The sequence below is a fragment of the Lissotriton helveticus genome, chromosome 4_1 (genome assembly GCF_964261635.1).
Source record: "Lissotriton helveticus chromosome 4_1, aLisHel1.1, whole genome shotgun sequence".
Classification (NCBI taxonomy): domain Eukaryota; kingdom Metazoa; phylum Chordata; class Amphibia; order Caudata; family Salamandridae; genus Lissotriton; species Lissotriton helveticus.
In genome coordinates this window covers 167,045,940-167,190,118 of record NC_136063.1, presented here as the reverse complement: position 1 = coordinate 167,190,118, position 144,179 = coordinate 167,045,940, and the positions used below count along the sequence as shown (strand labels likewise).

The 144,179-nt window shown below is 45.7% G+C and overlaps 1 protein-coding gene and 1 non-coding gene across 2 annotated transcripts; one reads left to right on the top strand and one right to left on the bottom strand.

Annotated features, from left to right (window-relative positions):
* Positions 1 to 79,113: 79,113 nt before the first annotated feature.
* On the bottom strand, positions 79,114 to 79,220 carry LOC144829861 (U6 spliceosomal RNA). The gene has a single exon (XR_013610853.1). It is a non-coding gene; the product is annotated as a U6 spliceosomal RNA (small nuclear RNA).
* A 647-nt stretch (positions 79,221 to 79,867) lies between these two features.
* On the top strand, positions 79,868 to 142,648 carry PYCR3 (pyrroline-5-carboxylate reductase 3). Its single transcript, XM_078686646.1, has 6 exons — positions 79,868 to 80,131; positions 98,120 to 98,184; positions 104,162 to 104,341; positions 121,721 to 121,933; positions 123,574 to 123,666; positions 141,343 to 142,648. The coding sequence occupies exons 1-6, from the start codon at positions 80,044 to 80,046 to the stop codon at positions 141,523 to 141,525; spliced, it is 822 nt and encodes a 273-aa protein (XP_078542772.1). The 5' UTR covers positions 79,868 to 80,043; the 3' UTR covers positions 141,526 to 142,648.
* Positions 142,649 to 144,179: the final 1,531 nt, after the last annotated feature.

The following is a 144,179-nucleotide window of genomic DNA, read 5'->3' as shown; positions in this document are numbered from 1 at the left end:
TCTAAATTTGCGAACATACGTGACAAGAATTTTCAATTCTATAAAGGACACGGAGGCGAGGATTATCCCACCGTCTTTCTGCATTTTGCAAGTGCTACCTTGTTATTGATTATTGCTAATTGCATATTGTATTTTATTTATTACTGTTCCTTGTTTTTACCCCTCCTGTTTATTGATCTTTTCTACACACAAAGAATGTGTATTACGGCTCTATGTCTTTTTTCAGGTTCTGATCCTAAATAGAGGCTTCTGTCCAGCCCGGTTCGACCTACCTGGTTATCTTCAATTTTCAGTTGTCTACGGCTGCAAGCTTCCGGACTTTCATCTCAGTGAATTTCTGTTTACCGCTGGTTTACTCCTTTTCTGACCTTCATCTTGGACTGACCATTTTTCATTTTGAACTGTTTTAGTCGCCAAAGAAAGAGGATTTGGTATTCTCTCTAGGGCGTTTTATACTAGTTACTCTATGATCTGTCATGTGATACCCTAAGTACTCATGGGTATTGTAGTATTGTTTTTTCTTACTGTTTTCTTATTGGCTGCTGAGCATTTCTAATAAAGAAATAAGAAAGCATAATCCTCGCCTCCTTAATAGAATTGAAAGTTCTTGTCATGTATGTTCGCAAATTTTGAATTGTACTATTACTATTGTTTGGTTACTATTGCTTTGGAGCGTGGCGCAGAGCGAGGCTTGGAATGCACTTCCTGTTCCAATGGGGATTCCAGTCCAGGGCATCAGTTACTGCCGGTGTCCTGGAGTGGAAGCCATGCTGCCTGGCTCTCGTCTGTTTCATCTACTAGACTTCAATAAAAACTTGGATCTACCACTGCGTGACTTCATCATTACAATTGGCGACGATTTAGATGGGGATCCACGCTGATTGAGGCCACAAATAATTGTTTACTTTTTTTTTTTACAATTTGCCGCAAATACATCTTCGAAGAGGGTTTTGTTATTATTTTCCTCCACCGTGTTGTTTCTTAAAAGAAAAAGGGTGCATGCCTATCAGCTTCAAGTAGGCAGCTCAGCTTGGGCCCTCAAACCCAAAATGAGCCGAGCCTTCATGTGTCTTCTGCCTAACACCCATGGTGGAACGACCTGGCCAAGAATGAAAGAAAACACAATAATCTGCGATTTAATACAGGAAAACGTAATAGCCATCTAGTGCCTGAATTGCACACAGTGAAAGTAGAAAACCAGGGATCAGTCCCAGCTTCCCTGCTTGACCAAACAGTGCGATATTAGGCAAATAGTTTAATTCTCCGAACCTGCTGTTTTCATTAACACATAAGAGAGCGCTTTCAAATACGTGAATTCTGGATCTGTGCTCTACAATAACATCTTGCGTTTGATTTAATACACTACATGGATGCCATCTGACAACCCTTGCGGACAACCAGACACACTCTGAGCCTTCTTCTCCCCCCGCTTACTATCCTTTACTTAAATACCCGTTCCCTAGTAAAACATCAGATGGACATCTTCCTTCTGCTGGACACAGAGAAGCCAGACATTCTCCTTCTCACGGAAACGTGGTTAACTCCTGATTCCGCTCCTGATATAATAGCGGCTCTCCCTCCCAACTATTATTTCATCAATGCAGACCGCGCTACGGGGAAAGGGGGCGGAGGAGTTGAGGCTGTCATCCGCTCTAACTTGGATGTTACTACTATGACCTGCTTTACGCTGATAAATACAGACAACCTTGTGTTAAAAATTACCACCTCCTACACAACAATGGCATGTGTCCTTTTGTATAGACCCCCTAATTCGATGCCATCATTTCCCATGGCCCTGAGCGACCAAGTCGCTAATCTAGCACTTGATCATGCTAGGATCTTCTTAGTAGGTGACTTAAACTACTGGTTTAATGATCCTCTGGAGGGTCCTCAATCGGCCGAACTGACTGACCTCATGTCTAACCTAAATTTTACTCAATTAGTGCTATCCCCTACCCACTGCAAGGGTCACATCCTAGATCAGGTGTGGTCCAATAATTCCTGTGTATCCACCCCGACAATCTTGCCATGTCCTTGGTCCGACCATTTCCTTCTCAAATTCAATCTATGCCTCGGCCCCGACAGGATCTCCGCACCAGCTGCCGGCAGGCCAGCCAGGAACTGGAATGCAATAGACAAAACGGCATTTTTACAGTCACTAGGTAACACCATCCCCCTCCTTCACAGTGATATCAACTCCTCAGTATCCATTCTTACCGACTGGCTACAAGCAGCTAGTGATCTTCATGCTCCATACAAAAAAGTTAGATTAGCGAGCCAATGCTAATAGATGGTTCTCCTCTGATTTAAAATCTAGGAAACAGGATCTGCGGCACCTAGAACATCAATGGCGCCGTGAATACGATCCTGAGCTAAAAATCAATTATATGAGGGCCAGAAAGGAGTACATGAATGCCATCTCTGCTGCAAAAGCGGCTTATTTCTCCTCTCGAATTCTAGAGTCCTCTAACAGATCTAAGGATATCTTTTCTATCCTCAATGAACTGACGAACTTGGACAATGTCCGCCCTAAGATAACTCCCACCCAGCCTCTCTGTGACTCACTTAACATCTACTTCAGTGATAAAATAGCAGACATTAAAGCTAGTATTCCCCTACCTGTGATGCCAATTACTACCGGTATGGTGATTAAGACGAACCATGGCACCCTTAACAGTTTTCCGGCCATAACCCAGGACCAGTTCCTGGAATTACTGACAAAGGTCAAATCTGGTGCCCCCTCGGACTGCTGCCCCCCCACATCCTGAAAGAGTGTTTTTCTAACCACCCGGCCCCTGCTTTAACACTCTTGAACGACTCATTGACCTCCAGAATAGTCCCCTCAGCATTTAAAGAAGCTACGGTCTTACCGCTCCTGAAAAAACCTGGGGCGGACCCAGCTTGTAAGGCCAACTACCGGCCCATTTCCTTATTGCCTTATTTGGCAAAAGTTATGGAGGCCCACGTGGCTAAATGTCTCTCTAATTTCCTTGAATAGTCCTCCTGCTTTGACCCCCATCAGGCTGGTTTTCGGCTGGCACACTCAACAGAGGCAGTAGTAACCACAGTCTTGGATACGCTGCGGGACTGCGCCGACAGACGCTCTCCCCAGGCGTTGGTGCTTCTGGACCTGTCGGCTGCATTCGACACGGTCGACCACAACATCTTGGTCGATCGTGTCGAACAGGCCGGCATACGGGACACGGCAGCCCGCTGGCTGAGGTCTTTCTTGGAGAACCGCACCCAAGCAGTGCACCTTGGAAACCTAGTCGGTGCCAAACAGCCCATCTCATGTGGAGTACCACAGGGCTCCTCCCTGTCACCCCATCTATTCAATCTGTATATACTCCCTCTAATCCAAACTCTTAGAGACAAACAGGTAAGGGTTTTCAACTATGCTGACGACTTACAGGTACTTTTCACTATCGATAATACTGAAAACTCCATCCTTCATTTCCAGTCCTCCATGAGGTTTATTAAATCCTGGATGGACCAAAATCAGCTAAAACTGAACCCAGGAAAAACCGAGCTGGTTCTCACTGGGGACAGTGCCAAGTGCTGGGGCCCCCACTACTGGCCATCGGACCTGGGTCAAATCCCCTCACCTTCACCATCGGCCAAAACACTTGGGATCACCGTGGATTGTGATTTATCATTAAAAGCACAAGTGGGCCAGGTGGTCTCCAAATGCTTCTTTCAGTTAAGAAAAATCCGGAAGGTTCGGTGTCTCCTCACGCCGGAGGCAATCACCCAGGTTGTGATCGCCACGGTTCTGTCCCATCTGGATTACGCAAATTCCATTTATTTAGGTCTTCCCATCTACCTATCTAAACGCCTCCAGATGGTACTGATGAAGCAAAGCTTCGCATATTTTGCGACTTGCCGTATTCATGAACCTCGTTTATGTGTAACAAGGTAATAATTTGTACGTCTTACTAACGTTTATTTTATGTTTAAGCAAGGTTTATGAAGCTTGCCTATGTGTATTTCTAATGCATTAATCCATGTCCTTAAAAATATGGCCGCCGCTTGTATTTAGTTACTGCGCATGCGTCAGCCACACTCACGTGTCCTGACGTGTCTGCAGAGTTGGAGGGAAATTTATGCGCATGCGTAATACATAGCTTTGCCAGTAACGTGGTACTGCTCGTGCCACTGCTCTTGTATCTGTTTATATGTAGCTAACATTTAGACTGCATAAGTACATCTCTTAGTAATAAGTTGAAAGTACAAACCCTGTGATGTGTTTTCATAATGTTATTTCTATGTATTAATTTGTTCTTGCTTACTTTTCATGTACCGCGGGGAATGGGGGTCTGACTGAACCGAATACCATCTTGGAGGGCCTTTCTACGCATGCTCCTCTGTCTGGGCAACTGACAACCTTGGCTGATGGAAATTGGCCAGCTGGCAGGGATGGGCAAAATGCTCCTGAGAACTGACCTGCAAGCCCAGCAGAACGGAGTCATGTGTCCCTATTCCGCAACAATGTAAAATTACTATTGTATTTTCCTGCAGTTTCCCATGGGAACCCCAATCTTGCTAGGCGGTACCCAGAGATGTAAATTAGGCATCCAAATAGTGTGTTTTGATTGGTGTGTTACCCAAATCCTACCTTAGGACCAATCCAAATTGAGGGATTCTGACACTTTGCAACATTTGGGGGTGGTACACCGTCCCAAAACTGTATATCTACCCTGGGTTCACCTAGGGAATGGTCCGACTTGTCTGGTTTAGCTGACCTGTCACTGACCCATCGCACTCAATAGGTGACTGAAGATACAGAGCGCCGCGGAGCACTCTGTCCGAATTTGACCATAGACTAAGGTTCTACTGAACCTTAAAAGTGCTAGCGAAGCACTTTGCTGGGAGTTCGTTGACCCAATCGGGGTCTTGATCGATAGCTGCAGAGAGGGTGGAGCGCAGGCGTTGCTTCCAAACTGCGGGTGCGGTCCTGTCCTGAGCGGTCCTGTCCTGAGGGTTTGCTGTCCTGTCCTGAGGGTCCTGTCCTGATTCCTAATCCGAGGGTATCCTGTCCTGTCCTGGGTGTCCATTCTGCACTTGCTGTCCTTTGAGGGGTATCCTTCCTTGAGGGTTTCCTGTCCTTAACTGACCCGTGGCCAGGGTTTGGTTTCCACACCAGTCTAGGTAAATACTGCTCTAAATTCTTTAAACTTGCACCTTTCTATTTTCTGTCTTTGCTTTAATAAAGATACACCTTTGCATATGTTGATTTTTCCATGCCTTTGCCGCAACTATTGAAACATAAAGTCATTTGCATATTTTCATAACTTGTTCCTATGTTCCCCTACCTGTTAGAAATCATATTTTGCATTGCATTTTGTCATTTCCTGATATGGTCTAGAACGGCCTTACTTAAATTTTCTAAAGAATCTTTGCCCTGAATGAATAGCGTTTCCTGTTGCATCTCATATTAGCATTTCCATGATTACCCTGCTATAGTTATGTACTCTTCATTATCTTGATTATTGATTGCCTTATTCTTGTAAACCTGATGCTTAATGAAAACAAACTTTAGATAAAGATTTTAAAACTTCCAGTTGTCCGTGGTCATTATACAACAGTATATGAATGTCATTTGAATTTGCATATGCTGCCTTTCCTTTTACAGCTAGCTCCCTGATCCATTGAGGTCATAGGTACCCGTGTCGGTGGATGGTAAGTCGGGTACACTGAGTAATAACAGTAGGGAACACACAAAAATTGGTAGCAGCCCGTGAAGTCGCCCTGTCAATGAATAGTGTGAATTGAAAGTATATGGGCCCTGAAGCCGGAAACGGCGAAATTATTGGCTGGGTGACTTCGCGCGCTCTATCAGTTTATCTGGTAGATCAGAGGATGGTTAGGGACTAGTGAAAGGATAGGTAGGGCTAGTTAGGCTAGTTAAGTCGGTAGCTGCTAGTACGTTAATGCTGCTAAAAGAGCGGCTGTTCAGAGAGAGCTGATCATTCTCTTGTGGATACGCTGCTTTGGAATTCATGAATTGTTTCTTCATTATTATTCTTGTTCTTATATTATTGTATGTACTAATCCATGCATTTGTAAACCGTCTCGTTTTGTGTTGTCCGAACTCCCCGGGGAATTGAAAGGGCAAGTGGTGAATAGAATCCATTGTCCTGAGGTCGCAGGCTCGAGGAAAGTTAGGTGCAGGTTAGGATAACCGGGAAGCACTAACTAGGGTTTTTCTGAATACATGTGTGAATAAATGTCAGTAACGAGGTTCATTGGCAAAATTCCCATAGTGGCGTAACCTAGTAAGGGTCACATCGGAAGAGTAGCAGGTTCATCGGAGCTTGGGTGAAAGCAGAGGGGTCCACTGGGAAACCTTAGACTCGGATATATCCCGGAGAAGTGGATGAGTTTAGGGGAATAACAGGTTCACCGATGCTAGAGTGAAGGGTAGGCGGAAGAGATCTACCCGCAGCGCGTGAAAAGTAAATGGAAGTAGTTTACTTGCAGTAAAACAAAGCTATCCTGTCTAGACACTTGAGCACTGTGGCGAATGTATATTCGTTGTTAAATAACCAAGCACTGAGCACGTTAGAAAGAAAGAAAGTTTCCGTTACCTTGTGAAGGGAGGGAGTCAGCCGCGAAGCGTCTCTGACGTCACTCCGTGCCGCGCTGGGATTGGTAGAAGCAGCAGGCGGGTAGCGGGGCTAGAATTGTAAAGGAGGGGTGAAGCGCCGAGGAGTGAGAACTGTCTCACGAAGGGGCCGCGCACCCATTGGTCGAAACTATTTGAACGCGTGCACCCCATTGGTCGCACGGAATTGCAAGGCGCATTCTGATTGGAGGTAACTTTGTAAACAGAGTTAAGCGTAGAAATCGTATGTGGCACTCGTATTGTCCAGAGACTAGACCCGATCCGAGAAACCAAGGGTTTGAAAGGGATCAGTGGAAAGCCAATAGATACGATATTATGTACGGAACAAAGAGAAAGATGTCCCTTGTAAATAGGGTAAAGAATTATTTCAAAACAGACAAACCGATTAAATCTAGAGAGGGCGTTATTGTCCCACCACCGAATACTCCCGCCTCATTCATGATGTTTGACCGAGGGTATAATACCTGTGTGTGGTTGGAGAATTGGGTGAAGTACACAAAAGATGACGGAATATTGGCTTTTCCGTTAGACGGTACTTTCAATGGCAGGATTGTATTTAATTTGAGAACCCCGAATGAATGAATTGCATCCCAGACCAAGACTAACGCAGTATGAGGCATTAGAGGAATGGGAGATTGAGGCTTTTGAAAGAGAGAAACCCCGAATGGACAAAGGTCTGACCAAGTGGTACCCCAGGCTGAAACAAGAGACCAGGGATAAAAGGATGAAACAGTGGAGACAGAGCATGATTGTTGAGGGTCTGTTTCCCATGATGCCAGCAGGTAATCCTTCGGAGGGAGAGAAAAGGACAGAAAAAAGTAAGCATTGGGGAGCCCCTGGGGAGTCAGACGATGAATTGTTAGATGACATCTTTACGAGAAGTCCGCCCCCTTATAATGAGGGAGCCCGACCTTCTAGTATAGGAGAAAATCCCCAGCGTCCATCTATTAAGGAGGAGGACAGATCCCTATGTAGGGGGGAAGGTGGGCAGGTACTGCCCTATTTTGAGAATCCCGGACCCGCGGAGGTACGAGGTATATACCCTAGAATGCCCGCGAGCCCGGAAGAAAAATATTCCCGTGAAAAGCTCTTTTTCCCCAGACCACTTTATGAAAACGAAGAAAAGCCATTAAGTTCAGGAATGCCCTTTTTGCAGCCTCCATATGGGGAGGAGCGCAGGTCATTTGGCACAGGAACTTTGTTCCCGAAACCCAATTATGGTGGGGGACCAAGTGAAACGCATCCTACTGCCCCGAGTTTTACCCCTCACTTGACCCCACAGATAATACCTGACCGAACGTTAGGAAGAGCACTAGATGAAAGGGAGCAAGAGGCCATAGCTAGACAGAGAACGGAAATAATTCAGAAAATCTCCCAGTTAAATACCAGTCCTGAAGCTTTGACTATTCCGGTAACAATTGGACCAGTGGTTCCGTTGTATGGGAATAATCAAGGAAGCTTAAACTCTCCAGTTATGAACCCCGTAATGGCCCCGCCGAGGCAAGAGCCCCTACTGATAGATGATCAGTCCAGTGAGTGCGAGTCTGAGGTTGTGTTCTTGGACCTGCCAAACAAACAGAACGGAAAGGGAGTGCAGAAGAGGCGAAATCCTTTTAATGCGAAAGAAATTAAATTAGAATCAGCCTCAGGTACTAGGAGTGTCTCTTTGGTGACTCCGGAAGAAATTGAAAACTGGAGTCGTGAATTAGAAAGACAGACTCCGCAAACGAAACATTTAGACCTCTACAAACTGAGGGTAGAAATAGAAGAATTAATGGCAGGAAATGTGGGATTAGACAGATTAAATACCTACTCGGAAGAAGAGTTACTGTTTATGTGTAAAAGCCTTACCAGAAGTACAAGAGTGCTCCATGAAAAATTGACAGACACAGCAGCTAGTATTGGGGTAGATATTTCCAGATCCAAGCCCTTGCAGAAACCATACCGAGCCGAATTTTCAGACAAAGATATAGAGAACTTGAATGTGTCAGGGAAAAAGTTACAGATTAAAGAGTTGCTCGCAGTTTTGCAAAAATGGGGGGACGTAGACAGGTGGAAAACAAGGTGGGCACGAAAGAAAGATGAGGCCCGATCCAGACAAGCCACCCCTGAGTTCCCTTTGAGGGAAGTAGAAAAACCCGAAACGTTATGCCCCATGCGTGAAGTACCAGGTGGGAGGTATGTGCACGTTCCGTGGTCCAGGCAGGATATTGTGTCCTTTACTAACGATTTCCCGAAACTGCGCGAGAAGCCAGTTGACTGGTACCGGCAGGTGGAAAGGTTTGTAAAGGTGCAAAAATGCCTGTGGAAAGACCTGGATGGATTTTTCGATATTGTGGTCCCGGTAGATCTATGGACCGAGTGTAAAATAGCCATAGCCTGGCCTAGTGAGGAATACCCGAGAGATGACAAAACAGGGGAACCATCGAAAGAAGTGATGAGAAAATATGAACAAGTAATTCAGCATCTGAAACTAAAAGTGCCAGCAAAGGAAACTGATTGGACCAAGATAGATAGAACAACGCAGGAAAGAGACGAGACAGTACACTCCTTTTATGAAAGGCTGTTGCAGGTGTTTAAAACATACAGTGGTATAGATAACATCGAGATGAAGGATATGACACATTTCATTTACAGGTTTGTAAACGGTTTAAGGCCTGAAATTTGTCAGTGGATAAAGGATAACAAAATCTGTTGGCACTCCAAAAAGATAGACGAGGTCCTGCGGTACGCAAAGTACTGCGAGGACGAGATGGCAGAAAAGAAAAAGGCTCTCAAGGAAAAAGTGATGTGGGCTCAAGTGAAGCTCGCAGAACAGCAGGAAAAACAGTTGAGTAATATGGTCAAAAACACTCAGAACCAAGGTCCTGGGGGTGGGGGAGGAGGTAAGCCCCGGCCCAAAATGAGCAGGGAAGAGGCTATGAAGAAATTTCCCTGCCATCAGTGCGGCGAAATTGGACACTGGCGTAACGAGTGTCCTTACTTGCCAGATGATAATCCCAAAACTCCTGATTTAACTCCACAGACGCAGAAAGAAAGACCAAGAAAGACTCAACCACAGGTAAAGGCGGTTCAAGTGCCCCGAGCTCCTAAGCAAGTACATAGGGGAAAAGTGACAGAGGGGGATGAGATAGAAGTCTGGGAAAGCAATGAGAACAGAAATGCAGCAACTTCGCAGTATCTGTTGAACGATACCTTTCTTTGTGATGACCAGTACTGACGGGGCCTGAGAGGGGAGGACGAGGAGTGCGTACTTGGCGCCTCCTTGCCGGTGGACCAGTCCGGACCATACATTGAAGGAAAGGTTGACGGAAATGATGTCACTTTTCTGTTGGACACTGGCGCTACCCGTTCTACTGTGAGAACAGTGGACGTTCCAAACCTACCCCTCTCGGGAGAAGCCATCCAAGTAGTGGGTGTATCTAATCAATTGATTAGTACTCCTGTTACCAAGCCCATGGAGATCTCAATTGGAAACTTTAAGGAAATGCATAGATTTGTCGTTTGCGACACCAGTCCAGTAAACTTACTGGGACGTGATTTGCTGTGCAAAATGAACTGTACCATCTTTTGCACACCAAAGGGTGTTGAAATTCAGACCCCAGATGAAGATGGCATTTATAAATTAATGCTGATCAGACCTGACTCAGAAATTAAACGAATGACCATGCAGGATTTGCCCAAAGAACTCCAAGAAGCAGTGAAGCCAGAGGTATGGGACTTTACTGGGAAAGATGTAGGGTTAATGAAAAATGTGGACCCCATACAGATAGCAATCAAGGACAATGCAGTATACCCCAATACTAAACCCTACAGAATGAATGCAGAAGTGAGAGCTGGTGTTACCCTGGAAATACAGAAATTGCTAGAAGGAAACATCATACAGGAGGTAATGAGTAGCCCATGTAACTCCCCGATTATGGGCATCAAGAAGCCTAGTGGCAAGTACAGAGTAGTGCAGGACCTACGAAAAGTCAACAAAATAGTGGTCCCCTGCTGCCCTATTGTCCCGAACCCAGCGGTGATTCTGTATCAGATTCCCTGGGATGCTGAGTGGTTCACTGTGATAGACCTGTGTCATGCATTCTTTTCCATCCCCTTGCATCCAGATAGCAAATTTCTTTTCTCATTTGCCTTCAATGGTCACGTGTATGTCTGGAACAGGGTCCCTCAAGGGTACACAGAGAGCCCCTCTATCTTTAATCAGATCTTGAAAAAATGTTTGGAAACTTTGGTCTTACCTGGGAACTCTGTCCTAGTGCAATACATAGACGACCTCTTGGTGGCGTCTAAAAGTCATAGGGATTGTGTGATTGACACCATTGCCTTACTGAATCACCTGAGTGATAAGGGACATAAAGTGGCCCCTGAAAAACTACAGTTCTGTACAAAGTCAGTAAAATATCTGGGGCACCAGATAGAGAAAGGTGTCAGAAAAGTGACATCCGAGAGAGTGAGAATAATTCAAAAGATGCAGTTACCTCGTACTCAGAAAGAGATCAGGATGTTCCTGGGAGTGATAGGATACTGCAGGCAGTGGATTCTGGGATTTGCAGTCCTGGCTAGGCCCTTGATAAAAATGACCAAGAGAGGAACTCCAGATATTGTAGAATGGGATGATGAAAGCTTAACAGCCTTCACCAAACTGCGAGATTGTCTGTGTACAGCTCCTGCATTGGGAATGCCAGACTATTCCAAAGAATTTGCCCTATTCTGTGACACTCGCGATAATTGCGCGTTGTCAGTCCTGACACAAAACCATGGAACAACGAGAAGGCCTGTAGCATATTTCTCTGCCACCCTGGATCCAGTGGCTGCTGGATTACCAGGTTGTCTGAAAGCAGTAGCTGCTACCTGTACAAGTTTAGAGCAGAGTGAGTCAATTGTCATGGGACACCCTGTAACTGTGTATGTCCCACATGGAGTGGTAATTTTACTGACCAGAACAAAAACTCAGTATCTCACCCCTAGTCGGCTGACTAAATACGAAAGGATTCTTGTGGGTGCTGCAAATGTAAACATTGTTAGGTGCAGTATTCTGAACCCAGCCACCTTACTCCCCGACCCAATGGATATGGAAGGGGGGGTGGATGATGAGCATGATTGCATTGATTTAACAGAATTCAATACCAAGCCACGTCCAGACATTAAAGAAACCCCATTGCCTGAGCATGACAAGGAATTATTTGTGGATGGTTCATGCTTGAGACATGAACAAGGAGGCCTGAGTGCTGCTTATGCGGTAGTCTCCTTAGACAAAATTGAAGAAGCAGGTTATCTATATCATATAAAGTCTGCACAAGTAGCCGAATTGATCGCTATGATAAAAGCTTGCCAAATTGGGAAAAACCTACGCATAACAGTGTATACTGACAGTCAGTACTGTTATGGGGTTGTGCATGACTTTGGCCAATTGTGGCTACAAAGGGAGTTCCTGACTTCATCAGGTACCCCTATTCGAAATGGAAAAGTGGTTCAAGACCTTTTAGAGGCAATCCAGTTACCAAAAGAACTGGCAGTGGTAAAATGTGTTGCTCATCAGAAGGGCATTGACACTGTATCACTGGGAAATGATTTTGCTGATCGAGTGGCCCAATGGTGCGCCAGAGATCGGTATATCGTAAATCCAAAACGAGGGGGGCCAGGAACCAGCTGCCAACTTCAGGTGTTTGAAGAAGTGCCCACATGGGATGAAGTGAAAGAGTGGCAGCAGGCGGCACCTTGGCAAGAAAGAGAGAAGTGGAAGGAAGATGGGTGTCGACCAAGACGTGTGGATGGTGTCATTTTGGGCCCAACTGGTATGCCTGTGTTACCTAGACACTTACTTAGCACAATGGCGAGATTGATACATGAAGGATCACACATTGGTAGGGACGCCATGATCCTAGTGTTCCAACAGACTTGGTATAGTAAAAAGTTCAGGAAAGTAGCAGAGTCCCTCTGCCAGAGGTGCCTGTCATGTCAAAAGATGAACCCAGGAAAGAAAACTGTGGTTGAACTGGGGAAAATTGGGAGGTCAGGGGGTCCCTTTGTGAGAATCCAAGTTGATTTCATCACCATGCCCCGTTGTGAAGGGAAGCGATATGTCCTTGTCTTGGTCTGTTTATTTTCGAAGTGGGTGGAAGCTTTCCCTACTCCCCAAAATGACGCAAAAACAGTAGCTAAGTGTTTACTGAAAGAACTGATACCTAGGTTCGGGGTTCCAGTCACTATTGAATCAGATCAAGGCTCACATTTTCATAATGAAGTGATCGACGAACTCTGTAAGGCCTTTGGAATTTCACAAAAGCTTCACTGTGCCTACCGCCCAGAGGCTTCTGGAGTAGTGGAACAAATAAATGGAACTATCAAAAACAGACTAGCAAAACTGTGTGATGCATCTAAGATGACCTGGGTGAAGGCCCTGCCCCTGGTCCTGATGGGACTCAGAAGTGTTCCTGACCGCAAGACAGGCCTAAGTCCCCATGAAATCATTATGGGAAGAGTGATGAGACAAGCATGGGTGCCAGGAAGCAAACTGTTGAGTATTACTGATGATTTGGTGCTTGAATACTGCAAGAGATTGGGTGACCAAGTGCGTTCTATCTCGCGCCAGATCGGAGAAGACGCCATCCTCAATCCAACGACTCCTCTCCACAAACTGGTCCCTGGAGACTGGGTCAAGATAAAGAAGCATACTCGGAAGAGCTGCCTGGAGCCCAGGTGGGGAGAGAAACGTCAGGTGATCCTGGTAACTACCACAGCTGTAAAGTGTGCAGGGGTTCCACGTTGGATACACGCCAGCCACACCCAGAAGGTATTACCAGACGGGAAGCCTGAAGCAGAAGGGCGTCCAGCAGAGGACTCTGCAGGAGCCAGACCGGAAGTAGCTGACGACGTACAGCCCAGTACCAGTCGAGCTGCAGAATCAGTGGACGTTGGCCCAAGAATAGTTGATAACGAACTACCAGGAGCCCAGCCTGCTGAAGGGGTCCAAGAAGCTGAGCCAGAAGTAGCTGAAGACGAGCTGCCTAGCATATGGCCAGAAGAGTGGATTCCATTGATTGATCTCACTGAAGACCCCATCCGAACAAGTGAGAGACTTTGGGAAGGTAGAGAGTGGAATAGAGAGGAAAAGCAAGGCAAAGGCGAAGAACCTCAGGGTCTTGAGATTCACATCAAAACTGAGGAAGGAGAAGGTCAGACAGGGACAGAGCAAGTGCTCGAGACTGAAAAGGTGATTGATACAGAACACGTGAATGATACGGAGCAAGTGCTCGATACTGATCAAGTGAAGGAGACAGAGCAAGTAATTGATACTCCTCCACTGACTCCTGATATCGAGAAGGGACAGACTAGACATAGCGTAATAGTTCGAGTGGAAGAAAAACAAGAGATCGAAGTGCTTGAACAGGATCAGATAGAATTAGAGGAACGTGTTCAGGAACCAAAAACAGAGACATTTGAAAAGCAAAAACAAAATTTACCTGAACAAGGCCAGATCAGTACCCAGGCAGAAGAAACAGATACGAGTCCTGGAATTAGTCAGATAGAAGAAGAAGAAACTGAAACAGAATTGCCAAACGTTAATGAGAACAAAAGGGCAAGAGAAGGAAACGAAGTCCAAGTACCAATCAAAAGACTTAAGAAAAGAAAGCATCTTGAGCCTAGATTCGTAAAGAAATTGAGACTAAGGATAAAGACGGTGGAAGAAAAACGTGCAGAGGAAAGAAGAAGTGCTCGCATAGCTGAACAACAAGAAGGTACTTCCAAAAGAAGGAGTGATCGAATAAAAGGACAAAACAAGAAGTACAAGTCACCTGAATGGACACTTGTGTTGGAAGAACTTGAAGATCTTGATATAACTGACGTAAGCAACGGAGAGCCCGTCCCTGAGTACTCTGACGAAGAAGAAGAAGAGCCACCGTGAATTTGCACAAAGTAAGCTACTCGTGTAAAGTCACAAAGAGGGGTCGAGAAACTTCTTCTGAAGCCAAAATGTCTGATTCAAACGTGAATGGTAGCCCTAGTTGCAGTCGTTGCAAAACATGCTGCAAGGTATGTGTCTGTAGTATAGTTGTACTGATATTACTTTGGATAGGACTAACAGTTTTCATTCCCTTTGCTGTGAGCAAAAATACTAATATTGTCCCTACAGAAGTTGTAAATACTGACAGTGAGGAGCTAACAACACAGAGTGTAGCAAGACATGAGAGAGCACTGAGACAAACAAAACAAGACTTAGAAGCATCAGATGAGGGAGGACTACATTATCATGGAGTTAAGAACAAAAAACATTTAAATGTTTTTGCAAACTTGTTAATACACTATGTAGAGACTATGGAAATTGAAGATTGCTATGTCTGCATGAAGCTACCTACCTCTGTAGCTGAAGGCGTGACATACCATCACTTGCCGCTGACATATGGAATCTCCTGTAGCATTTTAGCTAGTTTATTTTACAAAAGAGGACCGTTACAGTACTATTACTCTAACAGTGACGTGATCTTTTCTGAACTTCCTATACGTGGGAACTTGAATCCTGTACATTCTAAAAGTGACGTTACTCGCTATATGGGCGAATACTTCCTGACTATAGGTAATATCGACATAGGTGACGCACACAGAGATAACTTGACTTGTTCTTTGCGTGAGCAGGAAAAAATGTTCCTGAACATGGCAGAGAAAAGGAGAATTAAGATACAAAAGAAGGCAAATGACGAAAGTCAGAAAAGACCAAGGCGGGCAGAGGACATGGAAGGCACCTCATCTGGTGGGGCGGGTCCTGCTCTGTTGCTGGATTTTGAAAAGAAAGGCAAGCTATGTCTTCACCGCGAGAAGACTAGCTATTATAATAACATTTTCATTGGTTCCAGTGAATGCGAACATAATTACAAGGTAATTGGAGGTTGGGGTTTCAAAAATGGGTCAGAGCCTGTGTTTCCTGGAATTTATTATATTTGTGGGGACAAGGCTTATTTCAAATTGCCGGATCACTGGTATGGAAGCTGCTATTTTGGCATTGTCTTCCCGAAAATATACCACGTGAATGGAGTTGCTGGAAGCAGTGAAAATACTAATGGCTTAGTGCGTAGTAAAAGAGAAACTATAGGTGAAATAATGGGTAGTATTTTCAGTGCACTGATACCTGGAGTGGGAGTGGTTCTGAACACTCACAGAATTTGCAAATTGTCCACTATAGTGGATGTGTTGTCTACTGACACAGCTCATGGATTTCTGCTGGTCAATACCGAAATGGTTGCGATCAGATCAATGGTTTTGCAGAACAGACTTGCTCTTGACACCTTATTAGCGAAAGAGGGCGGAGTCTGCCGGATGTTGAAGGCGCAACATTGTTGCACTTATATTCCGGACAAAAGTGTACAGCTCAAAAGATATGTGAAAAACATTACTAATTTGGCAAAGGAACTCAAACCACTCGAGGTTGATAGTGCCTGGAAGAGACTGGTAGATGGTCTCTCAAAAGTAGGTCATTGGCTTGCTAGCATAGGTAAAAGCTTATTGTTCAAGGTACTGATGCCAATTGGAATTATAGGTCTCATCCTATTTTTCATATTTGTCTGCTGCAAGTGTCGTAAGCACACAAAGAAGCATGAAGTGAATGCAAGAGGAGTGAAACGGAGTGTGGATGAGCTCGAATTAGAAGAGATGAATAATCAGATCTATAAAAAGGTGAAGAACTCTCACCCTACCAAAACTGAAAGAGAAAAGCTGGAGCGATTGCTGGAAGAGATAGAGCTGTATAAAGTGTGAAAGAAAGTTGGCATCTGGTTCCATTACATTTTTTGTGATGATAGTAAATATCATCAAAGAGGGGATTGATGAAGCAAAGCTTCGCATATTTTGCGACTTGCCGTATTCATGAACCTCGTTTATGTGTAACAAGGTAATAATTTGTACGTCTTACTAACGTTTATTTTATGTTTAAGCAAGGTTTATGAAGCTTGCCTATGTGTATTTCTAATGCATTAATCCATGTCCTTAAAAATATGGCCGCCGCTTGTATTTAGTTACTGCGCATGCGTCAGCCACACTCACGTGTCCTGACGTGTCTGCAGAGTTGGAGGGAAATTTATGCGCATGCGTAATACATAGCTTTGCCAGTAACGTGGTACTGCTCGTGCCACTGCTCTTGTATCTGTTTATATGTAGCTAACATTTAGACTGCATAAGTACATCTCTTAGTAATAAGTTGAAAGTACAAACCCTGTGATGTGTTTTCATAATGTTATTTCTATGTATTAATTTGTTCTCGCTTACTTTTCATGTACCGCGGGGAATGGGGGTCTGACTGAACCGAATACCATCTTGGAGGGCCTTTCTACGCATGCTCCTCTGTCTGGGCAACTGACAACCTTGGCTGATGGAAATTGGCCAGCTGGCAGGGATGGGCAAGATGCTCCTGAGAACTGACCTGCAAGCCCAGCAGAACGGAGTCATGTGTCCCTATTCCGCAACAATGTAAAATTACTATTGTATTTTCCTGCAGTTTCTCATGGGAACCCCAATCTTGCTAGGCGGTACCCAGAGATGTAAATTAGGCATCCAAATAGTGTGTTTTGATTGGTGTGTTACCCAAATCCTACCTTAGGACCAATCCAAATTGAGGGATTCTGACACTTTGCAACATTTGGGGGTGGTACACCGTCCCAAAACTGTATATCTACCCTGGGTTCACCTAGGGAATGGTCCGACTTGTCTGGTTTAGCTGACCTGTCACTGACCCATCGCACTCAATAGGTGACTGAAGATACAGAGCGCCGCGGAGCACTCTGTCCGAATTTGACCATAGACTAAGGTTCTACTGAACCTTAAAAGTGCTAGCGAAGCACTTTGCTGGGAGTTCGTTGACCCAATCGGGGTCTTGATCGATAGCTGCAGAGAGGGTGGAGCGCAGGCGTTGCTTCCAAACTGCGGGTGCGGTCCTGTCCTGAGCGGTCCTGTCCTGAGGGTTTGCTGTCCTGTCCTGAGGGTCCTGTCCTGATTCCTAATCCGAGGGTATCCTGTCCTGTCCTGGGTGTCCATTCTGCACTTGCTGTCCTTTGAGGGGTATCCTTCCTTGAGGGTTTCCTGTCCTTAACTGACCCGTGGCCAGGGTTTGGTTTCCACACCAGTCTAGGTAAATACTGCTCTAAATTCTTTAAACTTGCACCTTTCTATTTTCTGTCTTTGCTTTAATAAAGATACACCTTTGCATATGTTGATTTTTCCATGCCTTTGCCGCAACTACTGAAACATAAAGTCATTTGCATATTTTCATAACTTGTTCCTATGTTCCCCTACCTGTTAGAAATCATATTTTGCATTGCATTTTGTCATTTCCTGATATGGTCTAGAACGGCCTTACTTAAATTTTCTAAAGAATCTTTGCCCTGAATGAATAGCGTTTCCTGTTGCATCTCATATTAGCATTTCCATGATTACCCTGCTATAGTTATGTACTCTTCATTATCTTGATTATTGATTGCCTTATTCTTGTAAACCTGATGCTTAATGAAAACGAACTTTAGATAAAGATTTTAAAACTTCCAGTTGTCCGTGGTCATTATACAACAGTATATGAATGTCATTTGAATTTGCATATGCTGCCTTTCCTTTTACAGCTAGCTCCCTGATCCATTGAGGTCATAGGTACCCGTGTCGGTGGATGGTAAGTCGGGTACACTGAGTAATAACAGTAGGGAACACACAAAAATTGGTAGCAGCCCGTGAAGTCGCCCTGTCAATGAATAGTGTGAATTGAAAGTATATGGGCCCTGAAGCCGGAAACGGCGAAATTATTGGCTGGGTGACCTCGCGCGCTCTATCAGTTTATCTGGTAGATCAGAGGATGGTTAGGGACTAGTGAAAGGATAGGTAGGGCTAGTTAGGCTAGTTAAGTCGGTAGCTGCTAGTACGTTAATGCTGCTAAAAGAGGGGCTGTTCAGAGAGAGCTGATCATTCTCTTGTGGATACGCTGCTTTGGAATTCATGAATTGTTTCTTCATTATTATTCTTGTTCTTATATTATTGTATGTACTAATCCATGCATTTGTAAACCGTCTCGTTTTGTGTTGTCCGAACTCCCCGGGGAATTGAAAGGGCAAGTGGTGAATAGAATCCATTGTCCTGAGGTCGCAGGCTCGAGGAAAGTTAGGTGCAGGTTAGGATAACCGGGAAGCACTAACTAGGGTTTTTCTGAATACATGTGTGAATAAATGTCAGTAACGAGGTTCATTGGCAAAATTCCCATAGTGGCGTAACCTAGTAAGGGTCACATCGGAAGAGTAGCAGGTTCATCGGAGCTTGGGTGAAAGCAGAGGGGTCCACTGGGAAACCTTAGACTCGGATATATCCCGGAGAAGTGGATGAGTTTAGGGGAATAACAGGTTCACCGATGCTAGAGTGAAGGGTAGGCGGAAGAGATCTACCCGCAGCGCGTGAAAAGTAAATGGAAGTAGTTTACTTGCAGTAAAACAAAGCTATCCTGTCTAGACACTTGAGCACTGTGGCGAATGTATATTCGTTGTTAAATAACCAAGCACTGAGCACGTTAGAAAGAAAGAAAGTTTCCGTTACCTTGTGAAGGGAGGGAGTCAGCCGCGAAGCGTCTCTGACGTCACTCCGTGCCGCGCTGGGATTGGTAGAAGCAGCAGGCGGGTAGCGGGGCTAGAATTGTAAAGGAGGGGTGAAGCGCCGAGGAGTGAGAACTGTCTCACGAAGGGGCCGCGCACCCATTGGTCGAAACTATTTGAACGCGTGCACCCCATTGGTTGCACGGAATTGCAAGGCGCATTCTGATTGGAGGTAACTTTGTAAACAGAGTTAAGCGTAGAAATCGTATGTGGCACTCGTATTGTCCAGAGACTAGACCCGATCCGAGAAACCAAGGGTTTGAAAGGGATCAGTGGAAAGCCAATAGATACGATATTATGTACGGAACAAAGAGAAAGATGTCCCTTGTAAATAGGGTAAAGAATTATTTCAAAACAGACAAACCGATTAAATCTAGAGAGGGCGTTATTGTCCCGCCACCGAATACTCCTGCCTCATTCATGATGTTTGACCGAGGGTATAATACCTGTGTGTGGTTGGAGAATTGGGTGAAGTACACAAAAGATGACGGAATATTGGCTTTTCCGTTAGACGGTACTTTCAATGGCAGGATTGTATTTAATTTGAGAACCCGAATGAATGAATTGCATCCCAGACCAAGACTAACGCAGTATGAGGCATTAGAGGAATGGGAGATTGAGGCTTTTGAAAGAGAGAAACCCCGAATGGACAAAGGTCTGACCAAGTGGTACCCCAGGCTGAAACAAGAGACCAGGGATAAAAGGATGAAACAGTGGAGACAGAGCATGATTGTTGAGGGTCTGTTTCCCATGATGCCAGCAGGTAATCCTTCGGAGGGAGAGAAAAGGACAGAAAAAAGTAAGCATTGGGGAGCCCCTGGGGAGTCAGACGATGAATTGTTAGATGACATCTTTACGAGAAGTCCGCCCCCTTATAATGAGGGAGCCCGACCTTCTAGTATAGGAGAAAATCCCCAGCGTCCATCTATTAAGGAGGAGGACAGATCCCTATGTAGGGGGGAAGGTGGGCAGGTACTGCCCTATTTTGAGAATCCCGGACCCGCGGAGGTACGAGGTATATACCCTAGAATGCCCGCGAGCCCGGAAGAAAAATATTCCTGTGAAAAGCTCTTTTTCCCCAGACCACTTTATGAAAACGAAGAAAAGCCATTAAGTTCAGGAATGCCCTTTTTGCAGCCTCCATATGGGGAGGAGCGCAGGTCATTTGGCACAGGAACTTTGTTCCCGAAACCAAATTATGGTGGGGGACCAAGTGAAACGCATCCTACTGCCCCGAGTTTTACCCCTCACTTGACCCCACAGATAATACCTGACCGAACGTTAGGAAGAGCACTAGATGAAAGGGAGCAAGAGGCCATAGCTAGACAGAGAACGGAAATAATTCAGAAAATCTCCCAGTTAAATACCAGTCCTGAAGCTTTGACTATTCCGGTAACAATTGGACCAGTGGTTCCGTTGTATGGGAATAATCAAGGAAGCTTAAACTCTCCAGTTATGAACCCCGTAATGGCCCCGCCGAGGCAAGAGCCCCTACTGATAGATGATCAGTCCAGTGAGTGCGAGTCTGAGGTTGTGTTCTTGGACCTGCCAAACAAACAGAACGGAAAGGGAGTGCAGAAGAGGCGAAATCCTTTTAATGCGAAAGAAATTAAATTAGAATCAGCCTCAGGTACTAGGAGTGTCTCTCTGGTGACTCCGGAAGAAATTGAAAACTGGAGTCGTGAATTAGAAAGACAGACTCCGCAAACGAAACATTTAGACCTCTACAAACTGAGGGTAGAAATAGAAGAATTAATGGCAGGAAATGTGGGATTAGACAGATTAAATACCTACTCGGAAGAAGAGTTACTGTTTATGTGTAAAAGCCTTACCAGAAGTACAAGAGTGCTCCATGAAAAATTGACAGACACAGCAGCTAGTATGGGGGTAGATATTTCCAGATCCAAGCCCTTGCAGAAACCATACCGAGCCGAATTTTCAGACAAAGATATAGAGAACTTGAATGTGTCAGGGAAAAAGTTACAGATTAAAGAGTTGCTCGCAGTTTTGCAAAAATGGGGGGACGTAGACAGGTGGAAAACAAGGTGGGCACGAAAGAAAGATGAGGCCCGATCCAGACAAGCCACCCCTGAGTTCCCTTTGAGGGAAGTAGAAAAACCCGAAACGTTATGCCCCATGCGTGAAGTACCAGGTGGGAGGTATGTGCACGTTCCGTGGTCCAGGCAGGATATTGTGTCCTTTACTAACGATTTCCCGAAACTGCGCGAGAAGCCAGTTGACTGGTACCGGCAGGTGGAAAGGTTTGTAAAGGTGCAAAAATGCCTGTGGAAAGACCTGGATGGATTTTTCGATATTGTGGTCCCGGTAGATCTATGGACCGAGTGTAAAATAGCCATAGCCTGGCCTAGTGAGGAATACCCGAGAGATGACAAAACAGGGGAACCATCGAAAGAAGTGATGAGAAAATATGAACAAGTAATTCAGCATCTGAAACTAAAAGTGCCAGCAAAGGAAACTGATTGGACCAAGATAGATAGAACAACGCAGGAAAGAGACGAGACAGTACACTCCTTTTATGAAAGGCTGTTGCAGGTGTTTAAAACATACAGTGGTATAGATAACATCGAGATGAAGGATATGACACATTTCATTTACAGGTTTGTAAACGGTTTAAGGCCTGAAATTTGTCAGTGGATAAAGGATAACAAAATCTGTTGGCACTCCAAAAAGATAGACGAGGTCCTGCGGTACGCAAAGTACTGCGAGGACGAGATGGCAGAAAAGAAAAAGGCTCTCAAGGAAAAAGTGATGTGGGCTCAAGTGAAGCTCGCAGAACAGCAGGAAAAACAGTTGAGTAATATAGTCAAAAACACTCAGAACCAAGGTCCTGGGGGTGGGGGAGGAGGTAAGCCCCGGCCCAAAATGAGCAGGGAAGAGGCTATGAAGAAATTTCCCTGCCATCAGTGCGGCGAAATTGGACACTGGCGTAACGAGTGTCCTTACTTGCCAGATGATAATCCCAAAACTCCTGATTTAACTCCACAGACGCAGAAAGAAAGACCAAGAAAGACTCAACCACAGGTAAAGGCGGTTCAAGTGCCCCGAGCTCCTAAGCAAGTACATAGGGGAAAAGTGACAGAGGGGGATGAGATAGAAGTCTGGGAAAGCAATGAGAACAGAAATGCAGCAACTTCGTAGTATCTGTTGAACGATACCTTTCTTTGTGATGACCAGTACTGACGGGGCCTGAGAGAGGAGGACGAGGAGTGCGTACTTGGCGCCTCCTTGCCGGTGGACCAGTCCGGACCATACATTGAAGGAAAGGTTGACGGAAATGATGTCACTTTTCTGTTGGACACTGGCGCTACCCGTTCTACTGTGAGAACAGTGGACGTTCCAAACCTACCCCTCTCGGGAGAAGCCATCCAAGTAGTGGGTGTATCTAATCAATTGATTAGTACTCCTGTTACCAAGCCCATGGAGATCTCAATTGGAAACTTTAAGGAAATGCATAGATTTGTCGTTTGCGACACCAGTCCAGTAAACTTACTGGGACGTGATTTGCTGTGCAAAATGAACTGTACCATCTTTTGCACACCAAAGGGTGTTGAAATTCAGACCCCAGATGAAGATGGCATTTATAAATTAATGCTGATCAGACCTGACTCAGAAATTAAACGAATGACCATGCAGGATTTGCCCAAAGAACTCCAAGAAGCAGTGAAGCCAGAGGTATGGGACTTTACTGGGAAAGATGTAGGGTTAATGAAAAATGTGGACCCCATACAGATAGCAATCAAGGACAATGCAGTATACCCCAATACTAAACCCTACAGAATGAATGCAGAAGTGAGAGCTGGTGTTACCCTGGAAATACAGAAATTGCTAGAAGGAAACATCATACAGGAGGTAATGAGTAGCCCATGTAACTCCCCGATTATGGGCATCAAGAAGCCTAGTGGCAAGTACAGAGTAGTGCAGGACCTACGAAAAGTCAACAAAATAGTGGTCCCCTGCTGCCCTATTGTCCCGAACCCAGCGGTGATTCTGTATCAGATTCCCTGGGATGCTGAGTGGTTCACTGTGATAGACCTGTGTCATGCATTCTTTTCCATCCCCTTGCATCCAGATAGCAAATTTCTTTTCTCATTTGCCTTCAATGGTCACGTGTATGTCTGGAACAGGGTCCCTCAAGGGTACACAGAGAGCCCCTCTATCTTTAATCAGATCTTGAAAAAATGTTTGGAAACTTTGGTCTTACCTGGGAACTCTGTCCTAGTGCAATACATAGACGACCTCTTGGTGGCGTCTAAAAGTCATAGGGATTGTGTGATTGACACCATTGCCTTACTGAATCACCTGAGTGATAAGGGACATAAAGTGGCCCCTGAAAAACTACAGTTCTGTACAAAGTCAGTAAAATATCTGGGGCACCAGATAGAGAAAGGTGTCAGAAAAGTGACATCCGAGAGAGTGAGAATAATTCAAAAGATGCAGTTACCTCGTACTCAGAAAGAGATCAGGATGTTCCTGGGAGTGATAGGATACTGCAGGCAGTGGATTCTGGGATTTGCAGTCCTGGCTAGGCCCTTGATAAAAATGACCAAGAGAGGAACTCCAGATATTGTAGAATGGGATGATGAAAGCTTAACAGCCTTCACCAAACTGCGAGATTGTCTGTGTACAGCTCCTGCATTGGGAATGCCAGACTATTCCAAAGAATTTGCCCTATTCTGTGACACTCGCGATAATTGCGCGTTGTCAGTCCTGACACAAAACCATGGAACAACGAGAAGGCCTGTAGCATATTTCTCTGCCACCCTGGATCCAGTGGCTGCTGGATTACCAGGTTGTCTGAAAGCAGTAGCTGCTACCTGTACAAGTTTAGAGCAGAGTGAGTCAATTGTCATGGGACACCCTGTAACTGTGTATGTCCCACATGGAGTGGTAATTTTACTGACCAGAACAAAAACTCAGTATCTCACCCCTAGTCGGCTGACTAAATACGAAAGGATTCTTGTGGGTGCTGCAAATGTAAACATTGTTAGGTGCAGTATTCTGAACCCAGCCACCTTACTCCCCGACCCAATGGATATGGAAGGGGGGGTGGATGATGAGCATGATTGCATTGATTTAACAGAATTCAATACCAAGCCACGTCCAGACATTAAAGAAACCCCATTGCCTGAGCATGACAAGGAATTATTTGTGGATGGTTCATGCTTGAGACATGAACAAGGAGGCCTGAGTGCTGCTTATGCGGTAGTCTCCTTAGACAAAATTGAAGAAGCAGGTTATCTATATCATATAAAGTCTGCACAAGTAGCCGAATTGATCGCTATGATAAAAGCTTGCCAAATTGGGAAAAACCTACGCATAACAGTGTATACTGACAGTCAGTACTGTTATGGGGTTGTGCATGACTTTGGCCAATTGTGGCTACAAAGGGAGTTCCTGACTTCATCAGGTACCCCTATTCGAAATGGAAAAGTGGTTCAAGACCTTTTAGAGGCAATCCAGTTACCAAAAGAACTGGCAGTGGTAAAATGTGTTGCTCATCAGAAGGGCATTGACACTGTATCACTGGGAAATGATTTTGCTGATCGAGTGGCCCAATGGTGCGCCAGAGATCGGTATATCGTAAATCCAAAACGAGGGGGGCCAGGAACCAGCTGCCAACTTCAGGTGTTTGAAGAAGTGCCCACATGGGATGAAGTGAAAGAGTGGCAGCAGGCGGCACCTTGGCAAGAAAGAGAGAAGTGGAAGGAAGATGGGTGTCGACCAAGACGTGTGGATGGTGTCATTTTGGGCCCAACTGGTATGCCTGTGTTACCTAGACACTTACTTAGCACAATGGCGAGATTGATACATGAAGGATCACACATTGGTAGGGACGCCATGATCCTAGTGTTCCAACAGACTTGGTATAGTAAAAAGTTCAGGAAAGTAGCAGAGTCCCTCTGCCAGAGGTGCCTGTCATGTCAAAAGATGAACCCAGGAAAGAAAACTGTGGTTGAACTGGGGAAAATTGGGAGGTCAGGGGGTCCCTTTGTGAGAATCCAAGTTGATTTCATCACCATGCCCCGTTGTGAAGGGAAGCGATATGTCCTTGTCTTGGTCTGTTTATTTTCGAAGTGGGTGGAAGCTTTCCCTACTCCCCAAAATGACGCAAAAACAGTAGCTAAGTGTTTACTGAAAGAACTGATACCTAGGTTCGGGGTTCCAGTCACTATTGAATCAGATCAAGGCTCACATTTTCATAATGAAGTGATCGACGAACTCTGTAAGGCCTTTGGAATTTCACAAAAGCTTCACTGTGCCTACCGCCCAGAGGCTTCTGGAGTAGTGGAACAAATAAATGGAACTATCAAAAACAGACTAGCAAAACTGTGTGATGCATCTAAGATGACCTGGGTGAAGGCCCTGCCCCTGGTCCTGATGGGACTCAGAAGTGTTCCTGACCGCAAGACAGGCCTAAGTCCCCATGAAATCATTATGGGAAGAGTGATGAGACAAGCATGGGTGCCAGGAAGCAAACTGTTGAGTATTACTGATGATTTGGTGCTTGAATACTGCAAGAGATTGGGTGACCAAGTGCGTTCTATCTCTCGCCAGATCGGAGAAGACGCCATCCTCAATCCAACGACTCCTCTCCACAAACTGGTCCCTGGAGACTGGGTCAAGATAAAGAAGCATACTCGGAAGAGCTGCCTGGAGCCCAGGTGGGGAGAGAAACGTCAGGTGATCCTGGTAACTACCACAGCTGTAAAGTGTGCAGGGGTTCCACGTTGGATACACGCCAGCCACACCCAGAAGGTATTACCAGACGGGAAGCCTGAAGCAGAAGGGCGTCCAGCAGAGGACTCTGCAGGAGCCAGACCGGAAGTAGCTGACGACGTACAGCCCAGTACCAGTCGAGCTGCAGAATCAGTGGACGTTGGCCCAAGAATAGTTGATAACGAACTACCAGGAGCCCAGCCTGCTGAAGGGGTCCAAGAAGCTGAGCCAGAAGTAGCTGAAGACGAGCTGCCTAGCATATGGCCAGAAGAGTGGATTCCATTGATTGATCTCACTGAAGACCCCATCCGAACAAGTGAGAGACTTTGGGAAGGTAGAGAGTGGAATAGAGAGGAAAAGCAAGGCAAAGGCGAAGAACCTCAGGGTCTTGAGATTCACATCAAAACTGAGGAAGGAGAAGGTCAGACAGGGACAGAGCAAGTGCTCGAGACTGAAAAGGTGATTGATACAGAACACGTGAATGATACGGAGCAAGTGCTCGATACTGATCAAGTGAAGGAGACAGAGCAAGTAATTGATACTCCTCCACTGACTCCTGATATCGAGAAGGGACAGACTAGACATAGCGTAATAGTTCGAGTGGAAGAAAAACAAGAGATCGAAGTGCTTGAACAGGATCAGATAGAATTAGAGGAACGTGTTCAGGAACCAAAAACAGAGACATTTGAAAAGCAAAAACAAAATTTACCTGAACAAGGCCAGATCAGTACCCAGGCAGAAGAAACAGATACGAGTCCTGGAATTAGTCAGATAGAAGAAGAAGAAACTGAAACAGAATTGCCAAACGTTAATGAGAACAAAAGGGCAAGAGAAGGAAACGAAGTCCAAGTACCAATCAAAAGACTTAAGAAAAGAAAGCATCTTGAGCCTAGATTCGTAAAGAAATTGAGACTAAGGATAAAGACGGTGGAAGAAAAACGTGCAGAGGAAAGAAGAAGTGCTCGCATAGCTGAACAACAAGAAGGTACTTCCAAAAGAAGGAGTGATCGAATAAAAGGACAAAACAAGAAGTACAAGTCACCTGAATGGACACTTGTGTTGGAAGAACTTGAAGATCTTGATATAACTGACGTAAGCAACGGAGAGCCCGTCCCTGAGTACTCTGACGAAGAAGAAGAAGAGCCACCGTGAATTTGCACAAAGTAAGCTACTCGTGTAAAGTCACAAAGAGGGGTCGAGAAACTTCTTCTGAAGCCAAAATGTCTGATTCAAACGTGAATGGTAGCCCTAGTTGCAGTCGTTGCAAAACATGCTGCAAGGTATGTGTCTGTAGTATAGTTGTACTGATATTACTTTGGATAGGACTAACAGTTTTCATTCCCTTTGCTGTGAGCAAAAATACTAATATTGTCCCTACAGAAGTTGTAAATACTGACAGTGAGGAGCTAACAACACAGAGTGTAGCAAGACATGAGAGAGCACTGAGACAAACAAAACAAGACTTAGAAGCATCAGATGAGGGAGGACTACATTATCATGGAGTTAAGAACAAAAAACATTTAAATGTTTTTGCAAACTTGTTAATACACTATGTAGAGACTATGGAAATTGAAGATTGCTATGTCTGCATGAAGCTACCTACCTCTGTAGCTGAAGGCGTGACATACCATCACTTGCCGCTGACATATGGAATCTCCTGTAGCATTTTAGCTAGTTTATTTTACAAAAGAGGACCGTTACAGTACTATTACTCTAACAGTGACGTGATCTTTTCTGAACTTCCTATACGTGGGAACTTGAATCCTGTACATACTAAAAGTGACGTTACTCGCTATATGGGCGAATACTTCCTGACTATAGGTAATATCGACATAGGTGACGCACACAGAGATAACTTGACTTGTTCTTTGCGTGAGCAGGAAAAAATGTTCCTGAACATGGCAGAGAAAAGGAGAATTAAGATACAAAAGAAGGCAAATGACGAAAGTCAGAAAAGACCAAGGTGGGCAGAGGACATGGAAGGCACCTCATCTGGTGGGGCGGGTCCTGCTCTGTTGCTGGATTTTGAAAAGAAAGGCAAGCTATGTCTTCACCGCGAGAAGACTAGCTATTATAATAACATTTTCATTGGTTCCAGTGAATGCGAACATAATTACAAGGTAATTGGAGGTTGGGGTTTCAAAAATGGGTCAGAGCCTGTGTTTCCTGGAATTTATTATATTTGTGGGGACAAGGCTTATTTCAAATTGCCGGATCACTGGTATGGAAGCTGCTATTTTGGCATTGTCTTCCCGAAAATATACCACGTGAATGGAGTTGCTGGAAGCAGTGAAAATACTAATGGCTTAGTGCGTAGTAAAAGAGAAACTATAGGTGAAATAATGGGTAGTATTTTCAGTGCACTGATACCTGGAGTGGGAGTGGTTCTGAACACTCACAGAATTTGCAAATTGTCCACTATAGTGGATGTGTTGTCTACTGACACAGCTCATGGATTTCTGCTGGTCAATACCGAAATGGTTGCGATCAGATCAATGGTTTTGCAGAACAGACTTGCTCTTGACACCTTATTAGCGAAAGAGGGCGGAGTCTGCCGGATGTTGAAGGCGCAACATTGTTGCACTTATATTCCGGACAAAAGTGTACAGCTCAAAAGATATGTGAAAAACATTACTAATTTGGCAAAGGAACTCAAACCACTCGAGGTTGATAGTGCCTGGAAGAGACTGGTAGATGGTCTCTCAAAAGTAGGTCATTGGCTTGCTAGCATAGGTAAAAGCTTATTGTTCAAGGTACTGATGCCAATTGGAATTATAGGTCTCATCCTATTTTTCATATTTGTCTGCTGCAAGTGTCGTAAGCACACAAAGAAGCATGAAGTGAATGCAAGAGGAGTGAAACGGAGTGTGGATGAGCTCGAATTAGAAGAGATGAATAATCAGATCTATAAAAAGGTGAAGAACTCTCACCCTACCAAAACTGAAAGAGAAAAGCTGGAGCGATTGCTGGAAGAGATAGAGCTGTATAAAGTGTGAAAGAAAGTTGGCATCTGGTTCCATTACATTTTTTGTGATGATAGTAAATATCATCAAAGAGGGGATTGATGAAGCAAAGCTTCGCATATTTTGCGACTTGCCGTATTCATAAACCTTGTTTATGTGTAACAAGGTAATAATTTGTACGTCTTACTAACGTTTATTTTATGTTTAAGCAAGGTTTATGAAGCTTGCCTATGTGTATTTCTAATGCATTAATCCATGTCCTTAAAAATATGGCCGCCGCTTGTATTTAGTTACTGCGCATGCGTCAGCCACACTCACGTGTCCTGACGTGTCTGCAGAGTTGGAGGGAAATTTATGCGCATGCGTAATACATAGCTTTGCCAGTAACGTGGTACTGCTCGTGCCACTGCTCTTGTATCTGTTTATATGTAGCTAACATTTAGACTGCATAAGTACATCTCTTAGTAATAAGTTGAAAGTACAAACCCTGTGATGTGTTTTCATAATGTTATTTCTATGTATTAATTTGTTCTCGCTTACTTTTCATGTACCGCGGGGAATGGGGGTCTGACTGAACCGAATACCATCTTGGAGGGCCTTTCTACGCATGCTCCTCTGTCTGGGCAACTGACAACCTTGGCTGATGGAAATTGGCCAGCTGGCAGGGATGGGCAAGATGCTCCTGAGAACTGACCTGCAAGCCCAGCAGAACGGAGTCATGTGTCCCTATTCCGCAACAATGTAAAATTACTATTGTATTTTCCTGCAGTTTCTCATGGGAACCCCAATCTTGCTAGGCGGTACCCAGAGATGTAAATTAGGCATCCAAATAGTGTGTTTTGATTGGTGTGTTACCCAAATCCTACCTTAGGACCAATCCAAATTGAGGGATTCTGACACTTTGCAACATTTGGGGGTGGTACACCGTCCCAAAACTGTATATCTACCCTGGGTTCACCTAGGGAATGGTCCGACTTGTCTGGTTTAGCTGACCTGTCACTGACCCATCGCACTCAATAGGTGACTGAAGATACAGAGCGCCGCGGAGCACTCTGTCCGAATTTGACCATAGACTAAGGTTCTACTGAACCTTAAAAGTGCTAGCGAAGCACTTTGCTGGGAGTTCGTTGACCCAATCGGGGTCTTGATCGATAGCTGCAGAGAGGGTGGAGCGCAGGCGTTGCTTCCAAACTGCGGGTGCGGTCCTGTCCTGAGCGGTCCTGTCCTGAGGGTTTGCTGTCCTGTCCTGAGGGTCCTGTCCTGATTCCTAATCCGAGGGTATCCTGTCCTGTCCTGGGTGTCCATTCTGCACTTGCTGTCCTTTGAGGGGTATCCTTCCTTGAGGGTTTCCTGTCCTTAACTGACCCGTGGCCAGGGTTTGGTTTCCACACCAGTCTAGGTAAATACTGCTCTAAATTCTTTAAACTTGCACCTTTCTATTTTCTGTCTTTGCTTTAATAAAGATACACCTTTGCATATGTTGATTTTTCCATGCCTTTGCCGCAACTATTGAAACATAAAGTCATTTGCATATTTTCATAACTTGTTCCTATGTTCCCCTACCTGTTAGAAATCATATTTTGCATTGCATTTTGTCATTTCCTGATATGGTCTAGAACGGCCTTACTTAAATTTTCTAAAGAATCTTTGCCCTGAATGAATAGCGTTTCCTGTTGCATCTCATATTAGCATTTCCATGATTACCCTGCTATAGTTATGTACTCTTCATTATCTTGATTATTGATTGCCTTATTCTTGTAAACCTGATGCTTAATGAAAACGAACTTTAGATAAAGATTTTAAAACTTCCAGTTGTCCGTGGTCATTATACAACAGTATATGAATGTCATTTGAATTTGCATATGCTGCCTTTCCTTTTACAGCTAGCTCCCTGATCCATTGAGGTCATAGGTACCCGTGTCGGTGGATGGTAAGTCGGGTACACTGAGTAATAACAGTAGGGAACACACAAAAATTGGTAGCAGCCCGTGAAGTCGCCCTGTCAATGAATAGTGTGAATTGAAAGTATATGGGCCCTGAAGCCGGAAACGGCGAAATTATTGGCTGGGTGACCTCGCGCGCTCTATCAGTTTATCTGGTAGATCAGAGGATGGTTAGGGACTAGTGAAAGGATAGGTAGGGCTAGTTAGGCTAGTTAAGTCGGTAGCTGCTAGTACGTTAATGCTGCTAAAAGAGGGGCTGTTCAGAGAGAGCTGATCATTCTCTTGTGGATACGCTGCTTTGGAATTCATGAATTGTTTCTTCATTATTATTCTTGTTCTTATATTATTGTATGTACTAATCCATGCATTTGTAAACCGTCTCGTTTTGTGTTGTCCGAACTCCCCGGGGAATTGAAAGGGCAAGTGGTGAATAGAATCCATTGTCCTGAGGTCGCAGGCTCGAGGAAAGTTAGGTGCAGGTTAGGATAACCGGGAAGCACTAACTAGGGTTTTTCTGAATACATGTGTGAATAAATGTCAGTAACGAGGTTCATTGGCAAAATTCCCATAGTGGCGTAACCTAGTAAGGGTCACATCGGAAGAGTAGCAGGTTCATCGGAGCTTGGGTGAAAGCAGAGGGGTCCACTGGGAAACCTTAGACTCGGATATATCCCGGAGAAGTGGATGAGTTTAGGGGAATAACAGGTTCACCGATGCTAGAGTGAAGGGTAGGCGGAAGAGATCTACCCGCAGCGCGTGAAAAGTAAATGGAAGTAGTTTACTTGCAGTAAAACAAAGCTATCCTGTCTAGACACTTGAGCACTGTGGCGAATGTATATTCGTTGTTAAATAACCAAGCACTGAGCACGTTAGAAAGAAAGAAAGTTTCCGTTACCTTGTGAAGGGAGGGAGTCAGCCGCGAAGCGTCTCTGACGTCACTCCGTGCTGCGCTGGGATTGGTAGAAGCAGCAGGCGGGTAGCGGGGCTAGAATTGTAAAGGAGGGGTGAAGCGCCGAGGAGTGAGAACTGTCTCACGAAGGGGCCGCGCACCCATTGGTCGAAACTATTTGAACGCGTGCACCCCATTGGTCGCACGGAATTGCAAGGCGCATTCTGATTGGAGGTAACTTTGTAAACAGAGTTAAGCGTAGAAATCGTATGTGGCACTCGTATTGTCCAGAGACTAGACCCGATCCGAGAAACCAAGGGTTTGAAAGGGATCAGTGGAAAGCCAATAGATACGATATTATGTACGGAACAAAGAGAAAGATGTCCCTTGTAAATAGGGTAAAGAATTATTTCAAAACAGACAAACCGATTAAATCTAGAGAGGGCGTTATTGTCCCGCCACCGAATACTCCTGCCTCATTCATGATGTTTGACCGAGGGTATAATACCTGTGTGTGGTTGGAGAATTGGGTGAAGTACACAAAAGATGACGGAATATTGGCTTTTCCGTTAGACGGTACTTTCAATGGCAGGATTGTATTTAATTTGAGAACCCGAATGAATGAATTGCATCCCAGACCAAGACTAACGCAGTATGAGGCATTAGAGGAATGGGAGATTGAGGCTTTTGAAAGAGAGAAACCCCGAATGGACAAAGGTCTGACCAAGTGGTACCCCAGGCTGAAACAAGAGACCAGGGATAAAAGGATGAAACAGTGGAGACAGAGCATGATTGTTGAGGGTCTGTTTCCCATGATGCCAGCAGGTAATCCTTCGGAGGGAGAGAAAAGGACAGAAAAAAGTAAGCATTGGGGAGCCCCTGGGGAGTCAGACGATGAATTGTTAGATGACATCTTTACGAGAAGTCCGCCCCCTTATAATGAGGGAGCCCGACCTTCTAGTATAGGAGAAAATCCCCAGCGTCCATCTATTAAGGAGGAGGACAGATCCCTATGTAGGGGGGAAGGTGGGCAGGTACTGCCCTATTTTGAGAATCCCGGACCCGCGGAGGTACGAGGTATATACCCTAGAATGCCCGCGAGCCCGGAAGAAAAATATTCCCGTGAAAAGCTCTTTTTCCCCAGACCACTTTATGAAAACGAAGAAAAGCCATTAAGTTCAGGAATGCCCTTTTTGCAGCCTCCATATGGGGAGGAGCGCAGGTCATTTGGCACAGGAACTTTGTTCCCGAAACCAAATTATGGTGGGGGACCAAGTGAAACGCATCCTACTGCCCCGAGTTTTACCCCTCACTTGACCCCACAGATAATACCTGACCGAACGTTAGGAAGAGCACTAGATGAAAGGGAGCAAGAGGCCATAGCTAGACAGAGAACGGAAATAATTCAGAAAATCTCCCAGTTAAATACCAGTCCTGAAGCTTTGACTATTCCGGTAACAATTGGACCAGTGGTTCCGTTGTATGGGAATAATCAAGGAAGCTTAAACTCTCCAGTTATGAACCCCGTAATGGCCCCGCCGAGGCAAGAGCCCCTACTGATAGATGATCAGTCCAGTGAGTGCGAGTCTGAGGTTGTGTTCTTGGACCTGCCAAACAAACAGAACGGAAAGGGAGTGCAGAAGAGGCGAAATCCTTTTAATGCGAAAGAAATTAAATTAGAATCAGCCTCAGGTACTAGGAGTGTCTCTCTGGTGACTCCGGAAGAAATTGAAAACTGGAGTCGTGAATTAGAAAGACAGACTCCGCAAACGAAACATTTAGACCTCTACAAACTGAGGGTAGAAATAGAAGAATTAATGGCAGGAAATGTGGGATTAGACAGATTAAATACCTACTCGGAAGAAGAGTTACTGTTTATGTGTAAAAGCCTTACCAGAAGTACAAGAGTGCTCCATGAAAAATTGACAGACACAGCAGCTAGTATGGGGGTAGATATTTCCAGATCCAAGCCCTTGCAGAAACCATACCGAGCCGAATTTTCAGACAAAGATATAGAGAACTTGAATGTGTCAGGGAAAAAGTTACAGATTAAAGAGTTGCTCGCAGTTTTGCAAAAATGGGGGGACGTAGACAGGTGGAAAACAAGGTGGGCACGAAAGAAAGATGAGGCCCGATCCAGACAAGCCACCCCTGAGTTCCCTTTGAGGGAAGTAGAAAAACCCGAAACGTTATGCCCCATGCGTGAAGTACCAGGTGGGAGGTATGTGCACGTTCCATGGTCCAGGCAGGATATTGTGTCCTTTACTAACGATTTCCCGAAACTGCGCGAGAAGCCAGTTGACTGGTACCGGCAGGTGGAAAGGTTTGTAAAGGTGCAAAAATGCCTGTGGAAAGACCTGGATGGATTTTTCGATATTGTGGTCCCGGTAGATCTATGGACCGAGTGTAAAATAGCCATAGCCTGGCCTAGTGAGGAATACCCGAGAGATGACAAAACAGGGGAACCATCGAAAGAAGTGATGAGAAAATATGAACAAGTAATTCAGCATCTGAAACTAAAAGTGCCAGCAAAGGAAACTGATTGGACCAAGATAGATAGAACAACGCAGGAAAGAGACGAGACAGTACACTCCTTTTATGAAAGGCTGTTGCAGGTGTTTAAAACATACAGTGGTATAGATAACATCGAGATGAAGGATATGACACATTTCATTTACAGGTTTGTAAACGGTTTAAGGCCTGAAATTTGTCAGTGGATAAAGGATAACAAAATCTGTTGGCACTCCAAAAAGATAGACGAGGTCCTGCGGTACGCAAAGTACTGCGAGGACGAGATGGCAGAAAAGAAAAAGGCTCTCAAGGAAAAAGTGATGTGGGCTCAAGTGAAGCTCGCAGAACAGCAGGAAAAACAGTTGAGTAATATGGTCAAAAACACTCAGAACCAAGGTCCTGGGGGTGGGGGAGGAGGTAAGCCCCGGCCCAAAATGAGCAGGGAAGAGGCTATGAAGAAATTTCCCTGCCATCAGTGCGGCGAAATTGGACACTGGCGTAACGAGTGTCCTTACTTGCCAGATGATAATCCCAAAACTCCTGATTTAACTCCACAGACGCAGAAAGAAAGACCAAGAAAGACTCAACCACAGGTAAAGGCGGTTCAAGTGCCCCGAGCTCCTAAGCAAGTACATAGGGGAAAAGTGACAGAGGGGGATGAGATAGAAGTCTGGGAAAGCAATGAGAACAGAAATGCAGCAACTTCGCAGTATCTGTTGAACGATACCTTTCTTTGTGATGACCAGTACTGACGGGGCCTGAGAGGGGAGGACGAGGAGTGCGTACTTGGCGCCTCCTTGCCGGTGGACCAGTCCGGACCATACATTGAAGGAAAGGTTGACGGAAATGATGTCACTTTTCTGTTGGACACTGGCGCTACCCGTTCTACTGTGAGAACAGTGGACGTTCCAAACCTACCCCTCTCGGGAGAAGCCATCCAAGTAGTGGGTGTATCTAATCAATTGATTAGTACTCCTGTTACCAAGCCCATGGAGATCTCAATTGGAAACTTTAAGGAAATGCATAGATTTGTCGTTTGCGACACCAGTCCAGTAAACTTACTGGGACGTGATTTGCTGTGCAAAATGAACTGTACCATCTTTTGCACACCAAAGGGTGTTGAAATTCAGACCCCAGATGAAGATGGCATTTATAAATTAATGCTGATCAGACCTGACTCAGAAATTAAACGAATGACCATGCAGGATTTGCCCAAAGAACTCCAAGAAGCAGTGAAGCCAGAGGTATGGGACTTTACTGGGAAAGATGTAGGGTTAATGAAAAATGTGGACCCCATACAGATAGCAATCAAGGACAATGCAGTATACCCCAATACTAAACCCTACAGAATGAATGCAGAAGTGAGAGCTGGTGTTACCCTGGAAATACAGAAATTGCTAGAAGGAAACATCATACAGGAGGTAATGAGTAGCCCATGTAACTCCCCGATTATGGGCATCAAGAAGCCTAGTGGCAAGTACAGAGTAGTGCAGGACCTACGAAAAGTCAACAAAATAGTGGTCCCCTGCTGCCCTATTGTCCCAAACCCAGCGGTGATTCTGTATCAGATTCCCTGGGATGCTGAGTGGTTCACTGTGATAGACCTGTGTCATGCATTCTTTTCCATCCCCTTGCATCCAGATAGCAAATTTCTTTTCTCATTTGCCTTCAATGGTCACGTGTATGTCTGGAACAGGGTCCCTCAAGGGTACACAGAGAGCCCCTCTATCTTTAATCAGATCTTGAAAAAATGTTTGGAAACTTTGGTCTTACCTGGGAACTCTGTCCTAGTGCAATACATAGACGACCTCTTGGTGGCGTCTAAAAGTCATAGGGATTGTGTGATTGACACCATTGCCCTACTGAATCACCTGAGTGATAAGGGACATAAAGTGGCCCCTGAAAAACTACAGTTCTGTACAAAGTCAGTAAAATATCTGGGGCACCAGATAGAGAAAGGTGTCAGAAAAGTGACATCCGAGAGAGTGAGAATAATTCAAAAGATGCAGTTACCTCGTACTCAGAAAGAGATCAGGATGTTCCTGGGAGTGATAGGATACTGCAGGCAGTGGATTCTGGGATTTGCAGTCCTGGCTAGGCCCTTGATAAAAATGACCAAGAGAGGAACTCCAGATATTGTAGAATGGGATGATGAAAGCTTAACAGCCTTCACCAAACTGCGAGATTGTCTGTGTACAGCTCCTGCATTGGGAATGCCAGACTATTCCAAAGAATTTGCCCTATTCTGTGACACTCGCGATAATTGCGCGTTGTCAGTCCTGACACAAAACCATGGAACAACGAGAAGGCCTGTAGCATATTTCTCTGCCACCCTGGATCCAGTGGCTGCTGGATTACCAGGTTGTCTGAAAGCAGTAGCTGCTACCTGTGCAAGTTTAGAGCAGAGTGAGTCAATTGTCATGGGACACCCTGTAACTGTGTATGTCCCACATGGAGTGGTAATTTTACTGACCAGAACAAAAACTCAGTATCTCACCCCTAGTCGGCTGACTAAATACGAAAGGATTCTTGTGGGTGCTGCAAATGTAAACATTGTTAGGTGCAGTATTCTGAACCCAGCCACCTTACTCCCCGACCCAATGGATATGGAAGGGGGGGTGGATGATGAGCATGATTGCATTGATTTAACAGAATTCAATACCAAGCCACGTCCAGACATTAAAGAAACCCCATTGCCTGAGCATGACAAGGAATTATTTGTGGATGGTTCATGCTTGAGACATGAACAAGGAGGCCTGAGTGCTGCCTATGCGGTAGTCTCCTTAGACAAAATTGAAGAAGCAGGTTATCTATATCATATAAAGTCTGCACAAGTAGCCGAATTGATCGCTATGATAAAAGCTTGCCAAATTGGGAAAAACCTACGCATAACAGTGTATACTGACAGTCAGTACTGTTATGGGGTTGTGCATGACTTTGGCCAATTGTGGCTACAAAGGGAGTTCCTGACTTCATCAGGTACCCCTATTCGAAATGGAAAAGTGGCTCAAGACCTTTTAGAGGCAATCCAGTTACCAAAAGAACTGGCAGTGGTAAAATGTGTTGCTCATCAGAAGGGCATTGACACTGTATCACTGGGAAATGATTTTGCTGATCGAGTGGCCCAATGGTGCGCCAGAGATCGGTATATCGTAAATCCAAAACGAGGGGGGCCAGGAACCAGCTGCCAACTTCAGGTGTTTGAAGAAGTGCCCACATGGGATGAAGTGAAAGAGTGGCAGCAGGCGGCACCTTGGCAAGAAAGAGAGAAGTGGAAGGAAGATGGGTGTCGACCAAGACGTGTGGATGGTGTCATTTTGGGCCCAACTGGTATGCCTGTGTTACCTAGACACTTACTTAGCACAATGGCGAGATTGATACATGAAGGATCACACATTGGTAGGGACGCCATGATCCTAGTGTTCCAACAGACTTGGTATAGTAAAAAGTTCAGGAAAGTAGCAGAGTCCCTCTGCCAGAGGTGCCTGTCATGTCAAAAGATGAACCCAGGAAAGAAAACTGTGGTTGAACTGGGGAAAATTGGGAGGTCAGGGGGTCCCTTTGTGAGAATCCAAGTTGATTTCATCACCATGCCCCGTTGTGAAGGGAAGCGATATGTCCTTGTCATGGTCTGTTTATTTTCGAAGTGGGTGGAAGCTTTCCCTACTCCCCAAAATGACGCAAAAACAGTAGCTAAGTGTTTACTGAAAGAACTGATACCTAGGTTCGGGGTTCCAGTCACTATTGAATCAGATCAAGGCTCACATTTTCATAATGAAGTGATCGACGAACTCTGTAAGGCCTTTGGAATTTCACAAAAGCTTCACTGTGCCTACCGCCCAGAGGCTTCTGGAGTAGTGGAACAAATAAATGGAACTATCAAAAACAGACTAGCAAAACTGTGTGATGCATCTAAGATGACCTGGGTGAAGGCCCTGCCCCTGGTCCTGATGGGACTCAGAAGTGTTCCTGACCGCAAGACAGGCCTAAGTCCCCATGAAATCATTATGGGAAGAGTGATGAGACAAGCATGGGTGCCAGGAAGCAAACTGTTGAGTATTACTGATGATTTGGTGCTTGAATACTGCAAGAGATTGGGTGACCAAGTGCGTTCTATCTCTCGCCAGATCGGAGAAGACGCCATCCTCAATCCAACGACTCCTCTCCACAAACTGGTCCCTGGAGACTGGGTCAAGATAAAGAAGCATACTCGGAAGAGCTGCCTGCAGCCCAGGTGGGGAGAGAAACGTCAGGTGATCCTGGTAACTACCACAGCTGTAAAGTGTGCAGGGGTTCCACGTTGGATACACGCCAGCCACACCCAGAAGGTATTACCAGACGGGAAGCCTGAAGCAGAAGGGCGTCCAGCAGAGGACTCTGCAGGAGCCAGACCGGAAGTAGCTGACGACGTACAGCCCAGTACCAGTCGAGCTGCAGAATCAGTGGACGTTGGCCCAAGAATAGTTGATAACGAACTACCAGGAGCCCAGCCTGCTGAAGGGGTCCAAGAAGCTGAGCCAGAAGTAGCTGAAGACGAGCTGCCTAGCATATGGCCAGAAGAGTGGATTCCATTGATTGATCTCACTGAAGACCCCATCCGAACAAGTGAGAGACTTTGGGAAGGTAGAGAGTGGAATAGAGAGGAAAAGCAAGGCAAAGGCGAAGAACCTCAGGGTCTTGAGATTCACATCAAAACTGAGGAAGGAGAAGGTCAGACAGGGACAGAGCAAGTGCTCGAGACTGAAAAGGTGATTGATACAGAACACGTGAATGATACGGAGCAAGTGCTCGATACTGATCAAGTGAAGGAGACAGAGCAAGTAATTGATACTCCTCCACTGACTCCTGATATCGAGAAGGGACAGACTAGACATAGCGTAATAGTTCGAGCGGAAGAAAAACAAGAGATCGAAGTGCTTGAACAGGATCAGATAGAATTAGAGGAACGTGTTCAGGAACCAAAAACAGAGACATTTGAAAAGCAAAAACAAAATTTACCTGAACAAGGCCAGATCAGTACCCAGGCAGAAGAAACAGATACGAGTCCTGGAATTAGTCAGATAGAAGAAGAAGAAACTGAAACAGAATTGCCAAACGTTAATGAGAACAAAAGGGCAAGAGAAGGAAACGAAGTCCAAGTACCAATCAAAAGACTTAAGAAAAGAAAGCATCTTGAGCCTAGATTCGTAAAGAAATTGAGACTAAGGATAAAGACGGTGGAAGAAAAACGTGCAGAGGAAAGAAGAAGTGCTCGCATAGCTGAACAACAAGAAGGTACTTCCAAAAGAAGGAGTGATCGAATAAAAGGACAAAACAAGAAGTACAAGTCACCTGAATGGACACTTGTGTTGGAAGAACTTGAAGATCTTGATATAACTGACGTAAGCAACGGAGAGCCCGTCCCTGAGTACTCTGACAAAGAAGAAGAAGAGCCACCGTGAATTTGCACAAAGTAAGCTACTCGTGTAAAGTCACAAAGAGGGGTCGAGAAACTTCTTCTGAAGCCAAAATGTCTGATTCAAACGTGAATGGTAGCCCTAGTTGCAGTCGTTGCAAAACATGCTGCAAGGTATGTGTCTGTAGTATAGTTGTACTGATATTACTTTGGATAGGACTAACAGTTTTCATTCCCTTTGCTGTGAGCAAAAATACTAATATTGTCCCTACTGAAGTTGTAAATACTGACAGTGAGGAGCTAACAACACAGAGTGTAGCAAGACATGAGAGAGCACTGAGACAAACAAAACAAGACTTAGAAGCATCAGATGAGGGAGGACTACATTATCATGGAGTTAAGAACAAAACACATTTAAATGTTTTTGCAAACTTGTTAATACACTATGTAGAGACTATGGAAATTGAAGATTGCTATGTATGCATGAAGCTACCTACCTCTGTAGCTGAAGGCGTGACATACCATCACTTGCCGCTGACATATGGAATCTCCTGTAGCATTTTAGCTAGTTTATTTTACAAAAGAGGACCGTTACAGTACTATTACTCTAACAGTGACGTGATCCTTTCTGAACTTCCTATACGTGGGAACTTGAATCCTGTACATACTAAAAGTGACGTTACTCGCTATATGGGCGAATACTTCCTGACTATAGGTAATATCGACATAGGTGACGCACACAGAGATAACTTGACTTGTTCTTTGCGTGAGCAGGAAAAAATGTTCCTGAACATGGCAGAGAAAAGGAGAATTAAGATACAAAAGAAGGCAAATGACGAAAGTCAGAAAAGACCAAGGTGGGCAGAGAACATGGAAGGCACCTCATCTGGTGGGGCGGGTCCTGCTCTGTTGCTGGATTTTGAAAAGAAAGGCAAGCTATGTCTTCACCGCGAGAAGACTAGCTATTATAATAACATTTTCATTGGTTCCAGTGAATGCGAACATAATTACAAGGTAATTGGAGGTTGGGGTTTCAAAAATGGGTCAGAGCCTGTGTTTCCTGGAATTTATTATATTTGTGGGGACAAGGCTTATTTCAAATTGCCGGATCACTGGTATGGAAGCTGCTATTTTGGCATTGTCTTCCCGAAAATATACCACGTGAATGGAGTTGCTGGAAGCAGTGAAAATACTAATGGCTTAGTGCGTAGTAAAAGAGAAACTATAGGTGAAATAATGGGTAGTATTTTCAGTGCACTGATACCTGGAGTGGGAGTGGTTCTGAACACTCACAGAATTTGCAAATTGTCCACTATAGTGGATGTGTTGTCTACTGACACAGCTCATGGATTTCTGCTGGTCAATACCGAAATGGTTGCGATCAGATCAATGGTTTTGCAGAACAGACTTGCTCTTGACACCTTATTAGCGAAAGAGGGCGGAGTCTGCCGGATGTTGAAGGCGCAACATTGTTGCACTTATATTCCGGACAAAAGTGTACAGCTCAAAAGATATGTGAAAAACATTACTAATTTGGCAAAGGAACTCAAACCACTCGAGGTTGATAGTACCTGGAAGAGACTGGTAGATGGTCTCTCAAATGTAGGTCATTGGCTTGCTAGCATAGGTAAAAGCTTATTGTTCAAGGTACTGATGCCAATTGGAATTATAGGTCTCATCCTATTTTTCATATTTGTCTGCTGCAAGTGTCGTAAGCACACAAAGAAGCATGAAGTGAATGCAAGAGGAGTGAAACGGAGTGTGGATGAGCTCGAATTAGAAGAGATGAATAATCAGATCTATAAAAAGGTGAAGAACTCTCACCCTACCAAAACTGAAAGAGAAAAGCTGGAGCGATTGCTGGAAGAGATAGAGCTGTATAAAGTGTGAAAGAAAGTTGGCATCTGGTTCCATTAAATTTTTTGTGATGATAGTAAATATCATCAAAGAGGGGATTGATGAAGCAAAGCTTCGCATATTTTGCGACTTGCCGTATTCATGAACCTCGTTTATGTGTAACAAGGTAATAATTTGTACGTCTTACTAACGTTTATTTTATGTTTAAGCAAGGTTTATGAAGCTTGCCTATGTGTATTTCTAATGCATTAATCCATGTCCTTAAAAATATGGCCGCCGCTTGTATTTAGTTACTGCGCATGCGTCAGCCACACTCACGTGTCCTGACGTGTCTGCAGAGTTGGAGGGAAATTTATGCGCATGCGTAATACATAGCTTTGCCAGTAACGTGGTACTGCTCCTGCCACTGCTCTTGTATCTGTTTATATGTAGCTAACATTTAGACTGCATAAGTACATCTCTTAGTAATAAGTTAAAAGTACAAACCCTGTGATGTGTTTTCATAATGTTATTTCTATGTATTAATTTGTTCTCGCTTACTTTTCATGTACCGCGGGGAATGGGGGTCTGACTGAACGGAATACCATCTTGGAGGGCCTTTCTACGCATGCTCCTCTGTCTGGGCAACTGACAACCTTGGCTGATGGAAATTGGCCAGCTGGCAGGGATGGGCAAGATGCTCCTGAGAACTGACCTGCAAGCCCAGCAGAACGGAGTCATGTGTCCCTATTCCGCAACAATGTAAAATTACTATTGTATTTTCCTGCAGTTTCTCATGGGAACCCCAATCTTGCTAGGCGGTACCCAGAGATGTAAATTAGGCATCCAAATAGTGTGTTTTGATTGGTGTGTTACCCAAATCCTACCTTAGGACCAATCCAAATTGAGGGATTCTGACACTTTGCAACATTTGGGGGTGGTACACCGTCCCAAAACTGTATATCTACCCTGGGTTCACCTAGGGAATGGTCCGACTTGTCTGGTTTAGCTGACCTGTCACTGACCCATCGCACTCAATAGGTGACTGAAGATACAGAGCGCCGCGGAGCACTCTGTCCGAATTTGACCATAGACTAAGGTTCTACTGAACTTTAAAAGTGCTAGCGAAGCACTTTGCTGGGAGTTCGTTGACCCAATCGGGGTCTTGATCGATAGCTGCAGAGAGGGTGGAGCGCAGGCGTTGCTTCCAAACTGCGGGTGCGGTCCTGTCCTGAGCGGTCCTGTCCTGAGGGTTTGCTGTCCTGTCCTGAGGGTCCTGTCCTGATTCCTAATCCGAGGGTATCCTGTCCTGTCCTGGGTGTCCATTCTGCACTTGCTGTCCTTTGAGGGGTATCCTTCCTTGAGGGTTTCCTGTCCTTAACTGACCCGTGGCCAGGGTTTGGTTTCCACACCAGTCTAGGTAAATACTGCTCTAAATTCTTTAAACTTGCACCTTTCTATTTTCTGTCTTTGCTTTAATAAAGATACACCTTTGCATATGTTGATTTTTCCATGCCTTTGCCGCAACTATTGAAACATAAAGTCATTTGCATATTTTCATAACTTGTTCCTATGTTCCCCTACCTGTTAGAAATCATATTTTGCATTGCATTTTGTCATTTCCTGATATGGTCTAGAACGGCCTTACTTAAATTTTCTAAAGAATCTTTGCCCTGAATGAATAGCGTTTCCTGTTGCATCTCATATTAGCATTTCCATGATTACCCTGCTATAGTTATGTACTCTTCATTATCTTGATTATTGATTGCCTTATTCTTGTAAACCTGATGCTTAATGAAAACGAACTTTAGATAAAGATTTTAAAACTTCCAGTTGTCCGTGGTCATTATACAACAGTATATGAATGTCATTTGAATTTGCATATGCTGCCTTTCCTTTTACAGCTAGCTCCCTGATCCATTGAGGTCATAGGTACCCGTGTCGGTGGATGGTAAGTCGGGTACACTGAGTAATAACAGTAGGGAACACACAAAAATTGGTAGCAGCCCGTGAAGTCGCCCTGTCAATGAATAGTGTGAATTGAAAGTATATGGGCCCTGAAGCCGGAAACGGCGAAATTATTGGCTGGGTGACCTCGCGCGCTCTATCAGTACAGAACCATGCCGCGAGGTTGATTTTGAATCAACCACGGTGGCAGGCAGCTACTCCCCTACTTAGGGAATTGCACTGGCTCCCTATCAGCCAACGCTGGACGTATGACGTTACAACGCATACTTTTACAACGCCTACCTTTACAACGCGGTTTTTTACAACGCATACCATTACAACGCATAGCGCTTTGGGGTGCTGGATAGTGAATAGTTTAATTTACTATTCCAACTCCAGTCCCCGTGGATAGTAGGGAAGGTTATTGGATAGTAAATTAACCTATTCCCTATCCTAGAGCGCCCCCCACAGCAATGCGTTGTAATAGTTTGCGTTGTAAAAGTTGCGTTGTAATGGTAGTTCATTGTAAAAGTTTTGTTGTAAAGGTTGTATACCGCCAACGCTGTGCCTTTAAAACAGGATGCATGATCTTTAAATCTTTGCACTGTAAAAGCCCCAAATTTATCGACCAACTGATCAGCAGGTATGTACCATCTCGCAACCTCCGCTCACTCCACCAGGGCCTCCTCCAGATACCTGTGTTCAAACTCAAGCGTTCTGGAGGCCGCAGGTTTGCAACACTCGCCCCCGGCCTGTGGAATACCTTCCCTCTTGAGATCCGGAACTCCTCAGACCTCCTATCCTTCCGGAAAGCCTTGAAGACCTGGCTCTTCAAACAAGCATTTCAATAAACTCGCTACCCCTCCTTCCCGTTTATGTTACTGTTGATCGCAGCGCCAAGAAACTAATCAGTGAAAGTGCGCTTTACAAATGCTTTAATAACATAACATAATAACAATGTTACCACATCTGTGCGGAGATTTAACAAGTATAGAAACAATATTGAGGAACATATTCATACATACTAATTCTAATCTTTGTGCATTTCACCTATATGGGTTATAACTGATAGCAAATGGGGGGGTTCTTCCTTCTCTTGCATTTTAGCTCAATAATGGCACCCTCGTGGGGGGGTGGGGTACGAGCATGAATATGTCTAAACTCAAGTTAAAAACTATCTCTTTTAATAAATACCTCTCAATACAGTATGATATAAACGGATGTACTAAGGTGAAACGCTCCCACATGTTAAAGAAATACACTTTTAAAATATAGAAGCAACTTTATCATAGTTTTACAAAGTGTTTGTTGTATGGTTTACTACATGGAACACATTTATAGGGCTCGGCTCATTCACAGCTCTTAGAACGGAGCCATACCCTTGGCTCAGCTCTAGCTCGACTCTGTATGATAATTTGATGGCTCGCCCACCTCTACATTTTTGCCGTTTTTAGTGATAGTAGGTGTCTGTCATGGAGAAGGCATACTCTACAGATAGAACAGTCTTTGCACACACCCAGGGGGCATTTGTTCTTTGCACATACTGTCATGTCGCTATGCCTGACCTCTGTGTAGAGACAGAGCAGGCAAGTAGGAAGGGGAGGGACAGGAAACAGGAACCGGAACGAGAGGGGATAGTCTGTAAGCCAGTTGAAGGCTGGCAGGCAATAAAGAAAGGTGCATACCCGCTAGCTCCGACTCCAGTGTCTGATTGCTAAGGGCGAACGCGACAATGGCGACGAGGGTGGGATGCCTATACCCCCACAAATAAAGACACGCCGCCCAGCCGCATACACCGGCCCGACCAGCGAGTCTGCAGTCTATCCCACCGGCAGCGCGGGAAGAGCGCGAAACGAAGACCGGCATCGGGAGCTGCCAAGAGCAGGCACGCAAAAAGGATACAGCGCCATTTGCCAAGGATACAGCGGCGCAGACAAGAAGCTCGTGCTCCGATGTGCAACTAATCACGAGGGAGCCCCCAAACACCGAGCAGCGCCGCAGTGGGCGTGAGAGACCCGCCCACCCGCGAAGACGCGAAGGAGCCGATAAAAGCAGGGTGAGTCCCGCTCCCATACCAGAAAGAGAGAGCGTGACTGTGGCAGCCGATCAGAGTGAAAGCAAGCACGTGCTTAGAGAGCAGCCAAGGCCTGAAACACAGCGTCCCACACGGCGGCCATTTTGAGGTCAGGCGCTGGCCATTGGATAACCCACGATCTGAACACGGCGGCCATCTTGAAGTCAGGCACCCTCTACCAGAACTCATAAACTGGAACAATAAAAAGAGCAGGAAAGTTCCTATTCAGCCGAATCAAGTCCCTGCAACAAAATAAGCACTCGTAGCCAGCCACCGAGGCCTCCAAATGTCTGACACTGAACTCGTCAGCCCTTCTGGGGGAAACGCTACAGCAGGCCCAGCAACACAAGCTAACGCAGCCATGATGCCTCACACGCCCATAGGGGCACCCTTCTTGCGACAACCAGAGCCGCTGGCGCTGACGCCTGGCAACAGTATGGGGCCCGCGTGGAAAAGCTGGAGCGAAGACTTTGAGGACTACCTGGCCGGGTCTCTGGTACAAGAACCCAAGCAGAAGCTTGTCGCTTTAAGAAACTTAATAGGCAAAGAAATAGCACAGATCATCAAAGAACTGCCAAATGCGGTGACTGCTACATATGAGGAGACAAAAGCTGCCCTCGACAGACAATTCCTTCACAAGCGCAACGTGGACTACGAACGGTATACGTTCAATTTGGCCACCCAAGAAAAGGAAGAGTGCATGAGTGATTTCATCATGCGGATCAAACGGATGGCACGTCACTGCGAGTTTGACAACTTCAAGACAGAGGACGCGCTGCGACTCCGCATTATTGATGGATGCCAATCCGAATCCCTACGCCGGCGACTCCTGAAGAAACAATACACCCTGGAAGAAATCGAGGAACTCACAAGAATTAACGACCAGGCAGAGGAGCACGCAAAACGGATGGAAACCCACAAGTCCGACCGGAAAGAACACGCTCTCCGGATGCAGGCACACAAAGTCACCAGACACGCGTCAAGCCCTCACAGATCGAGTAAGCCGACCCACACCTCTCGAAGAGCACCCTCAAGACGAGAATCACGACACTACAAGTCCGTCAAATCGACCCCTGCATGTTACAGGTGTGGACAAGACTACCCGCACTCAGGACAGTGTCCAGCGATCGGCCAGCGATGTCACCGCTGTGGAAGGGACAATCACTTTGAGATAGCGTGTCAGGCCAAACAGTCAACGCGCAGGTCACCGTCCTCTCGGTACGGCACGCGACACCATGCACGTGCTATAAAGGGGAGAGAAGGACAATCATCCAGCTCGTCGAAGTCCAGCGATCGATCGACAAGCCCGTATCGATCACGAGGCCGATCCACGAGCGCCCATAGCTCCAGACATCAAACAGGAGATTCTCATCGGTCACGCAGACCCACATCCAGTGACTCATCATCACAAGTCAGTGCGAGTACATCTGCATGGTGTCGGATCCTGACCGTCTGAAACGATACCCTAAACTAGACATCATGATAGGAGACCACCCGGCAAAGTTTGTCCTGGACTCAGGAGCGTCACTGAATTACATCTGCGCACTTGAATACTACAACATGAAGCAGCGACCCAAACTAGAGCCAGCAGCGGTTCGCATATTTACATGGATGTCACGAAAGCCTTTGCCGTGCCTGGGTCGTTTTCACACAACTCTTGCATTCAAAGACAGAAAAATCCCGGCCTACATTCACGTAGTAGAAGGACCTGATGTGGCCGATTGTCTGCTCAGCCTACAGACAGCAGAAAGACTAAAATTAGTGGAACTCCTTTACATGACTGAAGATGCCCCCGACATCGTGGCAAAATTCCCGAACCTCTTCAAGGGCCTGGGAAAACTGAATCACTTCAAGGTGAAACTGCACATTGACGAACGTGTGACACCCATCGCTCAACACCACAGGAAGGTGCCCTTCCACTTACAACAAGCCGTCGACGATGAGCTCCAGGACCTCTTACAAACGGACATCATTGAGCGCACGTCAGGACCCACCCCATGGGTATCACCGGTCGTGGTAGTCCCCAAAAAGGGGCAAGACAACAAGGTCAGGCTATGTGTGGACATGCGCGCACCCAACACCGCCATCGAGCGTGAACGTCACCCGGGCCCCCACATAAGTGACATGATCACGAGACTCAATGGTGCCACCGTGTTCTCCAAACTCGACCTTAATAAAGGTTACCACCAACTGGAGCTTCATGACAAGTCGAGATACATCACGACATTCACCACGCATCAAGGCCTCTTCCGCTACAAGCGTCTGAACTTTGGCATTTCGTCCGCTGCCGAAATTTTCCAGGAAGCCATCCGGCGAGTTATACAAGGAATTCCCAACGCATTCAACTACAGTGACGACTTGCTAGTTTTTGGGAAAGACCAAACGGAACATGACACTGCCCTGGACAGAGTCTGCCATGCTCTACTGGACGCCAACCTGACACTCAATGCCAACAAATGTGAATTTCACAAAGACACCCTGAAATTCTATGGACACATTTTCTCCAGGGAGGGAATGAAGCCTGACCCGGAAAAGGTAGCAGCACTCGCCGACACCCCAACACCTCGGGACGTGAGTGATCTCCGCTCGTTCCTTGGAATGGCGAACTACTGTGCACGCTACATCCGCGACTACGCTACAATCAGCTACCCGTTACGAGAACTCACACGTCAGGGCCAGCCCTTTGAATGGTCCACTGCATGCGAACAGGCATTCGCTGAAATCAAACAGGCTGTCGGCTCAGCCATCAATCTCGCCTACTTTGACACAAAAAAAAGAACTGAAATCACAGTCGACGCCAGCCCGGTGGGTCTGGGCGCTATCCTGGCCCAGTACCGCGAGGACTCTGACCAGAGCCACATCATCGCGTATGCGAGCCGCAGCCTCACGGACCCTGAAAAGGCGTACTCCCAGCCGGAGAAGGAAAGCCTGGCTGTGGTGTGGGCGTGCGAACATTTCCACTTGTTCGTGTATGGCAAGCATTTTACAATCGTCACGGACCACCAGGCACTTATCACAATCTTCGGCAACCCCAACGCCAAGAAGCCGCCGCGCATCGAACGGTGGGGACTACGTCTCCAGGACTATATATACACCATCGTCCACAAGCCAGGCAAAGCTGACAATCCAGCTGACTATATGTCTCGCCATCCACTGATCGTCACAAAAGTCGCTCACTCCCTGGCCGAGGACTGCATCCACTTTGTCATTGACGCGGCTTGCCCTCCTACAGTCCCACTGGAAGCCATTCAAGAGGCATCGGCACATGACCCGCTTGTGCAAGCCGTCATGACCCGCATCCGCACAAACTCCTGGCGCCACGTGAAAACCACGCCTCAGGACTCGGAACAACACCTCCGCGAACTCACTGCCTTCCAACACGTACAAGATGAACTCTCCATCAGTGACAACGGACTACTCCTGAGAGGGGGGAGGATTGTAATCCCGCACAAGCTACGCCAAGGGGTCATCAACCTGGCTCACGAAGGACATAGAGGTGTAAACGCTACAAAGAAGACCTTACGAGAACGCGTCTGGTTCCCCACGCTAGATCAGATGGTAGAGTCAACTTTAAAAGACTGCATGCCATGCCAGCTGGTAAGCCGAGAGGAACCACCTGCCCCGCTCCAAATGTCAGAACTGCCAGACGGGGTGTGGCAACAGGTTGCGGTCGACTTCTTTGGACCACTGAAATCAGGACAATATATCATAGTCGTTATGGACGAATATTCACGGTTCCCATTTGCACACATGGTGTCATCTACCAGAGCAACGGCAGTCATTCCAATACTGGACGAGATCTTCGCAGCCTGGGGCATTCCCCTATGGGTCAAATCTGATAATGGTCCCCCATTCAACGGCCGCGAATTCACAGACTTCGCGGAACACCTCAACTTTAAACACCAAAGAATCACACCACTATGGCCACAGGCCAACGGCATGGTGGAACAATTTATGGGGACACTCAAAAAAGCGATTCAGCAAGCTGAGCTAACACACCGAGACGTCCAGCAGACCCTGAACGAAGTATTGAGGGCGTACCGCACCACTCTGCACAATACCACAAATCAGTTCCCGGCCACTGTGATGCTAGGCAGGGCGCCCTGCACTCGACTACCCATGATGAGCCACACATCTCAACCACGGACCATCAACGTTGATCACAACACCCTAGTTGAGATTGATCACGAGAAGAAACTCAAAATGAAAACATATGCTGATCGGCGCAGGCGCGCCAAGGACATCGACATCCAGGAAGGAGACTGGGTGATTGTCCGGGGCGACCGGCGAGCAAAGGCAGACAGCCGATATCTTGACCATCCTCTCCAAGTTAGCAAACGGAAGGGAACCATGATCACGGCGAAGGCTGACCACAAGCAGATAACAAGAAACATATCGCATTTTAAGAAATGCAATCCCCGCAATCATCGTGGAGCCTCCTCAAGTCAAACCTCAAGTGACTCATCAAGTCACGGTGACAGTGGTGACCAAAATCATCGCAGCCCTCTGAGAATCACCAGTGACACAAGCCGTCATGTCCAAACACCAGAACGAGAGAGCCGTCCGAAGCGCCAGATAAGAAAACCCAGGTGACTCGTTGAGGAGATATGAGAGACGGTGAGACTTTGTACAAAAGGGGGAGATGTCATGTCGCTATGCCTGACCTCTGTGTAGAGACAGAGCAGGCAAGTAGGAAGGGGAGGGACAGGAAACAGGAACCGGAACGAGAGGGGTAGTCTGTAAGCCAGTTGAAGGCTGGCAGGCAATAAAGAAAGGTGCATACCCGCTCGCTCCGACTCCAGTGTCTGATTGCTAAGGGCGAACGCGACACATAGCAGCTGCACTTTTCTACACTGTGCTTTGCTAACAAACTTGGGTGCACTGCTCCGCTAATCGACAGATTTGACATTTATCCCAATGTATCTTTCGCTACGTGTTTTTGATTGGATGTTAAACTATTATTTTACTCTAGGACCCTTTCGGAACTATAATAGAAGAATAGTTCTTGGGACGATTACAGATTTACTCTACTATACTGTGACGAGCCCCTACATAATTGTTTTACTGAATGTTACGGGAAATATTTCTCACTATATGGGAAACCCGGTATCTGACTTTGATTGTTTACTCCTTGTTGTTTTACAATGTTGATCTCAACTGTTCTGAGTTCATGCATGCTTCTTCCTCTGTGTACAGTGTTCTGCTAACCGCTAGGGTCATGTTCGGGACTTCGCGCTTTAGAAAACTTTTCAATTAAATAAATAATCAATGCATGTGGTTGGGGGTTGGCAAACCTTATGTTTTCTTGCTTTTCCCTTCGGCTTTTCCCTGCAGGTGCTGCCTGACAGCTCCACAGGCTAGTCCGACCCTAGTCTGAGGCATCCACTATATCTAATTAACTGTTTGTGAGGGCACACAATTGTCAAGAGGTAAGCACATAATAGTGCAACATCACATGCAAGAGTATTGAACTGGAGGTGGTTCAATTCTGCATGATGGAAAGGATAAGAATTCCATTTGGTATGATTGTTATGTGAATCCAGGGGGTGGTCAGATAAAAATAACTTTTGCAGTCACTAGTCAGTTTTGTATGGATGTTTTTTATGATGATATTCAAGATGATGATGACGTGGTACATGTTGCTAAGAAAGCAAAAATAAAGAAGCCATGGGAGGCCATTTTGGCTGCAGCAGGTAACCGGATGTTTGTCCCCGGCAGATTCCACATCATACCTCAGTGGAGTGGTTTATGTTAAGGCCAGGATAAGATATCCTATGGATAGATCAGTGGGGTCAAAAATATAGGTGGAATGTGCTAGACCAACAATTTCCAAGAAGGCAGCTTTAATACCAGTAGGGGTTCAAAATATTGTGACCTTTTTTGAGCAGAGGGAGTAAGGATCTCAGGAAGAGAATAGACAGGGCATGGCCTTCCTGCCAGGGTAAGATGCTGGACACTTACGGCTGCTTGCCAGAATTCTCTGGTCAGTGGGACATGCAAAAAGCTCAGGGAGGCGTTGTACCCCAAGGTGATGTCTAAATGTTCTTAGAAGGCCATATGTGTTTTGGGGAATTCCAATGCGGAGTTGTGATGTGAAAGAAGAAAATGTCTTCTATCAAGGAGAGCCCCTATAATGGGCGACTTGGCAGGATCTGAAGTTGGTTTATCTGCTCAGAGTTCCGTATTTGTGGATGAATTTATAAAGGAGATTGGAAGGTCAGTGCAGACATTATCTTCATTCGACAGGGCGCAGTCACCATTAATGAGAGTATTTGGCCGGTGTTTCCCCAGGGCTGACGGATACAGGGGCCGTTTTGCTGCCGACCAGGCTTCAGACCCTATCACTAGAACGACCAGTTTGATTACTTCAGACCTTGATTCCCCCTCTGCCCCCTCCCCAAAGAAGACGGATGTGTGATGTTACAATGCAATCGTTTTGATTGCGCTACATTACACCGCTGTTTTTACAACGCAAGTCGTTACAATGACTTGCGCTGTAGGGCGCTGGATTTAGCAATATTAGGAATAGTAAGATTTACTATTCCAACTCCAGCCTACATACAGAAGGGAAGGTGTTGGACTAGTAAACTACACTATTCCTTAGTCTTGAGGGCCCTCGAGTGCAAGTCGTGGTAACGACTTGCGAAGTAAAAGCAGCGATGTAAATGTATAGTGGTGTTTTGACCGTGTTTATAAGGTTGTTTTTCCAAAGAAGACGGGACAGATGCTTTAGATACTTTGGAGGACACACAAGGGGGTATAGTACCCAAGATAAGAGTTATTTCCCTTGCACTGGCAAACGTTGGGGGGCAGGTTACCCCTTTTTAGTGAAGGAGTGGCAACTTATTTCCAACAATCTATGGGTTCTGAAACAGTAAGGGAATTTCATATAGATTACTGCACCATTCCATTTCAGGACAGGCTCCCTGCTCCTTTTCAGGTGTCACAAGCAGGAATATAATTTATTTTGTTAAATGTTTGTGAGTTGGTGTTGAAAGGGACAATAAAAACCTGTCACTGGGATCGCACATTTTAAAATCATGATTTTTTTAAACTCTAAGGGCCCGATGTAGGTAGGCAAATACCGGTTTGGAAACGGCTGAAAATACTGATTGTCGGCCGTTTCCGACCGGTATTTGGATAGTGAGATGTAGGGGCATGTAAAATTACAGAATCGGTAATTTTACTGATTCTGTAATTTTACCGAATCTGTAAAATACCGAATTGGTAAAATTACCGATTCTGTAATTTTAGATGTAGGTAGCACTGTTTTCAGTGCTACAAGGATTTAAGAATTTGTTATTTACCACCAACTAGAAGTTGGTGGTAAATAATGAAAACTCTTCAAAAAGCATTTTTTTTGCTCTCAAAATGTGCCATGTTGCAGACATACATGCCCTAAGGGCATGTATGTCTGCAACATGTGCACCCATGTACAATTGAGGGGTGCAACAGGGTGTCAAAGTGACACCCTGCCACCCTTCAATGTTTCCCCAAATTACCGAATCGGTATTTACCGATTCGGTAATTGACATTCATTCGGTAATTACCGAATCTTACCGATTCTGTAATGAATACGGTAAAATTACCTAAATCCCGATTGCCAGTTCTTAAATACCGAATCGGTATGATTCGGTATTTAAGAATCGGTAATCTGGGATTACCTACATCGGGCCCTAAATCTTTGATGTGTACAGTTGTGCATGAGTCTTTCATAGATATGACTGCTATGCCAGGGTGACTGATACAGGCATTTGGAGATAAAACCACCTTTCCATTTAAAAGGAGCACGTGTTTGAGCCTGAAAATCAGGCTGCCGCCACATAAGAGATCAAAATATAAAATGCCCAAGGCAAACCAAATTAGGAGAACACAATAAACATATGTATATCCTTGCATTTATTATATCTTCATAGATGGCAAGTGGTTTTGTGCGAATTGTAACACCTTCTGCCAGTTTGGTATTTTTAATCTTTGCTAACACTGCACTGCACAACACTCTACTCATTCTATGATACTCCACTGTATGACACTCTACTTTACCCCACAACCCTCTACTCCACTTTATGTCATTCCACACCACCAAATGCCACTCCACTCTACAACACCCTACGCCACTCCACAACACACTAATCCACTCCACTCTGTTATATGACACTACAGTACACTACTGAACTCTATGCCACTCTGCTCCCCTCTACATCACTCTGCTCCACTTTACAACACTCCACCCTATGCCATTCCACTCTACTCGATGACATGCTTCTCCACTCTATGCCACCCCAGTCTACGCCACTCTACTCAACGCCACTCTATTCCACTCTAAAACACTCCACTCTATGACACTCTACGCCACTCTACTGTGTCATGTAGCTACTGAATATCTTTATACCGTGTTAAGTTAGCATAGGCTCATTAGAGGTTTAAACGCCATTTTTCCTTTTTGCAACTTCTGCACACAACACTTAATTGTTGATTTAGCTTTCACCCTAGTAGTTCGTTGTGGTTTACATAAGAATAATATGTTATTACTCTGATATCAGCTTTGCTTAATAAACTATGTCTGTACAGAGAGTGCTGAAGTTTCAGGAACAACACGATACAGATTTGTTATGAGGTCTGATCTTCACGGCTTCATAGACATAACATAAGTGCAGCTTCTGCCAACTTTGGGCTTGAGGCTGGTTTTATATTGCTTTGCTTGAGGCACAATAACACACTTGATGCGGTTCACATGAAGAGAGAGCTGGTGTATGCTGATGTGATTCCTTCATGCTAGGACACTAAGGTATGGGCCCGCCCTGATACAACCCAAAGAGACCTTCTTAGCTAATAATATAATATGCGTGTTAGGGAGGGTGAGATATAAGTGTTGTTAACTCTTATTCATTTACAGCATGTTATCATGCTGTCACCGTTCGCTGTTTATGTACTAGTAACTATGCTGGTAACTTTGCTATTGATAATATGTTCACTTGTATTATCTAAGATACTGCGCCTGAGAAGACGGCATTAGTAAATAAACATTTCAAATGCACATGTGTTCTTCTTTACTCCATGTTCTGGTTTGTAATGATAGTATAACAAAAGAGTGTTCATGAGTTCCACGTATCCTGAGGTATTGTAAGTTCATGTTCTGGTTTGTCTAAACATTGGGAGTTTGTTATGACCAATGAGACACTGTAGCTAGCTCGGTAAGGGGTTTGTTGGGTACTTAGGTGAGTTTTGGGTCACCCTAATTCTCCGAGGTTCCAATCCTCTGTGCACAGTTCTGTGTGAGAACAGAAACCCTGCGACATGGCGCCCAACGTTTTCGGTGGTCTTATATCATGACACTCGAGTAGTATATCGTTCAAACCTTAACCCCTTCACATCCGTTTCCGGAAAACGGGGTGTCGGTGAAACCTACCTATTTATGGTAATAGGTCTTTTTCAAGCTTGATTCTTTCTAAAACGGTTTCTTTGAATTACTACCCAGTTGTGCTACAAAGTATTCTTTGTTTTTCCGTGTTTCCAGTGTTAACATGGCGGCGGTGGCAATTGCGCAACATAGTCGAGTAGCGGTGCGCACACATCTACAGACGTACCAAGTCCCGGTGGATGGGATGGCTGTGATTTTAGTGGTGTGTGCTGATCCGGCGTTCCCTTTTGAATTGTTTTACTCTTGGGTTACGTTTCCGGCTGTAGACGCAACTTCTGGTTTGTTCCACTCCTACACGGCCTCCCCTATACCGGCTGAGTATACACCGTACAGGGCACTGGAAATACCTATTGATCATTGGCAGCATCGAGTTTGGTTTGATGGCGCCCTCCCCCACTCTTTGTCCGCTGCGAGGTTAGGTCCACTCTCAATTCCAGGTACAAACTGGCCTGCGTTGGGTGGTTTTACCCCGCACCCGAATCACGGGGCTTGTACCCTTGCAGAAATTCGCAGGCTACATGTAGTCTCAATTTCCGTGATTCGTGCATTAGTTCAATACATAGGTCGTCATCTCCCGGGTGGTCCCCCGGGGGGTCCGGCCGTTCAAACGGAACGTGGTGGTTTGCGGCTTAATCCAGTTATGGTAAATTCGGTTTTTGGTCAACGCCCTGATAATAAAGATGATTTTCCTTTTTGGCTGGCCGAGAAATTTGACCAACTGGAAGCCGTGTTTCCCAATTCTACTCCTGCTGGTAAACATAGAATGTTGACGATTACTTTACCTAAGGATATCACTCCCGAGCTCGTTGACTGTGAAAGTTGGGGTAAGACTTTTGCGGCTGTTTATGCGAGGTGTTTCGGCACCCCATCTATGGCTGTACTGCTTACGATCATAAAACGTGTTCAGGATGATCACGGTCCAGAGGCAGCGGTTGAATTGGGTATGCGCCTGTGTGGTTCTTTTGAGATTGTAAGTGATCTCATACTCTCCAACATCAAGGGAGATGCTGTGAACTTCCAGGTTTTTAATGCACTGGCAGCGTTACCCGATGCCGAAAAGCCCCGCCAGTTGGCGAAAATTGTGGTGGCCGCTTATAAAACTATCGGTCGCACAAGTAAGGGTTTGAAGTACTTCGCGGTTAAGGAGAAGAAACAACCACAAGTGCAATCTGCTGCGGCAGATGTACAACCAAAGTCCAAAAAACAGAATTGGCCTCAGAAACAGAAACAGGGGAAGCAACAGCAGCAAACTCAGGAATCATATCCTGCAACACAAGTCCCTGCGCCGGCTGAGAAAGTTTATGATTTGCGCGATCGCGCGATGATTAAATCACCTGATCGATTTCAGGTTTCTGATCAACGCTCTCCTCGTTCCTTTCAGGACTCATCGGCCCCGAAGACCGGTGGAGGAGGAGGCAGACGGGGACGTGTTGGCCAACAAAGACGTGGCCAGCCCCGCCAGACAGAAGGTGCATGGAAGCAGGAGGATTCTACGCCGAAGAGACCGCAGTCGAAATCATACTGGCTGCCTAAGCATTCAGCCATTTTGCAATCCTTGCAGGCTGATTTGCTCGCTTCTAAGTTCTTACTGACTCGTGATAACCATACCAACCTGGTGATAAGAATAATACCAGGGACAGTGGGTTTCACGTACCTCACTTTTAATGAAGGAGACACAGTACCTATTGCTTACAAGTCACACTTGTACACTTCGGCTGAAATGCGGTTTCCCACTGTGGAAAAGGTTTTAACAGCTGTACAGATGGCTATTCTTAAGGAACGGGCTCTGTCACAAGGGAAACGCATGTTGGTTGTAACACCCTGTCCTCACTTGGAGGCAGTCACGAAAGCCAGTGTACCGAATTCAAAAGCTTTGCACCCTCGGTGGATTCAGTGGGCTGCGTCCTTGACGTCCACGGATGTCACGTTTATCTTTGACGCCTCGTTGCGGTCGCAGGAGTACTTGCAGTATGAGTTTGTTCACCCTGCTCCTCTAGCAATGCGACCTTTGGAGGACTTCCATTGCATCATTTACACTGATGGTTCGGCGCAGGTTGCGCATGGCTCTAAACATGCCTATGTTTCCGCGTGCGCCATTGTGGTCGGTGCTATGTTGAACGATGAGTTCATATCCAGAGAGGTGCACACATTGCCGCTTGGAGATTGCACCGCACAATTGGCAGAGCTTCGTGCTCCTTTACTAGCGTTGGAGTACGCGGATCCTAGTGTTACTACTCTTATTGTAAGTGATTCTTTTTACTGTGTCCAGTCTTACAATGAAAACTTGTTCTTTTGGATTCAGAATGACTTTCGTGATTCCAAGGGTAGCACAATAAAGCATAAATTGATCTGGGTTCGAGTGGCGGAACTTAAGGATAAGTTACCGCTCGTTTATGTAATTCATACTCTTGGCCATCAGCGTCTTGGGGTTCACGCTGTCGGTAACTCGCTTGCAGATGAAGCGGCGAAATCAGCAGTATCTACATACTTAGTTGCAGCAGTTACTAGGTCCAAAACTAAGATTGATAGCAACATCTATGCAGCAGTTGCTGCCTGTGAGAAGGGAGGTAAACATCCTTCGGGATTCCCTTTGAAGTACAAATACCACTTAAGTCCCGAAAAGGTTCCTTTTGTGACAATTCCAGAAGTTGGTGACCGTCTGATTCCCAACTCGGATCGCAGGGCTGACTTGATTACAGCGGCGCATGAAGGTGTGGCGTCTGCGCATGCGGGCGTCTCGGCCACTGTAACTCAATTACAACAACGTTTCTGGTGGCGGGGACTTACAAACAGACGCGTGATTATGTCCTTCTTTGTGACATATGCCAGCAGATTAAACCTTCTACTGCTACGCGTCCGCCACAGACACAGTTGTACATTTCTAATAAACCACTGGGTTGTGTTTATTTAGATCACTGCGGTCCTTTTTCCTCTGATACTGCGTATAAGTACATCTTAGTAGCAGTTGACTCATGCACACGCTTTGTGTGGGTATGGCCCCATCGTAGCGCTGATTCACGGACTGTCATTAGAGATTTGCGTGTCTTTATAGGGATTTTTGCCTGTGGTACCTTCCATTCGGATCAGGGTCCGGCTTTCGCCTCTAAGGCGTATAAGGATGCCATGACTTCGTTGGGGGTCCAAGTCAAGTTTTCGTCTCCCTACAGACCTGAGGGTAACAGTGTAGTGGAACGAATGAACCGTGATTTAAAGCAATCATTGACAGCTCGAGTTATAGGCACTGGCAGAAACTGGCTGACCCACCTCAATGGCGTGCAGCGTGCGCTTAATAATCTCCCTAGAAGGTCTCTGGGTGGGCGGACCCCATACGAAATGCTCTTTGGCATCAAGATGTACGTCCATGACCTAGACGGTCTAGACTGTGTGGTTCGCGCCACTTCCTTTGACGCAGATGAACATTGCAATGTTTTACAGAATCTACAAAAGACCAGAGACAGTTTCGCAAAGGAACATTTGCCCTCCACATCGGATGATGCGTTGCAGATCCCGGTAGTCGGCTGGCTACCCCACGTTGGAGAACTGGTTCGAGAGAAGATCGATAACAAGAAAGAATTTGGTCCTTCATATCGGGCTCCGGTTCCAGTCCTTGGAGTGAAGGGCACCAGAACAGTCATTTTACCACCACTTCCTGGTCGTAAGGAAAACAGGTTTATTTCAATTGACAATGTCAAGATACACAGAGTGGCCGATTCTTCTTAGCATGACACCGGCTGTTTCATGTCCTTCCATTGTGAGAAATTCAGTTATGCCCACTGCTTCTATTATTGAGCCTGAAGTGGCCATTGAGTTACCTGCTGTTTCCAGTCCTTTGTTAAATACTGTACCCGGAACTAACAATGATGAGATAGAATATACCTACCCCACTGATTTGTCCATGCCTGACCTGCAAGCACGTTTAGCCACGGAATCCAGATTTTCATTTGACTCTGTTTCCCTTGCCTCGAAGAAACCCTCTCGTATTGCAGTTTATGCCAGCCTGTTTAAAAAACATTTTTTGGTTCCCCCTTGGACATACATTTGGCTGGTCCTTTTTTCAGTTTACCTCTTTATGTCAATTGGTTTTGTGTTTTATTTTTTTCGACTGATCAATGGACACTATGTCGAGGAAAGAACGTGCATTACACATCTAAATGGAACTTTGGCCCCACTGTCCTCGTCTCATTCTACTCACAGATTGAAAAGAGACTTAACTTTGGTTAACATCACAGCATGGCCTGTCCTTGATGGAATAGTGTGGGATGCGGTTCGATTTCAAATTCATGGCCCAACGGAAGTTGTTAACGTTCCTAATGTACTTAGAGTGAATATGGGGGATGTAGTGCAACAAAACATTCGTTCTGATGACTGGGATGTTAATACAGTTGAAAGTTTGTTTTCTGATTTGCAATATTATGCTGCCTTTGATGCTGAGGATTTATATTTAGAATCTGCTAATTATGGTGATTTATTTTGCTACCAACATTATGGCAACCACTTCTTACATAAAACATCATCACGAAGGGAGACTGTTAATTTTACACAGTGGGAACATTGCCCAGCGCCTGCTCTAGGCAGTTCAGGAACTTTTCTGAAAAAGTATACTTATTTCACTGACTTTAACCAGTCCAATCCCGAGTCCTTTTATTTTAAATTTATTAAAATGCCAAATTCCAAGGTTAGACTTACCGATACTAAATTGTTGTATTCGAAGGCCTTCCTTGATCAATTAGTTATTGGAGGCTACGATGTTTGGAAGGAAACAATAGACCTTAAATCAGTCTGGGGTTCAAGAGCCTGGCAGGTACAAGGCATAGAGGCTTTGCACCGTGCATGTCTCATCCCGAATCATATGTTGTTTTTAAATGAAACCATTTCCCAGACAACATGCTTTGGATTGGCTACTTCAAAAAAATTAAACGCCCCTTCTGTCCCGGACTTGGAGGAATATGATGGTTGGAGTAATTTTACTCGGTTATCCATTAGAGAATTACAGGCCCTACTCCTTAATTCTTCCTTTAACATTTCCAGTTTGGATCCGAAAGGTTGGCTGCTTTGGCACCGTGGTGCTGATTCTTGTCAGCATCGATTCTTAGGTTTATCTGACGGGTTTAAAACTATTAGGTCTGATCCTCGTTTTGACTTAGTCCACACTGTCACAACTTATTCTGTAGGCAAATTGTGTCAAAATTGGCTGAAACATTCTACTTTACCTGCAGTTAAAAGTCACCTTTCTAAACTGAATGCAGACGTGGATTTAAATGATTTCATTAAAGGTCCGGCTAGTGGCAGGTCAAAAAGGTGGATATATGCTGTTTACAATGAAATTTGGAAAACGTCACAGATTGAGGCTGCTAGACGCCTTAAGGCCATTGATCAGGCGAATTTGGAGAAAGTACTTGCAGTTGTTGACAATAGTATTAACGTGCTTTCCTCCCGTATTTACACTTTAGATAATATTGTGTCGGCCGTTGTGGATATTGTGCATGATGAAGTGTCAGTATTGTACCATGGTCAAAATCAGTTACGGTCAATCATGCAATTTGCGTGGACCCTTCAGACTCTGAAAAATAATAAGGTTCCCTGGACGTACATGAACGTTTCTTCACTCTTTGCCCCGTTTAATTTGACTGACAAACAACGCTTGCTTTCAATGCGTGATGCTACCTTTAGTATGTTACATATTGAGAGGTTAGAATCTTTGCCTTTTTCCGTGGCAGAGGCCACTGCTGCAACGTGGCTTATCCACGGTTTAATAACGCTGCCTTTTGCTTTATATAAATTTTCAAATTGTATGGAATATGTACCAATTGGTCGTTATGAACCATTGGGTAGTGGTTTTCTTCATGAAGTCTGGTCCCTTCCATACACATACAGGTGTTTCAAAGATGGTCAAGAAGTTTATCTAAATGGGGAGGAGTGTACTGAGACACCAGATCATTCATTGATGTGTAGACACATACAATTACACGGTTCATGCAACCAACACCGACCGAATTTGGCTTGTGTTTTGAAAGGCACACCGGTTCCTGCTATCATCCCCACATTTACCTTATTGGGTAATGGTAGTTATTTACTTTTAAATAATGAAGACTGTTGCGGGTTAATAAAGGGTGTACCTTACATTGTAACAGTAAGTGAACGTGTTATTTGCTGTAGGAATGTTCTGTATCCACCCACACATGAACATAGGGAGTCTTCCATCTGGCCACAGATACCAACCTTGAGAGCAGAATTCAGCGACATGGCAAGAATAAGGGCTCTTTTGTCCCAGAAGGAGGTGGCCTTGAGTTCGGCTCGTGAAACTTTCGTTCTTCACGTAGCGAACACCCGTACAGAGGTTCAGGCCCTTTTAAATACTGATTTGCCTTTACATTTTGGCGAGATGATTCGTACTATCTTTAACGCGTCCTCCACGAAGGGCCTGGCACATTTTTTTAAAACTGTTAGCAGTGGTCTCGTGACTTCCTTTGAAACAATTTTTGGAGTCATCCCTGCTTTCTTTCATTCTATTTTTTCATCTTTGTTTGGTGGATTCCCAGTTTTACTTGCATTAGCAGCGGGCGCTCTAGTGGTTTTCTGTATCTTTAAATATGGATGTCCTTCCTGTACAAGGCACCGCCCGGCAGCTGCTGACGCTGTTCCGCAATCGCATGCTTGACTATTATGGCACGCTGCTGTTAGCGATATTGAGCACGGCATATGGATTATCTTTTCGATTCTCCTACTTCACCTGTGTCCAGCCTGTGTTTCACTGCCTGGCCTGTGATTTCGATTGGGCCATTGATTTGTGTCTCTGCGGACCGGTTTCTCCTGACGTCGACTTTAATCAGCTTATGAGTCCTATCATTACTCACGAGTTGGTTTGTCCTGGCGAGAGGATTATGGCCTTAGCAGTTATGCATGGACTAATTGGTCCCTGGAATGTACTGGCGGCAGCACAGGATTTCTTGGAACTGAGCTTTCTTGAAAACCCACCGAGCTGTCCTCTGATGGTGATAGAGGATCCGGTGCTGGGAGAACACGTATGTTCTTTTCCACTTTTAAATTGGATGGCTGAACTGTTTTCGGATGAAGACGGTGATTTCCTGTTGGAGGCTGTTGCTGCTTATTTTGCATACACGGTTATGTCCTAGACACTTCCGTGTATTGATGTGCTGAAGTGCTAGCATGTCATTGACACTTATTGACTTATCTGTCGCAGTTTTTTATTATTCCCTTGCCTATTGGCTTGAGCCACTATTATTTTTTTTGTGGCTATTTTTTAGCATTAAATTTTATTACAAGTTTTGCAATTTTTTTAATGTTTAGTTTGAGAACCATGCTCATATAATGTTGCACTCTGCTCTCATGTGATGGCACTTCTGTTATCTTATTTAGTCCATTCCCGGATCATGGGGGGGTGTCATGTAGCTACTGAATATCTTTATACCGTGTTAAGTTAGCATAGGCTCATTAGAGGTTTAAACGCCATTTTTCCTTTTTGCAACTTCTGCACACGATACTTAATTGTTGATTTAGCTTTCACCCTAGTAGTTCGTTGTGGTTTACATGAGAATAATATGTTATTACTCTGATATCAGCTTTGCTTAATAAACTATGTCTGTACAGAGAGTGCTGAAGTTTCAGGAACAACACAATACAGATTTATTATGAGGTCTGATCTTCACGGCTTCATAGACATAACATAAGTGCAGCTTCTGCCAACTTTGGGCTTGAGGCTGGTTTTATATTGCTTTGCTTGAGGCACAATAACACACTTGATGCGGTTCACATGAAGAGAGAGCTGGTGTATGCTGATGTGATTCCTTCATGCTAGGACACTAAGGTATGGGCCCGCCCTGATACAACCCAAAGAGACCTTCTTAGCTAATAATATAATATGCGTGTTAGGGAGGGTGAGATATAAGTGTTGTTAACTCTTATTCATTTACAGCATGTTATCATGCTGTCACCGTTCGCTGTTTATGTACTAGTAACTATGCTGGTAACTTTGCTATTGATAATATGTTCACTTGTATTATCTAAGATACTGCGCCTGAGAAGACGGCATTAGTAAATAAACATTTCAAATGCACATGTGTTCTTCTTTACTCCATGTTCTGGTTTGTAATGATAGTATAACGAAAGAGTGTTCATGAGTTCCACGTATCCTGAGGTATTGTAAGTTCATGTTCTGGTTTGTCTAAACATTGGGAGTTTGTTATGACCAATGAGACACTGTAGCTAGCTCGGTAAGGGGTTTGTTGGGTACTTAGGTGAGTTTTGGGTCACCCTAATTCTCCGAGGTTCCAATCCTCTGTGCACAGTTCTGTGTGAGAACAGAAACCCTGCGACAACTGTACTGCACTTTACAACACTCCACACCCCTCCACTCGACGAGACTCTATTCCAGTCTACGACACTGCACGCCGCTTAACTCCACACTACGATACTCCACGCTACGACACTCCACTCCATTCTATGCCACTTCACTCAATGCCACTCCACTCTATACCACTCCACTCTATACCACTCCACTCTATAACACTCCACTCTATACCACTCCACTCTATACCACTCCACTCCACTCTACCACATTATACTCCACTCTACTCTATTCTACAGCACTCCACTTTACAATACTCTACTCCACTTTATGCCACTCCACTCTATGCCACTACTATCTACAACACTCTACTCTACTCTGACACTCCATACTATGATACTCAAAGCCACTCCACTCTCCAGCACTACTCCAATCTATGCCTCTACACTCTACACCACTCAATGACACACTGCGACACTATACAATACTCCATTCTATAACACTCTACTCCTTTTTTTGCCACACCACGCCACCATATGCCCCTACACTCTACTCCACTATAAGCCACTCCACAACACTCTAAGCCACTCAGCTATACAGCACTCTACGCTACTCCACTCTACGTAACTCTGTTCAACTCCACTTTGCTCCACTCTACCCTATGCCACTCTACACCCCTCCATGCCACTTTACTCCACTTAATGCCATTCCATGCCACCATGGAATCACCCCACCTAGAGTCTAGTGTACACTAGGAGTGTACAAAGTACAGCTCAGGGGCGTCTCCTCCTCAGTAGCAAAGGAGCATCGCCCCGCATGCTGCAAGCGCAGCAGGCAAACACATATAAATAAAATGGCTTGCCAATGTCATTTTATTTATTTGACACCGCAGCGGCTCGTGCTGCCCGAGGGTGGAGACGGAGCTGAATCCTACAAATGCAGGATGTCAGCACTGGTCTACAGTGTGCATGTCGGATTGGCCGGCCATCTTGCGAGGTCAGCCCGACATGCGCACTATGGACCCAGCAATCCAAAGCCTGTGAGAAAGCCTGGGGATTGCTGACACAGGCCCCCAGCCTTACATTGAGTGCTGGGTGAGCCTGCTCGCATCAATCCTGGAGCTGCTTTCACAGCATGAGAGCAGCTCCAGGATTGGTTAGAGTTACGTTCCACGAGCAGGAAGGAAGTCCTTCCTTTTCCTGCTTGTGGAAAGCAAACAGAATTGCTGCACCGGTCGTGCTCTGAAATTTTGGGTGAATCGTGCACCTTTGCACCTCCCCATTTTTAGGTCTCGCGTGCGAATGCAGCGCATGCGCTGTTTCGCTAGCGAGACTATTGCTGCCGCTTTGGTGCTGGAAGGGAGACAGGAGGTGGCACAAGCCGGACAAGAGATGTGCACTCCGTTTGCGTGCACATCTCCTGTCCCCTGGAAGCTGGCAGCGCGCGCATCGCACACTTTCACTCCTCCCTCCACGGAGGCAGCTTGTTTTAATAACTTACAACATCTAGTGCGGCGCTGCATGAGCGCCGTGCTTTCAGCTTCAAAGAATCATCTCTTTGTAGTGTGCCTTGCCTCACACCACCAAAAACAGGCAGACTATTTAACTCTCCTTTCAACCCTGCTAGCGGGTTAAGAAGTTACATCGGCCGGGCTCAGCCTCTACAGCTGCTGAGCCAGCCTAGACCTGCCCACCTCCCCTCCTCCCTTGCGGCAGCGAATCAGCTGCCGAACAACTCCGGACTCTGTGCACTAAGTATTGGATTGACTCCATGCGGTTTATTTTTTTATTTATTTTTTATCTGCTCACTAATCACTGAATTAATATTACTATTTAATAAAGGATTGCACGTTCTGCTTCCCCCGTCTGCTTCATCTATCCTCAAAGCACAATCGCGCCATTTCCCTACATTAGAAGGCTCTGACTCTCCTGCAAAAATCAGTCTACAGGAAAGGGGAGGACTGTGTTTACGCGTACAGAGGGAGGACTAGCTAATGTTTAAACCCTCTCGTGTTACCGGAGTGTGAGAGCTGATGCACCTCTATGCTGGGGCCCGTAACCTACGTAATATCGGCTTGTTGTGAATGGATTAATGGGCAGGTCATGTGGGTGTATTATGTATTGAAATTTATATGTGGCTTTTGTAAGGAGAAACATTGCTACTAGGACCCAGGATGCAACTATATTCTTCTGAAAACCACCCCTTGAAATTATTGTATCGCTCAATATTTAAAAGTTGTACAGCTTCTGGAGCAAGAATAATTCCAAGGGAGCAGATCTATGTGACCCAATGTCTTCCTGTAAATCAATCTAATACTCTATTCTGACTTCTAGTCAGTCCGCGCCCACTGCTTCATGCATATATAATGTTTAGGTTAAAACTGTACAAAAGAAATTTAATCCCTAAAGAGTTAAAACTGTTCTTCAAAAAATAGAACCACCCAATTTATATTATAGAGCAAGAAAAAGATGCGACAAGTTTGCATTTCGTTACGTTTTTTTAACTGTCACCGGCAAATAGATAACAATTCTGGAACATTACAAACTGCAACTGCAGCGTCGAAAGGTTTATTTTTGTAAAGTATTTGTGCAGAAGAACACATAGGAATGCACCGAGGGCTCTAAATGTTTCAGAATTGTAGGATTATTAACAAACAGTGTGTATGAGGACATCACAGGAAATTACGTTGACATAACTCATGGCGCGAATGGTAACAAAGTAAGTGACATTCACACACATATGGAAGGATGGAAATAAAGAAACCTTCATCTGAGGCTGGGCTGTACAGTTGCAGCCATGCACAGGGTCACTTAGATACCCCAGCATGGACTGGGACCGAGGCCCTCCATGACTGTGTGTAGCATGTGCTAACCTTGTGAGGTAGCTCGTGGCCTGCACACTGCACATACGGATAAAGAGGTGACTTATTAACCTATTCAGTTTTATTTAGTACAAACATGGGCTGAAGGGATTATAACGCTCTACACAGACACAGTCAGGAAGTTACAAAACGAATGAGTCAAGAAATAGCTGTGCCAGTCTGGGTGATAAACAAAGCAACAATAAATGTAAATAAAGAATCCTACATAAAGTGTATAGGAGAAATAAACAGCGATTCTTGTGCCACTTGCTGTTTCTCCACATGAGTGATTGTCAGTGCTGTCAATCAGGACTACCAGGCCAATGGCTGTGCTTCTTACAGACAGGGGAGCTAATAAAACAGGACAACATTTCCTAACAAGCATTGCCAGTGTCAATAGGTCTGCCTTTTTTAACAACTCTATTGATTTTCTTGCATCGGAGTAAAACATTACAAAAGCATGTGCCAGAATTCCATTCTCAAGTACCTTCACAATCGACATTCTTACACATATTAACACAATAATAGGTCTTGCTTTAAATGTAAGATGTACATTATTGTAAAACATTACAAGTAATTTGGAGGGGAACTGATGTGTATTTGCGTGGAAAAAAAGACCTGTAGAATAATATTGGCGTAGATTAAAACGTCAGGTGACAGTTGCACTGTCAAGCCAGACCTAAACCTCCATCTAGGTTAATGACTGCCCTCCTCCATATTGTGCTGCTGCTAAAGAAGTACACCCTGACCTTTCTAGTTATCTAGGGTACTTTAATAGCATTACAATGTCCCGTATGTGCCTGTAAAAGTTCAAGCTCAGGCAGCTGGAGAAAAAACAAGCATTTGCAATGCAATAGGTCTCGCATTGGTGTTGCATTCTTTAGCAATGCCAATAGCTCAAACTTTAATAATGCGAGACTTATTGCATTGCAAATGCTTGTTAATTTAAGCAAGCCGCCACCAGTGCTTTAAATGGGCGGGTACTCACCGGTACTGAGTACCGGCACTTCTTCATTTTCTCCCCTTGAGTACCGGCACTTTTTTCTAGAAGAAAGAGAGTACCGGTACTCATGGGGATCTGGCTTTAACCGAGGCAGCGCGCTCCCTTTATCCCTCAAGTTATACTACGGCAGCACCTTTCAAGCACTGCACGGAATCAATCAATGGAACTCGTCACCAGGACCCAGTGTGAGCTGCTTTGTAAATCAGAGCAGGGGTGTGTCTGCTGAGTCATTTGCTTATCCAAAGATCTTTCACAGTGGGCGCTAAGAGGGGGCTGTAAAATCTAATGGGTGGCGGTGGGAGGCACTATTCAGGACATAACAAAAGAACGTATGGGAAGGCTTTTACAGTCGCCACGCATCTCAATTGCTTTCTTGAACACTTCCACTTCCACACTCGCTGATTCTTATTTCATCGACCTTGGACAGACCTTAAGACCAATCAAAAATGTGGAGATTGGCACCTGGTTCCCCAGTACAGATGTTGTCAGCTCTGGCCCTAACTCCGGTTTACAAATGTTCCAGGAGAGACTTATTTATTTATTTTATGCGTTTTTATATAGCGCGGACTTTACCCGAAGGTGTCAGAGCGCTTCACAATAGGAACAGTAATGATACATGAGGAGAAAATTACAAGTGAACAAATTACAAAAGCAAACGTTAAGTTACATGAGGCAAAAGTGACAATTGTGAGCAAAAATAATACAAGAGGTAGCAAACGATACATTACAGGAGGAAAAAGTGATATGTGTGCAGGTTAGAAAAGCATACAAAGTACAAGTAGAGGTATAGTACTGCAATAAATGGCAGACACTCCAGCACAAGAACAAACGTTACATGAGGCAATGGTGGCACTTGCGCAAGTATCGAAAGCAAACAAAATGTAAGAGGTAGCAAACAGTATGTTACAAGAGAAAAGTGACGTGTGCATGTTACAAAAGAGTACCAGTACTGTACAGATGGCTCAGTGGGCTGTAGGCCACCGGTTCGATTTAAGGCATGCTGAAGCAGCATGTAATTCTTAGGTGGTTGATAAAATGCATGCAGATTTCGTGCATACAACCTTGGCACAGTCAAAAAGCTAACCCCGCCCCTTGTTCCCCCTTAGCCCCGCCCTAAACACCGCCCACTGCTCCTTTTGGTGAGTACCTGCACTTATTTTTTTCCATTTAAAGCACTGGCCGTCACTGATATAGCTTACAATCTGTAAGCAACATACAGCATAGTGTGTACCATATTGTCTGCAAACAAAATAGGTGTGTGCAAAGTCTGTTCCATCTATAGAGTATGCCTTCTCTATGATGGCAACCTACTATCACTAAAAACCGCACCATGGTAGAGGTGGGCGAGCGAACAAATTATCAGACAGAGCCGAGCTAGAGCTGAGCCAAGTAAATCATACAACAAACACTTTGTAAAACTATGATAAAGTTGCTTCAAAATTTTAAAAAGTGTATGTTATCTTTTTGATACAAGGAGGGACAGAGCCAAGACTAAGGTTAGGGTCTATGTTGTTTATTCACAACAGGGCAGGCAGTTCATTAAACAAAAAGTAGCACGGTGGATGTCCTGGGGCTTCGGTTTTCACAGTGCACCTCCTCCTCGACCTCCTGGGGTGCTTCCTCCAGTTCGCCCACCGTAAAAACAAAAGAAACAAACGTGGCTGTTAGTACACAGCACTTAGAGGCAACTGCAAAGGGAGGGGTTGTGAGGGAGTACGTTTATGGGTTACACAGCTACCACCACCAATGCGCCGTTCAGCCCGAGAGTGCAGTGCAAACAAAGGCTACAACCTACTCTTCGCCTCCCTCCTACCCGGTCCCTCCCCGCTTGAACCAGAGCAAGGCACGCAAACGTTCACGCACCTGGCTTAGCCACGCATCCTCCTGCGCGAGGCTGGGCGATGAGCGATACCGGTGGCCTCCTGGCTTTCCCTGGTCGTCCTCTCGCTCCGGCTTTCCTCGCTCTGGGGTGGCTTCCGGCTTCTCAGTGTCGTCGTGGCTCCTTTCGACCTCCGGACCTTCTCTCGGCGGGACCGCTCCAGGAGTCGGGGGTTGGAGGACCGCTCCAGCTTCTGGCTACTCGCTGGAGATGCTGCTCACTGGTGTCTCGTCCTCCGGGTCCTTTTCCGCTGCACTGCTTCCTTCGTTCGTGGCCGTGCTGTTCCGGGACGCGAGAGACCTGGCGTCTTCCGTGTCCGCCTTTCTTTCCCACGAAGCCGCTCCTGATAGGTGCACGTGACTCCGTGTCACAGGGGCGGAGCTGGCCTCATCGTAAGCAAAGCAATTGTTAAAGGGGCCAGCCCAGTCCTGTAGGGGAGAGGAAAAGTCCGTTACAGGACTACAGCCCTCGACCTGCTGACAGTGTATTTCTTTAACATTGAAGTCTAGTAGATGAAACAGGCGAGAGCCAGGCAGCACGGCTTCCACTCCAGGACACCGGCAGGAATTCTATGTCAGGACAGGAGGCTCCGATTATGCTATTCTCATTTCTTTATTAGAAATGCCCAGCAGCCAATGAAACAAATAAAAAAACACAATACCCATGAACACTTGGGTAACAACCATAGAGTCTGTAGTATATAAGGCCATGTAGAGAGTCACACTCCCTCTTTCTTTGCTGCTCCGCAGCCAGTTAAGTGCATATTACTCTTACCTTTCTGTTATTGTTGCTTATCCTGTTGTTTTGCTTGCTAATTGCTTGTGGTTTCCTACGCGCTCCGGCGCTGCTGTGTGTGCGTGGTTCTCGGCTTGCCTTTGCCGTTTCTTTCCGCGTATTTTTTTTGGGAACGTGTGTCGGCCTCCCTTTCGACCGGGCGCCGGGCACCTGTGTCTGTTTCTTTGTGGAGTGGGAGTCGGGGGTTGGAGGACCGCTCCAGCTTCTGGATACTCGCTGGAGATGCTGCTCGCTGGTGTCTCGTCCTCCGGGTCCTTTTCCGCTGCACTCCTTCCTTCGTTCGTGGCCGTGCTGTTCCGGGACGCGAGAGACCTGGCGTCTTCCGTGTCCGCCTTTCTTTCCCACGAAGCCGCTCCTGATAGGTGCACGTGACTCCGTGTCACAGGGGCGGAGCTGGCCTCATCGTAAGCAAAGCAATTGTTAAAGGGGCCAGCCCAGTCCTGTAGGGGAGAGGAAAAGTCCGTTACAGGACTACAGCCCTCGACCTGCTGACAGTGTATTTCTTTAACATGTGGGAACATTTCACCTTAGTACATCAGTTTATATCACACTGTAAAAAAAAGTAAAAAATTATTTGTGGCCGCAATCAGCGCGGATCCGCATCTAAATCGTCGCCAATCGTAATGATGAAGTCACGCAGTGGTAGATCCAAGTATTTATTGAAGTCTAGTAGATGAAACAGGCGAGAGCCAGGCAGCACGGCTTCCACTCAGGACACCGGCAGGAATTCTATGTCAGGACAGGAGGCTCCGATTATGCTATTCTCATTTCTTTATTAGAAATGCCCAGCAGCCAATGAAACAAATAAAAAACCACAATACCCATGAACACTTGGGTAACAACCATAGAGTCTGTAGTATATAAGGCCATGTAGAGAGTCACGCTCCCTCTTTCTTTGCTGCTCCGCAGCCAGTTAAGTGCATATTACTCTTACCTTTCTGTTATTGTTGCTTATCCTGTTGTTTTGCTTGCTAATTGCTTGTGGTTTCCTACGCGCTCCGGCGCTGCTGTGTGTGCGTGGTTCTCGGCTTGCCTTTGCCGTTTCTTTCCGCGTATTTTTTTGGGGAACGTGTGTCGGCCTCCCTGTCGACCGGGCGCCGGGCACCCGTGTCTGTTTCTTTGTGGAGTGGGAGTCGGGGGTTGGAGGACTCGCGCGCTGCTGTGCGAGCTCCTCTTCTGTTCTGTGTGCTACCGGTGCTTTCCGCGCATGTTCGGCTCTTGTTTCCGGCACCCGGCTCTCTTCACCTCACCGGAGCCTTCGGAAGGACGTCTTTCCTAGCGTCTACGCCCACATGCCACAGAATTAACCCCTTGTGACGCCTATTGCGCAGGAAAGTGCTTTAGGCTGGATAATACAGCATAGGCTTTGCCTAGAGTGTTTTGTTTGTGGACAGCAAGCCCTCCCTCCACGTTTGAATTGTTTTGGCAGATTTTTCTTCGTATTTTGGCTTGCTGTGGGGTTTTTACACTCCCCCCTGACTTTTGCCTTTGGCATTGCATATTTCAGTCATCTAGTGGGCATATATATTGGCACGCAGTGTGCACAATGAGTGAATATTACTATGAGAAGGACGCCTCCGAGTCCCTAAAACAGGATCTGGTAGAGGCTCTAGATCAGGGAGTGCAGCCATCCGTTAATAAGGCTCTGGTGAGGGCCATAACGCCACTGAAGCGTCATTCAACGCAGTATGCGAAGCAGCAGGGATGGGTGCCTGCTTCTCGTAAGGCCTCTGCCTCTCCTCAGAACCCTCATTCTTCAGACTTTCAAAGGTTGGCTAAAACCCTGTCTTCTGTCAGACCCAAGCCCTCAGTGGGTGCGTCGTCTGCTGTTCCCTCAGATGATACAGACGACCAGCATTCCTCCTTCTCATCTGATCATACGGATCCTCCCCCTAAGAAGAAAACATGTAAGGAGCATTTCGTGGATGCTCCCACTCATCCCCCTGTCCTTACTTTTGATCCCTCGGACATTGTCCATCCCAACTCCTCGTCTTGGCTCCCGTCCCCAGCGGTTGCAGAGTATGTACAGGTTCACACCCGCCAGCCCTTCGACAAAGACGTCCGGGCTCAACTTCGGTCGGAATGTCCTAGACCAGATCTAGCTGATCACCTGGCGGACACCCCTGAGGTGGATCCCACGATGCTCACTTACCTTCGCAAATACGCAAAGGATCCAAAAAAGGGTCTGGACCGGTCTTGGCGGTCATGCCAAGACAAGGTTCTTGATTTGCTGGGTCCGCTCACAAAGATTCTGGACCTTGGTTCCTTGGCCAAAGAGTCATCGGCGTTGGTGGATCCAGATGAGCTCACTGAATGGGCTCAAAGAGCCATTTGCCAGATTGGGAATCCGAATTGTGCTCTTTCAAGCGAACGACGTCGATCCATCCTCCTGAAGCTTGATCTAAAGCTAGCTGAGCTTTGCACGTCGGAGTCTGGTCCAGAGGCTCATGGTCTCCTTTTCGGTCAGCCGTTCTTAAAAGAACTCACCAAGTTTGTGAATACCTTCAGTGGCCTGGACAAGGCTCAAGCCTCGCTACGGCGGGCATTTCATCCGGTTTTCACCAGGGCCGGACGACATATGGGACGCTCGTTCGGCCGTGGTCAATCCAACCAAAGGGGAAATCAGTCCCACAGAGGCGGCTAACAAAGTTCCGGATATTCCCAGAAATCCAGATTCTATCCTTCTAAAAAAGGTCGAGGACAATACCAGAAAGCTCGTTCCGGAGGAGCCTATGGTGGATACAAGGACTCCAATACTTCAGGTGAGCCTAATTCCTGCATGCAGTGTGGTTCTGGGGGGCAGGATACGATTTTTCCTAGAAAATTGGCGATTGATCTCCAACGATGCTTGGGTACTGGAGACAGTCCGGGGTTACAAAATAGAGTTTTATCAGGCCCCGCGACAGTCTCATCCTCCCTCTCCTCTTTGCTTTTCCCTTCAGGAACAAGAGATCATTTCCGCGGAACTGAATTCTCTTCTTTTGAAGGAAGCGATTGTTCCGACCGTGCGCCATCCTCAGGGGTTCGTCAGCACGGTTTTCCTGTTGGAAAAGAAAGGAGGAGGCTCCCGCTTGGTGCTCAATCTAAAGGAGTTCAACGGGGGAGTCGTTTACAGACATTTCAAGATGGAGGGCATCCATCTGTTGCGGGACCTTCTGAAGGAGAAGGACTGAATGGTTCGTCTCGATCTCAAGGATGCTTACTTGTTCATCCCGATCTTTCCCCCTCATCGGCATTTCCTTCAATTCCATTGGCAGGGGACGTGGTACGAATACCAAGTTCTCCCATTCGGACTCTCGTCCGCACCTTGGTGCTTCACAAAACTTCTGAGGCCAGTCGTGGAATCTTTGCGCACTCGGGTGTTCGTCTAATCATTTATCTGGACGACATCCTCATTTTGGCAGAGTCTCCACTCCTGTTATTGACTCACCTGGAATGGTCCATAGATCTCTTGCAATCCCTGGGGTTTCTCGTGAACGTCCAGAAGTCGGTTTTGACCCCGTCACAAGTAATAGACTTCTTGGGCTTCCAGGTCAATTCTCTTACGTGTCAACTTCTGTTACCCAATCAGAAAATTCGGTATATCAGGAGGGAGTTGACTTCTGTTATTTCCAAACCGACTGTGTCGTTGAGGTCATTGGCACGAGTTGTCGGTCTGTTGGCCTCTTCCATTCAGGCAATCTTCCCGGCCCCTCTGCATTACAGGGCGTTACAACTCCTGAAGATACGTCATCTCCAGAAAGGTCTCCGGTATTCGGACCAGATCCCTCTCTCCGAGGAGACGAGGTGGGAGATGCAGTGGTGGTTGGATCACATGGAGGCTTGGAATGGATGAGCCCTCTTCGGCTCCTCACCGGAGCTGGTGATCGAGTCGGATGCCAGTCAGTGGGTTTGGGGAGCCCGGTGCGGCTCCGTCTCGACGGGGGGTCGGTGGTCTCCCCAGGAGCTCTCTCTGCACATCAACTGCCTGGAGATCCTAGCGGGATCCTTTGCGATCCAGTGCTTCTCTCCCCTTCAATCCAATTGCTGTATACTTCTCCCCATGGACAACGTGTCGGCAGTCCGTTACATCAACAAATTGGGCGGCACTCGCTCGAAATTGCTGGCGGAGATTGCCAAAGATTTTTGGCACTTTTGCCTGCAGCAGAAGATCACCCGGTATTGCAGAGTATCTCCCCGGCCGCGACAATCAGATTGCGGATTGGCATTCCAGACACCTGAGGGACCTCACCGATTGGAGGCTTCATCCCCGCGTGTTCCACGCTCTTCTCCGGACATGGGGCCAGTGTCTGATAGACCTGTTCGCCTCTCGCCTCAACGCTCAGCTCCCTCTGTTTTTTAGTTGGAGACCGGATCCCTTGCCACGGATGCCTTTCTTCAGCAGTGGCCAACGACTCTGTGTTATGCCTTTCCCCCTTTCATGATGATACCCAGGGTTCTGGCCTGCATAAAACGTTATCAGTCGGAGCTGATCTTGATTGCTCCTCTGTGGCGAGCTCAAGCGTGGTTCCCAGTTCTCCTAGAAATGTGTTGTGCAGTGCCGCTCCTTCTTCCCCACAAGTGGAATCTCCTGCTAGATCCTCTTCGCAATCCGCATCCCCTGATTCGGTCAGGCTCTCTCCTTCTACTAGCGTGGCGGATTTCGGGGAACGTTGGTCGGTCCCAGGCCTTTCTGCGGACGCTTCCAAATTCATTAGTGACGCCTGGTCTCCCAGTACCCACAAACGCTACAGGGGATCCTGGAAGCGTTGATGTGACTGGTATGTTCAACGGAAAGTTGATCCCGCTTCGGCAGATGTCTCTGTGATGGTTAATTTTTTGGACTCCCTTGCTTCGTCTGGTTTGGCTTATCGCACGGTGAACAATTTCCGTTCTGCCATTTCCGCGGGCCATATCCAGGTGGATGGTAAGCCGGCGGGTGAACACCCTTTAGTTGCTAAATTGCTCAAGGGTATCCGTCTCGCGAATCCTCCACGTCCTAAATATGTCTCCTTATGGGACATGTCGGTTGTGTTACGTTTTCTGGAAGCCTGGCCTGCCAATTCTTTACTGTCCCGTAAACAACTGTCGGCCAAACTGACTATGTTGTTATGTCTGGTCTCCTGCAAGAGGATCTCTGATGTCCGTGCTTTGGATTTGGCCGGTCGCAGTTTTACGCCTGAAGGCGTCACGTTTCAACTCTCTAGGCCTACTAAGACAAATACTGCGTTCATTACTTACCCTTCTTTCCCCGCCCATCCCAACCTTTGTGTTGTTCAATGTCTCAAGGATTACGAAGTAAGTACTGCTTCTTTACGTTCTGATATGCAGGGTCGGTTGTTGCTTGCTTTGTAGAAACCTTTTCGCCCCATTACCCCGGCTACTTTGGCTCGGTGGGTACGCTGGCTCATGGCGGAAGCGGGTATTGATGTTTCTGTGTTTGGGGCACATTCCGCTCGAGGGGCAATGGCTTCTAAAGCTTTCTCGATGGGTGTCACTTTGTTTGATATTATGAAGGCTGCTGATTGGTCTTCTGATTCTGTTTTTAAAACGTTTTACTATAAACCTATTGCTCATGTTGCTTCTGTAGTGGTGGATCAGCTTTAAACAAGCATAATCGGAGCCTCCTGTCCTGACATAGAATTCAAAATTTGCAAACATACGTGACAAGAATTTTCAATTCTATTAAGGACAAGGAGGCGAGGATTATCCCACCCATTGTTGTATGCATTTATTGCAACTGTAAACATGTTGGCTTTATGCTTATTGTGGATTTTACGTACCTGCCTTGGTTTTTTCTCCCCCCCCCCTTCTTTCTATGTTCATTTTTGCACGGAATGTGTATTACGGCTCTATGTCTCTTTTCAGGATCTGATCCCAAATAAAGGCTTTTCGAGGATGCCTGGATTTTCCTGTCTGCTCCTTCGGGGATTGTGGATCCAGTATTCTTCAGTCGTTTGCATTCTGGATTTTCCTTGGACGTCCTGGATTGTCGATGGTGTTTGCCTTGTTTGACTTTCCATGTTGGATTTTCTGGTTTACTTGAACTGTTTTCTCACCAAAAAAAGAGAAGGTGACACTCTACATGGCCTTATATACTACAGACTCTATGGTTGTTACCCAAGTGTTCATGGGTATTGTGGTTTTTTAGGTTTCGCCTGGTCGAAAGCTGCGCCGCACAGCTTTTCGGCACAGGCGAAAACCTTTTGAGAAGAGTAATGTGGCTTGGTCACCGCCTCTCACTTCCATTGGCTAGCTCCATAAATGGAGGCTAGCCATTGGAAGTGAGATCTGTCCGTCAGGGTCCGAGGCGATTCGTGGGCGTTCCGTCGATTTTTTTCTCATCCTGCCCCTTTTCGCACGTCATGCGGCGGTGGGCGTGTGGTTTTTTTTTTTTTTGTAAAGCTGGGTTTTCGCCATTTCGGAAGTGTCCTTTGCAGGGACTGCTGCGCGGCTGTCCTGTGCCTGCCCGCCCCGTGTGACCCGCACTGACCACGAGCCGTTTTCGTGCCTTTCCTGCACCCCCTCCCGCTGTCCATGCCTTTCCCGCCCCCCTCCCGCTGTCCGTGCCTTTCCCGCCCCCCTCCCGCTGTCCGTGCCTTTCCCGCCCCCCTCCCGCTGTCCATGCCTTTCCCGCCCCCCTCCCGCTGTGCCCCTGCGAGCGGGAACTAGTGATTCCCCTCCTGCTTCCAGGTCAGGTTGAGCGTGGGTCTCCTTTCTGTGTGTGGGGTCGCGCTGCAGCTGGGGCGATGCCGGATCAGATCACCGTGTCGGAATTTGTGGCCAAGACCAATGAGGACTACAAGGCGCCCACTGCCTCCAGCTTCACCAGCAGGATGGGGCAGTGCAAGAATACGGTGGCAGCGATCGAAGAGGTAAAGGGGCGTGGGGGCCGAGAGAGGGCGCCGCCCTACCTGGGGCTCATGCTCTTAGTGTGCCCGGCTCCGTCTGGGGGCCTCAGGACATTGGGTTTGTGGTGGGTATTGGAAATACCGGCACCGACATGTGTACGAAGGTTGTGGGGCAGCAGGCGGAGTCAAACATTGGGTTAACTCTGGGAACGAGAAGCACCTGTGCGGGCCCCGTCTCCCCCTGTCGTGTGCGGCGGAGCAGGTTTGGGGAGTCCGGGGTCAGCTGCCAGTGAGTTTACACAAGGTGCATGTGCGAGGGCCAGTGTGTCGGCTTTGAGGCAAGGCAGCTCGGATGAAAGATATGTGAGGGGCTAGGGGGAGATAGGAGGGCTCCCTTGATGGAAGGCAACACCCCGCACCGCCTTCAGTAAATTCTTCCGGGCTCCCCACTTCTGGGTGATATAAATCCGTGTTTCACCAAGATTTGTTTATATTACCCCCGTGGACACTGCGGTCCGTTATCTAATAAAGGACTGCGGTAACCCCCTTCAGGGCACCGTAGACCGCCCCATTGCAATAGTGCCATCCGCTGGCCAGTCAGAGCAGGGACAGATGAGTGGAACAGGCCTCCACCTGCTTTCTGGTTATTGATGAACATGGCGACCGACTTACCTCCCTTGGACCACAACTGCTGAGCTAGGCTTTCAGAGTAGACCTGGTGTTAAAGACTAAGCCAGAGGAACATTGCTTTATAAATAAAGGCAGTTAAGCGAGAGGGAAAACAAAAATGCAAACATAAAATAAAATTAAAAAAATCCCCAGCATGTAAAAAAGTTACTGGCTATGACGACATATCCAGAGGCCTATTCAGCAATTCAGATAATCCACATTTGGGGAGTTTTTTTTTTTCTGCAGAGCACCCAACGCGTTATTAACCACATAAACTGTAACATTTTGCAGTAGCCACAGAGGGCGCTTCGTGCGGCTCTCTCAATGACCCCTTCCCCTCCTTTTTAGAGGTGAGAGGTGTGGCGCTGCGGCCAGGGCGACTGACGCTGGAATCTGGGGACCACGGTTCGATCCCTGGCTCCGGTGGCAGGTTAGCCCAGCACCATGTGACTCTGGGCAATAGCTCGCTTAATCTTCCCGACGGCCCCCAGCGCCTAAAGACCCTTACGGGTGATTGTGCGCTTACAAATGTGGACTTTACATGTCAGGGGTCACCAGCGAGAGAGCCAGCCGAAACTCAACCGACCAGTTTCCTCAACCTTGCGCCTCTAGTTTGAATTTCCCGCTGAGCGAGTGGACAGGTTAGACGGGCTACCCATGGCGTGTGGGCCGAGAGTGACTTGGAAGCTGGAACTGGTTTCATTCCTGCCTCAGGCGACACCTCCCACAGTGTACGCACACCCCTGAACAAAACATCCCTCCCTCTGCTTCATGATTTAAAGAACCAAACTTGCCACCCAAACTGGCTGGACTGCAAACGACTCAGTACGTTTAAGCTAACTGACAGCAGCTTTGGGTAGCTGTGCAAGAAAGGTATCCTTAGAATTGGCTTATTTAATTTTCTTTTAAGTACAAGTGCACCAAAATATACCTCGGAGGAAGCACTGTGCATGATGCATGGTGTGTGTGTGTGGGGCTCTGGGTGGGTGTGTGTGGGGCTATGGGTGGGTGTGTGTGTGGGGCTCTGGGTGGGTGTGTGTGGGGGGGCTCTGGGTGTGTGTGGGGCTCTGGGTGTGTGTGTGGCTCTGGGTGTGTGTGTGTGTGTGTGTGTGGCTCTGGTGTGTGTGTGGTAGTAATTGCTGTCTGCTGAGCTCGTCCGTAGGGTACAATAGGTCTCACATTGCGAGAGATTAAGCTAATGGCAATGTAAATGACAAAACCAACACATAAATACAAATTTTGTCATTTACAATGCCAATAGCTCTAACTTTTCCAAAGGCGAAACAATTGCATTGTAAATGCTTGTTATTTGTTTCATGGGCTGCTGGGCATTTCTAATAAAGAAATGAGAATAGCATAATCCTCGCCTCCTTGTCCTTAATATAATTGAAAATTCTTGTCAGGTATGTTTGCAAATTTTGAACTGATGCCCTGGACTGGAATCCACTGGAACAGGAAGTGCATTCCAAGCCTGCTCTGCGCCTGCCACGCTCCAAAGCAATAGTAACCAAACAATAGTAATAGTACAACACAACACTCTCCAACTTAGTTTGTCTATTGTGGTCTATGAACAGCTAGCAATGAGAACATGAACATTAAGAGAAAAAAAATCACATCGTAATGATGTAGTTTATATAAATTTTGGATTATCGAAACACACATTACATCAGTTGTGTTGAAAGTATGTTGGTTTTACAGTAACACGTCGATGTCAGTATCATTAAATACAATTAAAAAAAAAATCTAAATAAATTAAAGTAAAAACAAATAAGAATGTATACTGGGTTTCCATTGTAGATAAAAGATTATCAAAAGGCAAAATATGGAACGCTTCACGAATTTGCGTGTCATCCTTGCGCAGGGGCCATGCTAATCTTCTCTGTATCGTTCCAATTTTAGTATATGTGCTGCCGAAGCGAGCACAATCAAATATCGGAGCCAGTTTGAATATAAAGGCTAAATATGAGATAATTTAAAAGTTAGAGTGCTTTAAGAATATTGGAGGTTATAATTTATACTCATCGCCTTCGTTACTTTCCACAAAGAGGTCCCTTTGAGGGAGTAATGAAAAATTCTGCTGCAGAAAAAGGTTGCCGTTTCACTTTATGAAAATCGCAGAGCATCACGGATATATGCAAATCAAGTAAATGACGTCATCGTCTGCAGTGGACGTTCTTTACAGCATGCACACATGAGAGGCCAGCAACTGTGAATATTATTCACCAGCTGGCTGGTTTCAGATCTCCCCTCCTTCAACAGATGGAAGCACTGTAAACCACAAATCCAACCGTTTGTAATTCTCGTGTGACGAGAAAGACGGAGATTACTTTTGCACCTGTCAAGAGCTACGTTAAAATCAAAATAGACATCGAAGAAAGACTTAGGGGGGGAGGAAGTGGTCTCACATCCCCGTGCCTACCAAAAAAATAATTAATGTGTCCTTGTGTAAGGTAACCGGTGCTCATGTAAAGCGCTCCAATACCTTCGGGTTGCAGAAAACACAAAAATACTTCCGAACACTAAGCACGTGATTGGCATGAGAAACGAAAGTAAAATCTCGTAGGGACTGTGACGACACAAGTGGACATAAAAAAAACACTACGGACCTAGAAAGCCGGTAACAGCGTGTGCGGACAAACAGATCCCAGCACAGGAAAGAGACTGATATAAAGACAGGGAAGAAAAGCGACCGTGCGAGGGGCTGCATTCAGGATCAGTCAAAGGACTACTCGGGGCAGGAGCAGAGATGGAGGACGGAGGCGATGCACTGACGGTTGGCTTTATCGGAGCAGGGAAGATGGCATATGGGATCCTGAAGGGGATGCTGCAGACAGGTAAACGCTGGTATTTCAGGTCTGTCACGCGGTTCCGTCAAACCGACTGACAGCTGTCAATCACAGCCAGGCAGTGTGCCTTAGAAGTGGTCAAGTCAGACAGTTCATAGGGTGAGACGAGCCTTGGGTCCGACCTGGCACTAGAATAGGTGCCGATCCCTAAAAAATATTACGCCTAACTTGCACTGACATATTTCCCAATTTACAGAAAGGACGTAATTTGTACCACGTTTTATGCACAAATATACCAAGAGTCTTAAAAGTAAAAAAATATATTTTAGACCGTCTGTATTTTTTCTTTGTATTCCGGTACAAGAGCGATTCATATTTTATCTAATTGAGAAACATAGTAGTGTTATAAATGTACCTGAAACGCAATTCTCTCCACTAACACGTGCAGTGTTCTCATTTAATGACCCCAATAGAAGCTGAGAGTCATTCATTTTTAAAGGGTGCATGACTTCAAGAGAGTTTTTGGGTGGTTGTTAGTAGCTTTTTCTTTTTTTTTTTTAAGAGGTTCAGCTTTGTTAATAGTTTGTCACCTAATAAAAACCAGAGTAAGTTGTTAACTCTCCAGCTTGGTGATTTGTCGCAGATGAGGTGTTCAATGGCATTTTGTGATATGATATTGAACGTTTCAAGAATGCCTTCTTAGTCAAGACAAATAAAAGAATGCAGTTTCTCTGAAATATCATTGCCAGTGCTCAAAAGGCTTCAGGCATCCATATCCCCACGCCTGCCTGCATTAATTAATTCTATCTGCACCCTTTGTCGTCTTCACTCGTGCACGCGACACCCACTTCCAGTTGTGGAATGGGAAGTGGGTATATGTTTTTTTTGCACTGTTCACCGTAGAGTTAATAGCACTTGGAGGAACTCCAGTATTTGAGTGATTCTATCAAAAATGCATCTTTGGATACAGCAAGTTCCAGAAGTTTTAGATAAACGCTGCGCCATGCAGAACTCTTAGAAATCTGTCTGTCAGACACTGAGCTACAAAGGCCATAACAACTAGGTCTGGGAGGTGAAGTCCGCTCCGCTCCTGGAGTTTGCGGAGATTTCCGCACTCTGCGTTACGCTCGCTCGCATTCATCAACATCAAGTTGGCGAGCGAGGAAAACCCACCTCCCAGCGAGATTTTTCCTCGTTTGCGATCGTCAACATCAAGTTCGCGAGCATGAAAAATCAACCTTCCAGCGAGATTTTTCAACGCACACTGTCACATTTCTCATTGCGAGCGGTCACGTATGCTCGCGACCGCTCGCGTTGAGAAACTGTCTGTTCGCTTTGAGAAAGCTGTCACTCAAGTAACAAGCATTTGCAATGCAATAGGTCTCGCATTAGGAAAGTTTGAGCTATTGGTATTGTAAATGGCAAAGTTTTTTTTTTTTTTTTTAAATACCTAAATTAATAGCTTTGTCATTTACAATGCCAATAGTTATAACTTTCGCAAATGTGATACCTATAGCATTTGTAATGCAATATGTTTTGTATTTACATGACTTAGATGTATTGATATTACAAATAACAATGGCGTTTAATTTTTTTAAATAACTAATACTTAAATAAAAGTTATTGTAATTTATTTATGCAATGAGCAGGTCCACACAAAGAATCAGGTACAAGCATTCACAGGAATAGATCTGGCTGTATCTGAACGTGCTCCTTGTATATTAGTACAAGCAGTAATGGCAAAGCCAGGACTAGAGATCTAGAATCATTTGAGCCAAGGACCCATCTGAATCTGTCAGTGGATAGGCAGAGAACTCCATGGAACACTCTTCCTTCACCAAGACACAGAACACTAACCTCACGCATATTCCACTGAAGAAGAGACATCTGAAGATATCTGAATATCCTTTTGTACTATCTCAGAAATGGTTTAAAGAAATTTCTTACAACTTCTGATGGTGACACATGTCCGCGGGATGGTCAGTGCTCTGCATTAACTTTTAGTTCTCATTGTGGAGTTACCTGATCTGATTTTTTCACATACCTTATGAAAATCCGTACTTCTGTAGCTTTTTTTTTAATTGATAAAGCTCTTGTGTGCATGTGTTTCTAGCTTCATCTCGTACATCACCTCTTTCTGAATTATTTTGGGGTGTAGGCCTCAAGTGATTTTTAAACTGTGGAATAATAATGAATCCGCTCCATGAGGACAATGATCATTCACCTCGGTGCACGCTTTTGTAATGATATGCACGTTTTTAACAAAAGCTGAAATATCCTATGTGTTCTATCACTACAATAGTGACAGGGGGGGCACGGTGCAGTTAAAACTAGGGTTGTTTGCCTAGCGCTTTCAGAGCTTGACAGCATCAGGTATTCAGCAGCATTAGTTGCACGTTTGGTCTTTTATTCTTGCTTTTTCCTGACACGTGTTTTTCTGGCTGTTGTGTATCCGTGTGTTTACAGCCATCGGTTAACCATTCATTCTGTGCAGGGCCTTTTGTGACGAGAAAAAAATCATGGCAATGGTGATGACGCATCGAAAACGAGTGAAAGATTTGTGAATCGAGTTGTCTCATTACGCACTGATCCCACTTATCACAAAATCGCCCTCTCTCCTTATGTAACTTCTGGCCTTTAGTTTACTGCCTCAATTCTGTGTGAGAATGTGTACAACTCGAACATGCCGAGTATATTACTCTTAAAAATAAGGGTGTGGAAATCAAAGCTTTTTTGTAAACTTCTCAAGTTCTAAGGAAAAATGTGCAAATATTGCAAAGGTTCATCTCTGCTATATATCATTATTTACCAATAACAAAATGGTTCTGAATACGATGTACTTTACAGGAAACTGTTTGTATTCTCTTCCCATGCAGTGCCACTTTGCAAAGAACAAATATGCAAAATATTATTCCGCAGAGAAAAAACGTGCACACCTTTGCTATTGTATGTAGAAAAGCACTGCAAAAGATAAACTTGTAGAGAAAGTTTAAAATCACTTTCAAGCTCGAGTGGGTTTCGATTATTTGCAGTACTATAAAAATTACATTAGAATGTGATAAAAATATGCTCAAGCAAAGAAAATTAAATGAGGAAACTTCGCAAACTTTGTGAAGAGTAAAAGTTGAAAACCTCATAAAACTTACAACCGACTCTTTCATATACTTCCTACTTTGATTGTAATGTGTGTGGTAACCTCAACAGCAGCACCACTAAAAATGTCGTCACGTTCTCTGGTGAACTCTCAAGGCCGGTGCCGATATAGAATGTATTTATTTTGAAATACATCGCCCCCCTCAACAAAAAAAACTATTGTTCCCCGTGAACATCCTCAGCAAGAGATAAATGACGAATTTTGTCAATGATATACTATTTTAGAAACTGATCCTCGACAATTATTTATACAGCTTTACAGAGGGGCCACTGGTCCGATAACTTTTTGTGCCTGCATCGCACCTGTGAAAACTCCAACCACATAGGTTGAATAATTAGAGGAGACCCAGTTTTTGCGATAAACTATCGCTTTATCAGAGATTTGAAGCACTTTTTGCAGTATGTTGTGACTATTTTACCTTACCCCGGCCTTGCCTTGTCGCGCCGGTGAACGTGGTGGTTTTCGGCGAAGACAGTGGGGCTGAGTAAAAAACACATGTGCGCCGCTTATCTGTGGCACGCAATGCCGTCCAAGTTTCCAAATACGTTTGCAGTCAATTACAAAGTTTGCGTAATCCACCAAGAACATACCTCATTCTCTGCCAAATGATGTGCCTCTAAGCACGGGACGCTTTGATCGAATTTACGGGAAGCAGGCTTTTTACAAGCACCCATAACACAGATTTTCCCATTGATAAACACCGGAAGCAGATGTCCGGCCCGCCGCCTGGTTGTGGGCGGGGCCGGGAAGAGGTGGGTCCGCTCCGACTGCCTTGCGGAAGCTTTGCCTGTTGTCCTCCGGTCTCCCGAGTCGTGAGGGAGACCGGAGATGCCGTGCCAGCCATGGCGGGGGGGGGGGGGCCCCGCGCAGAAGAGGGAGCCCCCGCGCAGAAGAGGGAGCCCCCGCTGGAGAAGGAGAGACCGGCCCGCCGCCGAGCGCCAGCCGACCCGGTGAGTCCCGAATAGAGAGGAGGGGCGTGAGGCCTCATGTATGCGGCGGCCGGGGGCGCTTCTATGTATGTGTGTGTGTCTCTGGTGAGGTAAGGGGGGGGAGCGTGTGTGTATGCAGTGTGTGTATGCAGTGTGTGTGCGCGCATGTGTGTGTATGCGACGGCGGGGGTGGGTTCTCTGTATGTATGGGTGCGTGCATGGGTGCTCGTGTGTGTGTGTGTGTGTGTGTGTGTGTCTCTGGGTATGCGCATGCGTGTTGGTGCTTCCGAGGCAGGAGAGGGGCACGGCGCCGGGCGCGCCCACGAGGTGCAATCTGCGCTCGTGCACCCTCTTGTCCTCATTCACAGAAACGGGTGACTATAGATGTCTTCGCAGACTAAGCAATGCTTCGCATTGCTTACGTCTAGCTCGACCTAAAAAGCAGCAGAAAGGAAGCAGCGCCTGCTTACGCTGTGCATTGTCGTTTGCGATGTATGCACAGTGCAGAGAAGCACCTGGCACTGAAAATCACCGCAAACCGCATTTATCCAACGCACTCCACCGCTTGCGGAGCACAGCAGAGTTTATTTTTTTTTGTACTTTGCAGAGTTCCGTTTAGCAGAACTCCGCAAACTCCGTCCAGGCTTAATAACAACAAAAAACTGAAGCAAAGAGCTGCAATCCCAATTGAAAGGCTCTCCACTTAGAACCAGAGTGTTCAAGTTGTTATTTTATTTACGTTTGCACCTACAAATTCAGTTCTTCGCCCCTTTACTATACTTTGTGCATTTACACATGTGCAAAGACTGCTACAATATCCACAACTCTGTGACTATTTGAAACATTCCACTTTTTGGCATGGATTCGTTTGAAAGGTGTGCAGGTTACCCTTTGTATGTAGACCAGTTTTAATCATTATAAAAATCATTACGTGGCACACTCCAAGCTTGTTTCTTGAAAGCTCTCCGCCTGGCTAACAAGTGTTTGTTCCTTCAGTCTTAAGAGTCTTTATTTACTGAAATTTAGTCTGGTGTCATTAATTTCCATAGCTGCAGCTGTTCTATGTTTAGCATTTTTTTCCTGTTTTAAATCGGTTTCGTGAAGGGAAAGGAAAGGGCATGCCAAGGATGATGGGATAAGCTTCTTTTTGGATCAGCTGGTCGCCTGGGGCAAGGGCGAAGTCAGAACCATACATTTATCTTGAGCTTTGCTTGGTCCACTCAGCTATAGTGCGCGTGGTGTACTCTCATTCACCTGCAGTGTGCCGAGATTCTCTAAGTAAGACCCAAAGGAATGACAATCCTTGTGATCCATGGGTTGTCTTGTGTGCAACTTCTGCAACATGGACAGCTTGCACAGCACAGTGCCTAATATACTTCGATCCAGGTGTCCCCTGACCGGCCATGCCCAGACAATATGTACAGTTCCAACAAACCAGAACGTTTGTTTTAACCAGGGGCAGCTCCTCTTCAGTGTCTTCAGGCTGTATCTTCGCCACCTGGGAGCCGCCATAAAATTCAGAGCCTCTGCTCACACTTGTAGGAATTGAATATAGCAGTTTTCATGCAAACACAACTTTCATGTTTATATGAACTCTGAACTGCGCGGATCTGCCCTCGCGGCCTTTCCACCAGGCTCTTGATGACAGGAGGAGGAAAGGGCTGAGTGACGATCCAGCTACAGAGGGTTGTTTAAAAACGCAGCACTCAGTAGATGGATGTCTAGGTTGCATATGTGAGAGCTATATAGGTCAAGTACGATCCTCTAACACATATACAATCCTTTTTATTCAGCAGGCTTACAGCGCATGCCGCAGGCAGCACTGAATATCTGCTAAAATGGGGCAGTCGGGGCGCACATCATTCTCTCCCACTCACTCTCAGGAGCTGCAAGGACTATCTTCCATTCAGGAAGGCCTTAAAGACTTATCTTTTTCCCAAGTAATTGCTGCGCGTTTGCTCTGGTCTTGTGTGGGGGTTCTCTGATCAAAGCGCCAGGATGCCCTCTGGGTGACAGGTCTGCGCTCTAAAAGTATGCGAAATAAATAATAAATAAATAATAAATCCCTGAGGACAATTGGACGCCCTACAGTGTAGAAGCGGCAAGATCCTCAAAAGTGTCCCAGCGGCAGGACCCTCATCAGTGTCCCAGCTTCTGTGCTCACAGTCCTATCAGGAAACTAGGAGAGGACTTGAAGTGGGCCTTCCTTTTAAACCTGGCCCTGCTGCTCTGTCTGGCTCTTCGTTAGAAATCATGACTTGCTGGTTTTAATGTCCACTGCTGGATTCCTGCTCTGCTGCCGCCCTCAAGCTTCTGAGTTCGTGACTGTAAAAGCGTGGGTGTGTGCAGTTGCTTTTGTGAGCGAGAAATCGTGAGTGTGATTGTATGGGTACACTTGTGTGTGAGGGCCCCCAGGGTAAATATTGAAAAACCTGAGGTGAACTCGTGGCAAGTATTATACTTCACCACTTTCAGGGATTTCCAGTCCCTACTGATTTTAATGTAGCTGCCAAGTGACCCATGCTACTGGGTGTTTTTTCGTTGTTACTGTGCAGTAGATTATTTGAATTAAAAATACCATTTTGAAATGATTTATATGATTACCTTCTATGATTTATAAACATATATATATGTGCTTTTTCAACTTTGGCATGCTGGTACCTGTAGTTTTTAACTCAGCAAGTATTACCCCAGTGGGTTTCTGTCGAGATAATGTTTGATTCATAGTCCAGTAAAACCCCAGTGGGCCTCGAAGCCGATCTGGCAAGAAATTAGCACAGTCTTGCAATGCCACTCATACGACGTAAAAATCCTTTCCTTCGTCGTCGGCCCCGCAAATCATTCAGCGGTGGCAAGTTTCCTGCGGCCAGGCTGCCGCATATAAGTTCCAAACGAAGGTTGCCCTGACGTGGAAACTCGCCGCCAGCAAGACATAAATCCATGACAACTTGCCTTTTCAGTTCGTAGTTATTTATTAAAATCCTTACGCGTTTCAAGACCTCACGGTCTCTTCGTCAGTGGAAAGGAACATTAAACCACAGAAAGTGCTTGTCAGGTATTTAAACGCATGCGCTATATTTTCTACAGGTGTGCTTTTTAAATTTTGGCATATATATATATTAAAGTTATATTCCTTTGTGGATTTCCTTCTGCCTTCGTTGAGTAGGAAACAACGTTATCATTGACTTAATGCAGCATTTATAGCTTTAGGCAGGCAAGGTTTATGTCTTTTTGGTATGACGGAAACTTTAGCCAATGCTAGTGTTTTAGCCAACAATACATTGCACTATGGGATATGGAGTCACACTTTTAACATTGTAAGTATTGCTCTAATATCAATATTTTTGGTTAGGCAACAGGAATGGCGAAGCTGTCACACATAGCGTGGATGTGCTGCAGCTATGAAAACGTTTACATCCGTAACCCACAGAGGTATACCCTATTCAGGAGAACACTTTCGTTGCTGCAGTAGGTTCGTTCTGGCCAACGTTTATAAAATAACTTGTTCTCAGACACTTTTTATAAGCCATTCAATAAACTTTCATAAAGCAGCAGTGGTAATATGCATTTTCTTTCTCTTTGCACCTCAAACCACTAGGGCTTGTTGGGACAATCCAACCCCAGAACTCTTAGGTATCTTGTTCGCAGTTTAGCATCTGCGGTTAATTCCAAACGTGCTAAGACTATCTGAATCCCTGCTGGTGTCACGGAACGAGTGAATATGACCCAAATGGGAAAGGGAGTCTTCTCAAACGTAACAACGCCTATGAGATCGTGTTGGGCCATGCAGACTAGGTGGTGTGCTGTTGCCAGCTGATTCGGCATGACAGTGACCCAATGCATATGCAATAGGATTTTGAGCGTCACTGAGCTGTGCAGCTCACAAATAAAATAGAAAATCGCTGCAATTCTCTGGAACTGCAAATATTTTCCCAAGTATGTTATTGGTGTTTGTGTAGCACAAACCTAGCCAAAATATAACGCTGCCCTGTGCGGGATCAAAACGAAAGATACAGTCAACAAATGATTGGCGAGGGTTGCTGAGCTCCAAAATGGGAAGTTGATTGTTCTTTGTCGTGTTGCAGTGGGGTTTAAAGAGATGGATCTTCATCTCTTTTCTAATTTAAGGCTGGTTTAGGCCGGCAATGATGGGCACAGGGATATCATTCAGATCTTGAGTGTATAAATGGAAAAGACCTTAAAAAGTGTCTTATTATTTTATGCACTTCATCTTTAGACAGATGGTGTTCTGGCTACAGTTGTGCAGAGCGTTACCTGTGTGAATGATCACTTACTCGTGATAGCTAATGACCACAAGCCCCAGTTGCTCACATGTCAGGGATCAGCACTGCACTATCCACTCTGGATTAAAAAAATGGATCCTACTGTTACAAGAATACATAACTTCACAACGGACGTCCAACCCAATTGATTGCCTGCCACCAAAGCATCACCTTGCCAGCACTGTTTCAGGGGATAAAGCATTGGAAACAGATGCATATTCCATTGGTTAAGCGCAGTGGCTCCCCTGAAAGCAAGAAGTCTTCAGAATGATTAAGGCAACCCAGGAGTATGAATGTCTGCAAGCTAAACTCACACCAGCTGCAAATGAGAACACCAACTAAAGGCCAATCTATATCAAGCACCTCAACTTTGAAAGTCACTAAAACAAATCAAAATGTGTGTACAATTAAATAATGGTTTCTTAAGCCAGGTTGGTTCTACGATGGTCTCTGTCATCATGCCCTAGTTCATTAACACATCCCATTGTACAGTTGGGGCACATAAGCACCAGGGTATTGTCAAGCCTCAAGCCTACATGACAGAATGAGTATTGTTCCCCAGTCAAGCGGCTAGTGAGAATTGATGAAGCACAGTGCCTAGTGTGCCATGCTGCAGAGGAGTAACATGCCTTTCCCCAAATAAAACCAGCAGACAGTAGCATGGTAAACTTGGATAAAATAAAGTGCAGACATTTGGAGCCTATCAGATGGAATACGGATATTGGTGGGAGCTGAAGATCACACCTGCTGTCTCAGACTACAAATAGTTCCATCTGCCTCTACAGAATTCGCAATACTGGAGTTGGGTACAGTCCTGGAAGAGCACAGCCGTCTTAAAGTTTAAGACAGACACTTGTCTCCCAATTTAAGTGGGTGACTTAAATATATACCAGCAATCACAGCGGTTATGACATCCACAAATGAACATCACAGTTGCCCCAGGCCAATGAACAAGCTTGTCGCTTTAAAGGAGCCCTCAAGAAGATGGTCGGAATTGCAGGAGAGCAAGATTTTGAACTGGCTGTACCCTGCATGAATATCTATTCACATGACACTCATCTACCCTATGAATACCAGCAACGACACGGATGGGCAGGGTAGCAACTAGACCTGAACTTTAGATGGTTGGTGGGGGAGGTTCTGGGGAGCGGGTTAACACTCAGCAGTGAGGATGAGGGAGCCACTTCTTGGTATGGGGATAGAGCTCTCTTTATTGACAATATGAGAAAATGGACTGACAAACTGTGCTTTTTAAAAATATTGGTCAGGATTAATGATTAGAACAAACGTTTTGTATAGGCTTGATGCTCTTTAGAGGCTGTTGATAATGATCTTTGAAAAGCGGATTGAGTGCACAGATAACTCAAAATCAGTTTCTAGAGATTAAATACAAATCACATGAAAGCCTTCTCCTGCAAAGTTATTTCAAGAAGATGATGAAGATCACAAATGCTTCTGTGGAAGGACCGTGTGTTCATCAAATAATTATCATTGCAAGTCCAGAAAAAATCTTTTGCTCCATTGTTTACCAAAGGTACCTTTTCAGTCTGCCTATCTGCACATTGCAAATCTACATGTCCGAGACTGCACACATATATAGGCCTCAAAATATGGAGTGTTGTGGGTTATAATGACCCTAATGTTCGGATATGTGACTGTCAAGTAACTGGTTTTATTTTTGATAGTCCCGAGGCTGATTAAATTACTGCCACTTAGTTGCAATAGTACTGTCATTTACTTTGCCACAACTCTGTGCAATACTTGCGGCCACTAGAATTATGCAATTCTGGTGCTGTGTTGTTTTCCACTTAATTATGGATTTTCCGTCTTGCCATATAATTCATCATCTTGTGCATAATTTGAAGATTTTAACAAAAAAATTGTTTGTAGCTCAACTGGATCCAGAGTTACTAAAAATGCTGCCAAATATGTTGCCACGAGGTGGAATATCCTTTATCACGGAATGAGAAGTCAACGTTGTTTTATTTAGGTGTAGGTGGTGCACCTGTGCTGAAATCGTGATATTCTAAACATGACAAAATAGGGATGTGATAGTGCCTCAAAGTGTACTGCATTATGCACCACAATTTGTCCTTTCTTGCTGCATAATTTAATTAATCCCACCGCACAATGTGTTCATCCCTTGCAGTTTGACGCCAGTGGCTCTGGCTATACTTAATGAGTAATAGAGGCCTGTGGGTTCCATATTGGCTTGTCCTACTATGGCTCGGTAAAATGGGCCAAGTACAACCACTGCAGCACCTACTCCTCAGTGGTAGACAGGGCGAGCAGTCACAGACTTCTGAGGGAGGTCGTTTGGGAGTGCTCCATCATCAAAACCAGCTGCATTATTTACAAAGCTATCATGATCAGCGCCCCCGCCTAACTTGCCGACAAGCATTCGATCTCTGGTGGATTCTGGCACACCCGCAGCAAGGATGCCATCAGACTGGTGACTATGAAGTGTAAAAAACACAAGACAGCAGGCTTCTTCTTCTATTTATGCTTCCAGTATCCGGAACAACATCCTGTATCCATTAGGCCTGCCTCAACACTGCTCCAATGTAGGACGGAGTTAAAGACTCATTTCATTGAACACCCTATTACGATCTTTTAATTGTCCACAATCCCGCATCCTGTGCTACTTTCTTGACTTTATGCTTGTCTTTAACAATGTACAGCGTTCTGTTGCCTTTTGGTCAAGTTCTCAGTATAGACAGACAGACACCCCTGCCACAAGTGCTCCTAGTATTAGAGCGCATCCAGAGCGGGTGTGCACCTAGCAGCCTACTTTCCAAAGGCGAGGGGAAGTCTCTGGAGTCTGACTTTGCTGAAAGAAACTGAATTGTTGGATGAAACTGAATCTCTAACCTAAAGTGAGCTGAAGCCAATTTGTTGCTGAGCGAGGAAAGAAGTCTGCGAGCCATGCAGAGGTATGACTGGCCTAAGCTGCTTGACCCCGTGACCTGTGTTAGTCTGCCTACTCTAGGCAGACTGAGGAGACTCATCTATGTGCCTTGAGGCGCATCGGCTGCAGTTCTCCAGGAGGATGATTCCCATTGCAATCACAAACAGCGGCCATCTCCACTACCCCAAGAAGAACGAGCCCCAGGTGGATTGTGCTGCAAACCGGAAGCATGTGTGGAGGCGGAGTTTGCTGCTATCATGAAGTTATGCTGAGGTGCCCTCCACCCTAGTCGAGAAGTATTATTACCATGTTGGAGTGTACCGCCATTTCAAACATTGTGCCCGGGGGCCGTGCTGCTGCCTTTCAAACAACTGCATACCAGGTCCTTTGATGCTGCACCTGTGACCCTTGTGGTTGCTGCTCTCGCACTGGTTTGACATCTGACCTCTGTGGTCCAGGTACTGAAACTCGTCTCTGACCTAGAAGAAGGCCCTTCACTCAAGGGAATTTTCGAAGCTGCTCTTGGTGATGTTCTGCTGTGGTCCTGCCTGGACCGTGGCTCAAGCCTCAAGCTGGCACTTCTCTCTCCGAAGTGGGAGTGAAGATCAACGTGTGCTGCAGACCCCCACTGCCGGCGCTGGACTCGAACTGGGCGAGACTGTAAATCTGAGCAGAGGAACTAAAGACTGAGGCTAAACGTCAAGGCAACCTGCACCCTAAGCCTTGAGATCTTCTGAGATACACTTAACCCGAGGTGGGATGGCCTAATTAGATTCATTTTAGGAAGGAAACGCCTACAAGGCAAGAAGTAAAACACTGACCTAGACATTTAGCTGTTGTGCTGCTGGGTGACTGTTGATAGCTGAGCTCGAGCACCCCCACACGACCTTTCTCAGAAGCCTGCTACTGCCCGCCTTTTCGAACACAGAGTTAAGTGCTGGAGCGTTGCCTCTGCCCATTTCGCAGAACCATTCTAGAACAGGCCCCAGGACATCAGAGGCAAATGACCCCTGCTCCTTCGGCTGAGGCCCATTAGCCCCTGCTTGGCCCATTGCCCACTTAACGGGGTCTGATTTGGATGCTCTGAATAGGCCTCACAGGAGAGTCACGAAGCAACTACAGGTTAGTAGCATTACACTGCCAGTAATGCCAGATGCTCCAAGGAGACATTCCAGACCTGACCAGGAGTCCATATTTTACAACCAGCCATGCTGCATGCACTGGAATCCACCTACAAGTGTCAGAGAACCAACCCCCTATAAGAATAGGCATCCTACAGCAAGCATATAGGAAAGTGGCAGTGAGCTGCCCATAATAGACCTCATAGAGCGAGCTCCGCTTAAAGGGCAGTGAGGTCCATCACAAGTGCAGGGGCACAACATATTGTGTGGGTGGTGTTAAAGGAACCAAAGTAAAACAGTGCATGAGTAATTTTCGGGATGAAATATGTTTAAATTACCAGTCAAGAGGGGGAAAGACAGGCTTAGGTTCAGAAAGGGATGTGGCCGGGAGGAAACGCTGCTGGAGTTCTGGCCCTAGCCTTTAATAGTCCCTAACAGTCACAAACCTCTCCTCTTTAATCTGATGTGTGGAATTTTGCCTCTCTAGACACCCGGAGAGGATGAGGATATGGAAATTTAGGAGTGGGGCTATATGGGAAACACAGTATTTATTGTACACAGAGCCTGCAGCACCCACAAAACAGATTGTTTATGGCCACAGTTACACAGGATTATAGGAGAAGAGGGTTGGAGCAGTCCAGGTAGCAAACATTTCTTGTTTTGTAAGACCTATGTGAATATGGTACTTTGAAGGATTAGGGACTAGGACAGAGATGAGGGTGAAGCGATGCAGGCAGCTACAATGCCTGAGAGTTTATCCAGTCACTCCAGAATTGCCACTGTGGATGGAAACTGAACCACGTGCAATACAACAGGGCCTAAATCACTCTCAATACTTTTTGCTTCAGCCAACACTAACCCGTGATCAGAGACACAGGCTGGGATGGCTTGGGTGTGCAGTTAACAAGCAACTCTCCCCTTGCTAGGCCGATCTACCCAGGAGTGTCACAGAGATGGCCACTATAAACAAAAAAAATCAAGTAATGCAGGTACAAAGCAGAGAAATCATCAATTCATACACAAAACATCTTCAGTGGCAGGAAAAAAGAACACAGGCAGTGCAAAGTACAACATAGTCTCCTACATCTACAATACACTTTGACCATTACCTTGGGCCACGGAAGCAGGTCTATGAGCATAAGGTAGAAGCATTGATTAAACCACAGAATGCAACTTTTCTTTGGTACTTTTTAAAGGGTACAACGAAACTAAAAGGAACCTCAGTTAGTTTTGTACATAGGTTTTTTGGAACTTTTTGTTTGGAAGGCAAAGTCCTTCTGATTGTTTCTGCCATGTCATTTGTTGTAGTGAGAATGTGACCGGCACCCCTGCTGTGTATTTGTGGATCGAGATAGTGTGATAACAGTGGTTTCTTTTCCTGTTAATCTATTCCAGACAGTTAGTTAGCTCACCTTTTGCTTATGGCTACCTTTAAATTCGAACATATAGGCTTATAGACCGGGCATGGCCAGCAATGAAAAACTCAACACAGTATAAACTGATTAATGGCCTGCTAATCTGAATTGCTCTGTCTTTGAGTCTGCAACCCCAGCGGTTATGTTCAAATTGCAAGTAACAGTTCTTATTTTTATTTTTTTAGGTCTGCCCTAGGTAGTGCTAGGTAGTCTTTGAGACCTGCTGTTTTCGGGATATGGGCATAAGCTCCGCCCATCTTTCTAATTAGCTCTCTTTAATGTCATTCATAAATGTCTGCTTTTCATTGATTAACAAGCTCAGTAGTCCCTCCTTTTATATGTTTGTAACCTCCTATAAGGACTGCCCCTGTTACATGTGCTGTTACTCACTATATTATTTATTAGTTTAGGGGCACTCCTTTTTTTCCCCCCTTTGTGCTTCTTTAAGATCCATTTGATCCCTCTCTTTGGCTGCAGCTGCCTCTTTCACTTTTCAAGCACACTGCATGGCGTCCCGGACCCTACCGTCCTATAGCTGCTGCTGCCTGGTTCTAACGATACCAGCTTTCCTGCTGGGTAATTAGTAATGAAGTGTGATTTCATTTGGACAGCAGGCATGGAAGGTGTGCGGGGAGAACGGGGCAGCTTTGCCAATGCACACTAGCCGACCTCGGCGTGTTGCTCTCTTCTGAAAACTCGGTGTTCAGAAAGCTTGGCCCGTCTCCGTCGTACACTGGCCTTCCGTCCTTCTCTAATTACTGGCAGCATATAGCCTTGCACGGCTTCAGCTAAAAGCTGCTCCATGCAGGGGCCTTTCGGGCAACGCAGGCATTCAAAGGAGCACACCGTGTACCACTTAAAATTTAATGTATGCACTTTTTGCATTTACCCAGTTAAATAATAGCTGGGAAATCAGAAATTAAGTGCGCCTAGGCCGTGCATGCGCTTGCCGATTGGTAGACTGCAATTAAGTGCGTAGGCAGTGCACACACTTACCAAGTTTGCTTTTTATTGCCTAGCCATCTGTCTTATCTCAAAGCCTTGTGGACAGCCTCGTTCCCCCTCCCTCCTCTACTATAAAGTTGTAATTCCACTCTTCGCAGTCCCTTGGCCTAAGATACCAAAATGTAGCCCTCGCCCCCGTGCTGCCACGCTCCAGGTTGCTTTTACCCTTCCTCTAACGACCTCTATTTTCTAACGCAGTAAACTTTGTGTTCCCTTAGCATCATTTCCTTGGCTGGGGTACCAATAATCCGGCAGGCATTTACTTAGAAGTACTTCCAGCTTGTGACTAAAGAAACCCAGCATTTAAGTATTCATAGGGGCTAATGCTGTCCTCAATAAGCGCTGCTGCTCGGCCACCCATGTGGTTTCTGGGCTACGTCTCTTGCGCCGCCCTCTACCACCTAGCTAAAAATCCATCCATCGATCCACTCCCCTAACTCCCTCACTATACCAGCACCCCATCGACAACCATATGCGGTCAGTGTGCTTTTCAAAATCACAGAACTGCATCATCGTCCCACCTGCCTGCATCTTAACACTCAGAGGTTGTGCAGCATCCATGGTGTTTTAAAAAAAACACTGTAGCATACTTAATTTTAATGTGTCTCTATAGTTTTTAGCACTTTTTGTTGTCTCTTTCCTGTCTATCTGCCCCTTTACTGTCTCCCCGCCTGCCCCTTCACTCTTCCTCTCTTTCCCTTCCACTCTCTCCTTCCCTCCACCACTCTCTCCTTCCCTCCCTCTTAAGAACCCATAAAATGCTGCAGTTTACTTTGTCTGGCATGTATTTGCTTTGTTTATTTTCTCTCTGGATCCCCGCCATTTGTTAATTGCGAATTCCTACATTAAGAAACATTGCTATTTGCAACGCCAATAGCTAAAAATGTAACTAATGCAAGGCCTATTGATTTGCGAATGCTTGTTCTCTTTTGATGTTCCACCACTGCGCTGCTGCTCCACTTGCAGCGGGTGCTGGAGGGAGGTACCTGTCTTCATCAATTTTAGTGAGCCGCGAGCCATTTTCCTTTACTTATATTCCAAATCATAACAGTGGCATGAACATCAGGTGTTTTTTTCCGATAAGGCTAGCGCTTATCTTTATCGTAAATACTGCGGCCATCTTATACATACCTAGTTTGACTTGCAGTACTGCCCACACCTTCCTGCAATCATTACTCATGCCATTTATTGACTTAACATTTGCATGTTAAAAGTTTAATTAAAACGAAAACTCATTGTACTAACTCATGACTTCATCATAATCACATGATTGGGGTAAAAAACACAGACAACATCCATATGGATAATGCTGTTGCCATAACTGTTAATTGCAGTTGAGCAGATTGTCCAATCAAAACTAGCTGTGTCATTTCATTGCTAAGAACAGGCATAGTTAGGTGCTGCTGCTTTCAAATTACGCCTGAGGAGCTATCATTTAAGTTCCCTGGGATTTCAGCTGAATCATCCCGGTAATGTAATGTGTATTGGTGATGTGTGGTTCAGCTAAAGTGCCACATAACCTATAGACATTTGTAGAATAAACGAGCTAATTTACGCATAATGTCAAAGCAAAATTGTTCATGGTTCTGTGGGCAGTACTCCTGTTTATCACTATATAAAGAATTAAAATGTAACTCTTTGTTCATATTGGCAATATTAGATTCAACTTAAATGCCACAAAACCTATTGACATTTATCGAATCAGTAGTCTCATTTGCTCATCAAGATGTTCATGGTTATGTGGATAGTTCTCATCTTGATTACACCCTGGGTGGGCGGTCACCGCTAAATCATGAAAAGGTAACCCCAAGGGAAAGGGAGAAGACCTAATCTCGCCTGTCAGATAAATATGCATGTTACCTCACATCACTGTGCCCCACACTTGCACCACAGTTTCATATTTCAATAACCCATACTCTTCTAAGTGAACCTAAAGCTCCTCCTCCTTTTTGAGACGCACTGGCGTCATGGTCTGCTACGTGATGATACATCTTGACTCGAGTTGTCTATGTTTATGTACCCTGTCTCCTCCTATTTCGCCTCTTGGTACCTCATTGAGCCAAAAGAACTTCAAGTGGCTCCGATTGCTATCATGCATGGTTTCAAAATGTCATGCAACTGTATGTTGCATTATTCTTTGTGATAGCACACTTGTGCTCCAGTACCCGCTTTTAGGTAGGATGCTTGGTGCTTTCAGTAGACTTCCTTTCACAGGGACGTATTAACCATATGCTACAAATTCTGAATTGCAAGCCTTCAGTTTTGTATTGGGACATTTTCTCTTGATTCCCGCAATTTCACATTCTTTCACTTTGCTACTTCCCTTGCAAGCCTTACATCATGTGCATGTAAGAACCAAGTAAAAGTTCTAATATATTTCCATTATTAGAAAATCACCCTGTGTTGGAAGAGAGAAGACACAATAAACACGTGGGGAGGTATTAAGGGGCTCTTTTGAAACATAAGACCGATGCAGTTCTGGTTTTTGGTTTAAATCCCAGCAACACATTATGTGCCTTTAGTGCCTCAGATGCTCATGGTAGTTCAACAGAAAGGAAACATGGTGACTGCCACCTGAGGATGGGACATTCTAGTGTCCCACACACCTTATTGGCCATCCTGATGAGCTTAACCAGAGAAAAATCCCTAATACTCACATAATCTGGAAATGAAAAGGAGGGTGGTGTGGACCTGGTCCTCAATATCAGGTTAAGAGGTCCTGAGTTTGTTCTAGAAAATCATAGCTACTTCTTGATCCACTGACAGTCTGTGCTTGACCTCTCAACCAGAACCCACAGCATAGGGTCAGATGATTCTCTCAGATACCCTGCTGCGTGGACACTTTTAATTAAGGATCTGCAATACAAGACCATTCTTCAAGTATGACCTTGTGGTCTAAATAAAACTACCTGTGTGGCAGGAAGATCCATCACATTGCCAGGGGGGATGTTTTCATTGTTTGCTGGCTACCATGCTGCACACTACCAATCTTTTACCTGACTGAATTGAACAGTACCTGGAATTCTCACAGAGCTCGATGTATCAAAGGGTTTACCCATTCGGTGTCTATGAGGAGATCGATTGAGACATAAGGTCAAAGATGGAGACTTTGGGAGGTAGACAACATAGTGCATGGATATTAAGCTCTGTTGGTAAATTAATAAAGCTATGTTGGTAAATTAATAATACTGATTGGCTCTTTCTGTTTTGTTTACTAAAAGGTAAAATCCCTCCACAAAATGTTTTGGCGAGCGCACCCTCTGACCGGAACCTTGGAAAATTTAGGGTAAGATCCCACCATCTATCCTTCTTGTCTACTTTCTAACTATTAGCTTGTCCTGCTTTATTTCCCCCGTGCCAACTCCTATATTATTACATACAATTCTTGCTTCACCTGCCTTCTCCCTTCTTGTTTTTCTTGCTTCATGTCCATATTGTTGTTGGCATGATTCCTTGCTGTGACTCACTTTTTCCTCTTTTGCTGTTTTGTTTTCCATCTCCAGTGCTGAATGTTTTCTTTCCCTCCTGTTGCGAGATGTGCCTCTTCCTTCCTTCTCTAGCCGCCCTCTTTCTGTGGTCACTTCAACTCTGCATGTGGCACTGCTAAGTTCTTGTACTGTTGTATGCGTTCCATCTTTCACTTTGCTGTGTTCACTTTGTCAGTCACCTTTATGGGTCAATTTATCTCCCACCCTACTGGGCTTCCTTCTTCTCCCAACCTGCTTGGTCACCTGTCTCTCATTCTTCAGTTCAACTGCTTCTATGCTCGCCTAGTTTTCCGTTTAACATCCTATTGTAAGGTGCCTGATTCGCCCTAAAGTGCCTATTTCCTCGTCAAGAGAGACCAGATTTTATCACGACTGTCTGCAGTTCTTGATACTTGTGCTCCTTGATACTATTCTGAAGTCAAACACTTCCGCAAAACACACCTCTGATCTCTTGAGGTCCAGTCTTCTTTGGCTCTACAAACTGGACCAAATATAGCCCCTTCATCACTTGACACTGTCAGCGAGCAGTCAGGGTCTCCTCCGAAGGGTTAGTGTAGGACTCCGGGGGCTCCGGACTAAACAATCACCCAGCAGCGCAGTAATTGATTGTCCAACCCAGTGCTTGTCGTTTCTAAAAATAAAAGCTCTTTAATACAGTCAAATATGAAATACTACACACTGAAAGATGCAGGTTTGTATATCCATTAGTTTGTCCACTAAATACATGGTTTGAGATCTCCTTCCTCCGCACCTTCCTCTAACTAGTTGTAAGGCCTCTCAGTCTGCTCTCTGTTTTACAGTCTTAGTCACAGGATTTAAATCTCACCAGTGTGAGTCTTTTTTTCCTCCTGCTTGTTACAAATCCTGCAGCACACACCTGGTACCTCCCCGCAGGGGGTTGGTGGTGGTAGGAGAGGGTTGGAGCAACTGCTTCTGCACCCCGGTTCCATCTGTGGAGGTAGCAGCTGCCCGAAGTCTTACTAACGGACAGGCTCTGGATTTGCCTGCAGCCTCCGGTGTTTCGCAGGCCCTCTTCTGGTGCAGGGTGAGTCAGGTGGGGTCATAGTACCGGCAATCAGACACTTCTCAGGGCAGTGATCCGCCCTCACAGCGGTGCAGTCCACTAGGGTCTCACTTCCCAACTTGCAGTGGATCCGCTCGCTTTGGGCACAAATGTTCAGGGTGACAGTCCACTTGGGCGCTCTTCAGGACAGTGCCGTAGTACAGGCCACCAGCAGGGTCCACACAGAGCTGTACGCTTCGGCACACCTCAGGATGGTGCAGGCTGCTTTCTGGGTCACTGGCACAGTCCGTACAGATGCACTTCGGCAGTGCCACGATACAGCCACATTAGGCAAAAGAGCAGACGCGTCTGTCCAGGAGCATGCCAGTGGCTTGCTCACTGGACAGACAGAACCATCTGATCCGGGGTCAGCTGCTTCTGCCCAGTCTGATAGTCATCACCACCTGCAAGGTTGTCACGCTTACTTTCTCTCTTCTGAGGCAGGCAGCCGCCGTGTGCTCCAGGGGAGGAAGACCGCTCTTCCTTTCTGTCAAGACTGGAGGTGATGGCCCCTCGACTCTGGGAAGCAGGCTGTTAAGCAGACACCAGCTCTGCTTGCACAATTATCCTCGGAGTACTATGTCGAGCATCCCCTACTTGGTCAAAGAGAACTTTGAACTGGAACAAGAAATGGGTAAGCAGCTCCAGCTTTTATACAGCTAAAGCAGACCTGATGTTGATTCTCTCTGCACTCTAGAAAGTGGTTTGGGTCCGTTCTTCTTTCAAGCGTCCTTTCCAGGCTGTCTTCCACACACAGCCTTTGTGTAGAATGGTGCTCTTCATAACATATTAATCTCAGGTTGGGTGGGCAGATGATCTCTCCAAGTTGGACAACCTGCAACAGAGGCACAAAGAAGTGGGAGCTTTCCCCACCTGGCAATCAACAGCCACTCTGAACAGTGATCAGTGAAAAAGACAAAAGGCAGGCCTCCCCTAAAGAACTCTCAACAAGAGATTTCAATCCTACCCTTCAACCCACCATCTACCAAATGGCAGTGCTCACGAAGACTAATCTGCAGCTTCTCGCAGAAAGAGCCTAGTAGGATTTCAAAGGGTAGCTCTGTCCTCTCTTTACCCAGTACAGTGTCTGGGTTCTTTCCCCTCTCAGTTTAAGAATGTCGGCCATACACTGCCACTGTCTGGGGAAAATGACCTCCTATGTTTTGCACATGAACAAGCCAGGGACTTCCAAAAAGCCATTAAACCTGTTCACTCCCACACAGAATGCAGGTACCCCACAAAGCAAACATCCACTGGCATGGTAGCTCTAGGCCCTGGGTTAGCGCATAGCATCAGAACCTTGCATAGTGCCCAATAGGACTACACTCCAGTGACATAGATAATAAGATATGGTCATGACTATTGATTCACGAAAAATGCCTAGCTGTAGCCTGCCCTCTAATTGTTAAACCCATGATGATGAAGTTAGTCCACTGTCAAATAAATAAATAAGGCCAATCTTACTCCTGTCAAGGAACAGGCCTAGGCCTTCGTGCACCCACTCGATTACAGAGAGGCTGGGGCCTAAATGAAAGAACAGGATACCACATGCTCTTAATTAGGCGCTCCGACCAGGGGGAACTTTACTGTAAACCATGCAGGGGTCATTCCTGTCCCCCAAAAGTACTTTAATCTCACAGCAAATAAAATGCTACACGATTCGATAGGAATCGAAATTGTAAGGTTGTAATGCCAGTTAAGATCTTCAATAAGATGACACAACCCCCCTCTATACACTCTTCCAGTTCCAGGAGCTCTGTAACGTCTACTGTCCCAAGGTTGAAACTGACTTAGGCATTCATTTGGCACATGTCTGGATCACTTCTGATTACTCCACTGGTTAAATACACTACTTAGTGTAACAACTCTCATCGTAGATGTTCACTTATGCAAAAATGCTGCCACCTTATGTGATGCACCAGCTTCTCACACCAGGATGAATCCGATTTGATGACTTGTGTGTTTTCAGGCTCTCTTTTGGATCCTTGCCCTCCACAGCTTTTTCATAAATGATCTCCAGAACAGCTCCAGACATTATTATACTTATGTAATAAATCCATTATATCGGAGATCGCACCTAAATTCTGGATGTAGGCACTGGTCTTACCCCTGCTGCATAAAAAACGCTAACACAGATCCCCAAAGTGATGAGCAAGTATCAACCAATTGTATTGATTCCCTAACCAATACATTCTCGGAGAAGGCTATTAACAAACCGCTGTCAATTTTTCTGAAAGCAATAGTATTTTACACGAAGCCCAGTCATGGTTTTGCCCATCTTGCGGCACAGAAGCCGCTTTGGTTTATGTTCTAGATGACCTGTGTCTTCTGGCAGTCTAGGGCAGCTCTTCTGTTCTGGTTCTGCTGGATTTCTCTGCAGCCTTTGTTATTGTCTCTCATAATCATTTACTGTACCATTTACAGAGGATTGGAATAGCAGGCTTTGTTCTGACCCGATTGTCTTTTTTGTCTGACTGAGCTCAAGCTGTGCAGCTTGGACTTTTTCAATCTAAATTTAAATCAACGTTTCATGGTGTTCTAGAGGGCTCTTTGTTAAGCCCCACTCATTACATTTATATATGCTCGTCTACTCTCTTGCTCTGAAATTTGTGTCATGCGGATGACACACAGACCCTGATGTCAATACTGGATCTTTCATGTGATGCTCTCTCTATATTTATAACAACTGCATGATGGCAGCTTAGAGTGGATGTGTTTCAAGTCCCTTAAATAAAACCTCTTTGGGTGCAATTCTCTTAAAGGTCTTCCTTAGGGCGTTTGACCTTCATAGTTTGGGATCATCCCCCAATCCCCCTCTGTTCACAATGTGGGCCTTTCTGTAGTTGTTCGGGTCAGTAAACTTTCTTCCACCTGCTTTTTCTTAACCTCTTTGCCGCGGTGCTGAAAAAAATGACACGTGCGCGGTTCGAACGGCCCCCTGGCCGTCCTCCGCACACGCCCATTGTGACGTCGGACGGCCTGGGGCCGTCCAATGCATCGTAGAGGTTAACGAAATTACTTACAAAAATCATACTTTATCTCCCTGATAACACTTAAACCATTAGCCGGGGTTCACTCCACCATTCTCTGTTGCCTAGAGTACTACAATTCTTTGACTGGTCCTCGCCTTTGCATCGGCTACAGAGAAGCGGATTCTGAACAAAGCAGCTTGTTTAGCTTGGAATCATTATAGCTGCTCCTTCAAGGGCAATGCATTCGCTATCTGTTTCTAGAATAATTATTTTTAAGATCCTGTGCATTATTTTCAGAGCCTACCACCACTTTTACCCCACATACTCGCAGTAGAAATGCCACCATTGCCAAACTGCTAGAAATGTAATCTCCTCAGATGAGTGTCTTGTATCAGTGTCAAGAAAAGAAGCTCTTGTATGGGAGGCAGAGACTTCTTTGTTATGCGGCTTGGACATCTAATTTATCGCCACCCCAGCAGCGTCTTATTAACAATCTGTTGCCTTTTTGAAAGGCCTAGAAAACGTGGTTGTTTTCCAGTTACCTCTTCAGTTCTTTTTATCAGCACCAGGACGCCTTTTCAGTAACTGGAATCTCTGGATGGGGTCAGTGCAGCAAGCCTTGCATGCGGCATGATGTGTTTGGTAGTTGCGGCCTTTTAGGCCGAATGCTGACTGGTGCCTAGTCCAATTCATTAGTAATGACGTGTCTATGGCAGTTGCAGCTTTCAAGGATGATTGAGCGCCCATTTCAGTGGCAAGACCGCTCCTCCTCTCCAGCTTCAGCAGCAGTACCACTAGTTATTGGACCCACAGGAGACGACCAGGTGACCTGGTGGTTCCCATACCTGTAAAGTCTTGGTGCATACAGAGAAGGTCACTTCTAGCTTCATTGTGTAGGACAGTCTGTGTTTTTCTGAGTGTTCATCATGCCAGGAACATTGTGCGCTTTACCTTCTGGACATTTTCTCATCATACATGGCCTGGCACTGTTTTTACCCTTCTCATAGACTGACAGATATCTGTGCACTGGGCATCTGTGAACAGATGTGTGTAGTACACACTTCCCCCTGTCCAAAGAAGAATGGCCATTTTCCATCTTGTCATGCTAAACCACGGGTATCCCAGTGGTCCTCGACTCTCACAACACACAGTCATATTACCATACATGTGCCACACACAAACAAACACACACTCACACACACACAAACACTCATCCGGAATGTCAGTGCAAGGTTCTGGGTTTCACATAATAGCAGAAAGTTACATGGGAAGAGTCAATAGGCTCTTCTTTCCTTGACACATAGGAAAAGGTCTGGTGATACCACTGATTCACAAAAGCATTCTGTGCTTACTTATGTGGCGCACCAAGGGTATGAACCACAATACAATGTCCACTATGAGGGCACACTTTGTAAGCCCCTCCAGGTTACAGAATATGTTCTGGACCTCACATTACTGCGGACAGGCCTAGGCCTCTGCACAAAGGCTAAATTAGTGTGATGCCATGGCAAAATAAAAGTTAGGATAAGTTTAACATACAGTTGGGCATGCGGGGGAAGAGGTACACTCCTGTTTACCATGCAAGGGACATCCCTAGAAATTCAAAAAGGAGGAACCCTAGAAAACAGAGCTTCTAATTGTATGCTGTATACACTTGCCTAAAATGAGATATTGAAATATGAGCAAAAAGCTATGTAGAATTCATTCATCAATGTCGATTTTGTTGTCTGTTTTATTTAGGCTCTTGGTTGTAGAACAACTCATTCCAATGTCGCTGTCCCAAAGGACTGCAAAGTGGTCATTTTAGCCACAAAGCCACACATTCTTCCTGAAGTTTTGAAAGAGGTAGCGTCCGCGGTCACCAAAGAGCACACATTGGTATCCTTGGCTGCTGGTATCACGCTTAAAACATTGGAGTCGGTGAGTATGCTTAAAGGTTATCTTTTTTCAGAGTCCCCTGTTCACAAAAACATCCAAATTGCATTTTCACCCCTTCACAGAAGACACAAAATACAAGGTAGTTTTTTTACATACTTTGCAGGTTAGGTGCATCCACTAACAACTATACCTCTCTAATAGTTTAATTTTTCTCAGGTTAGTTGGACGTAGAATATGGCAATATACAGAGATTAGGGAAGACACGAGCATTGCTTATTAGCCGCTTGAGGTGATAGCAGCAGTTAACAAGTATTATATTGGTTTTATCAGTGTCCTTAACAAGAGAGGATATGGAAAGCGGTGTTTGAGGAAAGAAGTGTGCTTATTTATGTGCTGGGTAATTAGTTAGGAAGTGTTTTTGTCCAAGTCTTCAAAGAGCCCGTTTTCCAGATTAGGCAAGAAGACTGCACTGGTGGAAACGAAGTGGGATTTAGTTCTTATTTCCCCCCCATCCCCACCACCGCAAAGATTTTCTTTTTTTCTTGCCCTGTTCCTTATTCCATGTTAAAGCTGCATTCCTAATTTGTGCATTGAAAAGGCAACACACTTATGTTGACAGTGAGTCTACTGGAATATCCACTGTGGCAGGTCCCATCTCTGTACAAGAGATGACCAATCTTTTGACTGACTACAGAATATTACAACACACCTCTGCTAGACCTCTTTCTTACTGGCCTATAACACAAGCTGCTTCTTCTTTCCTTGCTTCACCACTTCTTCATGCAGCTCTTGGTTGCAGGACTTTAGCTGTAGAATCCTCAGCTGTCAATTTGAGTTGCCAGGTGCCCTTTTTTCCTGGTTCCCTTGTACATGCTGGTAGAAGGGAAGAGCCACTGCAGAGTTCCATTTCCAACATAGATTGGCACGAATATTTAATATGGTAGCAGAATTTAATTAAATGTGGGTCCTCTGTGTGATTGACAATTGGCAGGATCTGATCCAGTCTCTTGAGTGAGTTTCGTCCCGTTCGCCAAACAAAAGCTATGGGTTGAAGATGCCACACATCCAAGGTCATACAGAAGAAAAAGTAAACTAACTTGATTAAAGTGCAAAGAAATGATGCATATACTTTTTGGCAAAGAAGGATTTATGCACAGTAAGCTGGGTGAAATGTACAACCCTTGCCAGCCAGATCCATCTTTGAATATCTGCTACTCCTTACCTAAATTGGACGTCCTCTGCTACTGTATTAATGTCTGCTCAATATGTTGGACTTTTGCTTGGTCTTTTGGTCGCCTGGTAGCTTTAAGCATGTGCACTCGATGGTCCAACCTCTTGATGGAAGCTTTTTGCAGGTGACCTCCTGGTCTTATGAGGAAATAATGTTTAGTGTGAGAATCAGTGTCTCTATGTGCTTGAGGGACCAAATCCAAGGTGCTCGCCACACGACTGAGTTCACGCAACTTGTCCACTCAGTCACAGCTATATTAGAACAACATGGGCAAGACCTCCAGCAGGTACAGGTCAGGGATGATCCCCTATCACCTGGTTGTTGGATGCTAACAACAGGTTGTTGTTGTTAAGAAACCCCTCACCCACCTACCTGGTAGGTGGCATGCTTCATCATCGGGGCCCAGCTGATTCACCTAGTGCAATCCAGCTGTGCTGCAACGCCTGTCTACAGCGGAGCGGGATTTCTGGTGAAAGTGGCAGTGCTATGTGTAGTGAATTATATGCTAAAAGTACCTATAGGAAATGCCCTTTTTGAAACGTTTTAATAGAAGGGTCCTATGGCACGGATAAAAACATCAGCAGGATATATATGAGGTGAAAATGTACCTCTATATCCCTTTCAAAAAGTGTAGGTCAGTCACAGCCACACCAGTCCTGCTTTCTCACCCCTGCAGCGTAGCACAGCACACACACCCTTAGGAACATCTTACCACCGTTTAGTTTGTCGGTAACTAAGTGTCCTCCAGTTGGCTCATGAGTAATTGAGAGCACAGCGGGCTCCATACATTGGGTGGTTGGGGCCCTAACGGCTAGTCACTGCTGCTGTGGTGATGGTATGATCACAGCTGGCTGCCTCCGCTGCTACACTCCTGCTGTAAATAGCATTCAGAATGGCCCACAGGGAGCGTGGAGCAGGTTGAGACAGGGTAAGCTGGTTTAGGAGCCAAGGATTGCCCCATCTCACTGTGCACCCCTGAATCTCTTATGCTACAGTCCTCCATCGCAACTAGTCTCTGTCGTGTCAGCTCCCTTGGCGTCTCTACGGCTTAGCTACTCTGAGATGTCATCTGCAGTTCGGTCAACTCTATACTTTTGTCCCTCAACACCAGCAGGGAGCTACCATCACCAGCTTTGTAAAATAGTACAATTGTGCTGTGTAACCTTTGTTTTTCTTTCTAATTGAATGGCCGACGGAGCAGGAGCTTGCTAAGAGCTCCCAGTGCTGGGGATCCCACTCGTTGGATTTATCCCTGTCAGCACCCACCGCTCCGTGAAACCGATTACATGAGAGTAACAGGATTGTAACCAGCATATTTTTATTTATTTTTGCTCTTTCTACCTCGAACGGCGGAGGGCTGGAGCCAGCTGCTAGCCACTCGTCTCTCAGTCCGGATCGCCTGGAGACATCACCACCCTCAACGGACTGTCTCGAGCCTACGGAGGGTCGGCAGAGGTTCTGAAGCTCACCCCCTCCCCCCCGGCACCGGACTGTGGAGCCTACACGGAGGGCCAACGGAGGTTCCGAAGCTCGCCCCCTCCCCCCTGCACCGGATTGAGGAGCCTGCATCGAATTGTGGAGCATGCATCGGATTGGGGATATAGTGCTCCCATTGAGTCTCCTGCCTACGGAGGGCCAGGGGGCGATCTGAAGCTCCCCTCCCCCTCCCCCCCTACACCGGAGTGTGGATACCCTGCAGGGCTCTTGCTCCCGACAAGCCTCGATCCTATGGAGGCTCGGTGGTCGGCTTGAAGTTCATCCCCTCCACCGGTCTGTGGATACCTAAAGGGCTCCTGCCCCTGAAGCTGACAACCTCACCCTAGCCCCACCGGCTGCCGGATGCGGGACGACAACGCCATCCTCGTCCTTGCCCCACCGGCTGCCCGCCGCTAACCTCTCGCCTTTCACAGTGCCGCAGTGGAACGCAAACCATCGAGGCGCCGGACTTAGCCTCTAATGACCCCGCTAGGAGTATTTGCAGCAGGTGTCTCGCGGCGCGGTAAAGCCGCTGCTGAAGGTGACTACCGGTTCTGAAGCTAACCCCCTCCCCCTCCCTTGCACCGGAGTGTGGTGACACTATATGCAGAGCGGTTGTCCCGCTCTGCACAACGAATAGGGCACCGGACCCCTCCCCCACTCTCGACCTGAAGCAGGGACCCCTTCCTGAAGGCAACAGAGGACGCAGATAGCAGCACCGGGACACGACAACGCAACCCCCCCCCCCTCCCGCCCTCATCCAGCAGAGGAATGCTAACGGTCTTGAGGGCTGAGAAGGGCCTGGGACGCAGGTTGCTAGCAAACACAGGGGTATCACATTCTCGAGCCGCGGACCCGCGAGAGCCAAGCACAGCTCAACAAACAAAAAAAGAAGAACTTTTTTATAGGAGTGAATGAAATGTCACATCTACGAAGCGGAAGGGATCATCATCATCATGGTCTAAAGCAGTGCTCCTGTATAACTCTACGGGCAAAATTAACAGGCACACAGAAACTTAAGGTATTTACTTCTCCCACCCGCCTGCTCTCTTTTTAAAAAACTAACTTCCTTTTGTTCAAAATGGCTGGAGCCATAAAACTGTAGCAATAAATCCCCCACCTACCTCTGTTGTCCACGAGGCCCCTCAGCTTAACTCCTCCACACAGAGATAAGAATTCCTCCCAGCTAGACTTGAGCTCTGCCTGCTTAAACAGAAAGTGTAATCCCATCCCCGGTGCTCAAAGCAATAGCAGCAGACAGAGGACTAATATCCCTATCTCCCCTTGCCTGCATGGTTGTGAAGGGAAGCTGCTCTCCCCTGCTATCGAAGCAACAAACAGAGGACTACTGTCTCGATCTGTACTACCTGGCGGCCATTTTAGACTAGTCTCTATTGGACTTTAGTATTTTAGACTAGTGTGAAAGAATGTCTGCCTATTATTGTAGTACTATACTTCTACCTATATTTTGAACATATGTATCGCGCATCTTGCTACCTCATATATGAAAGAATGTCTGCCTATTATTGCAGTATTACACTCCTAGCTTTATTTTGAACATTTGTAATGCACAGAATGAGAATACTTTTTTTCTGCATTTGACTTTTGTTTGCAATTGTATTTTGTTACTGACACATGTACCTCACATATTTTTGACTACTCACTACTGTCACTTTCGACTCAGGTATTTTACTGCCTGCATAGGGATTTTATTTTATTCCAGTATATTATTTACATTATAGGCTATCACTAGTGACACTCACTAGTGTCTTCCTTGGCCCTGTAACTAGCGGCTGACAGCTTGTACTATCGTCCTATTTCCTACTCCTAACACCACAGCCTCTCTAAACTGGAGCTCAACGGCAAGCACACTTTTAGAATTAACTACCCCTCCACTCCTCTCTCCAAAAATGCCACTAAACGTTTTAAACACAACTTCTTGAGGTCGCACCCTGAAACACCCTTTGCCGACACTTACTTCTCACCGGGCAATGGAGCCCTGGATACGGATATCATCTTCCACACCTCACGCAGAGCCCAATGGAGAAAAACTTTCCTATCCCTACTCACAGTCTCCACCACCAGGAAAACAACTCATGGCCTAATTCTCACCATCACACCTTCCCACCTCTTCCCTGGCAGGTCTACCATTACTATCTACAATAACGGGATTGTCCTAATCCAATCCACGGACAAGAACCTGGAATTACTAGACAACCTGTTACCCAAGTTCAAAGAACACCTCTCCAAGCTGCGGACCCCCACCCAGAACTCCGCCAGCACTATCACCCCTGACGTCGCAGCCACCACCTACTACAATTCTACCCCTAGCACCCCAGTAAATGGCCCACCTGCTGTTAACGCCCCCCACTCCCCAAGGACAGTCACAAATAACTCCACCGCACATACTAGCAGCCCCTCTAACATGACCCTTCCTATCCCCACCCATACCCCCTCCATCCCTCCCCCCCCCGGACAGAACATCCCCCACCCACAACACACCACCATCTGAACAAGCCACCGCCCAAAGTTTATCCACCCCCCCCTCCCATCCCCCCCACGACAGACACCTCTCCCTCCCCATCCCCCTCCCCACTCCCACCCACGAGTCTCTCACACCTGACACAACAACTCCCACCGACAACATGCCTACATCTGCACACACCATCACTCGGAGTTTATCCACCCATCCCCCCCATCCCCCCCACGGCAGACACCTCTCCCTTCCCTGCTCCCTCCCCACTCCCACTCACAACTCTATCTCCCTCCCAACAAAAGATACAGAACATACCTCCTCCCTTACCTTAGCATCCCCCTCTCTCCCACCTCCTATTCTCAGCCCTCACTACCCTCCTGTCTCCCCCACTGTCCTCAGCCTTCACTCACTCTTCTACTCACCGGCACCGTCTCCCACTGAAGTCACTACCTATGCTTCCCACCCACCGCCTGTCTCACCTACATCACCCACACCCCTCGCCCACAAACACGCCCACACCTTGAATACCATCCCACTCATTAGCATCGCGGAACCCCTCAACAACGCTAGTATACCCGCCCCCCCGATACCCTGCCTGCTCTCCAGCTCACTACTCAACCACTCACCAACGGCTCTCTCCACCAACACCTTCCCCAATGACCCTCCTGACCTGACTTTATCCACCCTCCAACAAGTCAAAGAGGAAATATTACAAATCAAAAAAGACATCCACGCAATCAAAGACCTTCTCTCCTCACAGCCCAGTCTACCTCCCACCATCCCACTACCCTACAAACGACGCACCCTCCCTACATACCCTCGCCCCCGACGACACCAGCAATGGCCTACTATCCCCGTTCGCAATAATTCCCACCGCCCCCGTCGTGTTCTCAACCCCTTGTCGGACCGCGACCTATGCTCTCTCCTACGCTCTTATGGCCCAGGTCCGGTAAAAGACTTTTCCAACTCACACATCCCCATACCCACAATTCTTACAAACCCTCTAAGGCTCCCAACACTCAACAACAGAGGCTCCGTCCCTAACAACCTCAGAAAAGTTCCCCTCACACCAGAAAGCTCGACCACCCTTCTCTCTCCCAAACTCAAATGCATCCTACTAAACTGCAGATCGGCCCAGAGACATTCCTCCGACATCGCGGATCTCGTCTCAGATAGGGATTTGGACCTAGCCATTCTAACGGAAACGTGGCTCACTGAAGCCTCTACCCCGATTATGGACATACTAGTCCCCCCCAATTATCACATCATTAGGCTGGACAGGTCTCCTGGCAAGACGGGCGGGGGAATTGCATGCATTTTTAGGAGCAACCTCTCCGTTACTCAAGTCACCTCCCCCTCCCTTTCCTCCTGTGAACTCCTCTGCCTCGACATCACCAGTGAGGGCAAACAAGTCTGTACTTTACATCTCATCTATCACCCGCCTGGTGATAATCTCATATTCACCCAACAATTCATGGACCTGATCACTTCCAATGCCGGTCGGCAGACCACTCAAGTCTACCTGGGTGACTTCAATCTCCACTGGAACGATCAGAAAGAATAGTGAATAGTCTCAAAACTTTCCTCAATGCGCTTGACCTCACCCAAGTATGCGATAAACCAACACACGACAAAGGCGCGATACTCGATCTCATCATTGCCAAAGAGAACGCTACTCAACTGGAGGCGATTCTACCCTGCGATTGGTCAGATCACCACATTATCACCTTCTTTATCAACGAAAAAGTTAAACCTAACCCTACTCAACCAATCAAAACCAAAACATGGAAAAGGGATTTGAAGAATCTCAACCCCTCTACCCTACCTCCCCACATCGGCAACCTCCTCCTTCTCCCTTCAGGGGCCTCAGATGTTCAATCACTGACTGACCACTACCTTGACTCTATGAATACAATAATCAATGAAGTCGCCCCTCTGCAACTGAAGAGAGTCTCCACCAAAATTTCTAACCCGTGGTATGATGACAGACTCAATGACGAAAGGCGTAATATGCGAATGGCAGAGCGCACCTGGAGATCGGACCCTTCAGCACTGCATCTCAAAAAGCTTAAGAACAAGAGAAATGCCTACTTTAGGAAAATAAAGCGCACAAAGTCGGACTTCTTCAGCCGCCAGTTGGACCAAGCGAAGAACAGGCCAAGAAAGCTGTTCGAGCTAATCAAGACCCAAACAAAGGCACAACCCACACAATCAAACAGCACAACAAATGACACCCCACACTGTGAAGCCTTCTCTGCTTTCTTTAAACTAAAGACTGACAACATAAGAAATGACCTCATCATGGATGTAAGCCGATACCCCAACCACACCAGAATGGCAGACACTCAACCTAAAAACAAGGCATCCTGGCAGTACTTCGATACCTATTCGGAAGAAGCAATACACAAACTGCTCTGCACCTTAAAGCCCTCTAATCACCTCACAGACCCTCTACCTGCTAATGCTGTAAAAGACTTTATCCTCTTGCTCCTCCCTCTCTGGACCAAGATCATCAACAGCTCTTTGCAACAAGGCCACATTCCAGACTCCCTTAAGGTGGGGCAAGTCACGCCTATACTCAAGAAACCTACAGCTGATCCGTCTGACCTAAACAACTATCGGCCCATCACCAATATCCCCACCCTGGCCAAACTGCTGGAGAAATGTGTCCAACTCCAACTAACAAAACACATTGATCAATTTGACCTCCTCAACCCTCATCAATCAGGCTTCAGAGCGAAACATAGCACGGAAACAGCTATGACACACATAATTGATGACGCCCTCCAAATTCTGGATCGCAATGAGTCCTGCCTCCTCATCCTTCTTGACCTCTCGTCAGCATTTGACACGGTCAAACATGAGAACTTGCTGGAGCTGCTAAGTACTAGAATGGGGCTATCGGGAACTGTTCTCAAGTGGTTTTCGTCCTTCCTTCACAATCGGTCTCAGAGGTTCAAGATCGACAATGTGCTATCTACACCTGTGCCTGCAGATCTAGGTGTTCCACAATGATCCACCCTCTCCCCTACACTGTTCAACCTCGTTATGGAACCGCTCGCCACCTTGCTTCAAGCATCCAATGTTCAATTCCATATGTACGCCGATGACACACAACTCTATCTAAAGTTACAATCCCCGGAAGATATCAAACATCTGAATTCCACGCTTATTAACACCCAATCTTGGCTGGCCGATAATCACCTCAAACTAAATGCTCTGAAAACTGAGTTCCTACTCATCACACCCCCGGCGAAAATCTCCACCACCCAAACCTGGCTCAACAACCTAACAGCACTCAATGTTCAACCTACCATCGTGGACTCGGCAAAATCCCTAGGTATCACACTCGACGCCAAGCTCAACATGCAGCAGCACGTCAGCAAAGCCACAAAAGCAGCTAATTTCCAAATTAACACGCTGAGGAAAATTAAACCCTTCCTCCCGGCCAAAGACTTCCAAACTGCTGTACAAGCTTTAGTCATCCCTCGAATAGACTACGGAATTGCGGCCCTCAGCGGTCTCCCGCTATCCACAACAGCACCCTTAAGAGCCTCCCTGAACGCTGCCGCGAGACTCATTACTGGCTCTAGAAAGCATTCGCACATATCCCCAGACTTAAAGTCTCTAAAATGGCTGCCTTTTGAAGCCAGAATACAGCTAAAAATTGCAGTTATGACACACGCGGCCGTGCACCACAAGGCACCCAACTACCTCGCTCAAAAGCTGTCTATATCAGGAGGTTTGAGATCCAATAGGAGTACAAAAAATCTACTCCTGAAACCTCGTAGATTCCGGAAAGCGAAAACTTACAAGCGCTCCTTCTCAGGAATGGCACCCAGGATCTGGAATGCGCTCCCTCCTGAAACCAGGCTGATCTCCTCCACTGCACTCTTCAAGAAAGAGGTGAAAACAATCCTTCTGGCCAAGATCTCCTGATCGTTATAGATGTTGGTTCAGAGACTCTGCATTGCTTTGTATCACTGCTCACCCTATCCCTTGGCACTATACTCTACTTGCTGGGGGCACTACTACGCTACTCTCTTACTACCGACCAAGATATGATACACGTTGGTTTACTGATCCACCTGAACACCTCTGTAGTGGGATCAATGACTTGTGCTGTCCTATATTACTTCCTTACCTGATTGTATATGGATTGGTTTTATGTATGTTTTTATTATCCATGTTATTACCATGTTATTGACTATTATACTGTTCCCATTATCTCTGTTGACTCCTACTGCCCCTACCCTGTCTTTGTGAAGCGCTCTGATATCTGTAAGGATCCTGTTCGCGCTATATAAAACTTTGAATAAATAAATAAATAAATAATAACGCATCTCTCTCTGCCTGCTCAGTTCCATACATGCATTCTCTGTTCTATGCTGACTTTCCTTGCCTGGCCAACTCTCTAGCCTCTTTACCCGTCGATTCCTCTTCTCCTGCCCATCCTTCAGTATTTTACTCTATTCTCACCTGTATATCCTCTCTTCATCTCTATCATTCACTCTGTCCACAGCCACCATCTCACAAGACTTACAACACTCAGATCTTGCTTGAAACCTATTTCACCTTCCAGACCTTATCTCCTGTTTACTTCTACCTCCTATCTTATTATTCTCCTTACTCCTCCTAGCCCTGGCTACCCTCAACTCTTCAACTTGCATGGTTCCCTCAAATTCCACTGTTCCAACCTATACTTCCCTTTATTTTCCCCATTCCCTTCCTCACCCTAACATCACTTGTCATCCTTCCTGACCCCAACTCTTCTTCAGTCCCAACATTCATCTTATTAACTGCAATCGTCCTTCAGTCCCTACTACCACAGTCGCCTACAACAATTGCCATTACTCCATCAAAGACAACTGTGCAACTCTTCAGTGTCTTCATTAACGCAAGACCATTGAACACGAACCACACTAACATTTATGATATGCCAGATAGGGACACTGATCTGTCATTCATCGCAGCAACTTGGCTAAGCCATAACGCCTAAAGCCATAACGCCTACATGAAGCAATTACTGCTGGTTACAAAGTCCTCATGAGAAATGCGCTGTAGTAGTAGCCACTGTGCACAAAAGTTAATTGCCTACAAAACCCAATTCTACATCACTCCGCATCAGAATGTGAATTACTGCTTGTCCGGTAATCTCCTATAGCCCCTTCTCTTCTGCACTTCTCCGTCTCTCCTGCATTCCCCCTTCTCTCTAAAGTTCCCCTGCTACAATCTCATGTTTCTCCCGTCTTTGAAGTCGTTGTTGAAAATATCACCCCAAACCATCCCAATCTCTCCTCACTAGGTGGCTTCAAACGTGATCTAACCATTTCAGAATATCTGCAACACAACGTGGAATCGCTACTTGTAGTTTAAATGATCTCTTGCCCCCCCCCCCCTCCCCACCCCTGTATAACCTAGATGCTATTTTCTATCCCTCTGAACCTCATCACGGGTATTGGCAAACATCCAACTTAAACCTGAAGTTGACTAAATGCTGGAGCATATAAAAGTCTGGACTATGCCGCATTCTGTAATATTTGTATTTCTTCACTTACCAACACCCCCTCCAATCTTTGTTCAAAAGTTCTGTCATTGGCTTATCTCAGACCTTGACTACAACATTCCATCAAAAACCAGAATAACCTCCCATTGATGTCGGAATGCTGCTTGGCTCGCATCATGGCAGAAAACCCTTAAATCTAGAAAAAGAAAAGTACTGGAAAAGACAAACGACCCTAAGGGCAAACTGACTCTGCAGTACCACCAAGGAACTTCATAAGACCTTCACTGGTTTCCTGGACTAGATTGTTTAAAGAATTGTCGGTTTATAACTAGGAGCTCACATAGAGGCTATTCTTTTCTATCGGACATCCAAACAACTGTGCCCAGTTAGGAGCACAGTCCGAAACATGGGACCGCATTAAGACTACAATCAATCAATAAATCGGGGTTATAAAGCACGCTACTCACCCGTGATTGTCTCTCTGTGCTGATGGACTCTAATGGGGTAGCTGCACTTCTGCTATGGGATCTTTCTGCTGACTTTGATACTGGCGATCATCCCACCCACTACTGCAGAGACTCAATGTTTTGGGATTAAAAGCAAAGTCCTTCCCAGGTTTGCTTCCTTCCTGAGTAATAGAACCTGCATTCTACCTCTGCCCCTTTTCTGCTCTGACCATTTTTCCCTCCCATGTGGGCGATCCTCAGTGACCCATGTGGGCAAAACGCAAACTTTACTAAAACTTCAAAGCCCATATGAGATGCATTGCTGTGCCGTTGTTAATTGCCTCCTAGCCACAAATGATGAGATGCTACTGAATTAACTCCAATAAAATGCGTCAAAAACGGAGACATTAGCCTCTGATAAATGGACTGCTGTTCACCCGTCCACCACGGAGAGCGTGGGCCACATCCTAACCCATCATGCAGGTGAGGGATCTGAGCATGATCATGGACACAAACCTCTTTGTGATCCCACAAGTGAATCCAATTACAATAGGATTCTTTGTATGATGAAAAACCTAAGCCCAATATTCCTTACTCAGGCAAAGGTAGAGTCCACTGTCCACCTAATGCTTTCCTGTCTAGACCGTTGCAATGGTGTATACCTCGGAGCATCCCATCGAGTCATTCAGAAGATACAGAGAATCCAGAATGCACCTGCAAAATAATCCCTAACCTTTGTCAGGTCATGCGTTTCACCTGCTCTTCGATCTCTACACTGGCTCCCGTTGGTAGCTGTATTGTGTTCAAAGCATGGTGCATAGCTCTTTCTGCCAATTAACGGCTGAGGCCCCTGCCTCCTTCAGCAAATATTCCCCATTAATCACCAATCCAGAGGTCCTTCGATCTATATCGGTTCCTCTCCTATCTGTCCCTCCCACCATCAAATCTCCTGGAGGAGTTGTCAGCACAACCTCTTTCAACCATATTGAATTTAAAGAGAGCACGAAAACCCAGCGTTCCCCATGGTTATTACTAATATGTTACGATAAATGAATATTCGAATGCCTGAATGTGTTAATTCTCAGACTGGTCCTTAACACTTGATGCTTAAGCAAAGCGACAACGATGCCCCCTGTCTACAGACCTCATGACCCTTACCCAGCTCCTCTTTTATAGGTCCACCTACAATCGAAACTCTGCTCAACCCTGCATTTTTGAAAGAGTGCCCAGGATCCTAATACAAATACGAAAAATGTTCAGCCCCCATCAGCACTACAAAGTGCTATGTGAATGGTACAAAACAATACAATGAAGCAAACCTGGTGCTTGAAGAACTCCTTAAAAATGGTGTAACATGGTACAGGAGGCTGATTTTGTTAACCGCCAATCAAATGTCATGTATCAGAGAATTAATTCAAAAACGTGGACAACAATTTTTTTGGATTTGCCCTGTTTAATAGAATTAACAAAGAAATCATCAAAGGCGCTTGCATTGAGACGCATGTGTTTGTGCTTCCCAATTCATGGCTTTTAGTCCAGAGTTGTTATTTTATGTGAATTGCCTATATCCCACTGCGGTCCCTCGGCTACAGTCCCACAACTGTGCTCTTCTCCAGGTGTCTCGAGTTGGCATTCTCTTTGTGATTTTCTTTTTTCTTTCTTCAGTGCTGAGGCTGATTGCGCTTCACCCTGCAGACCATGGGCTTAATTAATGGTGTTTTCTCCATGGAGGATGTACCCCAGACCCTCCTCATGCCAATGATGAGCCGTCACATAGTTATAGTGCACAGGTGGTAGAGCACTTGTTCAGTTTCTTCCACTGCCATTGTACGCAGGTTGGCGGTGCACAGGTGATTCTATTTTATGTCGAGCCTCAGCTGGCACTTGGATTCTTCTTTTTTCATGTAAGTTTTCTAGCTTGAGTTGCCCCCATGGCTGCATTGGTGCCGGTTACTCCACTTAACTTTGTGGTCTCCACTGGTCTTATTTACAGTTCAGGCATTTGCCTGTAAATGAGTTTTTTCTATATAAACATTCTCCTGTTTATATGCTCTGGGTAAGCATAAACAGGATTCATCGCTCCATGCCTGTTTAGAGCAGATGACTTACTGAAGGGGCCTAAGCCGTGTCCTGCTACCTGTCCTTTTTAACCCCGTCTCTGCCTTCCTAAGGACGTGGCCCATTGACTCCTAGACTAGAGCCAGGTCTGGCTTCGATTCAGCTATTCATTCCCCCTCGCCCTCCCATGGGTGAAGTGGTGCCACGAGCCAAGCCTTGATCCATCTCCCTGCCCTTCTTACAAGATCTTTTTCTTCTCTATAGCCAAGCCAGGATCCCAGTGCCTTCTTCAGTCATAAGCCCTTATTCTTAATCTTACACTCAGTGTCCCTTCTCACCAAGTTCCATGTCCACTGGCACTTTGGGCTATATTGTATAATAGTGTGTGTTGGGGGCTGCTAGGTGGGCATTGCTGCACAGAGCTAGGCTGAAGGGACATGTTTTACTGCCCACTCTGGTTTGTCTGGGTGTGCCTTACATGATGCCCTGTTAGTGTACGAGGCAAGTGAACCTGCACGCATGCATGGAGCTTATTCGTGAAGAAGGGCAGGCCTACTGCAGAAAAATGTTTTAAGTATGGTGTGAAAAGTGTTTGGAAAGGAAAGCTGGCATTGGTATGTTTTTAGATTATCTGCAGCATGATACCATGCACCTGCCACTAGTGTGTCATTGTGGCATTCTAACTTGAACTAGAACTGTCTAACTAGAATGGTCAAGAGCGATTACTGCTGGACCTACGTGTTAGATTGTAGAAATGTGAGGTACTACCTATGTTGGTTGAGGTGTGTGAGGTCCTAACTCGTTGTCCGATCATGTTGCTAAGAACGAAGCGACGTCAGTATGCGTACTTTCTTTTTTTTATTATTTATTTATTTTTTCAAGACAGTTTGATGCCATTCAGCTTTATTTTACCTTGAAAACATGATCAGAAGCCTCTGCCTTTGGGATTGGGGCTCTTCTCTTTGTAATCTAGTCACCCACCTAGATCCTAGGTTTCATTCTTACCCTAGATTACATTAGCTGGATGTACATGTTATCCGAAACCTTTCAAACTTCTCAACTAATCGTCGCATTGTCATAAGGCAACCCAGTATATTTCCCTTTGATTAGTTTAACTTTCCTTTATTTTGCATTTGAGGCGAGTGCGTGTTTTTATATGCAGTTACCCAAAGGGGGGAAAAAACAATAAAATTACGATATCTTTCCCTCTCTTTAGCCATGTCTTTGACTCTGTCTTCACATTAACTGACTCTGCACCCTACCACTCTGTAGTACTGTCCTCACACTTTTTTATGGCCTTTAACTGCTGCATGTAAATGAATCAGAAAAGGGGGTGGTGATGGACAGAGCATCTGAGTTAAACAGAACACTCATACCCAGTCAAAAGATCAGGGCTTGATCCATCACCGTTTTTTAGCTCACTGCACCATCCCAGCTCAGAACCTGGCTATATGCAAATTAGTCTGACCCTGGCCCAGTGCATCATGGGAACAGGGCAGACCAAACTACCAAGCCAATTCTTTACTGGAAAGGAAACAAGCTTCCGGGGACCGGTTTCTGGCATTGCAGCCGTCTTCGGCCCAGCTTGCTTGAATCCTGATGGTGCAGTGAGCAAGGGACTCATGTCTGAGCATACCCTGCCACTCCTATAGTGCATGTAAATGAAGACAGCCCAGAAATAAGCATTTCGCACTACCAGGCTATCTTCATTTACATGTAATTGCAGACCCATTTGCACCCCCAGGGGGATGTGCCCGACAATTTTAAGATCTCTAATCTGTATCCATAAATTAAACATACAACTAAAGTGGCAACTAGGAGTAAGAGTTTTGACAGCATCTGAAATAGAGCAGGTAGCGTTTCAGCACTTAATTTGTAAAGCTTGCACCACCCATTGCTACTGCCAGTGCTGCCAATGACAGTACCAACACTACTACCAATCACTCTGCTACAATGGTGACATCGTAGACCGTTTGAGGCCCCATACGCTATAAGAATGAATGATAAACAATGTGTGTTCTGCTCATTTCTGAATTACACAAACAGTGCCACCATGTGGCAGCTGTCATAAGTGTCATTGCTGACAATTAAGTGGCGATGCTGTGCAACAGGACCCACTGGCTCAAATTAAGCACTTAGTCTCAATGGCACGCAGAAGTGACTAAAACCGTGCAGTGTACTGCCAATTCTCAAGGCCAGCATCCCAGTTGCTGGTTTACAATATAAATAAAACGACAGGCTCAGTTTGAACTTCTCATGAGCAACTGAAAAGCCGCTAGTCTGGACCAGCTAAAGTGGACCAATCATTGATCAGAATTACAAGGGTGAAAGCAGTGATGGCCCTTCTCACTGTATTACGTTTCGTTCATCACAGTCTGATTACAAATGGAGGAAGAATAGCACCTATGTGTTGTAGCCAACTCCAAATTCCTTCATTGTTACCGCTTCCATGCTGGAACCGCGTTGAACCAGAACCGAAGAGCTTCGCAACAGCAGACAAAGATCACCTTCAGTGTGGATCATGGAAGATCCCCTTCCCTGTGATCATAAAGCTTTCCAGTTTCTAGCTTATTAAGCTCTATATGTTACTGCAAAATAAATCATTGACATTTGTGCAAAGTAGCAAGAGTGTTACAACCTGCTGTGTAGTCGAGCTGAGCGAGAATGCAGTCTGTACTCCTCTCTTAGCCTCCACTCCAGCTTGAAGTACTCCGGGATTCCAGGGGTTCGCACTTCAACACATGAATCCACATGCTCAATTTACCCCAAAATCCTACTTATTCGGTTTGTATTGTGCTTGTACTCTACACCGGCATCTACATCACATTAGCTTGGGTTTTGATGCGGCTACAGGGCTTAGATCCAGCTTGTATTACTACTTACTAAAGGGCTGGATGATGTATAGGTTACACTTTAGCTTGGGGTTGGTGAAGGCTTGTGATAACCCTTGCCTCAGGGTTGAAGGCAGTTTCCGTTAACTTTTGACCTGGAGTTGAGAGCAGCTTACAGTTTGTATCCACATTTCCGCTTCCTGTAACCAGAGAAGTGTTGGATCCTGGAGGGGGCGTGCATGGCTGAATGTAGGGGAGCAGTGCAAGACCATAGAGGGAAGCAGGAAGGTGCCACTGGGTTGGGCTTTGCTTCTGCAGTGGTGAATGCAGTAACATCAAGATGGCATGCAGGGAAGAAGGGGTGCACGCGGTGTTGGTTATGGTGTAGCTGCAGTGTGATTGTGTCAGATGGCTCGGAGCCTCAAACAGTGCAACTGGGCATTAGAACTCATGACCCTTTGGGTATTTGAGCTCTGGTGGTTGAATACAAAGTGTAGTCAGTGATAGTGCTGTGCCTGTCAAAGCTACAGAGTTACGCCATTGAAACAAGCTATTCATTGAGTGGTTTGCAAGAGAGGAATGTTTAACCTGCATTGGTAAATAAATCTGATCACTTGTGTGTGTGAATGTTTATTTTATTGACTAAGTTCATCAAGATGTATTATGTATGCTAAGTCCGTGCATATCACACATGAGGTGATTGGGATCTCAGGAAATACATAGAAAAGAGAAAGGTGGCATGAATGCATCTACCCTTAGAACAATGATGCTGGTACTAAAGAAAAGAGCCAGGTTTGGAGAGCGCTTAGGACGATAAGTTGTCCGTGAATAGTGCAGGTGTCAGGAGGCTGTGTTGCGTGGCTTAAGAGCATGTTTATCCGGCTAGGAGTTATTTCATTGGAATTGGAAGTCCCTCCTGAATTCAAATGGAAAGTGAACATGTCACATTAATAGAGATGTGTTTTAGTGGCATGTGTTTGGAACTCATACACCTAGCAAAAATCTGATGTTGTATTCAGCTGATTTCATTATGACTTTAGTACTACAGCTTATAAATGCACTTACACATTCCTGTTCCTAAACGTGTATTATCCGCTTGTTCATTAGCAAGATATGCATTATTATGCACCGAAGGCAAAAGGTGTCCACTTGCACTAACACATGGTTTGATTTCAATTGGTATAATACTTATTCCTGCACTAAAGGAATTGTATTTGTCAATCATCTTTTGACAAAATAAAACAATTTTATGAGCTTATTTACTGTAAGAATTTGGGCTCAATGCAGCATTTTTGTGGTTCTAGTGTGACCACTAATCCTGCGGCCATGACACCCAGCAACAGTATGTTCGAATGTCGACTGAAATGCACGTCACTTATGCGCTCTGCTCTTCTCAGCTTCTCCCCCCAGGGACCAGTGTGCTGCGAGCTCTACCGAACCTACCCTGTGTTGTGCAGGCCGGTGCCGCCGTGTTTAGCCGGGGCTGCTATGCCGGAGACCAGCATGCGGCTCTTTTGAAGGCTGTCATGTCGTCGTGCAGTTTGTGTGAGGAGGTTCCAGAGTCCTACATTGATATCCACACGGGGCTGAGTGGCAGCGGGGTGGCCTATGTAAGTATTGTGAAATAAGGTATGTCCTGTCTGCAGCCATACTCAACAAGGCGTCATTCCCACAATAGGACAGACATGGGATTGGTGTCTGCCCTTTGTGGTATCTGCAGATTTCCAGTCTATCAGATGGGGAATTTCAAATGTTTGTTGCCACCCGGTGAAAAAAAACCGTACTCCTGTTAAAGGATTCCCATTTGTCTGTATCTTCTGCAATGATGCTTTACAAAAAGAGATATCCTTATGGCTGATGCATATTGTCTCTTCTTTGTTGCTGAGATATGACAATAGTGAAACTAAATATTACGCCACTTTTTATATTCTCTTTATTAGTCTCTTTCGTTGTGTAACTATCATTCTGCTCCATGTAGCCTTTTCCTCATCAATCCCCTCCATCTGACTCTTTTCTTTCTGCTGAACACTAGCCTCTGATTGTTGTACCCACCTTGCCGCTCCTGAAATTCCTCCTGTTACTGATGTCCTATATTGGTCTCTCCATTGCTAACCACTTCCCTTGTTTTGCGTATTCTCCCATTCCCTTCAAGGACATATATCCTTCTGAAAGCTAAAACTGCCTCTTCTTGCGCCGTGCTATGCGAGTTGGGAGGAATGGAGCTACATTGCAGAGGGAATTATGTTTGGGAAGAGCTGGAGGCAGGTGTACCCAACACACACAAAATGGGGACTACAGGCAGCAGTGCAAGGATGGCCCTCAAAACAACACTTCGAGAATCCATATTTAAGGACAGCTACGCTACCCAAAGCTGGAGAACCTGTATCGAACACTGGTGGTCCGAATGTCTACACGCAGAACACTCAAATTAAGTAGGAAATAAAACCGCACGGCAGACTATTATTTGGCTAGTATACGGGGGAAGAAAAAAGCAAACTTAACCCAAAGTTATTACTTATGGTAACTTGCTAATGTACATCAGTCCCTAACATTCTCTTTAATGAGAAAAACTATTTTAAAATCGATTGTCTAGACTCCCCACCTCCCAGTTTGAATATTGTCTCCCTATAGCCATTGAGTAACCTTTCTCGGTGGCAAGCGTAGCTTCGAAGAAGTCTATTCGAACCATAATTTTGTGGTAAAAAGAAATTGTGGAATGTTGTTTACTTCTAGGTGTTATGGAGAAGAACCGGCACCAGTTGTCTTCTCTTGGGAGCTCAGGCCTGCAAAAGGAATGAGTAAATCATTAGTGATTAAAGAACATGTTGGTGCCCCTACAATGAGTCTGTTCTTCAGAACAGCGCAATGGATGAGCGATCCTCCAACTCTTGTGATCCTCACCAAGTGTAGAGACTGCGGAGTGTAGAGCTTGGAGAACCTATAGAATGGCCAAGAGTGGTGTACAAAAAACCTGACCGTTTGCAGTAACAGCACAGAGAAATTAAAAAATCCTAAAGAGCATTCACCAGTGGCAATGAGTCACGATTCACTCATTCACTGAGATGTAAGAACAATACTTTACTCACAAAATAAAAAGTCCTGAAAGTGACGGTCCCATCAGTCGCGCCCTCAGTCGTCATGTTCATGTGCCTGTAAGATATTCTGTAATTCTTGCATTTCAACATATTTACTGCAAAAATTGGAATGTACTGATGTTCAAACGTTTCCTTTCTCCCTCCACCCCCTTCAGGTTTACACATTTGCTGAAGCACTAGTGGACGGAGCTATCAAAATGGGGATGCCCAGTGACTTGGCAAATCGAATTGCTGCTCAGACACTGCTGGTATGTTGGTGGCTTGTAATTTATACCTGAACTGATGATATCACATATGTAGCACGCATTAGCAAAGCGAGTAAGTAGGGCTGTAATCTACAAAAGTACGCATTCAGCTCTTGTGCATGCCTGTTTTCCCAAATTAAAGCAAGACCTGTCCGTTCTGCCAAAGCTTATTTTTAAGGTATATGTAATGCTTGAGCAAAAAGAAAAGGGAGTCCTAACCATTACATTGAAAAAGCCTGTGGCAGTGAAGAAAAGAAAACATTGCATGGATGTTGAAGAATTTAATCTGTGATGATTCTGTGTACATCTGAGATGTAAAACATTTGGTTGGGCTTTGTAATGGAGGCCCTCCATAGGATGTGGAATGAGGCACCAACAGCCAATAGCATGATGAATGACCGAAATATTTATTTAGAGTGTTCTATAGTGCGAACAAGACTCTTACGGGCGACAGAGCACTTTACCTGTGGGGAAAAAGGGAAAATATGAAACAGACAGTGATAATGTACAGACATATATTACAAAGAACAATAGCACATTATTTACGAATAAAAGTAAGAGTAACGGAGAATAGTCGCTCATGAGGATAGGGAGGTAAGAGCCTCTTTATGAGAGGAATGTATTGGAAAGTAGAGTTTTTACTTCTTTTCTGAAGACGGAGGTGGATGGGTTGCATCTGATCTGGCGAGGAAGAGAGTTCCAGATTGTGGGGGCTATCCTGGAGAGGTTTACTTTTTATGAATTTTTGTGACGTTAGTAAGGATCTTGTATTTCTAGAGGGTCTGTTTCCACCCGATAAGGTAAATTTCTGGGTCAGGTAGGAGGGAGTATTGTGGTGCCATGGTTTATGGGTAATGCATGCAATTTTGAGGTGGATCCTGGCCTCGTAGGGGAGCCATTTCAGTGATTACTGGTCGTGAGCGATGTGATCACGATTTTAAAGATCCAGTGATGAGCCTACAAGCTGCATTTAGGGTAGCCTTTAGAGGTGCAAGTGAGATTTTCTGAAGGACCAAAAGGGTAGCACTACTGTAGTCTAATTTTGATAATACAAGAGCTTGAACTGCTGTTTTGAGGTCTGCCAAGGGGAGGAAAGGTTTTAGTTTCCTTAGGATGTATAATTAATGGTTTGCTCCTCTGGCGGTAGCACTAATGTGATTTTGTCCAAGGTTATACCTAGGGATTTTGCAGAATCAATGATTTGTGGGGTATAATTCAAGGCAGTAAGATGAGGGAGCCAGCCTTTGATATTGGTTTTGATGGTGGGTGGTGAGATCCGTGGAAATTCTGTTTTGAGGGCATTGAGTTTGAGGTGGTTATTGGTCAGCCAGTGTTGCGTTTGTATCGGGGTGTTTTTCTTGTCTTTAGGAGAGGTGATTTTTAGATCGAGTTGAGTTTAGTCCGCGTACATGTGGTAGGAGATGTGGGCCAGTTTGAGGTTTCATTTAGGAGCTCCATTTCTAAGTTAAACAATGTCAAGGAGAGAGTAAATTCTTTGAGTACGCACAACAACACTGGCGACTGGTCGGAGAGAGCATAGCTGATTGGGATGCGCTGGAAAGAGGAGAACCATTTTAGTACGGTGTCGGAGAGACCTATCCTGTGTTCTAGAAGATTCAAAAGGGTATCATGATGTGTGGGTATCAGTGTCAAATGAGGCAACAGGTCAAAAAGGATAAGTAGGCAAGATTCTGTCTGGTCTAGTGAGCAAAGGGCATTGTCGACAATGTGGACCAGAGCAGTTTTGGTGCTATGACCCAATTGGAAGCCCGATAGACATTGGCAGAGGAGTTGGAAATGCTCAATGTGATTGCGAAGCTGTAAGTGTACACATTTTTCGAAGAGTTTGGCTAAGGTTGGGATGTTGACGGTAGGGCAGGAATTGATGGGATCAGACTGGTTGGAGTTGGGTTTTTCTTTAGTGTAGGAATAACCTGCCCACTTATGAGGCGGTCGGGTAAGGTGCCTTGAGTGAGTGACACAATGAATATCCTAGCCTATAATTGGAGTAGGATATAGATGGAAACCAACTGATAGGTAGCATTAAGTCAGAACCTCAAAATGAGGGATAAATGAATGTGTGTGGGCTGCTAGCGAAATCGTTACTGGGGCACCTTTAAATTATTAATAGTGTTCCCATCAGAGTTCCATCCTGTACCGCCCTACATCATTTGGGAATGTCACTGGTAGTACACAAGGGATGACCCAATGTACGATTTGGCACAGCGTTGCCCTGTAGGAATTCAATTACCCAATGTGGTTGTTTACTAGGTAGGTATCAGGAGGTAACTGGTAAGCAGTGCTAAATAGTGTAGAAAAACAAAGATTTTTCAAAAAAGTGGTGTAGTTTAAAAAGGGGTAAAGGAAGGAAAATGTGTTTAATAGAAACCTTCCGCTCCCACTATTTAAAAACAGTGCAGAAGGTAGTATCAACAAATAACTACCTTGACAGTTTTAGTGGTCATGGTCGACATGTTTCTGCAGTTTTACCTTGGGCCCATAGGTCACCTACTGCTTCATCAGGACCTACAATGCTACTGCTCAATTATGTGCATAAACAAAAAAAGGGGAAAGTGAAAAATAAATATCACCTTACATTCTCCTTGTTAGAGGACCGGTGGATTTCGCAATACAGCACACACATCAACATGAAACATGAAAAGAGAAGAAAAGAACAAGCTCATTAGCTAGTGCCTCACACGCAGCTAAGGTCATACAATGTACCTCACTGTGGCTCTTAATTCATTAGTTATATTTATCACTAATCTTGTTCCCTTGAAGAGTCACAAGAGAGCATAAGTACCCATCATACAAAAACACTCACCCACTGTTAAGGAGAATGTTGCCCCACCTCACCCGGCATTAGCACAGGTACAACGGAGCCCCGCTCTGTGTGAACAAACAAAAACAAACAGACACAAAGACTGGATTAAAGGAAGTACAACTAGGCTGAGACAAGCCACTAGGTACTTAGTTGGTGTCTTACGCAATATATTTACTAACCAAAGCCACATAGATTGGCTACTGATGTATTGCTAAGTCAATTTCTTATATCGTGGTCTATTGCTGATACAAGTCGCGTAGCATGCGCTAATTCACTGTTAGAGCCGCTATGCGGTTGTTCGAGACAAACACCAATAAGCTAACAGAGTGCTTATAACTTCTAACAGTCACATACCAGCGCGTGTCGATTTAGTGAAATGATCAATGTAAGACCGTTCTTTGGAAGCGCTAGCAGTTTAGCCACACCTCACCTCTCCGTCGGTACTCCAGACGTCCAACTGGGCTGTCTGTGGGAGGTACCGACTGGGTGGGTCAGCCCGCTTTTACAAGTTCCGGTGTGTCTCCCAAGAGGTGGGCGCGGCGCTATGACGTAATTGCGCCGCGCGTTGACTCACGGATACTGTAGTTCTCATGCGCCTGATTATGCCCGCAATAAAGAACTCCTTAAAAACATATCCTTTCAATGAGGACTCTCATAGTCTCTAGGCTAGGTAGCTTCTATCTGACTGTAAACGATACATTCTGGAGGGTTAAACAGGGGCGTCTGTCTTTTAACGCACCAAACCCCTCGCTCGTGGAGCGTATGAATCCTTTTATATATTGGGAGTCCCATCTCATTCTGAACCCAAAGGGACAGGTGAGAAGAACAGTTCGGAGGTTTGAGTTTGGCATCAGTGTGTTATCGCGCCAAACCGCTGAGCCCTGTCATCCTGATGGTGTAATTACTACCGGGCCATTAGTAATGGTCCTATCTCACTTAGGACATGTAGCAATGATCCTTTATTTCATAATTGCTGTAAAAATACATCGCTTAGGACAGTCATCAACATGTTGCTAAAACTTTATTTCAACACAGTATGTGGATGTTCATATGACATTATAGCGACATCCAAGGAATATCTTTGTTCAATCCTTGTTTATCTGTCCTAAGTTTGTACACCCATTTCTGTTCGCGCCGAAACAGGAAGCTTTTGATGTCAGTGATATGGGTAGGTATCATAGGTTGCTCTAACACGGTCCAATGGAGATCAGACGGTGTATGTTTAGTCTTTAAAAAATGATCCGGGAGTCTGGTTGATTGCCTAGAGCACCTAATCGAACTCTTATGTTCTGAAATGCGTGTCTTAATTTTGCGAGTTGTCATGCCCACGTATCTCTTGTTACATGGGCAAGTGATTAAGTACACTAAGTTGGAGCTATTGCAATTTGTAAATCTCCGCTGTTCCCAGGGACGACCAGTCCCTATGTCAATCGTCTGCGATCTAGTGGTATTAGGACACGCTGCACAATTTCCACAGGGATGGTGTCCCGTGGCCGCAGGCATGTCCCACAGTGTGCCCAGTGCCCGTGGTAGTTCTTCTTTGGGGCGGGTGTGGACTAGTTTGTCCTTTAGGTTCTGACCTCTTTTGAAGGCGAACAGTGGAGCTGGAATGGAGTCACTTCCAGTATTGAGAATGCTCCAATGCTTCTTCACTATTCTCTGAATTTGATTAGACTGTGTGGTAAACGTACTCACACAGGTAACCCGATCTTGATGGGGTTTCGGTGGCATAATCTCCAACAGCCCTTCCCGGTTATTATTGGAGGCTCTCTTTTTTGATCTACGAACCAGATGTTTCGGATATTCTTTTTGTAGGAGATCCTTTTCTAGGCATCCTGCATGGTATTCAAACCGGCTCTGGTTGAGCAGTTTCTTTGAATGCGCAAAAATTGCCCATAGGGCAGGTTGTCTCGGAGAGATTTAGGGTGACAACTGTTGTAATTCAATAAAGAATTACGAGACATTGGTTTGCGGAATAATTCAGACGCTAAACCGGTAGGTGTCGGTGTAATGAGAATATCAAGAAATGCCAACTTCGATCTGCTTTGTTCCATTGTGAAGCGCAGGAAGCGATTTCTTTCGTTCAACCACTCATGGAATCTCAGGAGTTCAGCTTCACTACGCCTCCAGATCACTAGAATATCGTCTATATATCGCTTCCACAGACGCACCTTGTCTGTGAAAGGATTGGTGTTAGAGAAGATGTGATCTATTTCAAATCTGTGAACATACAGATTCGCTAGGGACGGAGCAAAAACGCTGCCCATACTCGTCCCGCTCACCTGGAGATAAAGCGAATCTTCGAACTGAAAGAAATTTTCAGTCATGGCTATATTTGCCAAAGTCATTATAAATTTAACTGGAGTGATTGAATCCAGGTCTCTTTCAGTTAGAAGTGCCTCTACTACTTCTAATGTTTCTACCTGTGGAATTGAGGTATACAAACTCTCCACATCAAATGATACCAGGATGTCTGTTTTGCTATCATATTCGATTTCAGGAAGAAGTCTTAATACATCTTTGGTATCCTTGAGGTAGGTCGGCATTTCGCTCACCATAGGTTTCAAAAATACATCAACGAAGGTTGATAATGGCTCTAATAGGGAGCCGATCCCTGAGATAATAGGGCGACCAGGGGCCGGACGTTGTGGTTTATGTATTTTGGGTAAGTGATAAAAATAGGGAACTCTGGGGTTCGCTGTGCACAGATATTGCCCTTCTTTTGCGGTAATCCAACCCTCACTGAGGGCTTCCTCCACAATCTGACCTATTTGTCCGGTCAGTCTATCAGTGGGGTCTAAAGTTAATTTCTGGTATGCCCTGGTGTCATCTAGTTGGCGAAGACACTCTCGCCTGTAGGCATCAGAGTCAAGTAGCACAATAGCTCCGCCTTTATCCGCCGGTTTAATAACCACGGATGGATTGTTGGCTAGATTGGTAACAGCGTCTTGTTCTCTACGTGAGAGATTCTGGAAAGGTCTGTGTTCTTTCCGGAAGAGTTCTTTTAGATCCTGGTCTACAGCTTCTTCGAAGGTAAGGACTTTAGCTGGGATTCCCAATGTGGTGGGATTGAAAGTTGAGGGTTTCTTCAAGCCGGTGTTCTCAGCTCTAGTAGTGGTTTGACCTTGAGCTTGTTGTTTGTGGGCAAAAAGATAATGGAGTCTTATTTTTCTGTAAAACTTGCCCATTTCGATTTGAGTGATGAAAGGATCACTTCTGTTCGTGGAGACGAAGCCCAAACCTTTATTCAAAACTTTTTCTTCCATCTCAGTCAATTGGTGAGAGCTAAGATTTATCACAGTGTTGGACCGGTCGACGTCCCCGCTTGATCCTGCCCGATTACTTTCCCACTCCTTAGTCCCATTGCCTGGGGGGGTAGATTCCAGCGCACTTGGCCCTGTTGTGAAAAATAAGACTCCATTATCTTTTTGCCCACAAACAACAAGCTCAAGGTCAAACCACTACTAGAGCTGAGAACACCGGCTTGAAGAAACCCTCAACTTTCAATCCCACCACATTGGGAATCCCAGCAAAAGTCCTTACCTTCGAAGAAGCTGTAGACCAGGATCTAAAAGAACTCTTCCGGAAAGAACACAGACCTTTCCAGAATCTCTCACGTAGAGAACAAGACGCTGTTACCAATCTAGCCAACAATCCATCCGTGGTTATTAAACCGGCGGATAAAGGCGGAGCTATTGTGCTACTTGACTCTGATGCCTACAGGCGAGAGTGTCTTTGCCAACTAGATGACACCAGGGCATACCAGAAATTAACTTTAGACCCCACTGATAGACTGACCGGACAAATAGGTCAGATTGTGGAGGAAGCCCTCAGTGAGGGTTGGATTACCGCAAAAGAAGGGCAATATCTGTGCACAGCGAACCCCAGAGTTCCCTATTTTTATCACTTACCCAAAATACATAAACCACAACGTCCGCCCCCTGGTCGCCCTATTATCTCAGGGATCGGCTCCCTATTAGAGCCATTATCAACCTTCGTTGATGTATTTTTGAAACCTATGGTGAGCGAAATGCCGACCTACCTCAAGGATACCAAAGATGTATTAAGACTTCTTCCTGAAATCGAATATGATAGCAAAACAGACATCCTGGTATCATTTGATGTGGAGAGTTTGTATACCTCAATTCCACAGGTAGAAACATTAGAAGTAGTAGAGGCACTTCTAACTGAAAGAGACCTGGATTCAATCACTCCAGTTAAATTTATAATGACTTTGGCAAATATAGCCATGACTGAAAATTTCTTTCAGTTCGAAGATTCGCTTTATCTCCAGGTGAGCGGGACGAGTATGGGCAGCGTTTTTGCTCCGTCCCTAGCGAATCTGTATGTTCACAGATTTGAAATAGATCACATCTTCTCTAACACCAATCCTTTCACAGACGAGGTGCGTCTGTGGAAGCGATATATAGACGTTATTCTAGTGATCTGGAGGGGTAGTGAAGCTGAACTCCTGAGATTCCATGAGTGGTTGAACGAAAGAAATCGCTTCCTGCGCTTCACAATGGAACAAAGCAGATCGAAGTTGGCATTTCTTGATATTCTCATTACACCGACACCTACCGGTTTAGCGTCTGAATTATTCCGCAAACCAATGTCTCGTAATTCTTTATTGAATTACAACAGTTGTCACCCTAAATCTCTCCGGGACAACCTGCCCTATGGGCAATTTTTGCGCATTCAAAGAAACTGCTCAACCAGAGACCGGTTTGAATACCATGCAGGATGCCTAGAAAAGGATCTCCTACAAGAAGAATATCCGAAACATCTGGTTCGTAGATCAAAAAAGAGAGCCTCCAATAATAACCGGGAAGGGCTGTTGGAGATTATGCCACGAAACCCCATCAAGATCGGGTAACCTGTGTGAGTACGTTTACCACACAGTCTAATCAAATTCAGAGAATAGTGAAGAAGCATTGGAGCATTCTCAATACTGGAAGTGACTCCATTCCAGCTCCACTGTTCGCCTTCAAAAGAGGTCAGAACCTAAAGGACAAACTAGTCCACACCCGCCCCAAAGAAGAACTACCACGGGCACTGGGCACACTGTGGGACATGCCTGCGGCCACGGGACACCATCCCTGTGGAAATTGTGCCGCGTGTCCTAATACCACTAGATCGCAGACGATTGACATAGGGACTGGTCGTCCCTGGGAACAGCGGAGATTTACAAATTGCAATAGCTCCAACTTAGTGTACTTAATCACTTGCCCATGTAACAAGAGATACGTGGGCATGACAACTCGCAAAATTAAGACACTCATTTCAGAACATAAGAGTTCGATTAGGTGCTCTAGGCAATCAACCAGACTCCCGGATCATTTTTTAAAGACTAAACATACACCGTCTGATCTCCATTGGACCGTGTTAGAGCAACCTATGATACCTACCCATATCACTGACATCAAAAGCTTCCTGTTTCGGCGCGAACAGAAATGGGTGTACAAACTTAGGACAGATAAACAAGGATTGAACGAAGATATTCCTTGGATGTCGCTATAGTGTCATATGAACATCCACATACTGTGTTGAAATAAAGTTTTAGCAACATGTTGATGACTGTCCTAAGCGATGTATTTTTACAGCAATTATGAAATACAGGATCATTGCTACATGTCCTAAGTGAGATAGGACCATTACTAATGTCCCGGTAGTAATTACACCATCAGGATGACAGGGCTCAGCGGTTTGGCGCGATAACACACTGATGCCAAACTCAAACCTCCGAACTGTTCTTCTCACCTGTCCCTTTGGGTTCAGAATGAGATGGGACTCCCAATATATAAAAAGATTCATACGCTCCACGAGCGAGGGGTTTGGTGCGTTAAAAGACAGACGCCCCTGTTTAACCCTCCAGAATGTATCGTTTACAGTCAGATAGAAGCTACCTAGCCTAGAGACTATGAGAGTCCTCATTGAAAGGATATGTTTTTAAGGAGTTCTTTATTGCGGGCATAATCTGGCGCATGAGAACTACAGTATCCGTGAGTCAACGCGCGGCGCAATTACGTCATAGCGCCGCGCCCACCTCTTGGGAGACACACCGGAACTTGTAAAAGCGGGCTGACCCACCCCGTCGGTACCTCCCACAGACAGCCCAGTTGGACGTCTGGAGTACCGACGGAGAGGTGAGGTGTGGCTAAACTGCTAGCGCTTCCAAAGAACGGTCTTACATTGATCGTTTCACTAAATCGACACGCGCTGGTATGTGACTGTTAGAAGTTATAAGCACTCTGTTAGCTTATTGGTGTTTGTCTCGAACAACCGCATAGCGGCTCTAACAGTGAATTAGCGCATGCTACGCGACTTGTATCAGCAATAGACCACGATATAAGAAATTGACTTAGCAATACATCAGTAGCCAATCTATGTGGCTTTGGTTAGTAAATATATTGCGTAAGACACCAACTAAGTACCTAGTGGCTTGTCTCAGCCTAGTTGTACTTCCTTTAATACAGTCTTTGTGTCTGTTTGTTTTTGTTTTTGTTTGTTCACACAGAGCGGGGCTCCGTTGTACCTGTGCTAATGCCGGGTGAGGTGGGGCAACATTCTCCTTAACAGTGGGTGAGTGTTTTTGTATGATGGGTACTTATGCTCTCTTGTGACTCTTCAAGGGAACAAGATTAGTGATAAATATAACTAATGAATTAAGAGCCACAGTGAGGTACATTGTATGACCTTAGCTGCGTGTGAGGCACTAGCTAATGAGCTTGTTCTTTTCTTCTCTTTTCATGTTTCATGTTGATGTGTGTGCTGTATTGCGAAATCCACCGGTCCTCTAACAAGGAGAATGTAAGGTGATATTTATTTTTCACTTTCCCCTTTTTTTGTTTATGCACATAATTAAGCAGTAGCATTGTAGGTCCTGATGAAGCAGTAGGTGACCTATGGGCCCAAGGTAAAACTGCAGAAACATGTCGACCATGACCACTAAAACTGTCAAGGTAGTTATTTGTTGATACTACCTTCTGCACTGTTTTTAAATAGTGGGAGCGGAAGGTTTCTATTAAACACATTTTCCTTCCTTTACCCCTTTTTAAACTACACCACTTTTTTGAAAAATCTTTGTTTTTCTACACTATTTAGCACTGCTTACCAGTTACCTCCTGATACCTACTTAGTAAACAACCACATTGGGTAATTGAATTCCTACAGGGCAACGCTGTGCCAAATCGTACATTGGGTCATCCCTTGTGTACTACCAGTGACATTCCCAAATGATGTAGGGCGGTACAGGATGGAACTCTGATGGGAACACTATTAATAATTTAAAGGTGCCCCAGTAACGATTTTGCTAGCAGCCCACACACATTCATTTATCCCTCATTTTGAGGTTCTGACTTAATGCTACCTATCAGTTGGTTTCCAATAGTCTTGAGGGACGTAGCATTCTGGTCGTTAAACTTTCCCTCTGACCCCCCTTTTGTTAGTATTATTGTAGGATATAGATGAACTTATTGAGGAATTCGGAGGAGAGGGTATGGGAGGGGGTCATTGGAGTATTTATGAGGTCAAAAAGTTTAGGATGTCATTTTTTTCCAAAGGTTTTGAAGCTAGACCCGTCAGCGTTATTTTTAGGTGAGCGAGAGTGTTTCTCAGGCATCCCTCCTAATCATATGGGGTAGAATGTAGGGGGATTCGGGTGGTAGGAGTTGCACAGTGTTTTGGACATCGTTGGTGATTAGCATGGTTTTCTCAGCAAAGAAGGTGGTGAAGGTCTTGCAGTTAGGTAGTGTTTTGTTGTCTGAGGAAGGGTAATAGCTTTTGCGGATCGTCTAGTTTTTGATAATTTGGAACAGTTTTTTTTGGTTGATTAGTTGCTATGTCTAGTCCTTCTTTGCCATAGGAGTGTGGCATTGGACAAGGTGGGGAATGTCTCCATACTCTTTCTGTGATTCAGAGGTGACTCCATCCTCGTTAAAGTTACAATTGAAACCGGGGGTTAGTTTGTTTGGGCAGGATTCTTTTTAGTTGTTTAGGTGCAAGTGTGGCCATCATTTTGGACATGGAATTTTTGTGGTACTCCGTTTGGTCAAGAAGGTTATCCATAGAGAAGGGTGGGAGCAGGATTCCGTTACGAAGAGCCAACATAGTGAGTGGGTTAATGTTGCAGGTATCTCAGACCCAGTGTTTGGCTTTCATAAGTTGCCCCCTAGAAATAATTGCCCTTTCTGATATGTGGAAGGTGATACAGTGGTGGTCAGTCTAGTTGCAAGGTAGGATGGATTCAATTTCTTTGTACTCTTTAACAATGATTAAATCTTGGGTGGCCCCTTAGTTATGGGTTGCGCTGTTGCACGCTTAGCTTAGGTTAAGGTCCTGGAGAAAGGATTTGAAACTGTTCACAAGAGGGTCACTGGAATTGTTCCAATGAATGTTGAAGTCACCAAGAAAAATCTGATTGTTGTGTTCATCACAGATAATCTCCATGATATGTTGGATGAACCTGTGGTTATCTCCTGGCAGGTGGTAGAACGTGGGAAGAGAACATCTTAAGTTGTAATCGGTGGTGATGTCGATCCATAGCTATTCGCAGGAAGGCAGTGAGAGATCCTTTGATTGTTTCAGAGAAAGTATGGATCTGTATATACAGGCTAAGCCACCCCAGAATTGCCTAAAGGGTCTAGTCTGATGATGTCATGACTTGGGGAGGGGGATGTGGGGGGACTATTATGTCAAGGATTGAGGCTGAGGATTCATTCAACCAAGTTTCAGTGAGCACAAGGATGTCCAAGTCATTGTTAAGAATGAGATCGGCGGGAGGAGCCAAGATGGCGATCGGAACAGTCGCATAAACGCCTCGCTCCGGGATCCCTTCCTCCCCGCCACCTATCCTGTTCTTAATCCTGTTCGGGGTGTTCCGAATTCGGTTACAAAGGAAGAGCCTTCACTTACCGTCCTTTTCCGGGGCTCTGGCGTGCAGTGGTTTCTGCGTTCTGCCCCTGATGCCGTGCTGGCCTTCCTGGCCCTGACGCCGGGGCCTCGAGTGCTGTGCCTGCCCGGAGGTGTTCGGAGTGCCGGCGGTCCGGAACCGGTGGAGAGACCTGATGATGGGAGCCTGAGAGCCGCGAGCCGGAAACGCCGGAGCGGACCCACCCCCATGGTGGGTCACCTTACATGCCCGATTGCCTGCCGGCCCGAAGAAGAGAAGCCGCGCTGTCCGGCACCCCTCGGGTGAGAATCCCACTCCTGTTGATTGTCCCGCCTGGGATCCGGTGCAGGGCTCCCCCGAGTGTTGAGGGGAGCACGCCCGTTCTTCTGGTGACTCTCCTTTCTCCGCCGAGCGCCATCCGCTGTGGATCGGCTGTGTGTCCTGGGGCCTCCGGTGCTCCTGGTGGACTTGGAGGCGGATGCGACAATGGCGGCGGGCGTTGAGCTCAAAATGGCGGATGGCCCCTCGGAGTGTCTTTCTCCTGGAGACAGGGTCGTTGCTGCATTTGCTCTCACCAAACCTCGTTTGATTTGGGCGGCCCCTACACGGAGTGCTGTCTTGTTTGCCCTGGCTGCTCTGCGGATCGACATGTCCTTGAAATGCCGGGACTTGGAATTGCGGATCGCCGCCATGGTTGCTCCGCCATTTTGTGACGTGGTGTCGTCTCCCCGAGTTGATATGGTTGAAACTTCTCCAGCTGCTGTGCTGGGATTTCCGGCTGGGTGTTCGATTCCATGGGATCAAGTGGACCCGGTGCCGATGCTGCAGTGTTTCCTACATCCTGATCTCTTTGCTTCGTGCTGGACAGCCCAGATATTGTGCTTGGCCACGTGGATCTTTGAGATACTTTTGCATTCTGACTGCTGCCGAGTTTTCCTGGTTGCTTCTTGTTGGCTGGGACGGTGTTCCGCGAAGATCCCACTTGCTTTCCCTGACTGGTATGGACATACTGTATCATGCTGTTTCTTGGCCGTGGCGGACTCTGGCAGCTTGGCTCTTCGTAAAAGTGGACAGGGGTGATCGTGCCTGGGTGCCTGCGGGACCTTTCTTTTGTTAAATGGCAGCTCCGGGCCTCCTTAGTTGGACAGTTCCTGTCTTCATCCTTTGTGTAGGCTTTTCTCAGTATCCTTTTTGACCTCGATTAGTGATCCGTTGTTGCGGGTGGGGTGGTGTTCTGTATTTCGATCGCCGGCTCCTCTCCTCTTTCTTCCTTCTTTTTCCTCTCCTTCTCTTTCTTTCTCCTTTCTCTTTCTTCGTTATTACTCCCTTTCTCTCTCTTCTATATTTCGGGTGACTCTGGGCGACAGGCACGCTGTTTAGTGGGGTAGGCCATAGCCATTACAGTGATGTAGGGTGGGGGGGTTGTTTGTTATTTTAGTTTGTTTTATTTTATGGACCCTTTTTGCCTTTTTCTAGGGGGTGGGCTATGTCCCTTGGTTTTTATTCCTTCGTTTCGTATGTGTCTGCACTTTCTCCTTTTTCGGGGCGGGAGGGCGGTCTATGTGGCGTCCAACGTATTTGTTTGCTATGATTTGTCCTTTATTTTTGAACTTTTATGGGCATAGGATGTCTCTGGGCTTCGCCCTACTGTGGTTGATTGATTGCGTGGGGGGCTATATCCCTCCCGCCCCCCCCCCTTTTTTTCTGTATATGTTGCATGACACCCGGGTAGATATGGTTGCTGCCTCCTCTATAAATCATAAAATGAAACCTTTCTTCTCCTGGCGCTTACTGTGTAACGACTATTCCACGTCTATCCTGTATTCATTCTACCGTACACATTGATGTTGCTCCTTTTTGAATCTCCTGATTTTGCGGCCGGCCCCTGTGGTTGTAGGCCTGCGCTTGTACTTATACGTATCTCTCAATAAAGGTTTTAGAAAAAAAAAAAGAATGAGATCGGCTGTGTCCGCCGCGTGTTTCACAGCTGAAAGGCAATTGAGTAACATGCAATTGAAGGAGTTTTGAGAGTGATCATGGGCGTATGCGAGGTCGGAACTTGTATGAGGATTGTTTTATATATAAACCTACTGTTGTGGTTGGATGCTCTGAGAGGGTGAGTGATAATAGTCTTGATTTTGTTGTATAGGGTGTTGCGTGGTCGGCCGAAGCATGGTTATAGGTGTCTAGGAGAGAAAGTATTTCTTAGTCCGATAACTGTCTGGGTAGACTATTGGGTCTGACTGAGTGGTTATGGTACGGTGTGGATTTCAAATAAGGATGGATGGACTATGAGTAGGAAGAGATAGAGGCAAAGTGGCAGTTAGTGTTGTTAATCTGGGGGTGAGTTGTGTGTGAGGACCACTTGTGTTCAAGGTTGGAGGTGATATGAACTAGTTTGTGGATGTCAGCCATAATCAATTGCAGTTCAGAAATTATAGTGTCAAGAATAGAGTCAGAGAACCGTCTCCTAAGAAGATCCCGGCAAGTGGAAGCTCTGTAGTGTATAGAACTGGACAAATGGGGGAAGTTTATGGAGCCAGCATCGGTAGAGTTCATAATCGAAGACTTGGTAATGGTTGGTTGAAAGGAGGCGGTGGATGTATTGATCTTGTTGATGGGATTGTAAGTATCTGGGTCTATAGAAGAATGTGAGATGGGGATGTCTGAGTGGTGTTGGCGTGAGGGAGTGCTAGCATTATTGTTAGGGGAGGGCAGGTGTTGGACTGCAGTAGTGCCCTAATAATGGAGGGTGATCGCCAAGGGAGATGGGTGGGGGGAGCGGGAAGTGGGGTGGGAGAGACCGGGGTTTGCGGAAGGGGAGGGGACACAGAGGAGATGCAAGGGAGCAATGGTCAAGTCTAGTTTGTCTTTGAGGTAGGAAAAGAGATCGAAGAGTTCAAGATTGCAATCTGAAGATTGAATGAGCATGGTGTCGCTGTTGTAGATGGAGATGGTGGCATCTGCATTGTATAACGTGGCAGGCACAATAGTAAATTAGTTTCTGTCTGGTATTTGTTTTGGGATGGTGGTGTTGAATGAGGAAGAATGGACTTTCCTCCATTTAGCACATCTATAAGTAGAGAAGGTGAGGTCATTCAGTAGAGTACTCTTTTTGTGGCAGAAGTAGGGTTCAGTAATACGTTTCTTTATTAAGGTTGAGGATTATGTGTTTGAGATATCTCATGGCGTTTTTAGGTATGGAGAGTTATTTCCAGTGTCATATTAGCAGGACATTCGATAACGCATTGAGGTCACTTTCTGATGTAGAACCAATAGGTGTCGCAGAGCATCAGACCAATATCAAGTGGCCGTTTAGCTGCATAGTAGCTGAGTGGACGGCATCTACAATATGTGGTATAAGACATTCAGTGCAAGTACAGTGAAAATAGCGGGTGAGGCAATCGGCACAGCACAACAGCTGCAAATACTGGGGGTGAGTCACACCGCCATGGCAGGGTCAAGTAAAACCCGGTCATACCAGGGACATCGGTAAGGGCGCTGAGTGGATGGGATATATACAATATGCGGTTATAACATCCAATGTAAGTACAGTGCAAATAGCAGGTGAGTCAGTCAACACTGCAGGACAGCAACAAATACTGGGGGTGAGAGTCACACAGGCCTGGGGGGGGGGGGGGGGTGCAGGGTCAAGCAGGACCCGGACAAACAAGGGGCCAGATGCCAGGGAGACTGGCACGAGAGCTTATACCAAGGTCCAGTATTTTAAGGCAGATCCAGGCGAGTTGGGTTGGGGGATCGGCACTATCCAGAGGTTCATCAACTGGCGAGAGGTAAACACATCAGAGGCAATACCGTATAGATCGCTCCTTGATTAGGTTATTGTAAGGCCAAGCAATATGTTTGTTGTACATCTCAGAATTAAATGTTCAGTACATATCATAGAAGGACAATCCGAAAAGCTCAAGATTATGAGTGTCCCTATTGCAAAATTCAACCATTAAGTGGCATCAAAACTAAGTCAGCCAGGACCAGATGAGTCCACCCTGGCTCTCATAGAACAGATCCTTGCAACTGTTTCAAAGTAGCTACAGTCGGGGGGGATAGTACCTCTACATATTAATAATCCAGGTGAAACAACATGAAGTCCAAGAAATGCACCAACTGATTCATGCTCATTAGTCATCAATAGGCTAGTGCAACAATTACTGATGGGGACAATGCTGTGATAAGCACATGATATGTTGTATGGCCTGGTTACCTAGCTGAGTGTGGGTAGCATATGGTACATTTCTGGTGGTGGGGCTGAGGGGGCAGCAGCCAAAACAAAATGTTTGTCCCCCTCACTCAATCCAAAATGGAGGTTTCCTTACTGACACCAATCTGCCACAGATTACAGGCGACCTGGGTGGAAAGAAATGAGGTATCGGCATCCGGAAAGGGAGCTGAAAATAATAGCCGCTATAAATGAAGATGGACGGGGAAGTGAAAGTACACAGAGAGCCTTTGGCAAAAAAGACCGGCTCCACAAGGGAAATAACAAACTGTGATGAGAGCGGCAACAGCCTCGTCTCATAGCGGGCTCCTATCTCGCAACGCTGACCCAGAGTGAGTGAGCAGAGGGCATAGGGTGAGGAAAGGCAACCAAGCGCCGATGGTGCTGTGAGGACCCAGCGATGCCTGTTCGGCTGTGAGGGAAGAGAGGTGGCAGTGGGACCAGGCTAACACAGTGGTCTGAGGTACATGCAAATAGATGTTCATGCTGCCCCTACTTTTGGGACGCAAGCACCGCCAGCTTTGCACAGTAAGCCCCACTAGACTGCCGTTCATGGACAGCACAAAGTGGGCCGGGATAGATCCACTCGCCTCGGAGGCTCACCTCGGGTTCTGCTGCTCCAGTGTTGGGCGACCATGTTTTGGGTGTCTCCCTCGCTGAAAATCAGATTTCCTGTAAGGATAGGAGTCAGTCGTGAAGCAGAGGAGGGAGGGTCGGAAAAGCACAAAATGGCGGACTCCCTCCCGCAGAGCTGCATGGCCCCAGTTTTCTAGGTTACGAATGATCAGAAAGAGTATGGCACTCGCACCACCAGTAACCCTGAAACCAGTCCAACTGGTTGGTGGCTCGTAGATGGTGCCACTGGATCGAGCTAATCGCCAGCAGTCACCGGATCCAATCTGGGGGTTCACCACTACTCGGCCAGCACAGTAGTTGGAGGGAGTAACAAAAGTTCCGTCCCAGGAGCGTGGAAACTGGCGATGTAAGTCATCAATCTTCTTCCCAAAAATTGAAGGAGAGGAAGGCACAAGTTTTGCATTTGTGACACCAAAGTCCACTCTTTCTGTATTTTAAATAAATGGTTTCAATAGGTCTGCAGACAGCTGTGCAACCAAGCTAAACATAGTGTTGTGCTATGTGATAATATGTAATATTGTGACAGGCTTTGATTAATCAGGAACAATAAGATCTCCAAAAGCCACGGACTCTTAACACAGAGATTCCAGAGTGGCCAAACCAGAAGTGGGTGTGGAATAATGGACAGAGTTGCTGAGAAACGGAGAGCTCAAACCCAAAGTATTAGGAACTACAGCCTGCTGCGTGCATATTTTATGTCACTTTAGACTTTATTCCTATTTGCATAGTATTTTGAAGCCACCTAATTTGAGAACCTTTTTCCAATTGTTTTTCTCATGTATTCTACAGCTCTGTAGTGAGATCCACAAAGAATTGTACACGGTTCGCTAAACAGTAGGCAAGTCTGTGGTTGTTGGGGTCCACTTATGCACAAAGGCTGTACTAAGGCCAAACGAATATGAAGATTCTGTAATACCAGGTACTTGGCGGATGGCAGTATTCCCTCAAATCTTGAACAAGTGATTCGAGGTGTAGAATATGTAATGATGAAGCGGGATGGTGAAGAAAACTTGCAGACAATGAACACATTTTACTGTTTGTCCTTTGTCCTTCTTCTCAAACAAATTAATTAAAATCTATTGTTTCCTTCAGGGTGCAGCTAAAATGATCCTGGAAACTGGAGAGCATCCTGCTAAATTGCGAAATGATGTGTGCACCCCTGGTGGGACCACCATCCATGCCCTCCATGAACTGGAGAAGGGGGGCCTGAGAGCGACCGTCATGAATGCGGTGGAGGCTGCAACGTCTAGGGCTCGAGAGATAGGCAAGCAATGAATGCTGATCACTACCCTTGAAACAGCCCATATCACCATTACATGAGTTCTTAGTTGTTAATTCTCCCTACTGTTGAGAAAGTTGTATGGCATGTGGTCCACTCTGTTCCAGGGCCTCATAGACTCACTTGCTATTTGCGGATGTACAGCAGTTGACTTTGGGGGAAAAAGGTGAAGATATAGAGACTAATAGTAACAGTGTGTAAATGTTTTCCCCACACTACATTCCAAAATGTACAACTTGAAAATGGACCTGTTCCAGACCACATGGTTTTCCTGCTTGTTGGTTTCCAGATCATTAAAAACTGTTTGGCAAATCATCTAATGCCCAGTGCATTGATCTTGCAGTGATCCCTGGCTTGCCTTCTCATTAAACCTACTGAAATTCTGGTGTGGGTTTGATGAGGACTCACACCTCAAGATTTCTAGGGCACAGCAAAAAGGCGATCGGATAAGCTGGCACAGTAATTCAAGGTTTTGTGATCCACAGGCAGGAAACACAGAAGTTTGTGCTTGTTTATTTAATTTTGAGATTCACTAAATGAGCATGACTAAGGTAATAGCTATCGAACATTTATGATGCTGAATTGCTACTTCAGCTGTTGATTATACAGCCTTGCCTATGTCCGTTTTTTGGAGTGTTTTTGGTCTTGGAGGCGATATATTTTGTTTACCACTGGAAATAAACAAGGTCTTGTAGCATAATATTTGGGACCTGCAAATTTACTTTGATTGTTAGGGTGATGCTTTCTGTTGTATCCAGAATGGAAAATTTAGAGATTTATAATGAGCGGCATGGAGCACCTCTGACGTTGTTCTATAGGCTGGGCAAAATACACTCTGACCATTTCATATATCAAAGATCTATGCGCCTGATCCAAGAACCTTATCTTTCTGGCGGTGCTGGCATTTTATGTTTGAGTTAATTTTTTTAAATATCCTAGTCGTTATATTTATGACTTCACTTCAGCAGTGGTTTACATTTCATCTGTTTGAGATATGAGAGTTGTTTAACTACTGTTAATGATTTGTTAACTAAAGCAGAAGTTATTTATTTGTAACAAATATATTTCCTTGTAATGTTTAAAACAGTTATAAAATTAAATAGTTGATCTTCACTTTCATTCATCTGCCTGTGTTGTTTTGATTGGGACACATATCTTCTCACTTCTGATTCACTTTACTAATTGGTTTGCGCGGTTTTATTCGGTACATCGAAGTTTGAAATTAATAGGATGTAGATTCCCCAAAAAACATGGATACCCGCTGTACAAAATATGTGGTTACTCATAGTGTAAAATATAGGCTGGTGTTTAGTAATTTACGGGCAAGCAGAAATACGTCTGTACATTGTATATATCTTCTGCTCCAACTTTCTTTGTACATCTAGGTTGTCCTCCCTAAAAGATCTGTTTTGATGAAGAATACTTTAATAAAAACAAAATACCTATTCTGAAGAATCCTAAAACATTAAATAGGACCACAATGCAAAACCTCTATAATTAGTTCTATCTGAAAGAGACCGTTAGTTAAAGATTCCCTACCTTAGAATTTCTCCCAGGCATCAGACTGAATCCGGATAATTTTTTCTCAGCTGCGCATCAGTAGGCGGGGTCAGTCGACTCTGCGTCTATCGTCCGCGTCGTGTTCTCTGGTATGATATCGCTGTGCCTACTTAGACGCCACTGCGCACTGACATCAGCTCTTTCTTTTTCAACGCTAGCCTACCGCAGATCTGGAAAGAGCTTACCCCCTAGTCACTTTTTAATAAACTTTTTTGACATTTTGTCGACCTCCTTTTCGAGTCTTTCGACTCCTGGTCCGCGGAGAATATCCCAACGCCAGACAGGGTGCAAGCTTTGTGATGCCCGTCACAAATTGATGTCTGTGACGGATCTGCACCTTGTGTGTCTTTGGTGTCTGGAACGTGACCACGATCCAAAGTCGTGCTCTTACTGCAGGGCCATTAATCCAAAGTCTTTGCGGGAGTGGTCCCAAAAGCTCTTGGAGGCCCACCTGTCTGCTTTGCATCGCTCCCAATCTCGTTTGAGAGGAAGGTCTCTAGGCCGCTCGCGGAGCCCCCACACCTTGTTGCACTCAAAGTCTTCCAAATCTTTCAAGTCTTCACGTACGTCGAAGCACAAGAAGAAGGCGAAGAAGCACTGGAGCTCTTCGCCATCTTCCCGTCGGTCGGCTGGCACAACGTGGGACCCAGAGCGTAGTTGCTCTAAGGCTCTGTCTCCTGTACCTACTTCAGGGACGACTCCCCACTTCTGCCTTTTTCCGGGAGCTTGAACGTCTTCTGCCCAACTTCGTAAATTTTACAAGTCCCTTCACCATCTTTTTGGGCAGCATGACTCCGCCGGTGCATCTTTGGGCTTCGCAGAGCCAGTTGGGGTTCTGGGCCTTTGATGCCGGTGGCGCCGGCCCTGGTCCCGGAGGACCCCCGCGAATCCAGATCGATGCCCTCGGCCAGCGCTGTCCCCATCTTCACCCCCAAGATAAACCTTTAGCTAGACCGAAGTCGGTCCTGACTGCGGGGGGTACCTTTGTTCCCCTGTTCATCCCTGGTGTTCCCTACCCAGATGGTGGTGATCAGGACTGTGAGGGGTCGCTGGACCCTTTAGCAGACCAGCTAGAAGAGCCGGACTGGAG

Coding starts and splice junctions, on each gene's coding strand:
- PYCR3 (XM_078686646.1), top strand. CDS start 80,044: ATGGAGGACGGAGGCGATGCACTGACGGTTGGCTTTATCGGAGCAGGG. Junction 98,185..104,161: donor GGAACCTTGGAAAATTTAGG/GTAAGATCCCAC, acceptor TGTTTTATTTAG/GCTCTTGGTTGTAGAACAAC. Junction 104,342..121,720: donor CGCTTAAAACATTGGAGTCG/GTGAGTATGCTT, acceptor TGCTCTTCTCAG/CTTCTCCCCCCAGGGACCAG.